The following is a 144179-nucleotide window of genomic DNA, read 5'->3' on the forward strand; positions in this document are numbered from 1 at the left end:
TGCCACAGGGTTCAATTCTCGGGCCGACTCTTTTCTCTGTATATATTAATGATGTTGCTCTTGCTGCGGGCGATTCCCTGATCCACCTCTACGCAGACGACACCATTCTGTATACTTCTGGCCTTCCTTGGACACTGTGCTATCTAACCTCCAAACGAGCTTCAATGCCATACAACACTCCTTCCGTGGCCTCCACCTGCTCTTAAACGCTAGTAAAACCAAATGTATGCTTTTCAACTGTTCGCTGCCTGCACCCGCACGCCCGACTAGCATCACCACCCTGGATGGTTCCAACCTAGCATATGTGGACATCTATAAGTACCTAGGTGTCTGGCTAGACTTTAAATTCTCCTTCCAGACTCATATCAAACATCTCCAATCTGAAATCAAATCTAGTCGGCTTTCTATTTCGCAACAAAGCCTCCTTCACTCTCGCCGCCAAACTTACCCTAGTAAAACTGACTATCCTACCGATCCTCAACTTCGACGATGTCATCTACAAAATAGCTTCCAATACTCTACTCAGCAAACTGGATGCAGTTTATCACAGTGCCATCCGTTTTGTTACTAAAGCACCTTATACCACCCACCACTGCGACCTGTATGCTCTAGTCGGCTGGCCCTCACTACATATTCGGCACCAGACCCACTGGCTCCAGGTCATCTACAAGTCCATGCTAGGTAAAGCTCCGCCTTATCTCAGTGCACTGGTCACGATGGCAACACCCATGCGCTCCAGCAGGTGTATCTCACTGATCATCCCTAAAGCCAACACCTCATTTCGCCGCCTTTCCTTTCAGTTCTCTGCTGCCTGTGACTGGAACGAATTGCAAAAATCGCTGAAGTTGGAGACTTTTATCTCCCTCACCAACTTTAAACATCTGCTATTAGAGCAGCTAACCGATCGCTGCAGCTGTACATAGTCCATCGGTAAATACAGTGCCTTGCGAAAGTATTCTGCCCCCTTGAACTTTGCGACCTTTTGCCACATTTCAGGCTTCAAACATAAAGATATAAAACTGTATTTTTTTGTGAAGAATCAACAACAAGTGGGACACAATCATGAAGTGGAACGACATTTATTGGATATTTCAAACTTTTTTAACAAATCAAAAACTGAAAAATTGGCCGTGCAAAATTATTCAGCCCCCTTAAGTTAATACTTTGTAGCGCCACCTTTTGCTGCGATTACCGCTGTAAGTCGCTTGGAGTATGTCTCTATCAGTTTTGCACATCGAGAGACTGACATTTTTTCCCATTCCTCCTTGCAAAACAGCTCGAGCTCAGTGAGGTTGGATGGAGAGCATTTGTGAACAGCAGTTTTCAGTTCTTTCCACAGATTCTCGATTGGATTCAGGTCTGGACTTTGACTTGGCCATTCTAACACCTGGATATGTTTATTTTTGAACCATTCCATTGTAGATGTTGCTTTATGTTTTGGATCATTGTCTTGTTGGAAGACAAATCTCCGTCCCAGTCTCAGGTCTTTTGCAGACTCCATCAGGTTTTCTTCCAGAATGGTCCTGTATTTGGCTCCATCCATCTTCCCATCAATTTTAACCATCTTCCCTGTCCCTGCTGAAGAAAAGCAGGCCCAAACCATGATGCTGCCACCACCATGTTTGACAGTGATGATGCTGTGTTCAAGGTGATGAGCTGTGTTGCTTTTACGCCAAACATAACGTCTTGCATTGTTGCCAAAAAGTTTCATCTGACCAGAGCACCTTCTTCCACATGTTTGGTGTGTCTCCCAGGTGGCTTGTGGCAAACTTTAAACAACACTTTTTATGGATATCTTTAAGAAATGGCTTTCTTCTTGCCACTCTTCCATAAAGGCCAGATTTGTGCAATATACGACTGATTGTTGTCCCATGGACAGAGTCTCCCACCTCAGCTGTAGATCTCTGCAGTTCATCCAGAGTGATCATGGGCCTCTTGGCTGCATCTCTGATCAGTCTTCTCCTTGTATGAGCTGAAAGTTTAGAGGGACGGCCAGGTCTTGGTAGATTTGCAGTGGTCTGATACTCCTTCCATTTCAATATTATCGCTTGCACAGTGCTCCTTGGGATGTTTAAAGCTTGGGAAATATTTTTGTATCCAAATCCGGCTTTAAACTTCTTCACAACAGTATCTCAGACCTGCTTGGTGTGTTCCTTGTTCTTCATGATGCTCTCTGCGCTTTTAACGGACCTCTGAGACTATCACAGTGCAGGTGCATTTATACGGAGACTTGATTACACACAGGTGGATTGTATTTATCATCATTAGTCATTTAGGTCATCATTGGATCATTCAGAGATCCTCACTGAACTTCTGGAGAGAGTTTGCTGCACTGAAAGTAAAAGGGCTGAATCATTTTGCACGCCCAATTTTTCAGTTTTTGATTTGTTAAAAAAGTTTGAAATATCCAATAAATGTCGTTCCACTTCATGATTGTGTCCCACTTCTTGTTGATTCTTCACAAAAAAATACAGTTTTATATCTTTATGTTTGAAGCCTGGAATGTGGCAAAAGGTCGCAAAGTTCAAGGGGGCCGAATACTTTCGCAAGGCACTGTAGCCCACCCAATATACCTACCTCATCCTCATACTGTTTTTATTTATTTACATTTCTGCTCTTTTGCACACCAGTATCTCTACCTTCACATGACCATCTGATCATTTATCACTCCAGTGTTAATCTGCAAAATTGTAATTAATCGCCTACCTCTTCATGCCTTTTGCACACAATGTATATAGACTATTTTTTTTATTTTTTTTTATTCTGTGTTATTGACTTGTTTATTGTTTACTCCATGTGTAACTCTGTTGTCTGTTCACACTGCTATGCTTTATCTTGGCCAGGTCGCAGTTGTAAATGAGAACTTGTTCTCAACTAGCCTACCTGTTTAAATAAAGGTGAAAAAAAGGCAGAATCTGAAATGGCAGCCTATTCCCTAAACCCCGAGTCAGTATTGGGGCGGCAGGGTAGCCTAGTGGTTAGAGTGTTGGGCTAGTAACCGAAAGGTTGCAAGTTCAAATCCCCAAGCTGACAAGGTACAAATCTGTCGTTCTGCCCCTGAACAGGCAGTTGACCCACTAGGCCGTTCCTAGGCCGTCATTGAAAATAAGAATTTGTTCTTAACTGACTTGCCTAGTTAAATAAAGGTAAAATAAATAAAAAATTCCCTTTGACCTCGCCCACAAATTGGGGAAAACAAACATTCTTTCCCATTGACCCCATTGTAAAAGAGCCAACTTCGGCGTAGATTTTTTGTTATACAGAAATAACAAGAAATGCTGAAAAGCTGCTGTGCTGGTCAATGTAACCAGGTAAGAAATCCCATGAGAAGAGCCCTGTGGTTTCAGGTTTTCGATGTAGAAGACTGGGAACTTGTGGGGATTCGGGGTCCGAGTAGGGAAAACATTTAATCACAGGTAAGACATTTGTTCAGTATAGTCTGTTTGTAACTCCACTCACTACTTGTAGCTTTATAGTCAGTTTGTTTGTGTTGTTGTTCTTGGCTAGCGTGGCAAACATTAGCGCCGTCACGAAATGGGGCATTAGGCAAGCCCTACAATATTACGTTTTTCTAAGGAGTGAGAACGCTTGGGAGCAGGCAGTGCTGAAAAGTCATCTTTAGACATGTATTTTTCTTAAATTTAGTTTTTTAATTGACTAAAACAAGCAGACAAAAAGAAAATTGCATCTGAAAAAGGTCAGTTTTTGCTGTTATCCAATTGGGTAACCACGGGTTGTTTTCCTCACAGGCGGGCTGGGCCGCAACGTTCTATTTAATACCGACTGGGACTATACAGTGTACTATTTTTGAACAGGGTTCACATAGGGAACTGGTCAAAAGTAATGCAGAGAATTTACAAACTTCAGAAGTCCTTTTAAACCTTAAATACAGTTTTACATTTCCTCAATTGCAGGAAAGTTATCTTGCAAAAGCGTGATCAATTTAAGATCCTACATCTGTATAAAGGGAATAGGGTGCAATTTCAGACACAACCAAAGGCTGCGTGCTTTTTATATTAGACATAGTTTTGATGGGCAAAGTGTCAGTTCAGCAACTCTGCATACTGGAGTTAGAGTCCAAGTCCAGACTCAGATATTGGCTGTAGCTTGGGTGTGGGGTATGGTCCAAGCCTACGTGGGTCTGGGTGTTTGGGGGACTAAGAGTCAGTAGCAGCAGGGCTATTGTTATGGCTACATTGTATCTGTGCATTGAACAGGAAAACACAGGACCCCAAAAAAATCATTCAAATGTAGGGATCATACAGGTTCCACATCTGGCTCCTCAGGCTTCCTCTAACACAAAGCCAAGCATATGAGACATAAGACCCGAATAAGGATGAAGGCAACTGGCTCAGGTTATCCATGAATCATATAGCCCAGGGATGGGCAACTTTAATGTGGTAGGGGTCACAAAAAATCTGAACGCATAATGAGGGGCAAATGTGAGCAAAACCTTTTAGCAGCCCCTCCTCCTGAGAGAACAGAGACATTTTTTTAAGTTTTAAAGTAAATTTTTGCACATTTTGACATGGGGCGTAGAGATAATTTTGTAGTTTTAAAGCAAGTTTGCTGCAATTCTACACATTTTGTCATAGGGTGGAGAGAATTTACAATTTTATAACTAATTTCATGCAATTCTACTCATTTTTTCAATGGGTCAGAGAGGACAATGTGCTGTTTTACAGCTAATTTCCAAACATTCTACACATTTTTCCATAGGATGGAGAGAAATGTTAGCTGTTTTTGATATGATATCTGAGTGAGACCGACTAACAAAATCAATGGGGGCCCCCCGCAGGGTAATTTAACCAAGATTAATACGTTTAGATAGCTGGTCGCTAGACTAATTTACCAATAAAAAAAAAATAGCTGACATGGGCTAATTGAGTAACTATCAATGACTGACAATAAGAGAAAAACTGGTGATGCACAACCAAATTTCTAAATTGCACCTTGTGTATTTGTCACGAATCTGTCACGCCCTGACCATAGTTTACTTTGTATTTTCTATGTTTTGATTGGTCAGGGTGTGATCTGAGTGGGCATTCTATGTTTCATGTCTTGTTTGTCTATTTCTATGTTCAGCCTGATATGGTTCTCAGTCAGAGGCAGGTGTTCATCATTGTCTCTGATTGGGAACCATATTTAGGTAGCCTGGGGTTCACTGTGTGTTTGTGGGTGATTGTTCCTGTCTATGTGTTTTCACCAGATAGGCTGTTTAGGTTTTCGTTACGTTTATTGTTTTTGTACTGATTCGTGTTTAACGTTTGTTCATTAAAACATGGATCGCAATCTACACGCTGCATTTTGGTCCGATCCTTGTTCTACCTCTTCATCAGAGGAGGAGATAGAAGAAAACCGTTACAGAATCACCCACCACCAACGGACCAAGCAGCGTGTCAACAGGCAGGAGCAGCGCGAGGAGACGCGCAATAAGGACTTCTGGACATGGGAGGAAATCCTCGACGGGAGAGGACCCTGGGCTAAACCAGGGGAGTGTAGCCGCCCAAAGGTGCAGCAGGAGAAGAAGCAGCAGGAGCAGCTGCAGTGGGAGAGGCTGCACCACCTGGAGAAATGGACATGGGAGGAAGAACTGGACGGTAAAGGACCCTGGGCTCAGCCTGGAGAATATCGCCGCCCCAAGGAGGAACTGGAGGCGGCGAAAGCTGAGAGGCGCAGATATGAGGAGGCAGCACGACGTAGCGGATGGAAGCCTGAGAGGCAGCCCCAAAAATTTCTTGGGGGGGGGCTAACAGGGAGTATGGCTACGCCAGGTAGGAGACCTGGGCAGACTCCCTGTGCTTACCGGGGGGCTAGAGAGACCGGACAGGCACCGTGTTATGCAGTGGTGCGCACGGTGTCTCCAGTGCGGGTGCATAGCCCGGTGCGGTATATTCCAGCTCCGTGTGTCTGCCGGGCTAGATTGAGCGTCGAGCCTAATGCCATGAAGCCGGCTCTACGCAGCTGGTCCCCAGTGCGTCTCCTTGGGCCGGTTTACATGGCACCAGCCTTGCGCTCGGTTTCTCCGGTTCGCCTGCATAGTCCAGTGCGGGCTATTCCACCTCGCCGCACTGGCAGGGCGACCGTGAGCATTCAACCAGGTAAGGTTGGGCAGGCTCGGTGCTCAAGAGCTCCAGTGCGCCTGCACGGTCCGGTTTTTCCAGTACCACCTCCACACCCCAGCCCTCCGGTAGCAGCTCCCCGCACCAGGCTTCCTGTGCGTGTCCTCGGCCCAGTACCACCAGTGCCAGCACCACGCATCAGGCCTACAGTGCGCCTCGCCTGTCCAGCGCTGTCGGAGCCCTCCTCCTCTCCAGCGTTGTCGGAGTCTCCCGCCTGTTTAGCGCTGTCGGAGCCCTCCTCCTCTCCAGCGTTGTCGGAGTCTCCCGCCTGTTCAGAACTGCCAGTTAGCATAGAGCTGCCAGTTAGCATAGAGCTGCCAGTTAGCATAGAGCTGCCAGTTAGCATAGAGCTGCCAGTTAGCATAGAGCTGCCAGTTAGCAAGGAGCTGCCAGTCTGCATAGAGCTGCCAGTCTGCATGGAGCTGCCAGTCTGCAAGGAGCCGCCAGAGCTGCCAGTCTGCAGGATGCCGCCAAAGCTGCCAGTCTGCAAGGAGCCGCCAGAGCTGCCAGTCTGCAAGGAGCCGCCAGAGCTGCCAGTTAGCATGGAGCAGCCAGGGCCGCCAGTCAGCATGGAGCAGCCAGGGCCGCCAGTCAGCATGGAGCAGCCAGGGCCGCCAGTCAGCATGGAGCAGCCAGGGCCGCCAGTCAGCATGGAGCAGTCAGTCAGCATGGAGCAGCCAGTCAGCATGGAGCAGCCAGAGCAGCCAGTCAGCATGGAGCAGCCAGAGCTGCCAGTCAGCATGGAGCAGCCAGTCAGCATGGAGCAGCCAGTCAGCATGGAGCAGCTAGAGCAGCCAGTCAGCATGGAGCAGCCAGAGCTGCCAGTCAGCATGGAGCAGCCAGTCAGCATGGAGCAGCCAGAGCTACCAGTCATCATGGAGCAGCCAGAGCAGTCTGCCAGCATGGAGCAGCCAGAGCTGTCAGTCAGCATGGAGCAGCCAGAGCAGCCAGTCTGTGTCGACCAGTCTCTTCCAGATCTGCCAGTCGTCCAGACTCTTCCAGATCTGCCAGTCGTCCAGACTCTTCCAGATCTGCCAGTCGACCAGACTCTTCCAGATCTGCCCGTCGTCCAGACTCTTCCAGATCTGCCCGTCGTCCAGACTCTTCCAGATCTGCCAGTCGTCCAGACTCTTCCAGATCTGCCAGTCGACCAGACTCTTCCAGATCTGCCAGTCGACCAGACTCTTCCAGATCTGCCAGTCGACCAGACTCTTCCAGATCTGCCAGTCGACCAGACTCTTCCAGATCTGCCAGTCGACCAGACTCTTCCAGATCTGCCAGTCGTCCAGACTCTCTCAGATCTGCCAGTCGTCCAGACTCTCTCAGATCTGCCAGTCGTCCAGATTCTCCCAGATCTGCCAGTCGTCCAGATTCTCCCAGATCTGCCAGTCGTCCAGATTCTCCCAGATCTGCCAGTCAGCCAGGATCTTCCGGATCCGCCAGTCAGCCAGGATCTTCCAGAACCGCCAGCCAGCCAGGATCTGCCGGATCTAACCACCTGCCTGAGCTTCTTCTCAGTGCTGAGCTTCTTCTCAGTGCTGAGCTTCCTCTCAGGGCTGAGCTACCCATCTGTCCCGAGTTACCTCTGTCCCGAGCTGTCCCTCTGTCCCATGTTATCATTGTGGTGGGTAACCTATTTAGGGACGTTTAGGAGGGGGATTAAAACTGTCATGGAGTGGGGTCCACGTCCAGCGCCAGAGCCGCCACCGCGGACAGATGCCCACCCAGACCCTCCCCTATAGGTTCAGGTTTTGCGGCCGGAGTCCGCACCTTGGGGGGGGGTACTGTCACGCCCTGACCATAGTTTACTTTGTATTTTCTATGTTTTGATTGGTCAGGGTGTGATCTGAGTGGGCATTCTATGTTTCATGTCTTGTTTGTCTATTTCTATGTTCAGCCTGATATGTTTCTCAGTCAGAGGCAGGTGTTCATCATTGTCTCTGATTGGGAACCATATTTAGGTAGCCTGGGGTTCACTGTGTGTTTGTGGGTGATTGTTCCTGTCTATGTGTTTTCACCAGATAGGCTGTTTAGGTTTTCGTTACGTTTATTGTTTTTGTACTGATTCGTGTTTAACGTTTGTTCATTAAAACATGGATCGCAATCTACACGCTGCATTTTGGTCCGATCCTTGTTCTACCTCTTCATCAGAGGAGGAGATAGAAGAAAACCGTTACAGAATCCCTCTGGAACTTTCATTACACACACCTGGCCCCTATTCCCAGTGATTAGTAATTGTATAAGTGTGTTCTTGGTTCACCATTGTCCTGTTGATTATTGTTACTATGTCCGTTGGTGCATGTGAGTACCTGTGCTGTGTGTTTTGGCTTTCGTGCCATTATGGATTGCGCAGATGATTACGGGTCTCGTCTCGTGTGTTAATCATTGTGCGAGTGTTATTTATTTGAGATACTCCTCGCTCTTTTGTTTGGGTTTCAGCCCTGTGTTTTTGTATAGTGTTTGTTTGGTCTCTGTGCCTTTATAGGGCACTCCGTAATTTGGGTACAATAAAAAACCCTACTATCCATTCCTGCGTCTGTCTCCCGAATCTCTTTATACCAACGTGACAGTATTCTACTATTCTAACTTGTAACAGTAAGTTGAGACCCTGAGTTTTTTTTGTTGTAGAAATTTCCCAGAGGGCCTTCAAAAGTTGCCAATTCCTGGTATAGCCTAACATATGAATTATTATGTTATGTTTGTTATCAAAACTGCCAAATTGTGATGAGGGATAATTTATATTAAAAGTTGCACTAGCCTACTTCTGCAAATGTAGATAAATACACTGGTTATGATGCAGTGTAAATGCCTGCAGAAAACCTCAATGGAAGTCCACTGAAAGCAAGTGAAATATATTCAGCTAGGTCTTCAATCTAATCCAGTCAGTCTCCCAAAGAAGACTTACTCAACAGTAATCATTTTAAATGTATGTTGAGGATGTAGGCTACTAACAATGTTTTGAAAATAAATCTGTAATATTTTTATTGAACAGTCCCTAAACTCCCATCCCTGGCTGTGAGATATTTGTTCACACAGTGACCGCAGTGCTGTGGGGTTATGGAATAACAAGGTGCTCCATGTATTAATGGAAGCTCGACCATGAATCTGTTTAGAATAATATCAGCCATTTCCCTCCGCCTCATTACTGTGTTTTTAAGCATGTGTTTGGTCGCCATGGACACCCCACTCTACAACATTCTCTCTCTCTCCTCCCCCCCACCCTCTCCTATTGAGATTCAGATCATGAACAGCACTTGCTGTTTTTAATTTTCATTTCATCATAAGCGCTTTTAGACTGTTGCCAGAGCTCATTTGCAGTTTTTCTGCGGACCTCTTCACTACTGCCTTCTGACAGGACAGATGCTGCAATTAATCAAGCCGGGCAGAGAAATGGGCAACGTTGCTCCACACAGAGATGAAGAGCCAATCACTACACACTACAGCATCAGCAGCCAGCCCTCAAAACCCAAATTACAAATGCCTTTTCAAACTAACTAATTGAATACAAAGCCACATTTTGAAAATTATATCAATCGGTGGTATAAAATATGCATGAGTTTTATTTCACAATTTTTTTCCAGGTCCAGATTTATTTCACAATTGGTTTATGATAAACGTCACTCCCCCCTACGTAGTCTAATGGCTTTTCTGCTCATTGTGGATATATGATAATTATTGTTTGCCAGTCTTCCCTCCCCCACTCATTCACCATGTTGATGTAAGCTCAGAGCCCCCTGATGATTGGGGCGGCAGGGTATCCTAGTGGTTAGAGCGTTGGACTAGTAACCGGAAGGTTGCAAGTTCAAATCCCTGAGCTGACAAGGTACAAATCTGTTCTTAAGGCATTCATTGTAAATAAGAATTTGTTCTTCACTGACTTGCCTAGTTAAATAAAAGCCTATAATTTTTTTAATTTGACCATCTTAGAAATTAAGTCGTTAAAATGTGGTGGTACAAAATGGTTAGTTCCTGGTGAAGAAAGAGTCAGAATCCAAAACATTTGTCAGTGAGAATGAGGACTGTTATTGAGACAAGCACCAGTTACATGCTGACTCTTTCCAGTCTGTTTGTTTGACACAGTTGGTACTCCATGTTGAAATCACAGAGAAACATATACAAACTATAATAATGGCAACAGGAGAAGTAGGTTTTATATCCCTGCATCGTTATTATTATTAAACGTCTTATTTACTCCATAATAATTAATTCTCTTGAAATAATTCTATACATAAATATTGTTTTTCTTTTCACATTTTTCAAAACCTAACAATAAGGAGACTTCATACAACATTTTGGCTAATATCATGGCTTATAGTATAATAGAGTATAATATCATGGCTAATTATACTATTATGGCTAATTATACTATTATGGCTAATAGTATAATAGATAGAATGTCTCTGGTTGTGTTTTCATTTAAACTCAAATGTTAAATTAAATGTCCTATTAAGAGCTCAAAAACAAGTAGAATATTCATACTAAAATGCATTTATTCTATGGACAGTTTTAAGAAAGCAGTTGGATTTTTATCTGTAAGCAAAATACAAACAAATTAATTGTTGCTATTATAACTCATAAAAAAGTATAAAAGAGCAGAAATGCACTACGTGATATAGTAATCATACAGATCATTTTACCAATGTTTTAATTACAGCCTCACATATTAAAACTTTACAACAGGTGATATGAAAAATGTACAACGCTTCTCTTTTCATCATGGATATATCACTTCATCTGGCAAGAAAATACCCTCATTGCCTTTTCAATTGGCTCTGACAGTGCAACAAAGTGTCTCTGCTACTTCTTCTTACTTTTGATGAGTTTTGTAGTATCAAGGAGTACGTAGTGTAAAAATACATCAATCAATCATGAAACCATCAACCTTGATCGTGGAATTTTTCATTTACCATAAAATATCCCCTTTATCACACCAAATAAAAACATAATTTAATTCTTAAACATCTGAGGTAAAAACAAATACATAAAAGGAGGATTTTTTGGAGTGCCAGTTTCACACACACTTTTTGAACAAATGGGTATTTTAGTGGAAAGAGGAGGTCCCCAACTCTACAAAACACTTACAGCAGGTTACATTTACAGTTTGATGACATAAATGATCTTATGGCAGTTTATGTCTCTGTCTGTCCATTCCTCCATTCTTCCATCCAGCAACCCCCACAATCCCCCATCCCAAAGACATTTTTCAGTTCCCTTTTTCCTTAAGATATTGTCTCTTGCCTTCATGCCATAGGATGAATGCACTCAGATATCACATTGGCCTGAAATGCGTGATGGTTTAATGGAGAGTTTCCTTTAGACAATTTGTTAAACAGTTACATCTGCAGGAATGTAGGGCAAGAGAAAAATGGGAAAAAGGTAGAAAGTCTCATAATATACTGGCCAGTGTGGAAACAAGTTTAATGTGTGGATTACTGGTCTCCAGGATGGTACCTGTAAGTCATTCAGTTCAGGCGTTCTTCTCTGGGAGAGGTTAGAGCTGCAAAACAAAATGCCTGTTGAAATCCATTCATTGTGTCCAGTAGTTGGGCTGAAATGACAACTTTGACCTCATAAATAAAGCTTTATCATTAAATAAAAACAGGGCATTCCTTCCCCTGTGTGAGTCAGGTACACCAGTCCTTTCACAAATGCGCCCAAAGTCAGTTTTGAATTGACAATTGAGCAGAGAAAGACAAACAAACAAACAATAAACAATCAATGGGCATTTGCCTACCGACTTATCCTCATAGCGCAGCCTATTTTATAGACAAAATCCAGCTAAGGTATCTGCCCCTTTACATGTCTACGTAGGTATTCATATCCGTCTATAACAATGGACAAGTTCTTTGTAAAACATTCTAATTCTTACACACTTCTTAAGTGCAACTTAGAAAAGCAACGTGGAAATTATGCTTTTATTTCTATTCCTCTTCTTTGAGATAAGATAGATATCTTCCATTCATTTGGCTCAGTAGATGGAGACCTGGGACAGAACCTGGGCGTGGGCCTGGATCTGGGATGGGTGTGGCTGCTGGGGGGCGGGTTGGGGACTGCCCATGGAGGCGGAGCCCCCCACAGATTGAGGTGTGCTGGGTGAGTGTTGTGGTGGGGAACACTGGGACTGGTGCTGTTGCTGCTGTTGTTGGAGATGCTGCTGCATCTGCTGCTGGTGGAGCTGCTGCATCTGCATCTGGTGGAGTTGCAGTTGCTGTTGCTGCATATCATGCCTCTGCTGCTGCTGCTGCTGCTGCTGCTGCTGCTGCTGCTGTTGTTGTTGTTGTTGTTGCTGCTGTTGTTGTTGTTGCTGCTGCTGTTGCTGTATGTTGTGTTGCTGTAGCTGCTGCTGGAGGTGGTGCTGGAAATGCTGATGCTGCATCTGCTGCTGGATCTGCTGGTGGTGCATCTGCTGCTGCTGCATCTGGTGGTGCTGCAGGTGTTGCTGCATCTGCTGCTGCTGTGTTTGCTGCTGCTGCAGCTGCTGCATGTGCCCCCCCACGCCACCCTGCATGGGCGGGCTCATCTGGGACACGGCCGTGGGCTGGGCCCCGGCCACCATGGCCCCTCCTCCACCACCTCCACCCATCTGGTTCAGCAGCTGGGATGGCACACCGTTGGTCATGTTCTGGTGCTGCACCGTCACCGAGGTCACGATCTGGTTGCCCCCCAGCCTCATCTGCAGCGGCTTGGGGGCGATGGCCCGTGGCATGCCGTTCTGGAGAGCCTGGGCCATGGAGGACATGGAGGACATGGACGGGTGCTGGGAGAGTGGGGAAGGCAGCATCAGACCTGGGGACAGGCTGGTGGAGGCCAGGGTCTGCTGGACTGAACGGATGGTCTGAGCCTCTGCTGATTCCTGGGCAGCCTGGAAGTGAAACAACAGCATGTTAGATACAGACTAGGAATGGACACTAGACTTACTCACGAAATAAATGTTTATTTCGACAATAGCCTGAGGTAACAACGTAAAGCTATAAATCCTCTTACTTTCTAAGATTGCAATCTTGAAAAGATTCAGGATCTGGATGCAGCTCGTGCAGGAATATTTGAATATCTAAGTTTACTACTTGTCACAATGAAATTCAAATCAAATCAATGTTTCTTTTGTCACATGCGCAGGATACTGCTGTTATAAACGGTACAGTGAAATGCAGCGCTCCTCAATAATGCAGTACAAATATCAATATCAATTATAATCAAGTCAAATCAAAAATATAACAAGTCAGAAATAAAAACTAGGGGTCTTAGGCTTCTTCCCAGCAGTTCACACTTCTGTTGGGTGAAAAGTGAAAGAAAGCAGTGTCTCACCTTTGAAACCAGGCTGGCGCGGTAGGCAGCGAGGGCTTTTAAATATTCCTTTTTAGCAGCCTCTGTTTTGCTTTTATAGCCCTGTTATGACAAGACGGACAGGTGTGAATGACAGGTGACAAACAAAGGATCACTCTGTAAAGAGATACAACATCTAGATGCAGGCATAGGAAGCACAATATAACTGACTAAACAGCCTTCTACTTTTGATGTCTATATTCATCGATTTATTTCTGTAGCTCTCCACATATTGATTGGGAAATGAGCGGGCAGGAGAAATTATACAATCTGACTTCATGCATCCCCTTAGAGCAATTACTGCTAATTACTGATCATCATGCATTTGCTTCTCAATCAGATATAAAAGTCAAGGGCCAGTATTCACAAAGCATCTCAGAGTAGAAGTGCTCATTCAGGATCTGGTAAGTCTCCCCTGTCCTGTTCATATATAATCGTATTCAGTATGATCTAAAAGGCTAAACTGATTCTATATCAACACTCCTAGTCTGAGATGCTAGGGCTGTGTTTACACAGGCATCCCAATTCAGATTAGTTTTTTATTCCACTAATTGGTCTTTTGATCAATCACAGATCTTTTCACGTCAGATCTTTTTCAGAGCTGAAGATCAGAATTGAGCCGAAAAAAAGATCAGAATTGGGCTGCCTGTGTAAACTCAGCCTTTGTGAATGCAGACCCAGTGGTGTAAATGTCATAGTGTAGGATTGCTCTGACAGATAATGATGGATTACCTGCTTCTGTTCCTCTCCCAATCCATCCCACATGGAGGCCACTATCTTGGAAACCTCTCCGAAGGTGGCGTTGGGGTTTTGACCCTTAATGGCGGCCTGTGTGTCTCTGAAGAACAGGGCGTAGGCTGAAACTGGCTTCTGGGGCTCATTGGGGTCCTTCTTCTTCTTCTTCTTGGGGGTCTTGGGCTTCTTCCCAGCATCTGGCGCTGGGCGCTTTTCTCCTGCCATTACCTGTTACAAGAAGAGTGATCTGGTTTAGACAGATGAATGTAATTCAATGGTGACTTGTGGTAGTGCCAGAGGAATGTGCATGTGACACTTTACTAACACAACCACCTTCAACAAATGCATATGAATATCAAGCAGTCACTGTGCTATTCAATCAGGTCTATTTCACACTAAAGTGAGCACAATCTTAGTGCAGCCTTCTTTAAAATGTTTTTATTTAAGGCCCTTTCATAGAGTTTTCCTCACTCACCCTATTGTCCTGGTCTTGGTCGTCCTCGTTGATAGAGCTGGAGGGTGAGGGCGTGGCCGACTTGCTGGCTGGTGGTGAGGGTGAAGTATGGGGGATTTTGGGTCCTGTCATGTTCAAGCCTAGCTGGGCACTGAGCTGGGACTGGTTGATGGTGGTCAGCTGGTTACGGGACATCATACCATGGGGGTTGTTCATGCTGATGATGGATCTCATGACCATGGCGGGGTTAGGGGGGTACTGGCGGAGGTGGCCCTGCATGTTCTGAATCAGAGGAGAAAGAGAGGGAAAAGTCAGTAAATATGACAGCATCTTGTAAGAGACTGTACTGTATCTGTAGCCTGGTCCCAGATATGTTTGTGCTATATAGCTATTTGTTTGGCATGACAACGAAATAGGAGTTGGCTATACAGCACAAACATATATTGGACCAGAGCATAACAGAACAAAAATCTGGTCATCACATTCTTCCAGACTGTCACATGGCCACAATGCATCACATAACATAACACATGGCCCTGGGTCTTTAACTTCTCCCATTATCAACTATGATGAATTATCTTGAAACCTGAGTAGCCAGTTTGATCTGCCATTAATAAATAGCTTCACAGCTCAATTGATACAGTTCACAACACTCTGTGGCACAGCTTTGACTGCTCAGACCCTGGTGTATAATGGACTGAGTTAGTACCCTTGAGATGGTTTGGCTACATAACCTCAAATGCCAGGACAAAAAAATAAAGATTGTGCAAGTCACGATTTGTATGCACAATGACTACCTCGAAAACATTTTGGATTTAATGCCCATACAACAAATAAAAATGTTATACATTTCTGTGAAATCTGACATTTTGAAAGTAATACATTTACCCTAGCTGGCAGATGGGGGCCCAAATGATACCTTCTCCATTATGTTTAAAGATGAAATGCTATCTGCTGGCAGGTTTCATAGATCATACTTTAACTGCCAAAGAGTGAAAATATATTTCTATATAATCAACTCTACAATTCAACTGTCTGAAGGGATACGATTGGCGTGTCATGGGCATTTTTCTTCCTCTTTATACAATGCTGAGTATATGATACCATCAATACCATCTTCATATTTTCTAATATATCTTCCAGATAAAACATTATGGTTTTCAAAATCTCTTTGTGTAAAGGGAGAGGTAGATGTTTGCATTGAGAATTCCACTGAGGATGGAATTACATGGCCTGTCATTCTCTCAGAGGGGAGAATGATCAGGGATGCAGCGGAGCTGACAGGGAATAGTGAAAAATAACCAAACACAACAAAAATGTGATTTGTTTGGGAGGTGTGTGTGTTTGTGTGGTGTGTGTGTGTGTGTGTGTTCGTGTTCGTGTGTTCTCCCTGAGTAACATCCATCTGGTATTCAGCAGCAGCACAAACTCCATCTCTCCCAACATCAACACATCATATACCCACACACCTTGCTTTATTGAGAGAACCTTACGAGCCCTGTCTTCAAAACAATATTCAAACACCTTCACAGAACAGAAACATATTGAATTTACAATCCATTTGTCTCCCATCTTTCTCATGTGCCATGTCTACTACCTCTCATAAATCAGTCTACAAGGCAGATATGTATTCAATATTAACATAGAAATACTCCACCAGAGATGGAATAGAATACCATTTAATGATGCAAACATGCCAACCACTCAATTCTCTCTTTGAATAAATAGTGAAATAAAACATGCCAACCATTCAATTCTCTCTTTGAATAAATAGTGAAATAAAACATGCCAACCATTCAATTCTCTCTTTGAATAAATAGTGAAATAAAACATGCCAACCATTCAATTCTCTCTTTGAATAAATAGTGAAATAAAACATGCCAACCATTCAATTCTCTCTTTGAATAAATAGTGAAATAAAACATGCCAACCATTCAATTCTCTCTTTGAATAAATAGTGAAATAAAACATGCCAACCATTCAATTCTCTCTTTGAATAAATAGTGAAATAAAACATGCCAACCACTCAATTCTCTCTTTGAATAAATAGTGAAATAAAACATGCCAACCATTCAATTCTCTCTTTGAATAAATAGTGAAATAAAACATGCCAACCATTCAATTCTCTCTTTGAATAAATAGTGAAATAAAACATGCCAACCATTCAATTCTCTCTTTGAATAAATAGTGAAATAAAACATGCCAACCATTCAATTCTCTCTTTGAATAAATAGTGAAATAAAACATGCCAACCATTCAATTCTCTCTTTGAATAAATAGTGAAATAAAACATGCCAACCATTCAATTCTCTCTTTGAATAAATAGTGAAATAAAACATGCCAACCATTCAATTCTCTCTTTGAATAAATAGTGAAATAAAACATGCCAACCATTCAATTCTCTCTTTGAATAAATAGTGAAATAAAACATGCCAACCATTCAATTCTCTCTTTGAATAAATAGTGAAATAAAACATGCCAACCATTCAATTCTCTCTTTGAATAAATGGTGAAATAAACTCGAGCAATGGGATAACAATGTAATGTTGATTTACATATCTTCAGTTTTCAAATGTTCCACTTGATGTGTAAGTCTCATTGTCACCTCCAGTAGTGAGCTACAGTAAGTTAGTGCTCTGAGTGACTCTCTGCTCATTGAGAGCATCACAGATGAAACACACTGAGCTCTTTAGCCATGACCATCTGTGTAACAACATTTAAACACAATATCACAATGATGCAATATCACTTAGAGCAATGACACATCATGCCATTTGTGTCAAATGTTGAGTTTTCTTCATAATAGCTATGGCCCTGCCCTATTCAAAGATCGTTTGCCTTTCAAAATGTATCTTGTGTTTGCTGGCTTTAGTGATAGCTGACCTTTTTGTAAATGGGTTTGTGGTGAAATAGCTTACACTAGTGTTACAATAATATCACCAAACCCAGATTGCTATACAGACTATAGTGGTATAATATTATAAACTTGACTGGTGGCTATAAATACATCTACGGCTCTTTTCTTCAGCTCACAACTACTTACCTAAAAGAGTGAGTGATTAATGTAATCTACAGTGCCTTGCGAAAGTATTCGGCCCCCTTGAACTTTGCGACCTTTTGCCACATTTCAGGCTTCAAACATAAAGATATAAAACTGTATTTTTTTGTGAAGAATCAACAACAAGTGGGACACAATCATGAAGTGGAACGACATTTATTGGATATCTCAAACTTTTTTAACAAATCAAAAACTGAAAAATTGGGCGTGCAAAATTATTCAGCCCCCTTAAGTTAATACTTTGTAGCGCCACCTTTTGCTGCGATTACAGCTGTAAGTCGCTTGGGGTATGTCTCTATCAGTTTTGCACATCGAGAGACTGAAATTTTTTCCCATTCCTCCTTGCAAAACAACTCGAGCTCAGTGAGGTTGGATGGAGAGCATTTGTGAACAGCAGTTTTCAGTTCTTTCCACAGATTCTCGATTGGATTCAGGTCTGGACTTTGCCTTGGCCATTCTAACACCTGGATATGTTTATATTTGAACCATTCCATTGTAGATTTTGCTTTATGTTTTGGATCATTGTCTTGTTGGAAGACAAATCTCTGTCCCAGTCTCAGGTCTTTTGCAGACTCCATCAGGTTTTCTTCCAGAATGGTCCTGTATTTGGCTCCATCCATCTTCCCATCAATTTTAACCATCTTCCCTGTCCCTGCTGAAGAAAAGCAAGCCCAAACCATGATGCTGCCACCACCATGTTTGACAGTGGGGATGGTGTGTTCAGCTGTGTTGCTTTTACGCCAAACATAACGTTTTGCATTGTTGCCAAAAAGTTAAATTTTGGTTTCATCTGACCAGAGCACCTTCTTCCACATGTTTGGTGTGTCTCCCAGGTGGCTTGTGGGAAACTTTAAACAACACTTTTTATGGATATCTTTAAGAAATGGCTTTCTTCTTGCCACTCTTCCAAAAAGGCCGGATTTGTGCAATATACGACTGAATGTTGTCCTATGGACAGAGTCTCCCACCTCAGCTGTAGATCTCTGCAGTTCATCCAGAGTGATCATGGACCTCTTGGCTGCATCTCTGATCAGTCTTCTCCTTGCATGAGCTGAAAGTTTAGAGGGACGGCCAGGTCTTGGTAGATTTGCAGTGGTCTGATACTCCTTCCATTTCAATATTATCGCTTGCACAGTGCTCCTTGGGATGTTTAAAGCTTGGGAAATCTTTTTGTGTCCAAATCCGGCTTTAAACTTCTTCACAACAGTATCTCGGACCTGCCTGGTGTGTTCCTTGTTCTTCATGATGCTCTCTGCGCTTTTAACGGACCTCTGAGACTATCACAGTGCAGGTGCATTTATACGGAGACTTGATTACACACAGGTGGATTGTATTTATCATCATTAGTCATTTAGGTCAACATTGGATCATTCAGAGATCCTCACTGAACTTCTGGAGAGAGTTTGCTGCACTGAAAGTAAAGGGGCTGAATAATTTTGCACGCCCAATTTTTAAGTTTTTGATTTGTTAAAAAAGTTTGAAATATCCAATAAATGTCGTTCCACTTCATGATTGTGTCCCACTTGTTGTTGATTCTTCACAAAAAAATACAGTTTTATATCTTTATGTTTGAAGCCTGAAATGTGGCAAAAGGTCGCAAAGTTCAAGGGGGCCGAATACTTTCGCAAGGCACTGTATATGAAAAATATATATATTTGCTATGCAACTACAATGTAAAAAAAAAGTAGCATGTATGTAAAATGTGTGTAACATATATGCTGTATGTAACAAAAAAGCTGTACAAACAAAGTTTGAAGAGGAGTGAGTGATTATAGAGTAGGCGAACATACCCTAGCTTAGGCCTAATCTTAACACATCTATGTTAACCATACTATCAAAACACCCCTGGATAATACTAGTCCCTGAGAAAGGGCTACAGTGGTTGTGAATGTAATGTGTGAATCTGCAACAAGTCTGTTAATTTATGTCCTTCTGTCCTCTCAGTTGCATTTTAATTAGAATATTGGATGCGTCCCAAATGGCACCCTATTCTTTATATAGTGCACTACTTTTAACCAGGGTCCATAGTGCACTATGTTGGGAATAGGGTGCCTTTGGGACGCAGATATTGTCTGCAGTCACAGCAGACATCTAAGAAGATAGCTTGATAGTCATCATAAATCTGTAAATAAGTCCTTATCTTGAATGCACAGTGGCCAGATGTGACAAATGGGGAAGCAGGTAGCCTAGTGGTTAGAGTGTTGGACCTGTAACCGAACGGTTGCTAGATCGAATCCCCGAGCTGACAAGGTAAAAATCTGTCATTCTGCCCCTGAACAAGGCAGTTAACCCACTGTTCCTAGGCTGTCATTGTAAATAAGAATGTGTTCTTAACTGACTTGCCTAACTAAATAAAGGTCAAATAAAAAAAAACATCCCTATCAGGCTCCATCCAGCTTGTGTGTTTGTATACATGTGTATCAAACACAAGTAAACCTAGAGTCTATGCAATCTACTCTCCAATCAATATGGCTTTGTGAAGGAAATCTTGAGATGGAGACTCTCAACATCTATGCCTTTTAAAAGTCCTCAAGCTCAAGGAGCCAGCAACTCATGTGTACCTGTCAAGCTGTCACAAGCATATTGGCTTGTTTGATAGAAGGTTGTTGGCTTTGACTACACATCCTATCCTCTCCTCTGCACCAAAGCATCCCAACAACTATGTATAAGATGCAATAAAAAACCCAACAATAGCCGAGACCCTTCCACAACACACTGGCTAATAAACACAGCAGCTGGACTGAAAATGCAACATTACTCATTCAGAAGTACCAGAGATAAAATCTCAATAGCAGTGATGTCAATGAAAAGAGCCTTGGGTCTGTTCTTGGAGATATTGGAATCAGAATCTGAGGAGGTGGGGAATTTAACAGGCTGAAAAGAATGTTAACAAGTTAAATTTCCATTCAATCATTGACAGAAGCTCTTGGAAATGTTCCATTGCAGAAGAGGGGTAAAATCATCTATATGGTAATTATAAGGATGAGTCCCCCAGTAACTTTCGCCAGCATGAAAGGTCAGTCCTATTAAAGATAGTTTATCAGTCCTCTGCACATAGTCCTTTACTGCATGTGCTTTTAAACGGGTCCATCTTATTTTCTTACTCCTCCCTTTTCGGCTCCCTGGCCGCAGAACCTTGGTGCTTAAGCCAAATGAGAAAAATGGAATTTAGAATGCTGGTAAAGGCTATAATAGCATGAAGATAAATTGTTTTTCGACTCCTCTCCCCCCTGTCTCTGGCTTTAACAAACCTCACAGTATACTGCTGTGCATATACACAGTCACAGTCCATCCACTGACTAACCCCTCTCCATCCAACCCCCCAGCCCAAAAACAAAATATTCCCTTCCACACTCCCATTTTAACTGACCTTGAAGGGCTACACATCCCCTTCCCCTTCTCCCGCTCCCCCATAAATGCCCTGCCCCAAAACTCTTCCTTCCCCCATTTCTCCCGGTGCACTGTGGGTATTTAAAACTTGTTCAACATGATATCATTTCATTTCAAGTGCTGGCTGCCTAAGAAAACTAAATTACAGAATCAATCATACAGAAGGTCAGGTTGAGACTTCATTACAAGTATTGCATGCCTGCATGAATATCTTTAATTTCTGACTGACCCAATATGTCACAACATCTGACTGGCTGAAAGTAAAAAGAGAAAAGAAACAGGACGAAGAAAACAATGACAAAAAAATCCACTCTCTGAAATGGATGTACAACTGATGTCAGTGCTACTCAGCTTGGAAGGAAGATAAGAGAGTGTAAAAAATACAACTGTTTCTGCAACACTGGTCATATTTTCCATTTTATTCAAGACAGTGGTTTGTGACGGGTCAGAATCTAGGGGATTAGATTCATAGACTATCTGTACACTATCAGGGTGTAATTAACGTATTGTACATACAGTCAGCTACAAATTGCATGGCATTACTGGGTGTTGGCTATAGAGAAAAACAACTGTCGATGAATGTACTAGTCTAGCTGGCTAAATGTTTGTGTGTACTAAGTCATTAGGGTGAACGTAGCGCAAATGATGCAGATTAGATTCCTACTGACTAGACTTGGCATATAGTCAGTATGTATTCATGTAAATACAATAAACATGCATCTTTGCATCAATTTTGGGCAACAAACTAAGAAAGATACATTTGACTCCATATTAATTTCTATTCAAACAAGATATTTGGGCTATTTCTAACCCAATTATGAAGATGTGACACGTAGAAGGGACCTTTTTATAGACCGACATATCCACCCATACATTCTTACAAGGGAGGAAACATGGGAAAAGTCTAACTCTGTGCAAGGATACTGTAGAGAAGACAGAGATATTTTCAGAAATAGCACCCAGAGGCCTGTGCAGTGCATCGTAGAGAGCGAAAGAGAGAGAGAGAGAGAGAGAGAAAAAGAAAGTGAGAATGAAGGGAGCTCTAAATAAATAGATACTGGCAGTTCCACCTCCAATAGTATTTGGAACTATTGACAGAGACCAAATCACAAATCAGGAGGACACATGCTGCGAGACACAAATGACAGTCAGAAGCTTGTTTGGAGAGCAGATTAAATAAATAATGACTTGCTTTCTGCCAGCCCACAGACATGTATTTCTCTTTGTAGAACCATAGCATATGTGGCCAATTTGCAAGACATACATGGAGCATTATAGGGGAAAGGAATTAGTGGAACACTTGGCAGAGCAACTACATGGAGGGGGGATTTGAAAATGGTACAGGTACATTGTACACCCATTGTTTTTTTTTTGTCATGGTGGTGTAGCGAGAGGCTATCACAGTTACGAATTACCCAATGCCACAGAGCTAAGAGAACAGAGAAAACTATTTGGGAAATATGAAAACTGTGACTGGTTGGGAAATGTACTTACTATGTTTTATTTGCATGGTTTATTTTATATGTCCTTGCAAACGTTTCAAATAAGAGATACACAACAGTGTAGTGTACACAATGTTGTCCCCCAATGTCATTCCACTGACAAAATGAACCTAAAATGTAATAACACTTTTATAAACACTATATAGTTCATTAAAAAAGTTACTTCCCGCAACCCTTTTCAAATCTCAAACCAAAGACAATGGCATAGATCAATGTAATTTCCCTGCATTGTCTCTGTGTTCAGGACTTTTGGGGATCAATCCCATATCCAGAACATAATGGAGTTCACGGTCGGTAAGCCTTTCTGCCTTTCTGTCTGTGGTACAATGTTTGCTGAGTGATAAAGGAGCAGAGCAGTGTGCAACAGTCTCCCAGTGACAATGCCACGAGGCAAAGGAGCAGAAACCGCACATTCTTTCCCTGTAGTTTTAATAGTCTCTTCTTACAATCAGAGACATGAGCCATGCAAATGGTGTTAAAGAGGAATAATGTTGGAGAATCAAATCTAATCCTCCACCAAGTCGTGAGAACAGTCAGGACTGTAATTGTGTCAAGGTTCCGTTTCTTCTCCAGATGTAAAAAAGCTTAACTGACCATGAAATGAAAATTCTTTAGGCAAAAGCCTTCCGGGGCTCGCTTATGCAGCACAGATATTTTAAAAGCTGCAATTATTTTACATGCCAGCAGCATGGAAGGGAGGAAAAAAGGCAATGAAATGTTATAGCGCCTGCCCATATCAGAATGTAAATACATATTCTGTAATATCATACACTGTATGTGATTCACCATATGTGTCTGGTTTAAAAGTGGGGGGTCTGAAATACATTTTTACATGGATAATATGGCTAAAACTATCATGATATTTTTGTTCAATGTAATGACTGTTTTGCAGTTCACCCCCCCAAAAACACAGCATCAATATCATCTTTCTGCATATAATGCTTTCTGCTTCCATATTTTCTTCCTATAATAATCCCATATTACTGTGATAGTGTCAGCGAGTGACATTTCCATGTTTCCTCCTCAATGCATTTCATCCTCAATGGCATTTAAGAAAGCTTTTTCTATCAAAATGTTTTAAATCTATAACATAGAACTCTATCAACATACAGAAAGTGATTACTGGGTTCCGGAACCATTCCACATTCTCTCATCCACGTCAATGGACAGGAAGGCTAAGCTGGAGATCCATTCATTGACTCCCTTTCTAAGTACTCACACCAAAAGGTTAATTCTAGTAGCATCGTGTTATTTAACCAAATACAAAACCTGGGATTCTGAACTCAAACAAAGCTCTGTCTGTCAGTTGACTGAGTGCATTCAGGCTCTGAACATAACAACATGTAGATAAAGGCATGGAAACACATCATGTGACAGTGGAAGGGACAGGACAGAACGGAATGATGCATCAGCATCTACAGAACAGGGTTTCTGGAACCAACATACATAATACTGTATACGGGGCCATGAAACCGTTGCACTTTTTGGGGACTCACTTTCATCACTCCCTGGAGGGGCAAAAATACATTGTGCCATCATGCCCATGATCCATTCATATATTTTCCTATTACAAAGAGGGTTATTTTTGTAGGCTTTGTTTTTCCTTTATAAACCCAAACAGAATTCAGTATTTACATACTGCGACCATTGTCTAGCTAGCATTGTGATACTATTCCATCCTCCAGCTTTATAAATGGGCCAGATGCTGTGCCAGATGCAGTAACAACTGGAGGTGTGCACTGAGTGCAGTGAAGGTTACTCTATGGCCTAATAAAGGGTAAGGGTATTCTCCAGGTACTCAGATCATACTGTAATGGTCACATGGGCTCTCCTGACCTTTTTTATTTATATGTTTATATGACAGCACCTTGACCCTGTACCCAAGTGTTGGTGCCTGGTACTATATTTTCTCTGTGCATGAACAAATATGTCAAATTGACGCCTTAAACCCACCCTAGCCCTATAATTATTGAAGAGGCGCATGTCCTAATAGCACGCTGTACTTGATGCCTATGCATGTGACCATAGTATCTATTAAATCCCTCTACCCTACGTGTTGGTCCAGTCTAGTACTCACCAATGGCAGGCCGTTGATGCTGGAGAGCCCCTCCTGGTCCATGAGGTTGCGTGAGATGGTGATGGAGGGCAGCTCCAGGCTCTGAGGGGGGAACTGGGGGGTGAAGGGTCCCCTGTGCTGGAGCGGGTGCCCCGGGAAGGGGGAGTCCACATCCGATAGGCCCAGGCCAGACTCTGTCTCTGGAGGAGGGGTGATGGGAGGGATCTCAAACTCCTCGTCTCCCAGGCTGGGGGTGTGGAATGTCTAGAGAACAGATAGGGAGAGGAAAGTACATGGTCATATCATTGGATTCATGTTTGCGAAATCAATACAGATCATGTGTACTGTAAAGGAAACTAGTAGTGAAAGTTGGCTGAGCGAGAAAAAGGAAGGAAAAGTACACTGTCACTTCAATGTATTCATTTATGATCAGTGTATGTGTACTGACGCTACAGGCCTAGATACTTTATAGTGACATTTAGCTAAAACTATCTGCAGATGTAGGATCTTCATTTTAGCCAGTTTGCTAAAGCAGGAAAATAATACTGCAGCAACAGGACATGTGAATTATTATGTGGATTATAATTAATGGAAAAAATAAACAAATATGCACATCCAATTCATCAGGTGCAGGCCAGAAGAACGTATCAAAGAAAGAATACATGTCCACAACTCTGGTATGAGCCCAATGATCATGTTACAAATGTAGGATCTTAATTTGATCACCCTGTTGCAGGAGAACTTTCCTGCAATGCAGGAAATGTTAAATGTGTAGTGTATTTGAGGTTTAAAAAGGATTCCGAAGTTTGTAATTTCCACTTTAAAATTTCAGAGTAGATTTTTCCTTATGAAAAATGTGTCAACCCCTACAAAAATGTCCATTAATTATAATCAAAGGAAAAAAGGAATATCCGCAACTCTGCTATGCTCCCATGGGGTTTCGATCTTCTTATCTCTCATACCTGCATGAAGCCTTCCTTTCAGGGATTTATTGTTTAAAGGAGGAGAAGTTCGGTGGAGTGGTACTAACACTTGTCTGTAACCATGCAGAGATGTAACATTTATTAAAACCCATTAAAGTCCACTCTGAGCAAAGTAAGGAGGAAAGAGGGAAAAAAAAGCAACTACAAAAAAGTGAAGAAATCATGAGAGAGGAGAGGATCCATGATAAAAGCCCCTTAATCTCAGGGATGGAAGATCTTGGGTCTGAAGTGCGGAGAAAATACACGTCACAGAAACATGGGTTTAAAGAAAATGTTCTGAGAAATATTACGCTTGGCCAGAAGGGTTTCTCATTGTTCCCCTTGGTTGAACCCTTAAATCTGCTCATCAAACAGTCTAATCCCTCTGCCTGCAGAATTCAAGCTTTTGGTCACACTTAATTAGCTTATTTGGATTCTTGGAGATGGTACCAACTGCTCTGTTCACCTACTGCTGGTCTTGTCTTCATTGGCACATTCCTTAAGCCACTCAGTAAAAGGCCAACGTATTCACATAGCGACCCACTATGACCACATCTGAGTTACATGCATATAGGACGCGCCACAATTGGATACAGCCACTACTAGCATGGCAGTCAAGATACTCTTTCCTCAATATCAAAGGTCTAAAGTCGAGTTGAAATAAGTATTTCTGTTAGCTTTAGGTCAGTGTGTTGATATCAGTGTTAATACACTTTTTTTTACCAGGACAAGCTTAGAGGGGAGGCAGAACAGAAGTCCATCAGCCTCTCTCTCTCTCTTTCGATCTCTCTCTTACAGGCAATGAAAAAACCTAAGGCAGTGGCAGCAGAGCGAATATGCCAGCTTAGTCCTTGATTAGAGAGTAGTAATGTTTCTGTTGCTTGCTTTGGCACACAGACACTTGAAACAAATTCATTGCCTACTCAGGGCAGCTGTCTTGACAAGCACTGATGAATTCCAGAGGCAGAGACAGCTAATAGAGTTGTATTTTCCTGTTCCCCTAGTTTCAGACCACTTTTAAACTTCCTGATGCTTGTTTCACAGCAGTTCCATCAGTCCTCCTTTCTGAAGGAGCCACTGCATGTTCATCACAGCTCTGGACTCTGGCTTAAGGCTTCCTCATGCTTCGGTTCGGAGGGCGCCTAGTAGGACTCAACTATGTGACCAAACTAGTGTGCTCGCATACCTTCGACCTTTGCTTGAAAAGACCTTCGCTTTAAAAATTTGAAAAAAATGCCAATAGTACTAGTTAGTCCATCTTGAGACGCCATAACCAGTATAGAATTACTCAAAATTAATCTCCTTTTTACGCTGCTGCTACTCTCTGTTTATCATATATGCATAGTCACTGTAACTATACACTCATGTACATACTACCTCAATTGGGCCGACCAACCACTGCTCCCGCACATTGGCTAACCGGGCTATCTGCATTGTGTCCCACTGACCACTCGCCAACCACTCGCTACTGCTACTATATTTTCATCATATATGCATAGTCACTTTAACCATATCTACGAGTACATACTACCTCAATCAGCCTGAATAACCGGTGTCTGTATGTATCCTCACTACTTTTATAGCCTCGCTACTGTATATAGCCTGTCTTTTTACTGTTGTTTTATTTCTTTACCTACCTATTGTTCACAATTAGCTAGAGCCTGTAAGTAAGCATTTCACTGTATTCGGCGCACGTGACAAATAAACTTTGATTTGATTTAAGATTCATCTAAGATAACAAAACAAAAAATCTGTCATTAATTTAGATGTTTTTGCCAAGGAGATCTTAGTCGCACAACTTTACACCAAACTAGAATGATTGGTTTAGTATTTCTAGTTTGGTTTAGTATTTCTCAAGTGAAAAGATTTGCATGAAAACGAGTCGTCTATCGTTGAATGACAACAAACACTTCATTGAACAATCCCTACTGTTGACCAATTACAGACAAAGGGGGATAGATTTGGCTTGCCTCAATAAAAAATAATGTGTGTATGAACAGCTGGAAAAAAACCTAGCCAAAGGACAAAACAAACAACATTTTCACAAAATGTCATCATAATATATGTATAAACTGTTTCAGTTGGGAAGCATGCGGACGGTTTTATACTGTCTTAGAAAAAAGGGTTCCAAAAGGGTTCTTTGGCTGTCCCCATAGGACAACCCTTTTTGGTTCCACATTGAACCCTTTTGGGTTCCTTGTAGAACCCTCTGTGGAAAAGGTCATACATAAACCCAAAAGGCTTTTACCTGGAACCAAAATGGGTTCTCCTATAGGGACAGGCAAAGAAATGTTTAAGGTTCTAGATACAGTTGAAGTCGGAAGTTTACATACACTTAGGTTGGAGTCATTAAAACTTGTTTTTCAACCACTCCCCAAATTTCTTGTTAACAAACTATAGTTTTGGTAAGTCGTTTAGGACATCTACTTTTTGCATGACACAAGTCATTTTTCCAACAATTGATTACAGACAGATTATTTCACTTATAATTCACTATATCACAATTCCAGTGGGTCAGAAGTTCACGTACACTAAATTGACTGTGCCTTTAAGCAGCTTGGAAAATTCAAGAAAGTGATGTCATGGCTTTAGAAGCTTCTGATAGGCTAATTGACATCACTTGAGTCAATTGGAGGTGTACCTGTGGATGTATTTCAAGGCCTACCTTCAAACTCAGTGCATCTTTGCTAGACATCATGGGAAAATCAAAAGAAATCAGGCAAGACCTCAGAAAAATAATTGTTGACCTCCACAAGTCTGGTTCATCCTTGGGAGCAATTTCCAAAAGCCTGAAGCTACCACGTTCATCTGTACAAACAATAGTATGCAAGTATAAACACCATGGGACAACGCAGCCATCATACTGTTCAGGAAGGAGACATCTCCTAGAGACGAATGTACTTTGGTGCGAAAAGTGCAAATCTATCCTAGAACAACAGCAAAGGACATTGTGTACAAAAGTATCTACATCCACAGTAAAACGAGTCCTATACTGACATAACCTGAAAGGCCGCTCAGCAAGGAAGAAGCCACTGCTCCAAAACCGCAATAAAAAAGCCAGACTGCGGCTTGCAACTGCACATGGGAACAAAGATCATACTTTTTTGGAGAAATGTCCTCTGGTCTGATGAAACAAAAATAGAACTGTTAGGCCATAATGACCATTGTTATATTTGGAGGAAAAAGGGGTAGGCTTGCAAGCTGAAGAACACCCTCCCAACCGTGAAGCACGGGGGTGGCAGCATCATGTTGGGGAGTTGCTTTGCTGCAGGAGGGACGGTGCACTTCACAAAATAAATGGCATCACGAGAAGGAGAATTATGTGGATATGTTGAAGTAACATCTCAAGACATCAGTCAGGAAGTTAAAGCTTGGTCGCAAATGGGTCTTCCAAATGGACAATGACACCAAGCATACTTCCAACGTTGTGGCAAAATGGCTTAAGGACAACAAAGTCAAGGTATTGGAGTGGCCATCACAAAGCCCTGACTTCCTAAAGAAAATGTGTGGGCAGAACTGCAAAAGCATGTGCGAGCAAGGAGGCCTACAAACCTGACTCAGTTACACCAGCTCTGTCAGGAGGAATGGGCCAAAATTCAACCAACTTATTGTGGGAAACGTGTGGAAGGCTACCCGAAACATTTGACCAAAGGCAAACAATTTAAAGGCAATGCTACCAAATACTAATTGAGTGTATGTAAACTTCTCACCCACTGGGAATGTAATGAAAGAAATAAAAGCTGAAATTAATCACTCTCTCTACTATTATTCTGACATTTTACATTCTTAAAATAAAGTGGTGATCCTAACTGACCTAAGGCAGGGAATTTTTACTAGGATTTAATGTCAGGAATTGTGGAAAAACTGAGATTAAATGTATTTGGCTAAGGTGTATGTAAACTTCCAACTTCAACTGTATATATTTTTTCTAAGAGTGTAGAGGAGAGCAGGATAAATTACAGAAAGGTTTTAACAACCATGTACTGTGCTCTACTCTACTACTGCCATATTATTTAATGTTAACGCCACCGAAAAAAGCACTGGAACTTTTTAAATGTTTTATTTAACTAGGCAAGTCAGGTAAGAAAAAAATATTATTTTCAATGATAATCCACTGTTCCTAGGCTAACTGCCTTGTTCAGGGGCAGAATGGCAGATTTTTACCTTGTCAGCTCAGGGATTTGATCTTGCAACCTTGCAACTGTTTGGTTACTCAGCCAATGCTCTAACCACTAGGGTACCTGCCGCCTAACATGTTTTGTCTCAGTGCCTAACAATGAAAACACAAAGTTTTTAAAATATAAATAGTGTGAAAAGGGAACTGTCATGACTCAATGGTGTAGAGCTACAGCCAGGGCCACATAGCAGTGATCAGGAGAGAACATCATCATCACAGGCTTCATTACCAATCTGAACCTGTCATTTAGAGAAGAATGATGTGCAGTAAAAAGGGCCTCTCTGTTTGTTTGGCTGGTTTCACAAGCCTCAGAAGGATACTTTAGGGGAGGAAAAAAGGACATTGCCATTACATTAATTTGTATTACTCTCTGACCTTTTCATATGGGTACAATTTGCCAAGATCTGTGTGGAAGAAGCTAAACCAGGACAGTGAACAGAGCTGGATAGGGATGTTGGACCGTAGGCTGATGCATTGTGGCCTGAATTATAGTGGCAAGCAGGATGATGTTTGAGACAGCCTTCCCTTAGACGATGATGAGCAAAGGTGAGCTCCATTTTTATAGTAAAACAGAGCAAATGTGACCGTGACCTTCAAGATAAACTGACCTGCCCTGGAGGGCAGGAATAGAGGAATGTTATTTTCCTAGTTTCTGATAAATAGTGTAATGAAGGGAAGGAGAGAGAGAGGAAGTGAGATCGCTATCAAAGACTATGGTTGTGTTCCTCATCTCCCATCCATAATGATAATCCAAATTAACATCTGCACGAGTTGGGAGCTGAAAATTGATACATGAAGTTAGCTAAGGCTCGCCTGAGGGAGTGTGTCAGCTGTCAGTGCAGGGCAGGCCTCTCTTCCTCAGGGGAGAGGTGCCAGACTAGGAGTGCTTGCCTGCCTGCCTGCCTGGCTGGATGGATGGCTGGTGGAGCCCAGAGAGTAACACACTGTTACAGCATTGCAGCATTACTGCCTGGTGTCACTTCACATAAAACCTGGCTAATTCTGCACCAGGAGCAGTTTAGAAGGGCTCTGATCTCAGATTAAGAGATGCACAATCCACTTCCTTCACATCAGCAGCCTGGTTATCCATTTCAATTGTTATGAAAGCTCAGCACAGCCAATTGCCAAGCAAACTAGATGCTAGCTTCATGTTTGTGTGTGTGTGTCCATGTCGGTCACTGTGTGTGTGTGTGTGTTGTGTGTTATGTGTGCCTGCATGTGTGACGGGTCGTTCCATGAGCAGGCGGAGGGTCCGATGGCATAGGGGGCAGAGCAGGGCTTGTAAGAGGGAGCTGAGGCCAGACCAGATCAATCCAGCATGTGTGGGCAGATGTATAGGGAATCTCCCAAGCAGCCACAGAGCCCCAGTGCTGTATGATATAGTGTGTTGTTAATACACAGGCAGCATTACGTGCATGGTGAAAAGGCCATTCGATTTATGACAAACACATTGGCTCACTGCTAAAGTGCGGACTATTGGAGCTAACAGGCAAGAATTATGGAAATGTTCAGGAAAAGCATGAGACGATTCATGGTTGAGTTTCAGATGCTAATGATCTGATGTGTTTCTGTGAACCATCGAGGACTCCAATCTATCTCATATTCCTTCTATCTAGAACATGTATGGTGTTCTCACTCCCAATATCGAAGACAGCAGCAAGAAAAAGCTTTTGAGGCAATATCTCCAGCCTTTCAATAAACTTCTGTAATCCAATTCACTGATGCAATAACCAAGACTTGTTAAAGGCAGAGCCATGCAATTACTGAATATAATAGGCCCCGGGATCAATAGAGCCAGGATTGAGACTCCAGTTTCCAATATCTAGCGAGGCAGCAGAGCATAAAGCTACTCAAATGATAACATCACGGTGGGCCCGCAATCAACATTTCAAATTTGTAACCATCTCAAATCCATTTCTACATAGATCATTACTCCTGTCTAATTTGATTGGAAGGGAGAAGTGATACCCACCGCTGAGTGGAATTGAATCCCGCTGTACAGTATCATACTCTCTAAGGAGAGCAGTCAAGCCTCCCTGTTAGGATGGGTGTTTTAACAGGAGCACACCAAGGTCATCTTATCTCATTCTGTAAGTGCAGAAGGTAATAACACACCAGCCTTCTACAGTAAATATCCAATGTTATTTTATCTGTTACATATGACGTTTTGGTTGATTTTGATACACCAGTCATCTACATATCCAATGTTATTGTATCTATTGGATAAGCATATTGGTTTATTTTGATACACTAGTTATCTAAGTATCTAATATTGTTTTATCTATTTGAATAAGCATGTTGGCTTATTTAAAGATGTTCTCTGAGTTTGAGTATACCAGTGAGTAATAAATAGCCTGTAGTGTTTGTGTAGAAATGAATCATAAACTAGTGTTCCGTATTATACAAGAGTTGCAAGAGAACTGGATGTTAGCTTTTTTTTTTACAATTACAGTTAGCCTCAATTGTCTATGCAGAATGCAGTTGTATATATTTAGCTGCTGTCAAAGTCACTCATTCATCATGGAGCCAGATCCATTTTGGCTGGTGCTGGTACAGCCTTCCCTTCCAGTGCACCCAGAGCCAAGGCCTGTCACATTAACTTGATTAATACAGCGTTACAGTAGAGAGAAATCTCATTTTAGTGTGAAATTACACAACTCAAAGTGGAAAGTCACTTAAATTTCTTCTCAGTTCAGGTTACAAGAAACAATACTTCACACACTCCAATCCTTTTTTCATTAGAAAAAATAAATAATCTGTGCTCTGCCTGTGGTTACACAATTTTTTTGTATCATTCTCTCTTTACATGCACATACACACACACACAAAAAGTGGGCTGAAGTACAATGCCATCTGTGCCGTAACACTGGAAACAGTTGTTCCTTTTGATAAAATGCAAATGAGCTGCTTGGCTATTCTATTAACTCTCCTGCCCTCGCCCTACCACCCGCCCACCAGCCCCCACCCAGCCAGTCCAGCCACACTGGGCTTTCACAGCTTGGGCTGAATGCTCTCTGAACAGCTTGTGATGGCGTGGCCTCGACTCGCCTCACCACAGAGGGCCTCAGCCATAGAAGTAGAGTTACTAGATTGGATTTTAAAAAATCCCCTTTGACCACGGCACATTGAGTTGCGTGAGGATGCCGGTTCTAGTAATTATATTTCTTTGGCCTCAGCAGCCCCTGGACATGGAGGATGGATGCACCTAGTTTGAGAAAATGTGTTGGCAAATGGAACATCTCTCTAAATGACTCTAAACTTCTTGATGCTACCCATCCCGTTAGCGGGATCATTTTCGTCAGCATATACATAGCACCACAGTCAAATAATATTACAAAAAAATATTCATATTCATGAAATCACAAGTGCAATATTGCAAAACACAGTTTAGCCTTTTGTTAATCCACCTGTCGTCTCAGATTTTGAAATGATGCTTTACAGCGAAAGCAATCCAAGCGTTTGTGTAAGTTTATCGATAGCATAACAAAACATTATGTACACTAAGCATTAAGTAGCTAGGTCACGAAAATCAGAAAATAAATCAAATTAATCGTTTACCTTTGATGATCTTCAGATGTTTTCACTGACGAGACTCCCAGTTACACAACAAATGTTCCTTTTGTTCCATAAAGACTATTTTTATACCCAAAATACCTCCATTTGTTTGTTGCGTTATGTTCAGAAATCCACAGGAAAGCGCAGTCACGACAACGCAGACGTATATTCCAAATAATATCCATAATGTCCACAGAAACATGTCAAACGTTTTTTATAATCAATCCTCAGGTTGTTTTTAAAATATATATTCGATAATATATCAAACGGGTGTGTAGGTTTTTCAATAATACCGGGAGAAACAATGGCCGCTTTACTCTGTAGCGCAAAACTCACTCTGAGAGCCCCCACCTATCCATTTACGCAATGTGATCTTTCACGTTAATTTTTCAAAACAAAAGCCTGAAACTATGTCTAAAGACTGTTGACACCTTAGGGAAGCCATAGAAAAAGGAATCTGGTTGATATCCCTTTAAATGTAGCATAGGCATGCATAGAAACAGAGAGGTTTCAAAATAAGAGGCACTTCCTGATTGGATTTTCCTCAGGTTTTTGCCTGCAATATCAGTTATGTTATGCTCACAGACAATATTTTTACAGTTTTGGAAACTTTAGTGTTTTCTATCATAATCTGACAATTATATGCATATTCTAGTTTCTGGAGCTGAGAAATAGGCAGTTTCAAATGGGTACGTTTTTTTGCCAAAAATGAAAATACTGCCCCCTACACGCAAAAGGTGAAGGCTTTGTAGTTGGGTCAGTCTGTGCAGTCCCTGCTGTACTGTAACTGCTTGACTGAGTAGCATCACCATTGAGGTATTGAGTTAAGTAACTATAGCTTTCTCAACCATGGAGAGAGATGTGATGTGTAACATTACAAAGGAATCTGTTTTGCTCTTCTCTATGGCAATACTGTGGTTGCTTGGTACATGGTTGAGAGAGCAGGCTAGATCAGTCTCTCTTTAGACAGCACCATGGTACACTAAACAGTATGAGATTGCCCTGTTTTGAACTACTGTGGATGGATGATGGGTATTTTTGGTGCACTTCTCCCTAATGACAGGGCAGGAGAGAGGGTGGAGGTCGACTACACTGGTATATTTAGCGCACGATTGAATCCTCAGTCACCAACGCTCAGAGGGACATGAAATGTGAGTTTGGCAGCTTAGCAGCAGTAGTCCCAAACCTACTCTATGTGTCCTTACCATAACATACACAGATCATTCAGACACTTCTAAAGTCATGCCACATGACATTCAAGGCATTGGAACTGCCAGGCAAGACAGAGAGTGGTTTTGTGAGTGATGGCACGTGTTTCTCCTCAGGCTCCTTGATCATGTCTTGGAACACGAGGGAAAACAGGTGATTACATCCCTAACTTTCTGACACCTCACCTTGACTCACCTAGAGACATCACAAGGCTTTCAGACGATATTGAACTTGACTAATCTTACTAATTATCTATGCAGGGTCTTGCTTCAGTAAGAAGCAATTTAACAGCAATATAACAAAGCCTTTTATTAATTTTACTAGGCAAGTCAGTTAAGAACAAATTCTTACTTTCAATGACAGCCTAGGAACAGTTCTGCCCCAGAATGACAGATTTGTACCATTGTCAGCTCGGGGATTTGAACTTGCAACCTTTCGGTTACTAGTCCAATGCTCTAGCCACTAGGCTACCCTGCAGCCCCAATACATTATTTAAAAATGAAGCAATTTAACAGCAATACAACAAAGCCTTACTCGATGTTAAAAACAATTGTAGCCTATAATTTGCTATAGCTTGTATGCCGGTACACTGTCTGAAAAAAATAGTAGTTATCTCTGACATCTTCATCTGATTCATTGACTTCCCTACATCTCCATTATTGGCCTTGACATGATCAGAACGTGGAGAAGGGATCCGAACGTGGAGAAGGGATCAGAACGTGGAGAAGGGATCAGAACGTGGAGAAGGGATCAGAACGTGGAGAAGGGATCAGAGTGTGGAGAAGGGATCAGAACGTGGAGAAGGGATCAGAAAGTGGAGAAGGGATCAGAATGTGGAGAAGAGATCAGAACTTGAATCTGAACGTGGAGAAGGGATCAGAACGTGGAGAAGGGATCAGAATGTGGAGAAGGGATCAGAATGTGGATCAGAACGTGGAGAAGGGATCAGAGCGTGGAGAAGGGATCAGAATGTGGAGAAGGGATAAGAATGTGGATCAGAACGTGGAGAAGAGATCAGAAAGTGGAGAAGGGATCAGAATGTGGAGAAGAGATCAGAACTTGAATCTGAACGTGGAGAAGGGATCAGAATGTGGAGAAGAGATCAGAACTTGAATCTGAACGTGGAGAAGGGATCAGAACGTGGATCAGAACGTGGAGAAGGGATCAGAATGTGGGGAAGGCATCAGAATGTGGAGAAGGCATCAGAATGTGGAGAAGGGATCAGAATGTGGAGAAGGGATCAGAATGTGGATCAGAACGTAGAGAAGAGATCAGAACGTGGAGAAGAGATAGTTGAGGAAAGTGGAGAAGGGATACTTACATCACCACCACCAGCGACATCTGCCATGTTCATGTAGTTGTTGTTGTTGGCAAACTGCAAGAGAAGAGAACAGATCATCATTATACCTCTGGCCTCGTACCAAGATTATGTCAAATCAGTGTCACAGAGATATTTCCTTTCACAGATCCATTCAATTAGTGCCACTTGCGTTTACATTTTTCACATTTACGTGTTGAGTTAAGTCCTAGTTGTTTCTGCTTGGGTGAGTAATTTCTGCCACATTGCTCTATTGTCACATAGTAGAAAGATGTCTTTCGAGAGGTTATAGCCAATTCACTGCAAGGTAATGAAAATCTGGGCCGGCTATTCATGCCTTATGGGATGGTAATTAAGCATGGGTTTGCATCACAAAGCAAAGTATCAAGATGTTCTGGCAGGTTATTAACTTCAAGTAACCCAAGGGAGGAGGATGCTGCCAAGGAACAAAAACAAGATGGTGGGAGAGTACCAATAGGACATGGAGCGGTTGTGGTTTTTTGGATTGGTGAAAGGCAAGCATGAATGGAGGGGATAAGTGTACCTAGATGAGCTATTATAAAATGTGTCCTTTAGTTTAGTTAAAAAATAGCAACAGCGCTGTGTTTTGCGTTCATGACGAGCCCCCTAAACCCACACACACAGCCCTCTTAGCAAAATGGCTGCCACTTCCTTTCTTCTGAGACACAAGCATGCTGACAGGTAGGAACAATGGGAGACAGAATGAAGAATTATGCACTAACAGCTGGGCCCTAGAGCACAATGCACCTCTCTGTGACCAAGACACAGCAACAGCACAAACCCCACAAACCCCAGCCTACACCGGGCAGGGAGGGAAGAGGGGAAGAGGTTTGTGTCTTCATGAGTCCTCCCTCTGTGAGACACTTTCTCCATTTGCACAAAGCACTGGAATAATCTAATTGTGTGTATTTATTTCAAAGTCATTCTAGTGAAACATTATGAATGTGGAACAACTCAAATATAGAGGGAGAGAAAAATGGTTTCTTATCTTTAGCGGAAGCCAAACGAAATAAATTAAGACCATCAGATGAGAAGTGCATTAATTTATTTTCCACTCCTTTGTTTTTTTCTCCCCTTGTTTTCTTGTGAGTGGTTAGTATGCGAATGTAATTACCAAAAGAACTGTGGCTAATCAACTGTGAATGGTATCCATTAATTAGCCTATGCCTTGGAGAGAGAGCGTGTAGAATCAGCAGCAATGTTAAGAGCGTAACGCACCAATGAGAAGGGAAGCCACAAGACCCACTAGCAGTTGGCAAAGCAGGTGGTTTGATACATTCAACACAACCCGTTTGAAGACCTCTTTACCTGGAGCTGTCCCTCTGAACTGTATCTGAGCTGAGCACTCAAACACACACACACACACTTCCGCCCTCTGTACTTTCAGACCTGACATGGCCCGGGTACATCGGGCATTCTGAGGAGCACACACACACACACACACACACACACACACACACGTCTGGCATTCTGAGCAGCACTCTGCTAGTAATTAACCTTAACGCAACCTGGGCTTATCTGTGAAGTGTTACACTGTCCCCTTCTTCTTTTAGATTACAAATTGAAGCCTCAGAGATATCGCTCTCTATTGAAACACAGGCAACATTGTGTTGATGTTGGGAGAGATAGGAGGGTTTTGTGCAGTGCTACCTCTTCCTAACCCCCTTGGTTTTTACTGGTGAGTGAAACGTTAGGGGGTAGACAAACAATAGCTCTGGAACCAAGAGAACTCTCTGAACATTCTGGAAAATGGAGAGGGAACATAAGAATCTAAGGAGGTGAATACATAATTTTGTTGTTATTGTGGGCTTTCTAATGGCAAGAACTGATGCGGAGGTAGGCTATGTCTTCACAGAGCATGCAGGTAGTGTGTTGGTTGTCAGTGTTTAGTTAATCATTAATGTCATCAACATCCAACCGTTTCCCAATGCAATTACTACCTGCAATATACAGATGTAGGACCTTAATATGATCATTCTTTTGTTGCTGAATATTTTTATGTGCCGCAGAAAATGCAGTTGGGCTTCGTGATCTACATAACTTCACTGAAAACCAGCACTAACACACGGTTATATTGACAGTATTCCACGTTTCATGTAGCTTCATTTTGACCAGCTAATAGCCTAACCACTGATCAAGCAACATTATGGACTAAACATGAAAATCCTGTTGCACAGGATTATTTTGCTGTGACAATACAGGTCACATTAAGATCCTATATCTGTAAACTACCGCCTCTGTGGTGTGTGCTCCCAACACATGGTGAATTTATACCTCAATAATACTGTATGTACATATCAGAGAACAAATCCATGTAAATTATTCCATTGGCTGCCTCTCCTTCCAGTTCTCTGCTGCCATCGACTGGAACGAACTACCAAAATCTCTGAAACTGGAAACACTTATCTCCCTCACTAGCTTTAAGCACCAGCTGTCAGAGTAGCTCACAGATGACTGTACCTGTACATAGCCCATCTATAATTTAGCCCAAACAACTACTTCTTCCCCTACTGTATTTATTTATTTTGCTCTTTTGCACCCCATGATTTCTACTTATACTTTGCACATTCTTCCACTGCAAATCTACCATTCCAGTGTTTTACTTGCTATATTGTATTTACTTCGGCACCATGGCCTTTTTTTGGCCTTTACCTCCCTTATCTCACCTCATTTGCTCACATCGTATATAGACTTATTTTTTCTACTGTGTTATGTTTGTTTTACTCCATGTAAAACAACTGCGTTGTTGTATGTGTCGAACTGCTTTGCTTTATCTTGGCCAGGTTGCAATTGTAAATGAGAACTTTTCTCAACTTGCCTACCCGGTTAACTAAAGGTGAAATAAATAAAAAATACAAACACCATGCTCTAAGGTGAGACAATAGGAAAAAAAACAACAACAATTGATGCTGGCCTGAGGTCCAGTAAATTAGCTTTAGAGAAAACACTGCAAAAAGGAAAGTATTGTGAAACTCTTTAGGAAGACTGCCCTGTTTCCATGAGGTGTGTTTTATTGTGCTTCCAGTTCCAGGGCCCAGTTCTCTCCTCTGAGAACTATACTGTGTCCCAAATGGCACCCTATGCCCTATGTAGTGCACTAATTTTGATCAAAACCCTATGGGCCCTGGTCAAGAGCAGTGCACTATAAAAGGAACAGGGTGCCATTTGGGACACATCCTAGTCTCTCATCAACACCATTGGAAATGGTCCCCAGCCTCCAGTATCAATCTTGACCATTAAGAGCTTTACCCTACCGTGGCAGTCGCTTGGCCACATCCTCAGTGGACAGCAAGTAGCAACACGATCGGATCTTGTTATTATTATATTGTTGCTCCCAATTAATCTTTGTGGAACGCCGGCGTTTAATGTTCATGTTTCACGGCCGGCCCTGAGTCAAATGCCAGATGAAATTAAGTGTGATTGGAAGGACTGTGCAGCTGACGGCAGAGCCTGCACTAAAATGGGTCAGAGCAGACAATGAGCGCTCTGTAATTAAAATGATGAGATGAGCAGGATGGATGAGCAAACTCTGCCTGCTACAGTCCTCGTTAGGACAAAACCAAACCACGCTATGTTACTCAGGAAGCTTTTTGGCAGCAGTGAAATCTGCGACTGGTTGAACTAAGGGGTATTATAACCCGAACATGACAGAGTAAATGTTACAGAAATGTTATCATGGAGTTTTCTTACAGGAACCAGAGAACTGGGGGTGAAAAATCTGTAGGAACATAAGAGCACAGCAGCAACAGGCCAGGCAAACCTGTTACTAAGCATTAGACAGCCCTCACATTCAAGCTCCAAGCTCAGCATGTTTGGAAAAACAAGTGATGTCTCTCTTTCCCTCTCCCAATCTCTCTCTATCTCATAAAGGCTCTATCTGGCAGAGGGGAACAAGCAGCAGTAGAGTAGAGTAGAGCTTTAAAATAGCCTTGGGATAGAAGGCTTTTATTAACAGAGTGGATCCATGGCCAAAGGAGCTCTGTGTAACACGAGCCTCGACGGTGCGAGACAGAAACGGCTAAATGACAGACCAAACACACTGACTGACCGGCCATCTACCTAGTGTTTTCACTCCCAGCCACTTCCTCTCTATCTGCACCAGCAGCAAATTTCTTTCTTCAATAAATGTTTCAGAGAACAGAGAATTAAAGAGCTTACATGATCCTGATCCTGCCGTGAAAAGGCTGTAAATGCTGTACTGTCTGGCAAAACACTCACAGAGAGAGACAGAAAAGCATTAAGCTTTCCTCACAGTGAATCAGACGAAGAGATTAGTTCATATTTCTCTCTGTGTTTTGAGAAGGGAAAGAATACCCAATATTTTTTCCATTGGCAGTCTTCTCTCACATTATAGTGCTATGATGAGCTTTGTGAGAGCTGGAAGAGGAGGAGGGGAGATGGTGGCTCTTTACATCTTCATTTGCTGAGATGCATTTGCTTTCTCCATGTACTGTAAATACCATAGTAATTCAACGGTTTGCTTTTATTTGGCAAGACTTTCCACCCAGTAACTTGTATTAGGATATTTTACTTCACATTTTCCTGTATGCATATATATTTACAAACTGACATTCTCCACAAGCAGGTACATTTGATAACCCTGGCAAAGCCATTGTATGACTGATACCAGTGTCATTTCAATATCTTCTAACCATAGTTCAAGAATATTTGTATGAACATATGTCATATTGGAAATAAGCTGTTGACAGCTATTATACCAAACACTATTATTTCAACCCCAGGGCAAACACAATATTACACCAGTATGACCCCATCTAACCCCCAGTATGAGGTAGGAACCAAATGGATCAAATCAGTAAACATGGGAAGGACAAGTTAGACCCACAATTATGCCTTGAGAGCCTCTGTTGGCCAACTGTCATATGATGATGCTCATAAATGTCAGCTTGGACTGTTGTGCTGGTTTGGTCACCATACAGTCCAGATTCACAAGAGCATGAACAGAGAGCAAAGTCATCGAAAACATAATTTTATAAGAATAAATCAAGTAACTGTTTCCGCTTAAGTCTTGGAGTGTAAAATTACATACTAAATTGAATACAAAGGGTCTACAATCTTCCCTCTTCATCTGCACTTTAGACTATTCAATTTCAAAGTTGACTCATGAATAAAGCTAAATTAAATTACCTCACAATAACTGATTGGCCATGTCACAAATATCCAGAGAAGAGAAAAAACAATGTCTACTCTATGATGGACGAGACACAGAATGAGCAGAAAATAGGCTACTTAGGTTACACAATACAATCCAAAGCCATCAGTATCAGTACCTGCTTGACAGCAGGTAAGCACCTTGACCGTGTTCCTCCTCCCTCCTCCTCACAGAAACACCAAAAACTAATTCAATCTAGAACAGACATTTGCCAGAAACATATCAGCTGCTGACAAGCAATTTTACAGTTCAACTATGAGCTCAGTAATCACAGCATAGCCTCTGTTCTCTGGGACATGATGCCTATGCTAATGTATTCTCCAGTCCAGTCATCTTTCTGTAAGAAGGATAAAACACCAGTCAACTTGCAACTACACTATGCCTCTAGTTCAGTCCAGAGTATAAACACAAGGACTTTGCTCTGTTTTTTTATTTTAATATTTCCATTAAGATGACAGCTCTGTAGCTTTGGCCCTTTCATTTAGCAGAAGGGAAGGAGACCAAGACTAGCAATACAAATGGAACACTTTCCCTTCTGCCCAACCTCCACCAGGCCAGTTGCAGCTTGGGTAAACACCAATCTCTGATTCCCTGGGTCCTCCTCACCAAATACATGCTCATTTACCACCCAATTCAGCATAAACAGTCTGCAGCTGGACCCTCCTGTGATTATAGGGGCTATTCACCCCCAGCATGCCCCCATACATGCAGTGCCAAGCTGACACATATAGATATATATATATATATTCCTCACTATGTGTTCTGCAGTCAATTTGTAAAGCGACTCTAGTGCACAGCGTGTCCACACAGTCAGCTCACAAGCTGTGTTCTGATCTGCAGGATGGATCGATCTGTAATTCAGTTTAAACCTAAAATCATTACTCCCACAGCACAGCACAGACTGTTCCCTCCCATCAGAACTAACTGACTGTTGGTCCAGGACTACACAAGAAGAAACATTAAAGTGAATATCCCTCTGTCTGTCTCCCATCTTTCCTTCTCTCTCTTATTCTCTCTACTAGAGGTTGACCGATTATGATTTTTCAACGGCGATACCGATGCTGATTATTGGAGGACCAAAAAAGGCAGATACCGTTTAATCGGACGTTTTTAAAAAATCTATTTGTAATAATGACAATTACAACAATACTGAATGAACACTTGTTTTAACTTAATATAATACATCAATAAAATCAATGTAGCCTCAAATAAATAATGAAACATGTTTAATTTGGTTTAAATAATGCAAAAACAAAGTTTTGGAGAAGAAAGTAAAAGTGCAATATGTGCCATGTAAGAAAGCTAACGTTTAAGTTCCTTGCTCAGAACATGAGAACATATGAAAGCTGGTGGTTCCTTTTAACATGAGTCTTCAATATTCCCATGTCAGAAGTTTTAGGTTGTAGTTATTATAGGAATTATAGGACTATTTCTCTCTATACCGTTTGTATTTCATTAACCTTTGACTATTGGGTGTTCTTATAGGCACTTTAGTATTGCTAGTGTAACAGTATAGCTTCCGCCCCTCTCCTCGCTCCTACCTGGGCTCGAACCAGGAACACAACGACAACAGCCACCCTCGAAGCAGCGTTACCCATCACTCCACAAAAGCCGCAGCCCTTGCAGAGCAAGGGGAACAACTACTCCAAGTCTCAGAGCGAGTGACGTTTGAAACGCTATTGGCGCGCACCCCGCTAACTAGCTAGCCATTTCACATCGGTTACACCAGCCTAATCTCGGGAGCTGATAGGCTTGAAGTTATAAACAGCTGCTGACAAACGCACAAAGGTGCTGTTTGAATGAATGCTTACGAGCCTGCTGGTGCCTACCATCGCTCAGTCAGACTGCTCTATCAAATCATACTTAGTTATAACATGATAACACACAGAAATACGAGCCTTAGGTCATTAATATGGTTGAATCTGGAAACTATCATCTCGAAAACAAGATGTTTATTGTGGCATCCATAAGTCTAAATATTCCTGTTACATTGTTACATTGCACAACCTTCAATGTTATGTCATATTTACGTAAAATTCTGGCAAATTAGGCGGCCCAAACTGTTGCATATACACTGACTCTGCGTGCAATGAACGCAAGAGAAGTGACACAATTTCACCTGGTTAATATTGCCTGCTAACCTAGATTTCTTTTAGCTAAATATGCAGGTTTAAAAATATATACTTCTGTGTATTGATTTTAAGAGAGGCATTGATGTTTATGGTTAGGTACACATTGGAGCAACAATACGCACTGCATCAATTATATCTAACGCAGGACACGCTAGATAAACTAGTAATATCATCAACCATTTGTAGTTAACTAGTGATTATGATTGATTGATTGATCGTTTTTAATAAGATAAGTATAATGCTAGCTAGCAACTTACCTTGGCTTACCGCATTCGCGTAACAGGCAGTCTCCTCGTGGAGTGCAATGAGAGGCAGGTGGTTAGAGCGTTGGACTAGTTAACTGTAAGTTTGCAAGATTGATTCCCCCGAGCTGACAAGGTAAAAATCTGTCGTTCTGCCCCTGAACGAGGCAGTTAACCCACCGTTCCTAGACCGTCATTGAAAATAAGAATGTGTTCTTAACTGACTTGCCTAGTTAAATAAAGATTAAATAAAGGTGTAAAAAAAATGTTTTGTCCAAATCGGTATCCAAAAATACAGATTTCCGGTTGCTATGAAAACTTGAAATCGGCCCTAATTAATCGGCCATTCTGATTCTACTCTCTATCTCTCTCTCTCTCTCTGTCCCTTACACTCTCTCTCTCTCTCCCGCTCTTTATCTCTCTCTCGCACTAGACTTGGGAGGTATCCAGATTTTCTTACCTTCATACCGACCATATGCCATCTCAGAATATTCAATAATACCAGCAGTGAACAAAATCCCACTGAGCATCTGTAATCCAAAGGTTAGAAATGCTAACAAGTACATGTAACATCCCATAGAGAATGCTAACTAAATGCTAACAAGCTTATTGTGAACATTTTATACAGTCTCTGACCTAAATTACTTACAGGACAGACATCCCAGCTCATAAAGTTATACAAAAAAATGCACAAATGCACGCACAAAACAAATAATAGACAACAAGGCTCCAGCAATAGATTCTCTGGTGTTACCAATCTTAGCTTGATTTTGGAATAAGCTAACCACTTAGCTAGATAGTTAACTAGCTACAAAATTAGCAAATCAAAAGCACAACTGCAGAGCAATTAGAACATTTTAGACAGCTAACTTAATAGTAATAAGATATCTTGCTGGCAAAGATTTAGTTGTGAATTCCATGCTGTAACTAGTTCACCTGGCGCATGCTGGACAACAATGAGTGACTCACAAGGCTTGTAAACAATCACCACGTGACTGGAAACTATAATGAAAAATATGTGACAGGTGAAATAAAGAATGGGATTTTCTTAATCTACGTATTGCACAAATTGACTGTAAATGTTTACTTAAAAAGTAGCTACAAACAGTAAAATGAATTAAAAAAACTTCAAATAACTAGTTTCAACGGTATTAACGGTATTGAAAAACGATTCCATGGCTATTTCCAAATACCCAGTTATATGGTACAGTATATACGGTATACCATTCAAGCCTATCTCTCACCCCTCACTAGATTAGAATGGAGCAGTAGAACGGTTCTGAGAGACAAAGGCTTGGTGTTATCAGAGGTCTGGATCTAACAGATGACAGTTTTATTCAGTTTGTGTCTGATTGTCTCTCTCTTTAACAGCCTGTCCACTCTCTTCTTCTCTGGCCCTGCATTGGTTGCATCCCAAATGGAACACTATTCCATAGGTCTTTGGTCAAAAGTAGTGCACTATTTAGGAAATAGGTTGCTATTTGGGACATGCCCATTGTGTGTCAGTCTGCCCTGTTTGCTTTAATAAATCTGACCTGATGGAATTGTTTAACCCCATGCTGGGAAATCAACATGGCTATAAAAGACCACCTGTTCACTGTTCACTTATACTCTACCAGTGTTTGAAGTCTTGCGTCACAAATATTACTCTATTACCTATATAGCAGTACTTTTGACCAGAGCCCTATGAGAGCCCTATGGGCCCTGGTCAAAATAGTGCACTATGTAGGGAATAGGGTCCCATTTGGGAAGCAGCCTCGGTGGAGTTGAGTGTATTAACAAAACAGAGTTTCAGGTCTCATGTGCAGGTCCCCTCAGAAAGATTTTGTGTAAGCTCACTTTAACTTATATGAAAGATACAGTCCCAAGGGTGCTCTCTCTGAAATGTGAGAGCACCTAATATAGATGTGTCTATTTGGGACGGGAGTTAAACCTAAGTAGAGCCTCCCAGGTACTATGTTACAGTACATGGCATAACTAAGAACATTACTGCTTTCTTGTTGCTGGCTTAAGAAACATGGGCTACACTTGGAAACAAGCTGAAGTGGTCAATTAAGAAAATAAAGGAAATGAGATTGAATGATTTTATAGTGTGCTTTGCTTTCAAGTTTCTTCTCTGGGCCAGCTTGTTTTGGTAGTGTTGAGAGACAGACTGTAAGTAAAAGTCTGAGGTTAGTGACGCAGACATCTTTTGTCATGTTCTCTGCAGAGCAAACATAACAAACACTGGGCCGAGGAGAGTTGTGCTTTGGTTCCGTTTGAAACATTTTTCTTGTTATTAATCCTGTGTCACATATTCACTGTTGTCCAAAAATGTTGCCTACAACTCAAACAATGCTTCATCTGTTTCAGGAATATGGAATATGTGGATAAATAGGCAGTATCAATCAACCACGTTCGGAATTATGATGACACAAAGCTACTTCCATTACAGTCAAAACAAATTCACAAAGTATGTCAGAAATTCACTGGATCTGTGATAGATGCACACCAAAGCCTCAACACTGTAGTCGATACTAGGACTGTTGTGGTGACCGCATTACCGCCTCACTGGCGGTCAGGCAGTCAAATTCCACGTGACCATTTAGTGATGGTAATTAGGCTTCTCCAAGTTCTGATGCTGCTGATGGTCATTAGTAGTCTACCAAACTTGCTAACTGCCTGGTACTCAGCACTTTATTGTCCCTCTAATCACTCTGACCAATGCAAATGTGTTCGAAAATCAAATCAAACACTTCATGAGAGCTAATTAGCTCGTTTTGCAACATTTCTATAGGCTCTGCAATTGCGTGAGAACATAGAGTGATGGCCTCTATTAAAAAGAGGAAGATCCCATCAGCTTTCTATAGGCTACGCCTACTATATTATTTTTCAACTCCTAATATTAAGTACATTGCTTATATTTACAGCAGGAGTATAGCCTACCTGGCTGGCATGGAAATAAACCACTGGAAAAGAGTTCTACATTTTTTTCCAGCTGCCCCTGTTTTTTATATCAAAACAAATTTCACACATATGTATTATTTAGTATATGTTGTCACGTGTGCTCACCTGTGTGTCGTCAGACTCACCTGGACTCCATCACTTCCCTGATTACCTTCCCTATATACAGTGCCTTGCGAAAGTATTCGGCCCCCTTGAACTTTGCGACCTTTTGCCACATTTCAGGCTTCAAACATAAAGATATAAAACTGTCTTTTTTTGTGAAGAATCAACAACAAGTGGGACACAATCATGAAGTGGGACGACATTTATTGGATATTTCAAACTTTTTTAACAAATCAAAAACTGAAAAATTGTGCGTGCAAAATTATTCAGCCCCTTTACTTTCAGTGCAGCAAACTCTCTCCAGAAGTTCAGTGAGGATCTCTGAATGATCCAATGTTGACCTAAATGACTAATGATGATAAATACAATCCACCTGTGTGTAATCAAGTCTCCGTATAAATGCACCTGCACTGTGATAGTCTCAGAGGTCTGTTAAAAGCGCAGAGAGCATCATGAAGAACAAGGAACACACCAGGCAGGTCCGAGATACTGTTGTGAAGAAGTTTAAAGCCGGATTTGGATACAAATAGATTTCCCAAGCTTTAAACATCCCATGGAGCACTGTGCAAGCGATAATATTGAAATGGAAGGAGTATTAGACCACTACAAATCTACCAAGACCTGGCCGTCCCTCTAAACTTTCAGCACATACAAGGAGAAGACTGATCAGAGATGTAGCCAAGAGGCCCATGATCACTCTGGATGAACTGCAGAGATCTACAGCTGAGGTGGGAGACTCTGTCCATAGGACAACAATCAGTCGTGTATTGCACAAATCTGGCCTTTATGGAAGAGTGGTAAGAAGAAAGCCATTTCTTAAAGATATCCATAAAAAGTGTCATTTAAAGTTTGCCACAAGCCACCTGGGAGACACACCAAACATGTGGAAGAAGGTGCTCTGGTCAGATGAAACCAAAATTGAACTTTTTGGCAACAATACAAAACGTTATGTTTGGCATAAAAGCAACACAGCTGAACACACCATCCCCACTGTCAAACATGGTGGTGGCAGCATCATGGTTTGGGCCTGCTTTTCTTCAGCAGGGACAGGGAAGATGGTTACAATTGATGGGGAGATGGATGGAGCCAAATACAGGACCATTCTGGAGGAAACCTGATGGAGTCTGCAAAAGACCTGAGACTGGGACGGAGATTTGTCTTCCAACAAGACAATGATCCAAAACATAAAGCAAAATCTACAATGGAATGGTTCAAAAATAAACATATCCAGGTGTTAGAATGGCCAAGTCAAAGTCCAGACCTGAATCCAATCGAGAATCTGTGGAAAGAACTGAAAACTGCTGTTCCCAAATGCTCTCCATCCAACCTCACTGAGCTCGAGCTGTTTTGCAAGGAGGAATGGGAAAAAATGTCAGTCTCTCGATGTGCAAAACTGATAGAGACATACCCCAAGCGACTTACAGCTGTAATCGCAGCAAAAGGTGGCGCTACAAAGTATTAACTTAAGGGGGCTAAATATTTTTGCACGCCCAATTTTTCAGTTTTTGATTTGTTAAAAAAGTTTGAAATATCCAATAAATGTCGTTCCACTTCATGATTGTGTCCCACTTGTTGTTGATTCTTCACAAAAAAATACAGTTTTATATCTTTATGTTTGAAGCCTGAAATGTGGCAAAAGGTCGCAAAGTTCAAGGGGGCCGAATACTTTCGCAAGGCACTGTATGTCACTCCCTTTGGTTCCTTCCCCAGGCGTCATTGTTTCTGTTTCTGTTTCATGTCTGTGTGCTGTTAGTGTTTCTTGTTTTGTATTATGTCGCGTTTATTTAATTAAAACACTCACTCCCTGAACTTGCTTTCCGACTCTCAGCGCACATCGTTACATATGTAAAGACAAGATTAAATCAAGAATTGTCTGATGGGTGACAATATTATCCTATCACATGTGAATGATATATTATCACTTGTGAATGATGCCCAGCATAAGAAACAATGGGTTTTTTTGAGACTCTTTCGAATCATAGTCGCACACCTTATGCAGCCTATCCCATAGGCCTATATGATTTAATAAGGTTTGTATCACACCTCATGCAGCCTATCCCATAGGCCTATATGATTTAATAAGGTTTGTATCACACCTCATGCAGCCTATCCCATAGGCCTATATGATTTAATAAGGTTTGTATCACACCTCATGCAGCCTATCCCATAGGCCTATATGATTTAATAAGGTTTGTATCACACCTCATGCAGCCTATCCCATAGGCCTATATGATTTAATAAGGTTTGTATCACACCTCATGCAGCCTATCCCATAGGCCTATATGATTTAATAAGGTTTGTATCACACCTCATGCAGCCTATCCCATAGGCCTATATGATTTAATAAGGTCTGTATCACAACTAAAGTGTCCAAATAACTTCTTAAAATTAAGCACATTATTATGCTTATTATTATTATTATGCATACATATGCAGCGCGTGAGTTTCAAGTTTGGGGAAGATCATTTTCACCATTAAAATGCACCTTTATAATAAAAGCATTACATGCATAATTGCATTTGCGGTCACTGTTGATAATGATGTTTTTCCACTAATGGAACATTCGTGCTTATAGTCTTGCTATAATGTGAAGAAATAGCCTAAAAGTTTATCAACTTTTTAAGCTATTGTAAATGTTCTGATCTGTTGTGTCAGCCACATTGTGTAAAAAAGTTTTTTTGGTGCTAGTGGTTGTATTCATTTGGGATCTATCGCAGCCCACAACTATCCAGGACTATGTTTGGAATATTTATTTATTGCACAGACTAGAGTAGGTCAACCTTTGTACTATGGGGGATAGTAGATTGACATAGGCTAGTGCTTTTTCTGTTTGTTAGGCCTACTCATCTTGTTGGCTGACAAAAAGTAAATGTGGACAGTTCTTCCAATATCTTCAATATGCAAGTTGCGTCCCCGATGTGTCTGTCTTTACTTGTAGCCTGTGAGAAAGACCCAATCAAGCGATGGAGCGTGCAGCACTCAGCGAGAAGGGCACAACAGCCACTGGCCGCAAAAGGCATGGATTTTTTTTAGGGTGCATTACGGCCACACAAAGTGGATGCCACCATGAAATTCTAGGCATTATCAAGTGCTTGTCAAATTGTGAATGAGAGACTGATGTAGTGTGTACAGCTTGCACAATAAAACAAAGCAGAAATCATGCCTTTCAAGCAACTTTTTCAAATTATCATTAAAGTCGCATCATGCAGCCTATCAATGTATTAAAAATCTAAACATATAGCCCAACATTGGTAGAACAACTAAAGTTATATTAATAACTCTAAATTAAGCATATAGGAATAACTATTTCTTTACTAACCGCTCAACACAGAATAGTCACGTGCGCACTCCCTCAAATCTTTTGGAGAATCCTTTCTATTTTATTCAGCTATGTTCAAATGTATTCTTCATACTATATAATAATGGCACAGAATTCTAAGCAAATCTTGTCTGCTAAATTAATTAGTGTAGCCTACTACAGCCAGATGACATAGCCAGATCAGGACCTAACATAAGGACAACTCAGAGTATGCTATTCTGTTCTTCTGAAATAGACTACATTTTCTTATCATGCTTCTTTAGACCTGTCTAAAATAAATAATAGATTTATTGTGAAGGTGTAGGCTATATTACATGGATTTATGAGGCTTTTTAAAGTGTATATGTTCCTAAGGTCAGCATCAGTGGCTTGTAGGCTCTGTGTGGAAGCCAGGAGATGCTAAATGTGTTTATGTTAATTAACGGTCAATTACCGTGAGACCGACAGTCTGTTGATTGACAATCACTGGCTGACAAACCTTTGTGACCGCCACATCCCTAGTTGATACCAATAATGACCAAAAGCATCTGTTTTAGCACTTTGCCTACATGGACTTGTGTCCTTAGCCTGGGTCCAATCCAGCTAGTCTACATATTATGTACATGAACCACCCTCCCCTCTTCTCCCGGGTCCACACTCCCGAGAGCAAATCCTAAAAGAAAGCAGTAGCTGAATGAGGGGTTTCATCTTTGATCTAGCGGGGTGCAATGCCATTGGCCCGCCGCCACAAAGAGGCTTAGGGCTGAGGAGAAGAGTATAAGGCCTCAGAAACATGGGGAAGCTTTCCCACAATGCCTGCTGTTAGCAGCACAGACACAGACACACAAGCCCAGTGCAGTGAAACATTTGATTTACCTGTGTTTTATATATATACAGTATTTCCACACTATGAGCTTGGAATAATACTGCAACATTGTGAAAATGATGACAATGCCCTTTTAGTGTAAGAGCTGTTTGAAAAGACCGCCTGAAATGTCAGCTTATTTTGTTGGATGGAGTTTTGGCCTGCCTAGTGACATCACCAGGATGTACATTACTTAATAGACCAATAAGAAAGAGAGTTCCAGTTGGGACAGCTTCGAAGTAACTCCAGCACCAAGATGTTATCATTTAAACCAGGCTTACTTTTACTGCACTCTTAGCTCTCTGGTCTATGGCTACTGTGGTTTTAGGTGTGTCATTATCTGAGATAATGCATTGTTTAATCGCCATACAGGAAAGATTTTCATCACAGTAGATGGGTTTGTTTCAGTGGTATTAGTGCTGATGGTGGTGTTGCTGTACTAGATATGACAGGTGGGTATGGGCTCAGTGACCTGGATCCATCCCTATAGAGAGCTGCGGAGAATGGAGTCCTCTCCTATTGCGCTGGCAGAACAGACACATTTCTCTATTCCCTGGACACTATTACTGGTTAAACACACTCATTAGAATGGTTTTGCCTCTGTACACACTGCAAAACGCAGGTACCAGTCACTGTTTCAGGGACTCACTGTAAGTTAATCCTCTAATTCTTTGAGAGTAATTGCATAAAAATGACATTTAACTCAGGAGGTTGAAACAACGTTTATAAACCAGGCTACTGTTATAATTTGACGCAGGCAGAAAAGCTTCCTGGATTAAAAGTGACAGTATGAAAGTTTTCTACCATGCAATGCTTATGTAAATAGATCTGATGTACCAACAAATTATTCCACCAGCAAATTCCTTGTGTATCATCAGTAGGATCTGTAGTATTACCTGTTAAGCTTTCATGCTTCTTCTCTTACTTGCAAAACAAAACTCTTTAGGCTAGTAATGGATTAGGTAAATACCTGTGTTTTTCTCCATGCATGTATTGTAAAGATACAGCTGTAAACTGGCGTGTGTGTACTGTATCTATCTACCCTGTGCTGTGATGTGCTGTGCAGCGCTGCGCTGCGCTTCGCTGCGATGCGCTTCGCTGTGCAGTGCAGTGCTGTGCTGTGCTGTGATGTGACGTGCTGTGCAGTGCAGTGCAGTGCAGTGCAGTGCAGTGCTGTGCTGTGCAGTGCAGTGCTGTGCTGTGCTGTGCTGTGCAGTGCAGTGCAGTGCTGTGCTGTGCTGTGATGTGCTGTGCAGTGCAGTGCAGTGCAGTGCAGTGCAGTGCAGTGCTGTGCTGTGCTGTGCTGTGCTGTGCTGTGCTGTGCTGTGCTGTGCTGTGCTGGCTGCATGCATCCTTCCTTTCCATGTATTTTTCTCGATAAGACTACAGTAAGTATAAACCGACCAGTTGTTCAATCTCTATAAATCTGAGAAACACAAACTGCTGAGCGGTGACTCATATATCAGTCTATTATACACTACAGGGCTGACTGTATTAAACAAATGGATCTGCCTGCAGCTGGAGGAGAGAGCCCGTATAGGGGAGCAAAGGTTATTGTCTAATTTCAATCTTGGCTGCCTTCCCAGAGCTTTACCACGTTCCAATTTGTGGCTGTGTTGCTTGGCACTACTGACAGAACAGAGAGAGGTCCTGCTGCAAATACTGTTTGTGTTCGGCTACAGAAATGTGTCTGGAAAACTGGCAATCAACAGGTCGGCACAGATTAACGCAATGACTGGAGCAAATTAGCTGAAATTATGGAAATGCTATGGATAAGGATGTTTTCCTTTGGGTTGTTGAGCGACATATACCTGCCATTTTTGCCAGTCGTTGTTAGTTGTTACAGTATCATTCTCCTACACAATCATTGGGGGATGGTGTGTAAGATCACATACACACCCATTATGGCACAAAAGTCTATGTTAGTGCACTGCCTAGCATGTTATGAATTGTTTTATTCCAAAGTGAAAGGACAGCTGCAAAGGACAACTGTGGACAAAAAACAGCTGTTTAGACCTGCATATTACAGACAATTAGCTATTTCAAGTATGTCTTTTCCAGCATACTGCCCTCCATTCAGCAATTTGACTGACAATTCGTGGCAACAGGGCCTCCGAAAATGAAATAAAAAAAACAAGCGTCTGTTGAGTTTCAGATATTATTTTCGTTATGTGACAGGAGCCATCAAGACTAAATGCTCTGTTCATGCTTTTCACTCTATTTACACCTGAAGTGCCATTTTAACATTTCACTTTTCAAAGGAAGTGTAAGATTATGATACCTACTGTTGAATAATTACAAAGACTTAATCTTCACTATTTATTTTACATCACAGCAGCCAGTGACATTTAGAGAGCTTACGAAGAAAGCCGCACTACAGATATGTTTAAACACAATGTAAAATGATTCCGTTCCTCAATGTTAGAAAGAACAACGAGATTAAAGTGAACCTGAAAATGACAGTCCACAGAGTTAATGTTTTAGAGGATTTCTCTTTTACAGGGAAGGAAAAAGAGAAGCTGAGCTTAGCTAGCAAAGCATTGAAAAAGGTGACGGAGAAAATATACCTCTGTCTGTCACTGTCTCTGTCTCTCTGTCTCTCCGTCTCTCTCAATTCAATTCAAAGGGCCTTTTTTTGGCATGGGAAACATACGTTTACATTGTCAAAGCAAGTGAAATAAACAATAAACAAAGGTGAGAAGACACAAAACATTAACAAAAAACTATTCGAATTTAACAGTAAATATTGCACTCAAAAAGGTTTCAAAAAGATAAATACTTTTCAAGTGTTTTATTATCAGCTATTTACAGTGTTTTAGTAATGTGCAAATAGTTGAAGTACGAATAGTACGGGAAGATAAATAAGCAGATAAATATTGGTGGTTTTTGGAATGTTGTTTGTGCTCCTCTGGTTTCCCTTTTCTCATGGCAACGGGCCACAAACCTTGCTGCCATGATTGCACAGATATGGGAGTTTATCAATGTTTTATTTGTTTTCAAATTCTTTGTTGGTCTGTGTGATTTTCTCTCTCTCAAAAATATCCTTGGTGAGGCTGACACGTAAAAAGCATGTGACCAATCATATACAGCAATGACACTTAGAAGTGTGGATTTCCCTCGGGATAATATGAGGCTAAGCGTTTGCCTTTACGACTAATGTATGAGCCAATGGTATAACTCATTTATTTATTTATTTTATTTTACCTTTATTTAACCAGGCAAGTCAGTTAAGAACAAATTCTTATTTTCAATGACGGCCTGGGAACAGTGGGTTAACTGCCTGTTCAGGGGCAGAACGACAGATTTGTACCTTGTCAGCTCGGGGGTTTGAACTCACAACCTTCCGGTTACTAGTCCAACGCTCTAACCACTAGGCTACCCTGCCACCCCCTCATAAAGTCAGTCATGTGCGCATACAGTACATTACAACCATAAACTAGCATCTGGGTCTGGAATGGAGAGTAGGGGAGTCATGGCAATGTCATTAGTCTATCCAACCCCTTTCAACTGAGTATACTAGATGAAGTGAAATACATTACATTAAGATCATGGTTCAATTAGATTGTTAGTGTGTTCTAGAACATGAGGATCTACTTATTGCAATGTAGATGTGCTTTAATGGACAGTTTAATGCAGTTTAATGTATCAATTAAGTTGACTTCAGAGATTAAGTAGTGTACAGTTTGTATTAAACAACTACAGGAAAAAGTATCTGTTTTTCCACGCTTAAAAATAACACTGCACATGTGATATTGTACACTACTCCACCTCTGAGGCAGGAAGGTCTGCTAAGTGTCTATAGCAAAATAAGCCATTGACTTCCTCCTTTGACCACAGCTCCCTCAGAGCAGTTTTATCCAATTTCTAACAGTCCAGGAAGATGATAAAGGGGTCAGACAGTGACATATGCTGTATTTGAGCCTTGACCTCTATGTTAGGGGTAAATGGGAACCACGCTGTGAGTTTCTGCACCAAAATAAACGAGACAGTTCAGCAAAGGCCGGGTTCCACCATACGTTCTACAAAGAACCCAAGCACTTTCCCCACTGTGTGTGTGTATGTGTGTACCAACATGCCTCTCCATTCGTCTTCATTAAGCTTGTGTTTGAACTGTTTCTCCACATCTCTGTAAGTATAGAGTCTACTGGGAGCAGCTGCAGCTCCTTCATACTGTAGCAGCCCACATCTCATCTACTCTACACTGTCCTTCTCACTATCCTTCACAGACGTCCTTCTTTAAAGACACAGAGAGTGAGAGGCTTTTAAACAGTTGTGCTGGACAGGTGGAGAGAAAACACCACTTTCTTTTGGAGAGAGAGAGAGAGTGACAGCCAATTTACCTGCAGAGAGGGGGGCAGATTCAATGGACACAGAGATAATTCATCTCTTCATTCATGTAAACTGAAGAGATCGACCAAATCAGCTCTCCAACAGTATTGACTGTTAGCTCCTTGTATTTCAAAGTTTTTATTAAATCGGGAGCATTACTGCTATCATGCTGTCCCCAAAATCCAAATAAAGGCCTGTATTGGAAAACGAGGCTACCATCACACTGGGAAGAAATAATAATCCCGATCTCTTTATTCAAATCTGCCATGTGTGAATATTCAGTGTGACTGAATAGCCATGGGAATGTTGCTCCAGCATATCTCTCCTGTCTGTCTGTAATTGAGCAGATTTATACTCTGGAAAAGGCTTTCTTATTATAACTCGGCTACACAAGGCTTTCTACGTAATGTATTACTCATTTGTAAAGGCCTCTCTAAACAGGCACATCGCAAATTGTGATATATTATAGTTCAGTGATTCTTTCTCACTAGCATCATCTGAATCCATATCCTTAATCCATATAATTTTTATATGATGATTTGTTACCCTCAGATTTGTTGTTGGCTCTCTCTCACCCACAGACCATCAGACATCAGTGCTGGTTACGCTGGTCAGTGTAGAGTTGTCAGATCCAGGAATTCAAAGATCAGGAACAACAATAGCCAGCGGCCTGCCTGACTGGGCTCTAAAAGCCTCTATGTCAGCACACAGTGGTTTGACAGCCTGTGTAACAAACTCTGGATGTATTTTATCTTACAAGCTTTACATAGAGTGCTGCATATTCTCTCAGTTATGTTAGTATCACTTTCTACAGAGAAACATCATGTTTGTATAATTAAAAGAGAAACATGATACTGATCATATATTATCATGAGTGTTTCCTCACAAGTACTGTATGTGGGGTGAGTTAAGTGAATAGAATTATGTGGTCAAATATGACGAGATGCAAAAAAGGACAACAATTTAAATTAGTAAAACATGTGAAGCCATCACACTGAAGCCTAATAAAGAGCATATATTAATTGTAATCCCATGTGGGTAATTATGAAAGGAATATGCTCAACCGCAATTTGGGAAACTCTGCCAGAATCAGCAATAGTAGCCATTACGTTAACTACTGTACTTATATGATATAGTGCTGTGAATATCCTTTCCCTCAAATAATATTTTATTCACTTTTAGGAAAAGGGATATGTTGCTTTTATGTTCCCTAAGCACCGAATGCTCTGATGCATGATTTGTCATTGTTATTCAGAACTCGCTCACCTCCACTTAAAACATGATCCTTCTGGAGTCTAATGAATCACCAAGGTAGGTCCCGGGGGGTTCCGCCTTGCCAGAGAAAACCTTTGATTTATGTACTACTTTGTTTTTCCTGCTTAAGGCTTGCCTGTTGTGTTGTGAGAGAGATGACCCTGCCTGGTGATGAATATGCAGATGGAGCATTTACTCGTATTTGTTAATTAGCTCATGTGAAAAATATATTCTCTCTGAAAATGTCAATACCCACAATACACTACAACAGCGAGTCTGAACGTAAGGCTCTCTCTTTCTGTCCTATCGTTTCCCAGTCTCCGCCTTCTCACAATTAAACCAAAAACAATCTGCCTGTATTTGCTATGACACTCCATTGCTGGATAAACTTTGATGCCCAGATTAAATAAAATGACACTTTTGGACGGCACTAAGCAGCCATCGTGCGGAACTGATTGGCTTTTAAAAACACCAATTAGTACTCAACCTTGTGGCTGTCCAACTGTAGCCTGCTAATGTGAGTGCACACACTTGTGATTTAGCCTCAATATCATGGCTCTATCAGGCCTCCGTTTAGCCTGGAGAGATATTAGCACAGCCCACTCTCATGTTGGAGTGTCACGGACCTCTTCATCTGTTTAGAGTAAACAAAATAAAACTGCAACCAGAAAGTATGAGGGCTTGTTTGTAGTTAGACATGCTGGAGGAAAACATAGAAAGGGAATTTGTGCTTTGATCCGCTAACGTGAACTGAAACCCCCTGCACATTAGGCTAGTTCATAAAATGAAAGAGATCCTGGAATTGAATAAACAGGCCTGGTATGTGGTGGACACTGGTGGAAAATGTGTTAATGTTATGAAAACATTACACATCCTGCATTTTTTGTTGTTTAACCTTTAGCTAGGCAATTCAGTTAAGAACAAAGTCTTATTTACAATGACAGCCTACTGAGGAACAGTGGATCAACTGCCTTGTTCAGGGGAAGAATGACAGACTTCAACCTTGTCAGTTTAAGGATTTGATCCAATAACCTTTCAGTTACTGGCCAAATGCTCTAACCACTAGGCTACCTGCAGCCCCTGGATGCTGTGTAAGTAATCATTAGTCCATATGCTGAATGTACTATCCTCAGGCAAAAAAATATATAAACTGGAAAGAAAAAATGTAAATATGCTTGAATTCTTTGAGCCTGTCCCATCTGTAAATAATTGGAAAAATGCTTTAATTCTTTGAGTGAGTCCACTAGGTTTGGGCGATATACTGTTTACACAATATACTGGGGTATTTTGAAATACAGTTGGTATTATTTAAAAAAAAAACTATTATTTGACACATCTTAGATTTCTTATAGTTATACTTTACAGCCCCCACGAGGCAGGGGTGCCCACAGCACAACCCCCCCCCCCCCCCCCCCCCCGCCCTTGACTTTTTCAACATTTTGTTACAGCCTTATTCTAAAATTGATTAAATTGATTTTTTTCCCTCATCAATCTACACACAATACCCCATAATGACAAAACAAAAACAGGTTTTTAGACATGTTTTAAATATCACATTTACATAAGTATTCTTGGGTATGACGCTACAAGCTTAGCACATCTGTATTTGGGGAGTTTCTCCCATTCTTCTCTGAAGATCCTCTCAAGCTCTGTCAGGTTGGATGGGGAGCGTTGCTGCACAGCTATTTTCAGGTCTCCAGAGATGTTTGATCGGGTTCAAGTCCGGGCTCTGGTTTTGCCACTCAAGCACATTCAGAGACTTGTCCCGAAGCCACTCTTGCATTGTCTTGGCTGTGTGCTTAGGGTTGTTGTCCTGTTGGAAAGTGAAACTTCGCCCAGTCTGAGGTCCTGAGCACTCTGGAGCAGGTCTTCATTAAGGTCCTCTCTGTACTTTGCTCCGTTCATCTTTGCCTCGATCCTGACTGGTAACCCAGTACCTTCTGCTGAAAAACAACCCCACAACATGATGCTTCCACCACCATGCTTCACCGTAGGGATGGTTCCAGGTTTCCTCCAGACCTGACGCTTTGCATTCAGGTCAAAGAGTTCAATCTTGGTTTCATCAGACCAGAACATTTTCTTTCTTATGGTCTGAGAGTCTTAGGTGCCTTTTGGCAAACTCCAAGCGGGCTGTCATGTGCCTTTTACTGAGGAGTGGCTTCCATCTGGCCATTCTACCATAAAGGCCTGATTGGTGGAGTGCTGCAGAGATGGTTTTCCTTCTGGAAGGTTCTCCCATCTCCACAGAGGAACTCTAGAGCTCTGTCAGAGTGACCATCAGGTTCTTGGTCAGCTCCCTGACCAATGCCCTTCTCTCCTGATTGCTCAGTTTGGCCAGGTGGTCAGCTCTAGAAGGAGTCTTAGTGGTTCCAAATTTCTCCCATTTACGAATAATGGAGGCCACTGTGTTCTTGGGGACCTTCAATGCTGCAGAAATGTTTTGGTACCCTTCCCCAGATCTGTGCCTCAATACAACAGATCTGTGTCTATGGACAAATCCTTCGACCTCATGACTTGGTTTTTGCTCTGACGTGCACTGTCAACTGTGGGACCTTATACAGACAGCTGTGTGACTTTCCAAATCATGTCCAATCAATTTCCCACAGGTGGACTCCAATCAAGTTGTAGAAACATCTCAAGGATGATCATTGGAAACAGGACCTGAGCTCAATTTCGAGTCTCATAGCAAAGGGTTTGAATACTTCTGTAAATAAGGTTTTTCTGTTTTATATATTTTATAAATCTGCATAAAAAAAAATGAACATCTTTTTTCCCTTTGTCATTATAGAGTATTGTGTGTAGATTGCTGAGGATTTTTTCAAATTTAATCAATTTTGGAATAAGGCTGTAACGTAACAAAATGTGGAAAACGTCTGAATACTTTCCTAAGGCACTGTATGTATACAGAAGTATGTGGACACCCCTTCAAATTAGTGGATTCGGCTATTTCAGCGACACCTGTTGCTGACAGGTGTATAAAATCGAGCACACATCCACGTAATCTCATTTGACAACCATTGGCCGTAGAATGGGATTACTGAAGAGCTCAGTGACTTTCAACGTGGCACTATCATAAGATGCCAACTTTCCAAAAAGTAATGTTGTCAGATTTCTGCCCTGCTAGAGCTTCCCCGGTCAACTGTAAGTGCTGTTATTGTGAAGTGGAAATGTGGGGGCACCCCTGCCTCGTGGTGGCTATAGGGGTGCATGCTACACCTCTGCTTACAACTATAATTCAGTATAACTATAAGAATTCTAAGATGTGTCAAATAAATTATATCCAGCTCAGGGCTCCAGCTATGCATTTGGTTAGTCACTAGATGTCAAGATCAAGCTTCTTGGTTACAGCAGAGACATTCAATTCCCCCTGGATGAAGATCCCTGTTGCCTAAATAGTTTTGTGTGTCAAAAAAAATTATTAATAGATGTTTTTGGAAGGTTACAGAAATGTTATGAAGGTATGAAAACCTGGATACTGCACAACCCTAGAGTCCATATTTGGTAACTAGCAAACTACCAGTCCAACAGAGAACAATATGAGTAATAACTTACAGTAATTGCAATAATAATGGCGAGCACAATTACACAGAGGAATGTGCTTCAAGTTTATGTCTGATAAGAGCCAAAGCAGCGGACAATCACTGAGGTAATTACAGAAAGATATGTAACTCACACTCCTCCGTATAACTTCAGCATATCGCCTCATTAACGACCATCTTAATTCCATTTTATCCACAGTTTATTACAATACTCACCACTCACAGATGGTGGTAAACATGAATGAAGCTTCGCTTGGAACATGCCTCAGTAAACAATGCTTTTTTTCTGGTATTTCACACATTTGGGCCGAGAAAATGTATTATCTTTTGAAGCAATAGTTAATCGCTATATAGGCTAAGTATTTCTTAAATATCTTATTAGCATCTGGAGGATAGTTTGTGGAGGAGAAGTAGGTGTAATCAATGATGTCAGCAACAGGCTAATGTTGTCATTAGCCAATAGGAACGAATGTCTTACCCTTACAGTCCAATCAAAATATGACATCACCTGACATCCTCAATGTTTTGTGGCAACAGGATCCCTAGATAGTAGAACGCTTTATTAGTCAGTGATCAAAGCTAATGGTGCTAGACCGCTAGCACCATGGCCTGTTGAGTAGCAAATGGTCTGGATAAAGCATTAGGAACATGATCCAAGCTACTATCCAAAGCATACAGATATGCTGCTGTTTCAACAACATCACAAGTTGAGACCTTTGTAACACCAGACAACTGCTTTCAACATACACAAAGGATCTGACATTGGACAGTGACCAATCTCTGGCTCTCTCCAGGAGAATCAATGGCACTCTAATAGACTTCACTGAAAACAAACCACGAAAACAAAGAAATACTTGATTATTTTAAATGACTGTTGTCATTCAAGCCAGCCACATCCATGTAAAAGGAAGTGTGGTGTATCAAGGGTAAACCCCTAAGTATTGGTGCACAGTGCCTTGCAAAAGTATTCATTCCCCTTGGCGATTTTCCAATTTTGTTGCAATACAACCTGTAATTTATTTTTTTTATTTGGATTTCATGTAATGGATATACACAAAATAGTCAAAATTGGTGAAGTGAAATTGTAAAAAATTATACAAAATGGAAAAGTGGTGGGTGCATATGTATTCACCCCCTTTGCTATGAAGCCCCTAAATAAGATCTGGTGCAACCAATTACCTTCAGAAGTCACAGAATTAGTTAAATAAAGTCCACCTGTGTGCAATCTAAGTGTGACATGATCGGTCACATGATCTCAGTATATATACACCTGTTCTGAAAGGCCCCAGAGTCTGCAACACCACTAAGCAAAGGGCACCACCAAGCAAGCGGCACCATGAAGACCAAGTAGCTCTCCAAACAGGTCAGGGACAAAGTTGTGGAGAAGTACAGATCAGAGCTGGGTTATACAAAAATATCAGAAACTTTGAACATTCCACGGAGCAACATTAAATCCATTATTCAAAAATGGAAAGAATGTGGCACCACAACAAACCTGCCAAGAGAGGGCTGCCCACCAAAACTCACAGACCAGGCAAGTAGGGCATTAATCAGAGAGGCAATAAAGAGACCAAAGATAACTCTGATGGAGCTGCAAAGCTTTTTGGCCATCAAGGAAAACGCTCAAACTCAACACCACTCATCACCTTGAGAACTCATTCCCCTCAGTGAACTACGGTGGTGGCAGCATCATGCTGTGGGGCTGTTTTTCATCGGCAGGGACTGGGAAACTGGTCAGAATTGAAAGAATGATGGGTGGCGCTAAATACAAGGAAAATCTTGAGGAAAACCTGTTTCAGTCTTCCAGAGATTTGAGACTGGGACGGAGGTTCACCTTCCAGCAGGACAATGACCCTAAGCATACTGCTAAAGCAACACTCGAGTGGTTTAAGGGGAAACATTTAAATGTCTTGGAATGGCCTAGTCAAAGCCCAGACCTCAATCCAATTGACAATCTGTGGTGTGACTTAAAGATTGCTGTACACCAGTGGAACCCATCCAACTTGAAGGAGCTGGAGCAGTTTTGCCTTGAAGAATGGGCAAAAATCCCGGTGGCTAGATGTGCCAAGATGATAGAGACAGTTATGCACGCTCCAGTTTTCTGTTTTTTTGTCTTATTTCTTATTTGTTTCACCATAAAAAAAATATTTTGAATGTTCAAAGTGGTAAGCATGTTGTGTAAATCAAATGAAACAACCCCCCCCCCCAAAAAAAAAAATATATTTTGATTCCAATTAGTAAGACAACAAAATAGGAAAAATGCCAAGGGGGGTGAATACTTTCGCAAGCCACTGTACATCAGACAAACAACTTATGATACTACCTAAAAGAGCTATCTTAGAATTACCAGTAATGTCACTAGAACAATCCCAATCCCAAAACCAAAACTCTGTAAGGTCTAGGCTGCTCTCCTAGAAGACGCATATTACAAGCTAATTGAGTCTGCTGGAAACTACAGGGGTGCAAAAGGTTCACCACGATTAGCTTGTGTAACTGCTGAAGGTCAACGCAGCTCTGCTGAGCAGCCACAAGCCTTCATAAAACCATGCAGCGTATCATTATTTTCACAGTGTTTCATTATGGATTGTTAACCTTGGCTAACTCCCCAACTAACGCTTTAATCAACTGCCTGTAATGTCTCTGATACAATGCTAGCATTCTGCTTCTACTTCTCATTTATCAGCGGGTAGGAAGGAAAAACGTACCTGTGTCTCCATTATAGAAAGAGAGAAAAAGAGTGAGAATAATAAGAGAGCAAGCTCCTTTTCCAGGATCTGCATGTGTCTGGAAAGACACATGTGAGTAACAGCTTCCGAAGAGGAGAGAGGAACGTTCAGGGTTATTGCCCATTGTCAGAGAAACTAGATCGTTTTCCTAGAAAGGAATGGAATATGAAAGACTTTTCAATAGCATGTAGTCTCAGAAGGAAACTAAAGGACTCCTCAATGCCGAGGCCTCTTTCTCCTTGGCCTGGTTCCTACCACTGGCATCCCACACCATAGCCACCTGTGAGGATGTGTACACTGGGTCCCACTGCAATGTTGAAGAGATGAGCTCAAACAAAAAGCCTAAAATATCAGCTCCTTTCCCAAATGAACTAGGGGAATCTTCATAAGACAAATTCATTGTGGAACCCTCTCATCAACTCATCAGTTTTGCAAACAATCAGAGGTTGCAACCAGCGACCTCTAAACCCCACAAGAATGATTGCCAAGAAACAAAAGAGAACTTAACCAACTACTGGATGACTTTTCAGCGTCTTCTCCCTCCACATCAATACTGCTTTCAGAGATCCAGATGGAGGCCAGCAGCAAAGTGTCCCCTTATTGGGCCTTTATTGGTGCATCCTAAATGCAACATTGAATTAAGGCAGGGGAAAGGGGAGGCACGCTTTTTGTTTAAGACAGTACGTCTGAGGCCAATAAAAATCAGCAATGAAGCAATCACTGTATAATTTTTGGAAACCATCTGAAAAGAGACCACTTTCCAGTTTTAATATGCGTATGAAAGCCAGAGCATGAGAGAAACCATATGTTTCTTGGTGGATAAAAAAATGTATTCATAGGCTAGTGCTTTCTACAAAACGCTACGTCTTTATCTTTTCTCCAATATATAAAAGTTAACTCATATAAATCTGCACTCCAACTAAATGGTGATTTACAGTAAATGTGTGGTACATTGAGAACAGATAGGGAAATGCTACTCGGGGGGAGTATGTTACTTATCAAAAGATGGGTTCAGAGCGGATATGTGAGAGGCATTTGTGTGGTTGCCAGACGTGTTATTTTATTGGGAGTAATGGTGCACCCCATAGGCTGATACAATCTGACAACAACTTAATGGTTATTGAATATGTTAGAGAGAGTTTGATGTTTTAGTAAAATATCTGTTTTTCTCTCTCACTTTTTCTCTTTCCCTGTTTTGATATTGGGGCTCACTCACCATGTGTCTTATTTCATATGTTGGCATAATGATGAATTGTTTTGGGTTGTACAATCAAGCACTTTTTTTCAGAAAAACATTCCAGGCATCACTGTGAACTGATTGCTTTGGAAAATTGTGTCCATGGAGCTATGTACTACAGGCAGGAGTAGTAACTAGAATTGTGTACTTGTACACAAATAAATAAATACTAAGTATCCATATATGAGATGAATGCTTTCTGACAGAGAGGATAAATGATCAATATATGAATAGGCACTACTATCCAGTTAAAGAACAATGGACACAATCAACTATTTAAACCCATAAATAAACAACAAGAAACTAGAGGTCGACCGATTAATCGGAATGGACGATTAATTAGGGCCGATTTCAAGTTTTCATAACAATCGGAAATCTGTATTTTTGGGCACCGATTTCCGATTAAAATTTTTTTTAAAAATCATTTTTTATAGCTTTTATTTATCTAGGCAAGTCAGTTAAGAACACATTCTTATTTTCAATGACTGCCAAGGAACTGTGGGTTAACTGCCTTGTTCAGGGGCAGAACGACAGATGTTCACCTTGTCAGCTCAGGGGTTCCAATCTTGCAACCGCACAGTTAGCTAGTCCAATGCTCTAACCATTGCCCTCCACGAGTAGCCTGCCTGTTACGCGAATGCAGTAGAAGCCAAGGTAAATTGCTAGCTAGCATTAAACTTATCTTATAAAAAACAATCAATCATAATCACTAGTTATAACTACTAATCCAGTTTAGCAGGCAATATTAACCAGGTGAAATTGTGTCATTTCTCTTGCGTTCATTGCACACAGAGTCAGGGTATATGCAACCGTTTGGGCTGCCTGGCTCATTGCAAACTATTTTGCCAGAATTTTACGTAATTATGACATACATTGAAGGTTGTGCAATGTAACAAGAATATTTAGACATAGAGATGCCACCCGTTAGATAAAATACCGAACGGTTCCGTATTTCACTGAAATAATAAACGTTTTGTTTTCAAAATTATAGTTTACGGATTCGATCATATTAATGACCAAAGGTTCGTATTTCTGTGTGTTATTATGTTATAATTAAGTCTGATTTGATAGAGCAGTCTGACTGAGCAGCAGCAGGCCCGTAATCATTCATTCAAACTGCACTTTCGTGCGTTTTGCCAGCAGCTCTTCGCAAGCACAGCGCTGTTTATGACTTCAAGCCTATCAGCCTAATGGCTGGTGTAACCGATGTGAAATGGCTAGCTAGTTAGCTGGGTGTGCTCTAATACTGTTTCAAACATCACTCGCTTTTAGATTTGGAGTAGTTATTCCCCTTGCGCTGCAAGGGCCGTGGCTTTTGTGGAGCGATGGGAAACGATGCTTCGAGTGTGGCTGTTGTCGATGTGTTCCTGGTTCGAGCCCAGGTAGGGGCGAGGAGGGGGACGGAAGCTATACTGTTACACTGGCAATACTATAGATCCTATAAGAACATCCAATAGTCAAAGGTGTATGAAATACAAATGGTATAGAGAGAAATAGTCCTATAAATACTATATTAACTACAACCTAAAACCTCTTACGTTGGAATATTGACGTCTCATGTTAAAAGGAACCACCAACTTTCATATGTTCTCATGTTCTGAGCAAGGAACTTAAACGTTAGCTTTTTTACACGGCACATTTTACATGGCACATATTACTTTCTTCTCCAACACTTTGATTTTTCATTATTTAAACCAAATTGAATATGTTTCATTATTTATTTGAGGCTAAATTGATTTTATTGATGTTTTATATTAAGTTAAAATAAATGTTAATTCAGTATTGTTGTTATTGTCATTATTATAAATAAAAAATACAAAATATCATCCGATTAATCGGTATCGGGTTTTTTGGTCCTCCAATAATCGGTATCAGTATCGGCATTGGAAAAATCATAATCGGTCGACCTCTACAAGAAACAGAAACATTCTCCCAAGAACAGCTCTTTCAAAACTCTCAGAGCTAGGCCTACACAGAGAAGAGAGACAGACAAGGACATGTCAGCACAGTGCCTATATACTGTAGATCTCTGCTACCATTTAATTCTAACATAAATTATGGCAAATTACATTTCCAGGAAAAACAAAAGACTTTCTGCAATAGAATATTCTTATCATTCTAATGCACGTCTATAAAAGATCCAATTAAAATCTGCCAGAGTGTGATGGCGCTTTTCCAATTTATATTAGCTTTTGAGGAGACTATTAAAGTTTATTTATTAGGTGAAGATGACTTTAAATACTACACTATTAACGCTGCAGTAAAATTGGATTAGCAGAGTGAGATTTTAACATTTACCCTGTTACCACATATATAACGTTGGGGGAGGGGCGATCTACGATCAATGACTATGACCTTCTGAGGCCAACATGGCTCCCCTATTTCCATAACACTGACTCCAGCTGTTGGTTTGGGGACCTCTGCACTGGCTGGGAAAATAAAATGTAAGAAAACAGTTTGGAAATGAAGATTAACATAGCCGTTAAAGTCAGTGTGTTCTAAACATGACACAGATGATTTGTTTACTACTGTATTACAGTAACCAAGGCATAGGTCCAAGTTACATTAAATCACCTATTGAAAAACAGTACGTTGTTACTGTGGTTCATTTCAGTCTCCCATTTAAACATTCAAATAGCTGTTGTATTACTCCATTTTCTGTGTGCTTTGTTCAGCAGGTTTAATGGATATTTGCCCACCTGCTGCCATTGTCTTCTCCCTAAAGGACGACCTGGTGGTGACACACACTGAGCATTATGGGAATGTTACATGGTCGTGGTGGCGCTATGGGCAGCTGAACAAAGGATAGCTGGACTAATCACCACAGTATGGCTGCGTCTGATACTGCACCCTATTCCCTATATAGTGCACATTGTTTACCAGGGCCCTGGTCAAAAGTAGTGCAAAGGGAATTAGGTGGCATTTTGGATGCACATAAATCTCCTTTGCCTTCTACGTAATATCTCTCTCTCAGTCCCTACAGCACATAGCTCACTAATGAGGTGACATTTCACAGTCACGACAACGCATTTCCCTGCAAATGAACGTCATAATAACAGTCAGCAATACCTTGATGAGAAGGAAAATACGTCCATTCTGAACAGTAAGGGATGGTCTGAAAAATAGCACAGGCAAAAATTCAAACAATTTAACTTTTAAGTCTCGTTTTCTTGACAGGACCTCCTATTCACATGTTGAGTGAAGGGGGTCATGCATATTTGATTGTGTAAAACATCACATTTCTAATCTATCTACTAATTCAATCTGTGTTGTATTAAAGGTTAAATCCAGGGGAGATCAGTTAAATGTTTTGATACAGTCCTCCGTCAGCCCATTACGAGGCATTAGAAATTAGTTATATGAAAAATATGATGGCTGTCTCACTGCAACAGTGCTTTAAAAATAAATGTAAGTGTCTTAACTACAATGCGAATAATTTATAGGACACAATTTATTGAATCACCCAGCCAGAACTGATTGACTGGTCCCACTGCTTAATTCACAGTAAAAGCCGTTTCTGTGGCACATAATCATTTATTCTCTCTCTTTAAAGATGGAATCCTTAATGGTGAAGCTGTCATGTACGTTTGGGATATTATAACACCACAGAAGTTACAGCAAACAACAAACACAGTTGTTTTGCCTCGAACATCACTGCACGCTTCGATAGAATAGCAGAATATGTACTGGACAGGAGTTTGGTGGTACCTTAATTGGGGAGGATGGGCTCGTGGTAATGGCTGGAGCGGAATCAGTGGAATGGTATCAAATACATCAAACACATAGTTTCCATGTGTTTGATGCCATTCCATTTTCTCGTTCCAGATATTATTATGAGCTGTCCTCCCCTTAGCAGCCTCCACTGATGTACTGAAATGTGTTGTACCACGCTGCTCATTTCCATTTGGATGCTGCTCACCTCCGTTTAGTCGACAAAACAAAAACAATAACAATGGCGCTCGGGTGAACAGATTCTATCTTTAATAAGTCAGTGAGGTTGATGCTGTCAGAGATGTAGCGAGACAAAGAGGATGAGACGGTTTATCGTGGTGGAAAAAGAAGATCTCATGGTGAGTTAGTAGACCCTGGTGTGATATAAAGAGACATGTTAGGCTTGCCTAACGACTCACCCTGAATTTAATTCTTCTGCTCTATCAATCGCTCCATACATTTAGTCTAAAACTGTAGTTTGTGTGACTTCAAAATGAGGGTAGTTGTACAGAACAAATTAATTAGCGATGGGATATTCTCTAACAAGTATAACCAATCAGAGTACCAAAGTTAATGATGTCATCATATAGGCCAGCTCTGGACCAATCCATCGGTTTCTGGGACCAATCAGAACAGACAGAATGTGTTCACATTCTCAAAATCGTTGGAGATAGAGGCAATTCCAGACTCAACGTGGAGAATAAACATCAGTTGGCCAGAGCGATGTGGATGAGTAGCCAGGCAAATGTTTGGCTATGGTTTTAAAGCCTAAAGAAAGTCCATCTAGGACCCTTAGGCAGAGGACGTGCTACAGCTCAAGTTTCCAGGGTACAGTACCTTTGTTAAATGATTCAGAACTTTGACAGTTTAAGCAATACTGGTTAAATGAGGCCTTTCTCTCTCATTCACTTACAGGTGTGTCATGATAAATGACCGTAACCCTACACCGAGCATGACACCTCAGCTCTGAGCTACTACCCGTCTATTATATCTGAGTGCTGTGGAGCTGTAACAGTGACACGGCTGTTGGATTGTCCAGAGAGAAAACAGAACCTTCTGAGACAGTCTCTCTGTTCCCATGTCCAAACTAGCATACTACTTAAAAGGAAGCAATGTATTGGGCATGTGTTCTACGTCGTAGGTTAGTGTTGACATTCCAAAATCAAATCATATTTTATTTGTCACATGCTTGGTAAACAACAAGTGAAATGCTTACTTATGGGCCCTTCTCAACAATGATAATAGAAAATTAGATACACAAGGTAATAACATGGCTATATACAGGAAGTACCAGTACTGAGTCATTGTGCAGGGGTACAAGGTAATTGAAGTAGATATGTACATATCGGTAGCTATAAAGTGACTAAGCAACAGGTTAGAAAATAAACAGTAGCAGCAGTGTACAGTATATGATGAGTCAGAAGAGTTGGTGCACGAATGGTCAATGCAAATAGTCTGGGTAGCTATTGGTTAACTATTTAACTAACTATTTAGCAGTCTTATGGCTTGGAGGTAGAAGCTGTTCAGGGTCCTTCTGGTTCCAGACTTGGTGCATCGGTACCGCTTTCCGTGCATGCCCATTACATCATTTCATTCTAAATAGTATGCTAGTGTGGATTTTCAAATGTAGCAATACTGTGTGAACTCTTATCTACATGCAGCCTGCTGGCTGATGATGGTGATGTGAGAAGAGGAGATGGAATGGATTCGTGAGCACTGGGTGGTGGTTGGATTAAAAATGGACACCGCAGAGACATACAAACACAAACAGGAGCACTCCCTGTGTGTGTGTGTGTGTGTGTGTGTGTGTGTGTGTGTGTGTGTGTGTGTGTGTGTGTGTGTGTGTGTGTGTGTGTGTGTGTGTGTACACATTGCAAGGAATGATGCGTGTAATAGCTTAGATCATCTACAGCGCAGCCATAGAAAGCAGAGAGTATGATCTACTAATGTTCCACCACAAGGCCACCTCTAATATACAGTATATGACTCACAGTCCGGACACAGCTTCCATAGCAACAACTATTAGTGTCTTCCATGCAGGAAGCTTTACTGAGCTGATAGAAGTTCAGAGCTAGGACAAAAACGTAAACACTACATAGTTAATCACATACACACATCAGTTTAAATAATGTAGATAGAAATTAGGGAAATTGTCTGAATCTGCAGAGTAACTCACTTTCGGACAGAGCATCCATTAGCTCAGGGGTTCCAAGTACTGTACTTCAAGTGAGCGAGCTAAAAATAAATTTCCCCATTCTCAAATGGAAAACTGGCTCTTTAATAAATCTGTTGAACTAGGCTTCTGACAAGCTGCAATTAAAATGCCCAGGAAACACATCAGCTTTTCACTTCCTAAACATTTAAACATTTAAACATATAACTTCGGTTACATCCATCAACTTTAGAAAACGGCAAAGTAAGCAGCTTCTCGGGGTACCAGCGATTTAGAGTCCTAGTAGTGTTTGGATATGTTTACAATGTGTGTGTGGTGAAATGGCACCAGCTGTGTACACTGACAAGATGCACACGGCCCACTGTGTGTTTGAAGAGCGTCTTAACCCCTTCACTACCACTCCACAGACGGGACAACAAAGACCACGGGAGGCTAGGCCAATCTGGCTGTAGGGGACAATGGGGAAATATTGCCCCAAGGGTTTTCTGGTGTGAAGGGACTGTAATGTAGCATCTCTGAGTCTATTTATGTCCTTTCTGCTTTGTTTCCTATACATATTCAAGGGACAATAGGATCCAACCCATACTCAATCAGGCTTTTGTTTCACCTACATGACTCATGTAAAGGCTCAGTAAAGTCCTAGAGTATGCCGACTGCAGCTGCAGCCTTCCAGCCTCATGTGTTATGCTGTGAATAACTTCCCATGTGTTGTTCTTACAGTGTATGTAGTCTATTACGTATGACAGACAAGTGGTTGATACAACTCAAAGTTGAAATATAATCCATTGATAAGCGTTTCCTTGGATAAGAGGAAACATATCCATTTGGTACAGTCACAGAGGCTATTTGTCATCAGAGCCAATCAGCTGTTACTATCAACCCTGCTCAGTGAAACACACTTCCTGTTTACAGCGGTTGTCATTGAAAGGATTATTGGAAGACAATCATTCACTCTTCCGCAATGACACCTTTTAAAACCAAAAGAAAAGTATGGCTACGGAAAAGCGGAAAAATTATATCAATCACAGTTAACACAATGTTAATGCATATTACATAAACTTTGGATCTGAACATAGCCATCCACAATTTATAATCACTTACTGGCAGTATTAGTAATAGTTTCACAAACTGAAACTCTGTAGTAGTGACAGTGCTGCAGGTGCAACACATTCCTCATTTACATCTGGTAACAACCAACTAATTACCTCTACCAGTGCAGCTAATGAAATGTATATTACATCTAAAACATTATTAAACTTCAGGGGAGTATAACACAGGACTATAAATGTGCCAGTAACAGGGGAGGGGGGGGGCACGCTCATGAACAAAGGCATTTCAGTCAATCAAACAGTCAAATCAAACCTGACTTTGAGACATGCTAAATGTAAACCAGTACAGTTGAGAAAATACCAAAAAAGCTCATAGCCTTTAGTAGTGTCCAATCTGAAGAGTTTGCCCAGTTATGTAGACCACAACTGTCCCACATTTAAACCAAGGGGGACATATAAAAGATTCAACTTTTGAGACAGAAAAGGAGAGACCCTGATGACCAGAAATAATCTAGGCGTGTATTCATAAGGTTTCACAAGTGAAGCCGGGCTTCTTGTAAATTTCACTGACTAAGACCACATGTGCTCAGTATAAACCAAAGAGCCAGTAAAAGCCAAGTCATTATCCCAGATAAATTGAATGTAATGTAAGACTGCACACAATTTCTGAAGTACCAACTACCAACCAATCAGTGGCTAAAAAGAGTCCCTGTGGGTATATACCCCTAAACATAGTTGCCTTGTGTCCCAGCTTAAATCAAAGCACTTTACCAAAGGCACCCTGCTGAGACTGCCCTGTCATACACCTGAACACAATCCACACCATTAAATATTAAAAAGGTATAGAATAATAGGTAGCATATATGAAGTGTGCTTTAAATCAGCTCTTAATGACATTTATCATCAAGGGTTCGAGGTTCAATTCTACTAGATTACTAGCAGCTCATGTTCCCTTGTAAAGTACATGATATTAACATATCCCCTTCATCTCATTGCCAAATCACGGCTGGATTCATTAGTCATGAATCATGATGACTGTAATACCTAATTAAGTTTGTGCCACTCATTTTGGATGTTTCTGTAGATTTAAAAGAATCTGTGATGTTTGAAAGTGATTAAAACGGAATTATTTCCTCAGACAATATTTTGAGAGGGTGTTACTGTTTATACATCACATTGAGTACCCATTGACATTGACCAAGGCACTGTTAAAGCTTCTTGGAGTGGGAACTTGACATGAAAGCTATAATAAATAACTCTGTTATCAACCCAATTTAATTTGAGTCTCTACAACTTGAAAACCTGACACATCGTCTGGATGACTAATGTTTCCTCTCAATGAGTTTGGTCGAATCAGTTTCGGGATGATGTGCCTTGCATTATGCAAACACATGCAAATCTCCCTTCCACTCAGCATGCAGAGGCTTCTGAATTGGCATGTGATGTGTGGTTTGTGATGTGACATGTTGCAGAGGGAGTGCTTCATTTCCTCTCCCTCTCAGACTACAATTGCATTTTGGCCTATTCCTGACAGAAATACTATTTCCTTTCTCAAACTTTGGCCCGGGGAGTTTTCAAGCAAACACAAAACCACACTTTATCTATTATAGGACAGTCAAACAAATGTGGTTGCACTTGGGCGCTTTAACAAGCCTGGGCTATTTGGCTAAGCAGACGCAAACACTGCTCTGGTCTCAGAATGTTCTCAGAACACGATTATAGTATGTTTTCTACTGGTTCTCAGAACAGTTTTAGAGGATGTTCTGGGAAAAAGTCTGGAAACTCATTTGATATGGACTGTCTCTCTCTTTTGGCAGCTTACCATGCTTCCACATCCTGAAGATGTTGTCAAATAGAGCCATTATCCTTTTCAAAACAAATACTCCTTTGTGCTTGTGATACAAAACCACCAAATATCTGCTGCTGATTGTGTACCAAACCACCTGTCAGTCTGGGACTGTTTGTGTAAGGATATCTCACATAGGATAACCCTACTAGGGACAGTATGACATTTTTTTTTTCAAAACATTGCAACACATCAGTAAAAAGATACATATTATCGGTGAGCAAAAGAAGGGATCACGATCTGAAACAACAGCAGTTGAATCAGACATCAGATATCAACATAAACAACCTGCTCACTTCAAGGATAATTAATACCTTTCACAATTCATGAATTGGCCTCAAATATGACCAGCTCTATAGGTAGTGACATCACTTTATCATGTGCCTTCAGGGAATCTAAAACACATGAACTGCATGTTGATTGATTGATGATGTAGACTAGAAGCTCCAGGTGGAATTATAAACACTGCCCATTAAATGATTCAATTATTATGGATCAAGACACTTTTTAAAGGCTCTGTCACACATGTAATCAAGTCGATCACTCATCGTAAAGTAGCAGTGTCACTGCCACCTGGCATGAATAGCTTACTCTGCAAGAGATAGGATACCAAAACTTCGTCCAACAGGGAGATAGATGTGCTATATGAGAAAGCATTTCAACGCGTAAACATTATGACATGCAGAACTCCAGCACCAAATGAAGATGGTAACTTGCCTAATTGATAAAAGTGTGTAATGCACTGGTAAAACGACCTCTTGTCTTATTGTGTTATTATGTCTATTTTATAAAAGCTTTGTAATGCCAATGCAGAATAGGATTAGATGATGAAGTAGCCTAATTAATTCTAAAAGAAAACATTCCCAATCGTGTACAACACCATTTGCCATTATATCAGACTGTCTGGACTCAGGAGGAATGGGGTTTGAATACAGTGTGCAGAAACAAGATAGAAGTACGCAAAACAATGTAGATCACAAATGCTCACCTTATTATAGTTGTAGTAGCCCAAACAGTGGGAAAAATCCAGGTTTGGTGGGTCTCCTGGAATAGGATTTCCTCCGGCAGTCGGATAAAACCGTACATCCATGATGTACCAGGCAACAGCGCAGCTGTACTGTGAACAGAGCTCAATTTGTTTCTACCTTTTTACAATCCACGCGCACAGAGTGAGAGAAAGGCGGCGAGGCGGGCAAGCTTTATCGGGACCGTAAATCAAATAAATGGAAAGCGGGATAAGAAGAGGTAAGGGATAAAATACGACGTTTTGTTATTCCTCTTCTACTTGTTGAAGAAGCTTTTCATAGTTTTGAAACCCAAATAACGGTTGAGCTATGTCCAAGCTCGTCCTCAAGGTTTATGATATCTGCGCCAAGCGGTGATGTTTGCCCATGCATTTAGAGGCAGCTGCTGTACACAAAGAAGCCACGCGACCGGCAGGGACAGACTGCACAATCGTCTTTCCCCTGTTCAGCTTGCGAAACAAAATGTAAAACAGAGCTAACGTTGTAATAGGTGTATAATAAGAAGTCCAGCTCGTTTTCTCCCCACCCTCTCGTTTCTTTCAGAAGTTGTTTTTCCTCAAGTTTGCACAGTAGTTGGCGAAGGTAGCACAAAGCAATGAGGATATTGTATTCCCTGGAATTCTGCTATAGTGTTCCATCAGTGGAGAGTGGGGTTTGGGACAAAATCTGATCAATTTGTGCGGTCAACCAATAATGTGGAATTGGTAGATTTTCTTTACAACACTAGATAGATGCTTGGTTCAGTCTTTGACTCTGTTGATGAACAATGTGTGAACAAATCGGGCTACTCCCCGAACACAGCACGCCACTCCCATTTAGCCAGCATTTGCCTCAATGAAAACACTAGATAGTTACATTTTACACTGCTTTCAGTCTCTGGGGATACTTTGATTGACAGATTTTATATCAAAATACTCAATCAGCAATATACACATGTTTTTACAGCAGTTGCTTGAATTGCGAATTGAGTGGGATACAAACAATTTGTTTATGTTTGTAATAAACTGGTAATAAGATGGTAATGAACCTTATTACTATAATTGTTTCTATGTGCTTTACTAAATCACAAATTTTTCCTAATGAAAATCTCTTCAAAACAAACAAACATGAGTTTTGAAAGCCAATCCAATCTTAGGAGTAGTTATAGCCTGAAGCAGCTTGTTGGTCCCCTCCCTAATATGACCACATGGGACACTAGAATGAATACAAACAGTCTATTTACAATAATCATCATGTCTCAGTGATGTGTGGCCCTACTTGTTTATTTTCTCCTCTGAAAAGATTGAACTAACAGTCAGTCTCCCATTACAGGGATTGGAGGAGATGTACTTTATGTGTGCTCGGCCTCTTATGTATATAATGATAACCTGATTTCTTGTCAGGCCGAGTCAAACATATACAGCCCCATGTAGAGACATGGCCTATTAGATACTTCAACCACCTGCCTGCACATCTTTCTCTTCAGGATAGTAGGCCTGCTGCATACCGACTGACCAGTGGAGAGATGAAAATGAGGGGCATCACTTATTAGCAACCACAAAGAGACCCCGTACAAAGGGCTTTCTATTACCTTTCTGTCCCTCACTCACTCACTCCCTCACTCACTCACTCACTCACTCACTCACTCACTCACTCACTCACTCACTCACTCACACACATAAACATCTATGGACAAAGTATTCTTCTTCTTGTATGTAAACACATATCTACACATATACCTAAAAATTGAGTGCTGTCAAACATGTTAGAGAAATGGAGAGCTTGCGTTACTGAACATCTCAGATCTAAGGTTCCTTTGTGGTCCCAAGTGGGTGAAGGTATGGTGTATGTTTTCATTGTATAAGATATTCTGAATGTGGGAGGTGTTTAGCATGTGTTATTGAATCAAATTATATCATTATATCATATCATTATATCAAGTATATCATTGTATGCCCATGCTAGAAGATAATCAATGTTTTGAGTGCTGTCCAACGATCCAACGCTTGCTTTGAAATGGTTAACAAAATGTAAAAAAAATCCATATACTTTGCATTTATGGATAAGTTGACCCAAGTTGGATGTTTTTATGTTATGTTTCTGGATAATTAAACTGCAAACGTGTAAAAAAAAAATGCATTATACATGTACACATACAGATACACCCACATATATACACTCAATCACATCTCTTTCACTATCACTCACTCACACACACACACACACACACACACGCACACAAATAAAAACCCACACAATCTCCCACATAATTTATCAGATAAGAGTGCCACCGCCCGCCCGCCACACTACATTTCTAATTCAATAGCTCATGGTTATTAGATATGTTTTGGTTTTGAATAAAGCACGGCTGTGCTCTGGCTCTGGCAGGTCTTTGGGTTGGTGTTGTTATTTATTTCTGTGTTTAATGTTGTTCGCCCATGCAGCTGCAGAGCTGAATTCATTTCCGTATTGTTGGTTGGGTGTCAGTGTCCCAGCCTGATGAATTATGCCTTGCTACCATGGATATGTCCCAAATGGCACCCTATTCCCTTTATAGTGCACTACTTTTGATCAGGGGTGGGAATAGTTTGCCAATTGGGATGCAACCATTTGTCATTTTCTCCCTCTCCAGCTCTCTCAGGCAACATTGGAACCATTTGGTAACCTGAAAACAAATTATCTTCCGCTAGCTCTCGTTCAAATTCAATTAAATCAGTGCTGAGTAATTATGTGGAGGTACAAAAGAGTAATAAATGCAAAATAATTAATTAACCTAATAATCTTTATTTATGATCCTCCTCATATTAAGTATGGGATTCCATTGTGCGGCAACCTGAACAAATAACTACTGTTGGATATTTGTAAATGAATTCTCGTGCTTGTTTTTCATCCTGTGTTACATTAGTGAAATCAAATGCTCATTATTTCCCATTTCTTTCCCATCTCATATTAAAAACAGCTCAGGTACATGTCATACCCAGATCTGTTCTGATTACCATCTCATTCACCCATTAAGCACATATTGTGCATGATGGATACAGCTGCATCAGCATACGTGTTAGAATGTCAATCTATTCGAGGAAAGTGGAGAATTTATGTGAATTACTGACATGTGTGGTGGATAAGATATGCAACCCTAACACCTGACCAAATGTGATGTGCAGAACATGTATTATCAAGCTACATTTGCTAAGAGGAGACTAGATGATTTTATCAAAACATATAACATAATACTGTACATGTACAGCAAAACAAAATGTAGCTTTCATCGCGGAAGCTTTTATCCTTACTGAAGGGCACCATGTACCCAAGGACAATGTACAAATGTATTATCTCCATACTATTCTACTAAATCCACAACCTACTGTAACACTATTTCTAAGGCTACAAACTCACCTTGACATGGGAAGCCTGGAAGCTTCCTGTGCTTTGTGGTTGTTCTGTCGGGCCATTGGTTAATTAAACCTCTATCTATCCAGCCAATGGTTGTTTTGTGCATGTGCACCATAGCATTCATCCATTTGATTTCTCTTTGTATACTGAACAAAAATATAAATGCACATGTAAAGTGTTAGTCCCATGTTTCCTGAGGTGAAATAAAAAATCCCAGAAATTTACCGTAAACACAAAAAGCTTATTTCTCTAAAATGTTGTGTACACATTTGTTTACATCCCTGTTAGTGATCATTTCTCATTTGCCAAGCTAATCCATCCACCTGACAATTGTGGCATATCAAGAAGCTGATTAAACAGCTTGATCATTACATAGGTGCCCCTTGTGCTGGGGACAACAAAGGCCACTCTAAAATGTGCAGGTTTGTCACACAAAATGCCACAGATGTCTCAAGTTTTGAGGGGCCGTGCAATTGGAATGCTGACTGCAGGAATGTCCACCAGAGCTATTTTCAGATAATTGAATGTTCATTTCTCTACCATAACGTCGTTATAGAGAATTTGGCAGTATTTCTACTGTAACTTCAGTAGTATCACAACTTGTTGTGTCTAGTAATACTGTAATTGTAATTAATGAATAGATGAATGAAATTCTTTGAGAGGAGATTTGTATTTCACAGTATTTTACTTTAATGATATGGGAATGGTGCAAGCAGGTTGGCTGCTAGGTAACGTGTTAACACATTACAGCATGTCAATGAATATTTGGTGTTTTATATTACTTTCACTTCTAGAGGCCTGAACAAAAGCTTCCACTTGGCAGCTACAACAGTGCAAAACAAACCAAGGACATGGCAAAATGCTCAACCATTAAAGGTTTAAGACTTGCTGCCACTCCAATCTGTCCCCTATACAATTTAAATTGATGGGGCACTGCTACTACATATCAGTTAAATTGGTACAGCACTCTCACTCATGGGTGCAACAAATATAGCCTAAAAATATGTTAAGGACCCAGAAACAACAATACCATGTACCCACTAGTGGTCAAAAGGTTTTTGCTGCTCTAATAATACAGTATGGTATTGTATTCTGTGGGATTGAATTACAGTACCATTTGAAAATTGCAATTCTTTACAGAATCCTGTAGTTAAACGTTTCACTGTATTTTACTGTTAATAATACACAAAATTAGCATATAAATGACAGTTTTCTATTACAGTGCACTGTTGGTGATCACTCAGTCAGTTCACACACACATATACACCTCCCTGACACACACTCCTAGGAGATAAATAGTGGCCTGCAGCTAGCCACTGAGGAGTGAACATGAAGTGGATAATGCAGACCCAAACCCCACAGAGAGAAAGAGACAGCCTCCTGAGCTGTGGACAGTCATTAACCATCTTTCTAGCTCATTTTGAATACCTCCACCACAGAAGAAGATACTGTACTGTGATTTACAGTCATTTGACCAATCAGATCATATCCTTTGCCTGTAATTGGGTGTTGTAAAGAAAACTACAGTGTTCTAAAAAAAGGAATGTGTGTTTTATTTAAATCAGATTGGTCGTGATGCAGTCTGACATGATCTCATTGCCTATCATATGGCTGGTATATTTCCAGTCCGACCTGAATGTCTCCTGAGCTGATTGTTTGTTTTTGGAGGACTTGGTTCTGACTGGTACACGACATCCCATATGGCACCTCATCCTCTATATAGTGCACTACTATAGTGCACGATATAGGGAATAGGGTGTCATTTAGTCTGAGTATATCTAGCAGCCAGCATCGTTCATCCTGCAGGAGATAGATTTAGATGTGCTGTGCTGTGTTTGCGTTTCATGCCATGCTCTTGGGGACCATTGCCTCTATTACACTACTCGGTTAATGATGAGACGATTAAAGATTAAAGCCAAACTGAACCATCCTCTTCCTCTAAGGTGATAGGCCTATGCGGTGATGTCACAGTCGCATGTTTGTGTAACATTTCTTTCAATGCTGAATCATATCCGCGGCACCTACATTTGCATTTGAACATTTGTAATACCATTAATGCCTCAAAGCACAGTTTCTAGGGAATATTTGTTACTGAAACAGTTATTTTCATTGACTGTTGTTTAAATGCTCAAACATGAACATGAAATGGGAGATAAATCTATCTCCAGAATGTGTAGCTTTTCAATGATGATGTCTACCAGAAACCTATTCAATTTTCATTGAATGATGTTCTATACTAAGGTACTGAAACTCCATTCCACTCAGCCCCACCCCATCCCAAAATACAGTGCATACTAGCACCCTAATTAATATGCATTACTTGAGTTCCCTCCTTAGTGGCCAGCATTGTATTTATATTCAGAGACAGTTTAATCATTCAAAGTAAGCCATCCCCTATTCGAGTAACACATACAGTACATTAAACAAAGACAAAAATATTGTTTATAAGTAACATGTTACACAGTAACCACTGTTGCTGTTAATACTATGTTATTATACAGTTATTGCTGTATACAGGACCTAAATAACACTAGCTAACCCTCTCATAACCCCCAAGTAGACCAATGAAAAGTAATCTAGAGAACTCTGACAAATCTACAGGATACTTCATTATATTATTCTCAATTAAAACCTGTCCTCAGCAGCATTAGTAATCTTAGTGCTCGTCATTTATACTAATTAGTAGAGCAGCCTCCAGTGTCTCATGCTGGAAGAGGATATTTCAATATCCCATTAAATGATGCAGAGATATGATGCTGATTGACATTCTGTAAAAAGTCGGGGAAGTAATTACATTATATGCTTCAGTGTTTTTATAATCATTTCATATTTCACAAGGCTTTCAGTGTGTAAAATATATAATATCATATAAGATCATATAATTGTGAGATCCCTCCACAAGGGCTTCATATTAATGTCAGCGTGATACTAAAGTTAAAGAATCTTATTATCTGACACTTTTACATGGTATTTCTTTGTATACAATCTGATCTACCCACAATATTGACAGATACATGAAACTTAAGATTGTCTTGAGGTAAAATAAGGAATAGCTATGTCCCGAAGAGCTTATTTTCCAAATGCTACAGCATAATGAGATTTCTACCCACATCCTCTTTTGATGGATAGTTTGGGGTTGCCATTTTGGTAAATTAAATAAATTATTCTGCCACAATTTGCTTTGTCACGTCTTTGTGTAGTCTGTTCCCCATCAGTGCTCTGAATGAGAATGTTTTCTCTTCATCTCATCGTTAACTAAGCAAATTAGCATGTTTACAGGCTTGCTGTCACCCTCCTGCATAAATACCCATCTACATTGATCCTATTGTTGTCTGAAATTCAAGTATGTCATGTCAATGCATTCTTTCTGCCATAATGGTAAGCAATGAATTCTGCCAGTGACTTTCATGGCAACATGTTCCTGTTCAGTTTGTACAAATCAAATCAAACATTATTTGTCACACGCGCCGAATACGTCAAGTGTAGACCTTCCCATGAAATGCTTACTTACAAGCTCTTAACCAACAGTGCAGTTCAAGTAGAGTTAAGAACATATTTACCAAATAAACTAAAGTAAAAATAATAAAAAGTAACACAATAACATAACAATAACGAGGCTATATACAGAGGGTACCAGTACTGAGTCAGTGTGCGGGGGTACAGGTTAGAGGTCATGTATACATGTCGGTAGGGGTGAAGTGACTATGCATAGATAATAAAGAGCGAGTAGCAACAGTGTACAAAACAAATGGGGGTCTGGTGGCCATTTGATTAACTGTTCAGCAGTCTTATGGCTTGGGGGTAGAAGCTTTTAAGAAGCCTTTTGGTCCTAGACTTGGAGCTCCGGTACAACTTGCCGTGCGATAGCAGAGAAAACAGTCTATGACTTAGGTGACTGGAGTCTCTGACAATTTCATGGGCTTTCCTCTAACACTGCATATTATATAGGTCCTGGATTGCAGGAAGCTTGGCCCCAGTGATGTACTGGGCCGTACGCACTACCCTGTGTAATGCCTTACGGTCAGAGGCTGAGCAGTTGCCATACCAGGCATTGATGCAACCGGTCAATGCTCTCGATGGTGCAGCTGTAGAACTTTTTGAGGAATCTGGGGACCCATTACAAATATTTTTAGTGGGGGGGGGGGGGGGGGGGGTTGTCATGCCCTCTTCATGACTGTCTTGGTGTGTTTGGAACATTATAGATTGTTGGTGATGTGGACACCAAGGAACTTGAAACTCTCGACCCGCTCCACTACAGCCCCGTTGATGTTAATAGGGCCTGTTCGGCCCGCCTTTTCCTTTAGTCCACAATCAGCTCCTTTGTCTTGCTCACATTGAGGGAGTGGTTGTTGTCCTGGCACCACACTGCCAGTTCTCTGACCTCCTCCCTAAAGGCTGTCTCATAATTATTGGTGATCAGGTCTACCACTGTTGTGTCGTCAGTAAACATAATGATAGTGTTGGAGTCGTGTTTGGCCACTCAGTCGTGTATGAACAGGGAGTACAGGAGAGGACTAAGTACACACCTCTGAGGGGCCCCAGTGTTGAGGATCAGCATGGCAGATGTGTTGTTGCCTACCCTTACCACCTGGGAGTGGCCCGTCAGGAAGTCCAGGATCCAGATGCAGAGGGAGGTGTTTAGTCCCAGGGTCCTTAGCTTAGTGATCAGCTTCGTGGGCACTATGGTGTTGAACGCTGAGCTGTAGTCAATGAACATCATTCTCACATAGGTGTTCCTTTTGTCCAGGTGAGAAAGGGCAGTGTGGAGTGTGTTTTGAGATTGCGTCATATGTGGATCTGTTGGGGCGGTATGCGAATTGGAGTGGATCAAGGGTATCCAGAAGGATGCTGTTGATGTGAGCCATGACCAGCCTTTCAAAGCACTTCATGGCTACCGACGTGAGTGCTACGGGGCGGTAATAATTTAGGCAGGTTACCTTCGCTTCCTTGGGCACAGGGACTATGGTGGTCTGCTTGAAACATGTAGGTATTACAACCTCAGAGAGGTTGAAAATGTCAGTGAAGACACTTGCCAGTTGGTCCGCACATGCTTCGAGTACACGTCCTGGTAAAGGTCTTTCTCACAACAGCTAACGAGAGCATTATCACACAGTCATCCAGAACAGAGCTAAAATAATGACAAGGCCCTATTAGGGCTGTTACGGTGACCGTATTACCGCCACACCGGTGGTCACGAGTCATGAAGGCAGTCAAATTCCACGTGACCGTTTAGTCGCAGTAACTAGGCTTCTCCAAGCTCTGATGATGCTGATGGCCATTAGTAGCCCACCAAACTTGCTAACTGCCTGGACTCAGCACTCTATTGTCCCTCTAATCCAGTGGTTCCCAACTTTTTATAGTGCTGTACCCCTTCAAACATTCAACCTCCAGCTGTGTACCGCCTCTAGCACCAGGGTCAGCGCACTCTCAAATGTTGTTTTTTGCCATCATTGTAAGCCTGCCACACACACACTATACGATACATTTATTAAACATAAAAATAAAGGTGAGTTTTTGTCACAACCCGGCTTGTGGGAAGTGACAAAGAGCTCTTATAGGACCAGGTGTCACGTTCGGCATAACGAGGAGACCGAGGTGTAGCATGATAAGAATACATTCTTCTTTAATGAAAGAGAAACACTGACCAGAGTATACAAAACAACAAAACGAACGTGACGTTATAAGACACGAGTTCTGACAGGCAACTACACATAGACAATAACCCACAAAACCAAAATGGAAATGGCAACTTAAATAGGATCCCCAATCATAGACAATGATAAACAGCCTATGGCGGATCCTCGCCATAGGCCCCGGGCTGGGGACCCTCGCTGCGTGGATCATTGCCGGATGTTCTGGACTGGGGACTGTCGCTGGAGACCCCGGGCTGGGGACCATCGCTGGAGACCCCGGGCTGGGGACCGCCGCTGGAGGCCCCGGAATGTGGCCCATCGTTGGAGGCTCCGGACTGTGGTCCGTCGTTGAAGCTCCGGACTGTGGCCCGTCGTAGGAGGTTCCGGACTGTGGCCCGTCGTAGGAGGTTCCGGACTGTGGCCCGTCGTTGGAGGTTCCGGTCTGTGAACTGTCGCCGGACGCTCTGGACTGGGTACTGTCGCCGGACGCTCTGGACTGCCGAGGTGCACTGTAGGTCTGGTGCGTGGTGCCGGCACTGGTGGTACCTGGCTGGTGACACGCACCTCAGGGCGAGTGCGGGGAGGAGGAACTGGGCGTACTGGGCTCTGGAGGCGCACAGGAAGCCTGGAGCGTGGTGCTGGCACTGGTGGTACCGGGCTGGAAACACGCACCTCAGGGCAAGTGCGGAGAGAAGGGACAGGGTGTACTGGACCCTGGAGGCACACTGGAGGAAGAGTGTGAGGAGTAGGAACAGAACACACTGGGTTGTGTAGGTACACTGAAGAATTGGTGTGTATAGCCGGCATCAATTGTTCCGGAACTTTAACACATGTTTCAGGATGAGTACGATAAACTGACACAGGTCCTCAGGTCCACGCTCCTCAAGGCGAATGCCGTGCATACTATGCCAAACCATCAGCTCTCTCTCTTCACTCTCCTCCAATTTCATCAACAACTCCTTGAATGTCTCATTATCTCCCCTCCGTTCACTCTCCACCAATCTGTCCAATAACTCCTCGACAATCTCAGACTCACCCCTCAACTTTGCCTACTGCTCCATGTGCTCCCCCCAAAACATTATTGGGGTTTCTGTGGCCTACCTCCCCGACGTCGTTGCTGTCCTCTCTTACTTCGCCGTTCCTCCTGCGCAGTTTCCACCTGCCTCCATGGTAGGCGATCCTCTCTTGCCAAAATCTTCTCCGACGTCCAGGATCCTTTACCGTCCAGTATTTCGTCCCAGGTCCATTTTTCCACAAAGCGCCGTTCCTCCCTTTCACTCTGCTTGGTCCTGGTTTGGTGGGTTATTCTGTGACATTCGTCATAACGAGGAGACCAAGGCGCAACGTGATAAGAATACATTCTTCTTTAATGAAAGAGAAACACTGACCAGAGTATACAAAACAACAAAACGAACGTGACGTTATAAGACACGAGTTCTGACAGGCAACTACACATAGACAATAACCCACAAAACCAAAATGGAAATGGCAACCTAAATAGGATCCCCAATCATAGACAATGATAAACAGCCTATGGCGGATCCTCGCCATAGGCCCCGGGCTGGGGACCCTCGCTGCGTGGATCATTGCCGGATGTTCTGGACTGGGGACTGTCGCTGGAGACCCCGGGCTGGGGACCATCGCTGGAGACCCCGGGCTGGGGACCGCCGCTGGAGGCCCCGGAATGTGGCCCATCGTTGGAGGCTCCGGACTGTGGTCCGTCGTTGAAGGCTCCGGACTGTGGCCCGTCGTAGGAGGTTCCGGACTGTGGCCCGTCGTAGGAGGTTCCGGACTGTGGCCCGTCGTTGGAGGTTCCGGTCTGTGAACTGTCGCCGGACGCTCTGGACTGGGTACTGTCGCCGGACGCTCTGGACTGCCGAGGTGCACTGTAGGTCTGGTGCGTGGTGCCGGCACTGGTGGTACCTGGCTGGTGACACGCACCTCAGGGCGAGTGCGGGGAGGAGGAACTGGGCGTACTGGGCTCTGGAGGCGCACAGGAAGCCTGGTGCGTGGTGCTGGCACTGGTGGTACCGGGCTGGAAACACGCACCTCAGGGCAAGTGCGGAGAGAAGGGACAGGGTGTACTGGACCCTGGAGGCACACTGGAGGAAGAGTGTGAGGAGTAGGAACAGAACACACTGGGTTGTGTAGGTACACTGAAGAATTGGTGTGTATAGCCGGCATCAATTGTTCCGGAACTTTAACACATGTTTCAGGATGAGTACGATAAACTGACACAGGTCCTCAGGTCCACGCTCCTCAAGGCGAATGCCGTGCATACTATGCCAAACCATCAGCTCTCTCTCTTCACTCTCCTCCAATTTCATCAACAACTCCTTGAATGTCTCATTATCTCCCCTCCGTTCACTCTCCACCAATCTGTCCAATAACTCCTCGACAATCTCAGACTCACCCCTCAACTTTGCCTACTGCTCCATGTGCTCCCCCCAAAACATTATTGGGGTTTCTGTGGCCTACCTCCCCGACGTCGTTGCTGTCCTCTCTTACTTCGCCGTTCCTCCTGCGCAGTTTCCACCTGCCTCCATGGTAGGCGATCCTCTCTTGCCAAAATCTTCTCCGACGTCCAGGATCCTTTACCGTCCAGTATTTCGTCCCAGGTCCATTTTTCCACAAAGCGCCGTTCCTCCCTTTCACTCTGCTTGGTCCTGGTTTGGTGGGTTATTCTGTGACATTCGTCATAACGAGGAGACCAAGGCGCAACGTGATAAGAATACATTCTTCTTTAATGAAAGAGAAACACTGACCAGAGTATACAAAACAACAAAACGAACGTGACGTTATAAGACACGAGTTCTGACAGGCAACTACACATAGACAATAACCCACAAAACCAAAATGGAAATGGCAACCTAAATAGGATCCCCAATCATAGACAATGATAAACAGCCTATGGCGGATCCTCGCCATAGGCCCCGGGCTGGGGACCCTCGCTGCGTGGATCATTGCCGGATGTTCTGGACTGGGGACTGTCGCTGGAGACCCCGGGCTGGGGACCATCGCTGGAGACCCCGGGCTGGGGACCGCCGCTGGAGGCCCCGGAATGTGGCCCATCGTTGGAGGCTCCGGACTGTGGTCCGTCGTTGAAGGCTCCGGACTGTGGCCCGTCGTAGGAGGTTCCGGACTGTGGCCCGTCGTAGGAGGTTCCGGACTGTGGCCCGTCGTTGGAGGTTCCGGTCTGTGAACTGTCGCCGGACGCTCTGGACTGGGTACTGTCGCCGGACGCTCTGGACTGCCGAGGTGCACTGTAGGTCTGGTGCGTGGTGCCGGCACTGGTGGTACCTGGCTGGTGACACGCACCTCAGGGCGAGTGCGGGGAGGAGGAACTGGGCGTACTGGGCTCTGGAGGCGCACAGGAAGCCTGGTGCGTGGTGCTGGCACTGGTGGTACCGGGCTGGAAACACGCACCTCAGGGCAAGTGCGGAGAGAAGGGACAGGGTGTACTGGACCCTGGAGGCACACTGGAGGAAGAGTGTGAGGAGTAGGAACAGAACACACTGGGTTGTGTAGGTACACTGAAGAATTGGTGTGTATAGCCGGCATCAATTGTTCCGGAACTTTAACACATGTTTCAGGATGAGTACGATAAACTGACACAGGTCCTCAGGTCCACGCTCCTCAAGGCGAATGCCGTGCATACTATGCCAAACCATCAGCTCTCTCTCTTCACTCTCCTCCAATTTCATCAACAACTCCTTGAATGTCTCATTATCTCCCCTCCGTTCACTCTCCACCAATCTGTCCAATAACTCCTCGACAATCTCAGACTCACCCCTCAACTTTGCCTACTGCTCCATGTGCTCCCCCCAAAACATTATTGGGGTTTCTGTGGCCTACCTCCCCGACGTCGTTGCTGTCCTCTCTTACTTCGCCGTTCCTCCTGCGCAGTTTCCACCTGCCTCCATGGTAGGCGATCCTCTCTTGCCAAAATCTTCTCCGACGTCCAGGATCCTTTACCGTCCAGTATTTCGTCCCAGGTCCATTTTTCCACAAAGCGCCGTTCCTCCCTTTCACTCTGCTTGGTCCTGGTTTGGTGGGTTATTCTGTGACATTCGTCATAACGAGGAGACCAAGGCGCAACGTGATAAGAATACATTCTTCTTTAATGAAAGAGAAACACTGACCAGAGTATACAAAACAACAAAACGAACGTGACGTTATAAGACACGAGTTCTGACAGGCAACTACACATAGACAATAACCCACAAAACCAAAATGGAAATGGCAACCTAAATAGGATCCCCAATCATAGACAATGATAAACAGCCTATGGCGGATCCTCGCCATAGGCCCCGGGCTGGGGACCCTCGCTGCGTGGATCATTGCCGGATGTTCTGGACTGGGGACTGTCGCTGGAGACCCCGGGCTGGGGACCATCGCTGGAGACCCCGGGCTGGGGACCGCCGCTGGAGGCCCCGGAATGTGGCCCATCGTTGGAGGCTCCGGACTGTGGTCCGTCGTTGAAGGCTCCGGACTGTGGCCCGTCGTAGGAGGTTCCGGACTGTGGCCCGTCGTAGGAGGTTCCGGACTGTGGCCCGTCGTTGGAGGTTCCGGTCTGTGAACTGTCGCCGGACGCTCTGGACTGGGTACTGTCGCCGGACGCTCTGGACTGCCGAGGTGCACTGTAGGTCTGGTGCGTGGTGCCGGCACTGGTGGTACCTGGCTGGTGACACGCACCTCAGGGCGAGTGCGGGGAGGAGGAACTGGGCGTACTGGGCTCTGGAGGCGCACAGGAAGCCTGGTGCGTGGTGCTGGCACTGGTGGTACCGGGCTGGAAACACGCACCTCAGGGCAAGTGCGGAGAGAAGGGACAGGGTGTACTGGACCCTGGAGGCACACTGGAGGAAGAGTGTGAGGAGTAGGAACAGAACACACTGGGTTGTGTAGGTACACTGAAGAATTGGTGTGTATAGCCGGCATCAATTGTTCCGGAACTTTAACACATGTTTCAGGATGAGTACGATAAACTGACACAGGTCCTCAGGTCCACGCTCCTCAAGGCGAATGCCGTGCATACTATGCCAAACCATCAGCTCTCTCTCTTCACTCTCCTCCAATTTCATCAACAACTCCTTGAATGTCTCATTATCTCCCCTCCGTTCACTCTCCACCAATCTGTCCAATAACTCCTCGACAATCTCAGACTCACCCCTCAACTTTGCCTACTGCTCCATGTGCTCCCCCCAAAACATTATTGGGGTTTCTGTGGCCTACCTCCCCGACGTCGTTGCTGTCCTCTCTTACTTCGCCGTTCCTCCTGCGCAGTTTCCACCTGCCTCCATGGTAGGCGATCCTCTCTTGCCAAAATCTTCTCCGACGTCCAGGATCCTTTACCGTCCAGTATTTCGTCCCAGGTCCATTTTTCCACAAAGCGCCGTTCCTCCCTTTCACTCTGCTTGGTCCTGGTTTGGTGGGTTATTCTGTGACATTCGTCATAACGAGGAGACCAAGGCGCAACGTGATAAGAATACATTCTTCTTTAATGAAAGAGAAACACTGACCAGAGTATACAAAACAACAAAACGAACGTGACGTTATAAGACACGAGTTCTGACAGGCAACTACACATAGACAATAACCCACAAAACCAAAATGGAAATGGCAACCTAAATAGGATCCCCAATCATAGACAATGATAAACAGCCTATGGCGGATCCTCGCCATAGGCCCCGGGCTGGGGACCCTCGCTGCGTGGATCATTGCCGGATGTTCTGGACTGGGGACTGTCGCTGGAGACCCCGGGCTGGGGACCATCGCTGGAGACCCCGGGCTGGGGACCGCCGCTGGAGGCCCCGGAATGTGGCCCATCGTTGGAGGCTCCGGACTGTGGTCCGTCGTTGAAGGCTCCGGACTGTGGCCCGTCGTAGGAGGTTCCGGACTGTGGCCCGTCGTAGGAGGTTCCGGACTGTGGCCCGTCGTTGGAGGTTCCGGTCTGTGAACTGTCGCCGGACGCTCTGGACTGGGTACTGTCGCCGGACGCTCTGGACTGCCGAGGTGCACTGTAGGTCTGGTGCGTGGTGCCGGCACTGGTGGTACCTGGCTGGTGACACGCACCTCAGGGCGAGTGCGGGGAGGAGGAACTGGGCGTACTGGGCTCTGGAGGCGCACAGGAAGCCTGGTGCGTGGTGCTGGCACTGGTGGTACCGGGCTGGAAACACGCACCTCAGGGCAAGTGCGGAGAGAAGGGACAGGGTGTACTGGACCCTGGAGGCACACTGGAGGAAGAGTGTGAGGAGTAGGAACAGAACACACTGGGTTGTGTAGGTACACTGAAGAATTGGTGTGTATAGCCGGCATCAATTGTTCCGGAACTTTAACACATGTTTCAGGATGAGTACGATAAACTGACACAGGTCCTCAGGTCCACGCTCCTCAAGGCGAATGCCGTGCATACTATGCCAAACCATCAGCTCTCTCTCTTCACTCTCCTCCAATTTCATCAACAACTCCTTGAATGTCTCATTATCTCCCCTCCGTTCACTCTCCACCAATCTGTCCAATAACTCCTCGACAATCTCAGACTCACCCCTCAACTTTGCCTACTGCTCCATGTGCTCCCCCCAAAACATTATTGGGGTTTCTGTGGCCTACCTCCCCGACGTCGTTGCTGTCCTCTCTTACTTCGCCGTTCCTCCTGCGCAGTTTCCACCTGCCTCCATGGTAGGCGATCCTCTCTTGCCAAAATCTTCTCCGACGTCCAGGATCCTTTACCGTCCAGTATTTCGTCCCAGGTCCATTTTTCCACAAAGCGCCGTTCCTCCCTTTCACTCTGCTTGGTCCTGGTTTGGTGGGTTATTCTGTGACATTCGTCATAACGAGGAGACCAAGGCGCAACGTGATAAGAATACATTCTTCTTTAATGAAAGAGAAACACTGACCAGAGTATACAAAACAACAAAACGAACGTGACGTTATAAGACACGAGTTCTGACAGGCAACTACACATAGACAATAACCCACAAAACCAAAATGGAAATGGCAACCTAAATAGGATCCCCAATCATAGACAATGATAAACAGCCTATGGCGGATCCTCGCCATAGGCCCCGGGCTGGGGACCCTCGCTGCGTGGATCATTGCCGGATGTTCTGGACTGGGGACTGTCGCTGGAGACCCCGGGCTGGGGACCATCGCTGGAGACCCCGGGCTGGGGACCGCCGCTGGAGGCCCCGGAATGTGGCCCATCGTTGGAGGCTCCGGACTGTGGTCCGTCGTTGAAGGCTCCGGACTGTGGCCCGTCGTAGGAGGTTCCGGACTGTGGCCCGTCGTAGGAGGTTCCGGACTGTGGCCCGTCGTTGGAGGTTCCGGTCTGTGAACTGTCGCCGGACGCTCTGGACTGGGTACTGTCGCCGGACGCTCTGGACTGCCGAGGTGCACTGTAGGTCTGGTGCGTGGTGCCGGCACTGGTGGTACCTGGCTGGTGACACGCACCTCAGGGCGAGTGCGGGGAGGAGGAACTGGGCGTACTGGGCTCTGGAGGCGCACAGGAAGCCTGGTGCGTGGTGCTGGCACTGGTGGTACCGGGCTGGAAACACGCACCTCAGGGCAAGTGCGGAGAGAAGGGACAGGGTGTACTGGACCCTGGAGGCACACTGGAGGAAGAGTGTGAGGAGTAGGAACAGAACACACTGGGTTGTGTAGGTACACTGAAGAATTGGTGTGTATAGCCGGCATCAATTGTTCCGGAACTTTAACACATGTTTCAGGATGAGTACGATAAACTGACACAGGTCCTCAGGTCCACGCTCCTCAAGGCGAATGCCGTGCATACTATGCCAAACCATCAGCTCTCTCTCTTCACTCTCCTCCAATTTCATCAACAACTCCTTGAATGTCTCATTATCTCCCCTCCGTTCACTCTCCACCAATCTGTCCAATAACTCCTCGACAATCTCAGACTCACCCCTCAACTTTGCCTACTGCTCCATGTGCTCCCCCCAAAACATTATTGGGGTTTCTGTGGCCTACCTCCCCGACGTCGTTGCTGTCCTCTCTTACTTCGCCGTTCCTCCTGCGCAGTTTCCACCTGCCTCCATGGTAGGCGATCCTCTCTTGCCAAAATCTTCTCCGACGTCCAGGATCCTTTACCGTCCAGTATTTCGTCCCAGGTCCATTTTTCCACAAAGCGCCGTTCCTCCCTTTCACTCTGCTTGGTCCTGGTTTGGTGGGTTATTCTGTGACATTCGTCATAACGAGGAGACCAAGGCGCAACGTGATAAGAATACATTCTTCTTTAATGAAAGAGAAACACTGACCAGAGTATACAAAACAACAAAACGAACGTGACGTTATAAGACACGAGTTCTGACAGGCAACTACACATAGACAATAACCCACAAAACCAAAATGGAAATGGCAACCTAAATAGGATCCCCAATCAGAGACAACGATAAACAGCTGAACCAATTCAGGCCACCATACACCTACATTTACCTAGACATACCAAAACCCTAGACAAGACAAAAACACACTTACCACCCTCGTCAAACCCTGACATAACCAAAATAATAAAGAAAACAAAGATTACTAAGGTCAGGGCGTGACACCAGGGCACAAATAATAATAAAATAATAATATATAATTTTAGCTCTTTATTTAGCCATCTTACATATAAAACCTTTTTTGTTTATCAGAAATTGTGAATAACTCACCAAAGGTTAATGAGAAGGTTGTGCTTGAAAGGATGCACATAACTCTGAAATGTTGGGTTGTATTGGAGAGAGTCTCAGTCTTAAATCATTTTCCACACACAGTCTGTGCCTGTGTTTAGTTTTCATGCTAGTGAGGGCCGAGAATACACTCACATAGGTACGTGGTTGCAAAGGGAATCAGTGTCTTAACAGTGCGATTTGCCAAGGCAAGAAACTCTGAGCGCAGCCCTATCCAGAAATCTGACAGTGGCTTCTGATTAAATTCAATTTTCACAGAACCGCTTGTTGCAATTTTGATGAGGCTCTCTTGTTCAGATATCTGTAAGTGAACTGGAGGCAGGGCATGAAAGGGATAACGAATCCAGTTGTTTGTGTACCTGCGTAATTGCTCACAAAGGTGCTTCGCTTTATCACATTTGACATTGTCCATAAGCTTGAGTTCATTTGCACACAAAAAATCATACAATGATGGAAAGACCTGTGTGTTGTCCTTGTTAATGGATAGGAAAGAGCTCCAACTTCTTAATCATAGCCTCACTTTTGTCCTGCATATTGAATATAGTTGCGGAGAGTCCCTGTAATCCTAGATTCAGATCATTCAGGCGAGAAAAAACATCACCTAGATAGGCCAGTCGTGTGAGAAACTCGTCATCATGCAAACGGTCAGACAAGTGAAAAAAAAACGTGTCAATACTTTGCCCCTTGATAACCAGTGCACTTCTGTATGTTGTAAAAGCGTTACGCAGTCGCTGCCCATATCATTGCATAATGCAGAAAATACACGAGAGTTCAGGGACCTTGGTTTAACAAAGTTAACCATTTTCATTATAGTGTCCAAAATGTCTGTCAAGCTGTCAGGCATTCCCTTGGCAGCAAGTGCCTCTCGTGGATGCTGCAGTGTACCCAAGTGGTGTTGGGAGCAAGTGCTTGCACGCACGTTACCATTCCACTATGTCTCCCTGTCATGGATTTCGCGCCATCAGTACAGATGCCAACACAACTTGTTCACCAAAGTCCATTTGATGTCACAAAGCTGTCCAGTACTTTAAAAATATCCTCTCACATTGTTCTGGTTTCCAGTGGTTTGCAGAAGAGGATGTCTTCCTTAATTGACCCCCCATAAACGTAACAGACATGCCTATACCAGGACCTGTGCCAGGCCCGCCATGTCTGTTGACTCATCCAGCTGTAATGCATATAATTCACTGGCTTGTATGCAAAGCAGTAATTGTTTCAAAACAACTCCTGCCATGTCACTGATGTGTCATATAACAGTGTTGTTTGAAGAAGTCATTGTCAGTATATATTTATTTGGCCTTTTCTCCCAGCATTGTCCCAGCCATATCCGCGGCAGCAGGAATAATTAAGTCCTCCACAATTGTATGGAGCCTGCCTGTCCTAGCCACTCGGTAGCTCACCATATAAGACGATTCTAGCCCTTTGTTATTAATGGTATCTGTTGCTTTTATACAGGTCTTACTACTCGAAGGTCATCTTTATTCTCACTCAAAATACTCCCGTAGCTTATTTTTTAAATTGTCATGTTTCGTTTCTAAATGTCTGCGCAAGAGTGAAGGTTTCCCGTGAGAGAGTAACGGTTAATGTGATTGGATGTTAATTATTAATGAATTAATTGATGTTATTTCGCTGAACACTATATGGTTTAATTGTATTTTTGGCAGTGAAACGAGGCTACTCATGTATAGTCCAAAATGTATAGCCCTAGTTGGAAAATATAAATGTACTGTTTGAAAATGTGAAGAAATAAAAATGTTAAAACCTGTTATGGCAAGGCGATCCCCGAGGGGAACGACACCCCCCCATTCAGCTGAAAAGGTGGAGCAGGGAATTCCAAAATATTCTTTAGAAATATTTAGCTTTCACACATTAACAAGTCCAATACAGCAAATGAAAGATAAACATCTTGTTCATCTACCCATCATGTCCGATTTTTTAAATGTTTTACAGCGAAAACACAACATATATTTATGTTAGACCACCACCAAATCAAAGGAAAAACACAGCCATTTTTTCCAGCCAAAGATAGAGTCACAAAAGCAGGATTAGAGATAAAATGAATCACTAACCTTTTGAAAATCTTCATCAGATGACACACGACATGTTACATAATACATTTATGTTTTGTTCGATAATATGCATATTTATATCCACAAATCTCGGTTTACATTGACGCCATGTTCAGAAATGCCTCCAAAATATCCAGAGGAATTATAGAAAGCTACACCAGATAACAGAAATACTCATCATAAACTTTGACTAAAGATACATGTTCTACATATAATTAAAGCTACACGGGTTCTTAATGCAACCGCTGTGTCAGATTTTTCTTAAACGTTACGAAAAAAGCCTACCATTCAATAATCTGAGACAGCGCTCAGACGTAAAAGTATTTCTCCGCCATGTTGGAGTCAACAGAAATACGAAATTACATCATAAATATTCCCTTACCTTTGATGATCTTTAATCAGAATGCAGTGCAAGGAGTCCTAGTTCCACAATAAATTGTTGTTTTGTTCCATAATGTCCAATACTAGTGTCCAATTAGCTGCATTTGCTAGCACTTTCAGCTCACGTGCCCAAAAGCTGACGCTAGTCCAGGACAACTCGCACGAAAACTTTAAAAATATATATTCCAGGTCGAATAATCTGGTCAAAGTAAGTAGAGAATCAATCTTCAGGATGTTATTTTCATATATATCCAATAACGTTTCAACCGGATCATACGTTTTCATCTGCAGCCAAATGGAACGACGGTGGCACCCACAGAGAAATGCGCCACAGGGAAATTGCATTCTCCCAAGACCGTGACTATTTCTCCTCCCATTTGGTCAAAGTTCACACCAAAAGCTCCATTCCACGTTCTACTGAATGAGGACATCTAGTGGAAGGCGTAGGAAGTGCTACCAGATCCATATCTTGTTTGGAAAGGAAGGGGCGATGACGTCAAATTTGACCCACATTCAGAATTTCACTTCTTGTTTGGAATATTGCCTGCTCTATGAGTTCTGTTATACTCACAGACATAATTAAAACAGTTTTAGAAACTCCAGAGTGTTTTCTATCCAATAGTAATAATAATATGCATATATTAGCAATCTAGGACAGAGTAGGATGCAGTTCACTATGGGCACACAATTCATCCAAAGTGAAAATACTGCCCGCTATCCTCAACAAGTTCAAATACATTTTAAAACTTCTTTATTTGGCGTACCCCCGAAGGCATGGCGCGTATCCCTAAGGGTATAGGCTATGCAATTGCGTGAGATAGCATCTATTAAAAAGAGGCTTTAGGCCATCAGCTTTATTTAGGTTAGGCCTACTATATTTATTTCTCAACTTTTCTAATATTAAGCACGTTTCTTCTCTTTACAGCAGTAGTATGGCCTCCCTGGCTGGCTTGAAAATGAAACACGGGAAAACCGTCCTCCATTCGCTATTTAAGTGCATAGATTATATGTATTTTTCCCCCTGCCAGTTTCGAGACAGGTGCATGATAATGGTCCATTCTAAATCAAAACAAATTTCACACATATATTATTTAGTATACGTGAAGACAAGATTAAATCAAGAATAGTCTGATGGGTGATATAATCCTATCATTTGTAAATGATGCCCAGCTTGTGTGCAATCAGCGCATGCCCTTTTCCCCTGAATTGTTCAAATCATAGTCGCACATCTCATGTAGCCTAGCCCATAAGCCTATTTGATAAGGTTTGTATCGCAACACAAGTGGCCAAATAATTCACTTTACAACTGGTTTAAAGCCTAACTGGCATACTTTGGCAGTGTGTGAGTTTCAAGTTTGACGAAAATAATAACCAATAGAATAGGTCAACTTTTTTACCATAGGGTAGTAGATTGACATAGGCTAGTGCTTTTGCTGTTCATTAGGCCTACTCATCTTGTTGGCTGGCAAAAAGTAAATGTGGACAGTTTGTCCAACATCTTCAATATACGCCTCGGAATTCAATAAGGACGCACGCAGTTTCGTCCCTGATGTGTCTGTCTTCACTTGTAGACTGTGAGAAGGACCCGATCACGTGACGGGCATTGGCTAATAAGAATTTAGATATCTGAGAGAGCCATGTGAGTGGGAGGTGCTTCGAAGCACGCAGCCAGGAGAAGGGAATTTGAATAATTATTACATTCAGCCCAAGGGCAAAATGGCCACTGGCCACAAAAGGCATGGATTTTTTTAGGGGGCATTACTGCCACACAATGTGGATGCCACTGTGAAATTCGAGGCATTATCAAGTGCTTGTCAAATTATGAATGAGGGACTGATGAAGTGTGTGCGGCATGTGCAAAAAAACAAGCAGAGCTCATGTCTTTCACACAACTTTTTTCGAATCATCATTAGAGCCGCATCATGCAGCCTTAGAATCTATTAAAAATCGAAACATGTAGCCAAACGTTTGTATCAAAACTAAAGTTGCATAAATAACTCTAAATTAAGCATATACAGTAGGAGGACCAGTTTCTTTGTGTGCACTCCCTCAAATTGTTTGGAGAAAATCAACTTTATTTTTTATTATTCAATTATATTCTTCATACTGTAAAAAATATAAAATAATTCCACGGAATTCTAAGCAAATCTTGTCTGCTAAATGAACTAGTGAAGCCGACAGCCACATGGCATAGCCAGATCACGGCCTAACATAAGGACAAGCCAAAGTATTCTATTCTGTTCTTCTGAAATAGACTACATTTTCTTCATATCATGTTTCTTTAGACCTTTCTAAAATAAATAATGGATTTATTGTGATGGTGTAGACTATATTAAATTGATTTATTAGACTTTTTTGAATGTATATATTCCTAAGGTCTGTATCAGTGGCTTGTAGGCTATGCGTTAAATGCCAAAGATGTTATATCTGTTTATGTTAAATATGGTAAATTACGGTGAGACCGGCAGTTATTTGCTTGACAATCACCGACTCATGACCACCACAGCCCTAGGCCCTACTTCATAAATTTCCATCTTATATAACTTTCCTGTTGAAGTATAGTCACCTGAGTTGCCTAACCCGTTCACAGGATTGCTTAACTCTTGAGGTTCTTAGGGTTTCCACCGAGCTAGGTAAATCTGCTTTTAGTTTTAATGCACCGTATTGCTGGAACAAAATTCAAAAATACATTTATTCTTAATGTTCTGGCGCAGTTCGGCTGTTTAGAGTATTGATTGGGGACTTATTTGTGGAGGAAAACTGATTTTCTCTGTGATTTGTGACGTTTTACTTCCCATTACTGTGTTTTTGCATTTTAATGTGTACATATCTTTATACAGTGGGGCAAAAAAGTATTTAGTCAGCCACCAATTGTGCAAGTTCTCCCTGTGACACCTGTGACTGTTTGAGGTTGTGGACAGGTGTCTTTTATACTGATAACAAGTTCAAACGGGTGCCATTAATACAGGTAACAAGTGGAGGACAGGGAGCCTCTTAAAGAAGAAGTTACAGGTCTGTGAGAGCCAGAAATCTTGCTTGTTTGTAGATGACCAAATACTTATTTTCCACCATAATTTGCAAATAAATTAATTAAAAATCCTACAATGTGATTTTCTGGATTTTTTTTCTCATTTTGTCTGTCATCGTTGAAGTGTACCTATGATGAAAATTACAGGCCTCTCTCATCTTTTTAAGTGGGAGAACTTGCACAATTGGTGGCTGACTAAATACTTTTTTGCCCCACTGTATATACAGTACCAGTCAACCGTTTGGACACAGCTACTCATTCAAGAGTTTTTCTTTATTTTTACTATTTTCTAATAGTGAAGACATCAAAACTATGAATTAACACAAATGGAATCAAATCAAATCTATTTATATTGCCCTTCGTACATCAGCTGATATCTCAAAGTGCTGTACAGAAACCCAGCCTAAAACCCCAAATACCTTGCAATGCAGGTGTAGAAGCACGGTGGCTAGGAAAAACTCCCTAGAAAGGCCAAAAGCTAGGAAGAAACCTAGAGAGGAACCAGGTTATGTGGGGTCCTCTTCTGGCTGTGCCGGGTGGAGATTTTAACATACTATGGCCAAGATGTTAAAATGTTCATAAATGACCAGCATGGTCAAATAATAATATTCACAGGCAGACCAGTTGAAACTGGAGCAGCAGCACGGCCAGGTGGACTGGGGACAGCAAGGAGTCATCATGTCAGGTAGTCCTGAGGCATGGTCCTAGGGCTCAGGTCCTCTGAGAGAGAGAAAGAAAGAGAGAAAGAGAGAATTAGAGTATACTTAAAATCACACAGGACACCGAATAGGACAGGAGAAGTACTCCAGATATATCAAACTGACCCTAGCCCCCTGACACATAAACTACTGCAGCATAAATACTGGAGGCTGAGACAGGAGGGGTCAGGAGACACTGTGGCCCCATCTGATGACACCCCCGGAAAGGGCCAAACAGGAAGGATATAACCCCACCCACTTTGCCAAAGCACAGCCCCCACACCACTAGAGGGATATCTTCAACCACCAAATTACCATCCTGAGACAAGGCCGATTATAGCCCACAAAGATCTCCGCCACGGCACAACCCAAGAGGGGGCGCCAACCCAGACAGGAAGATCACATCAGTGACTCAACCCACTCAAGTATGAAAGAGCCCTAGTAAGCCAGTGACTCAGAGAGGCAGAGAATAGAGGCAGAGAATCCCAGTGGAAAGAGGGGAACCGGCCAGGCAGAGACAGCAAGGGCGGTTCGTTGCTCCAGAATCATGTAGTAATCATGTAGTAACCAAAAAAGTGTTAAACAAATCAAAATATATTTTAGATTCTTAAAAGTAGCCGCCCTTTGCCTTGATGACAGCTTTGCACATTATTGGCAATCTCTCAACCAGTTTCACCTGGAATGCTTTTCCAACAGTTTTGAAGGAGTTCCCACATATGCTGAGCACTTGTTGGTTGCTTTTCCTTCACTCTGCTGTCCAACTCATCCCAAACCATCTCAATTGGGTTGAGGTCAGGTGATTGTGGAGTCCAGGTCATCTGATGCAGCACTCCATCACGCTCCTTCTTGGTCAAATAGCCCTTACACAGCCTGGAGGTGTGTTGGGGCATTGACCTATTGAAAAACAAATGATAGTCCCACTAAATGCAAACCAGATGGGATGGCGTATTGCTACAGAATGCTGTGGTAGCCATGATTGTTAAGTGTGTCTTGAATTCTAAATAAATCACTGACAGTGTCACCAGCAAAGCACCATCACACCTCCTCCTCCATGCTTCATAGGGGGAACCACACATGCAGAGATCATCCATTCACCTACTCGGCAGTTGGAACCAAAAATCTAAAATTTTGACTCATTTAGACTCATCAGACCAAAGGACAGTTTTCCACCCGTCTAATGTCCATTGCTTGTGTTTCTTGGCCCAAGCAAGTCTCTTCTTCGTATTGGTGTCCTTAAGTAGTGGTTTCTTTGCAGCAATCGCACTTGACATTTTCCTTATTGACTGACCTTCATGTCTTTCAGTAAGGATGGACTGTCGTTTCTCTTTCCTTATTTGAGCTGTTCTTGCCATAATATGGACTTGGTCTTTTCCCAAATAGGGATATCTTCTGTATACCACCCCTACCTTGTCACAACACAACTCAAGCTCAAGCACATTTTTAAGAAGAAAATAAATTCCACAAATACATTTTTAACAAGGCACACCTGTTAATTGAAATGCATTCCAGGTGACTAACTCATGAAGCTGGTTGAGAGAATTTCAATAATCTCAAATATAAAATATATTTTGTTATGTTTAACACTTTTTTGGTTACTACATGATTCCATGTGTGTTATTTCATAATGTTGATATCTTCACTATCATTCTACAATGTAGAAAATAGTTAAAATGAAGAAAACCCCTTGTATGAGTTTGATCGGTACTGTATATGTATATTTGGTGTGTAATGTGTATATTTGTGTTGTATTGTGCAGGGCACATGTAACCCAAAAGTTCTACCTTGAATCAAAAAGGGTTACCCTATGGGGACAGCCTAATAACCCTTTTTTTCTAAGAGTGTACTTTCCAGGGTCACAGGCTGCTAAACCCTCTCATCTCCATAGCACACATGAAAGGTGCTGCAAAATAATGAATCTAAGGACAGAGTTCCAGAGTCCGAGTCTATTTAGAAAATCATTTTCTGCTCTTATGTGTCCACTAATGGCAGTGATAATGCTGACAACTGGCATCAAAGACAAGTTATTCTGTTTGATTCAGTGTGACCACTCTCTAATGGCTGTCACTGGTCTTATTCTGATGTTTATATCATAGGTTTGTAGCTATGAATCTCATCAATATTTATGCAACACTGCAGTTAAGCACTGCTCACTCCTCACTATTGCACAGCTTGAGGGCTGTTTGCCGTTAGCTGTTCTGCCTTGAGCGTTGAATATTACATATAGCCCGTTGGATAGAAAAGCTCACAGGAGTCTAGCGGCTGTAGGCTGGCTTAATCTGAAGCTCATTTAAAACAAGACATGAAGACGTTATCTTACCCATAGGTGTCCAGTAGAGATAGCTGTTGAATGGTGTATTTATTTTGTGCTTCTACCGTGGCCTTGACTATTAAGGTAGTGTTGGTCCCTAAGCATTGATGAAATACAATCTGATCACATGGAAATTATATGTGATATGGTATGGACACTGGTCTTGGAAAGGGACCCTTACATTTAGCTGTTTCAATAGATAGAAGAGCAATAGAATAGCATTTCCTACTTGGTTGTATCTTGATTTATTTTCCTATTGGTTTTGAACTACATTTTTACAACATAATACATTAAACTACAAACACATTCTGGATTCACTTTTCTGGCCTTTATCTCAATGATATCATGGCTTGTCTTTACGACAGACATTCAAACACATTAAACAGTAGCCTGAGAATGGAGTTGGCCTCTTGGCCCATAGTCTTTCGAATTAAATGTCAACAAGAGTGTAAAACTGAATGTGACTTCATATTCCGTTGAATATAACTGTGTCATTTGCTGATATTGAGTCTGCCAGAGAAGTAAGCCTCATCTCTATGGTCATAAATTAGTCCAGATTTGTCCCTGTTTGAGTGACACGCATTTGATTTGTAGCAAGGAGTTAATTTCAATCCTAATCGGGTATGCTATCATTTAACTCAACTTCCTGTCATTCCTACTGATGGAAAGGAATCCTGTCCTCTGGACTCATGTCATTCAATTTGACTAATGTCATTCTATTTGACTCATGTCATTCTATTTGACTAATGTCATTCTATTCAAATTATGTACAGATGTAGGATCCTAATTCGAGCCAGTTTGCTACAGCAGCAAAATAATCCTGGAGCAACAGGAAATGTTATTTATTATTTGGATTATAATTAATGGACATTTTTGTAGGGGTTGATACATTCTTCGTAAGGGATCAAGTTTGAAATGGCAGGAAAGTTGTTCTGCAACAGGGTGATCAAATTAAGATCCTACATTTGTAAACACAAGCAACCTGCTGAGGTAAATAGTAGTTACACTGTTGATGGCACAAACATATTAGGTTGTAACTTGTATGGTAATATAACTAACAAGTCAGAACAAATTGGTATTGTTTTTCTATGACAACCAATCTAATCTGATTCCCAATACAGATATTTGATTTAGCATTAGGGTTGCCATGACACCAGAGGAGTGTCATATTAAGCTCTGTGAGAACTGGCTCAGTCAGAAGAGAGGGAGGACAGCCATGTTTAGACAGTGGAGAAACAGAGGTAGTAGATGGATCTGGATCTTAGCCAGGATCCTACTGCTACTGTCTCTGTCTCTCTCAACTGTCATTTACATTAGCACAGAGAGATCAGAGGCTCAGTCAGATACATTCAGAGTCACCCCTCCCATTGTGTGTTAGTGTGTTATTTGGACAAGTACAGGATTTGATGTTTAGGGTTTATTATATTTTCAATAATCAGCTATAGGCTTCTGACTAGTCATTTGAATAGTGTCCATATCATGGAGATCTATGTCATGTGACCTTTGTTATTCTAATGATGACTAACAGAGATGAGAGCATATTCAGACTACAACTTGGACACTATCCAAAATGTGCTCTTAAGTGATGAAATGAGGGTTTTGGAATAATAATAGCTTTTAGATCATTCTCTGTTTAGAACATAATGTATGATAAATCCCCCTACAGTATGCTGTCAGCTACCCACAGATAAAGGGCTTGTACTTATCCAGAACTAACAACTTCTCTTGTTTGTCTTAGTTTATGTATTGGCTTATTGTAGATAAAGACGACCATTCAAGTATTTTGTGGTCAGGTTTAAGCATGCATGTTTGTTTACTGTATATAAACCCAATTCTTGTACAACTATGTATTGCGTGTGTGTCAATAGTATTCAAACTCGTGTCCAACAACTATGATTTTTAAAAATCTGTCATTAAATTTCTTGTAGAGAGAAACACTCCATGTTACCCAAAGCAACAGAAAGAAAGATTCATTCTAGAATAGAGGTGGAATACATAGACGATAGAGGGATAGATGTCTGCAGACAGTCAATTTACTCCCAAACACTGTTTGGGTTATTGAGAATGATAACAATGTAGTGAGGAGGCCTTTGTATCATCACACACAGACATGTGTTTCTCTGAGGCAGACATAATTGGCATTCTTTCCTTCCCGGTTCTATCTGGGCAACATCAATCTGTATTGCAGGGCTGTCAGAACTGTCTGAGTCACAGAATAAAGCCTGGCTCCTAAAAGAAAGATGCTGTGAAGTGGTGGAGCTAACAGCTAACCACAAGATGTTGCTGAGGATGAGAGGATATGATACCGCTGGTCGACAGATAGAAGAGACTCAAGCCTACTCTTTACTCCATGTGTCATGGGGCAGGTTCAGTGAAAAACAGACTTTAGCACTAAAGCCCCATACATGGTGACAGTTACAGATGGATTCTATTTTTGATATCCAATACCACATCAATAACAGAGAAAATGGACAGGTGTGTGATGTACAACACCAGAAACCATGTCATAAAATGACAGTACACAGACTGGCTTAGCTGTCAATGGATTTGTATTGCTTATTTCTTTTAAAATGTGAACAAATGTAAGGCTTACAATTTATAATTTTGGATGGTATACATGGTATAAGGATACATGTATTTCATAAGGATGACATGATAACATATTTATCCATCTAATAAAATAATGTGAGACTTTTTCAAATAATCAGTCTACATTATGAACATTATGAATGTTCTGAATTCTCTCATAACTAGGATAAAAAAGATTGTTTGAGGGAGAGGCAATATTTTACTGGGTGAAACAGGAGCAGGCAATCTGCCTTTAGAGTAGAGAAGGCAGCAGTGTTTTATAATGGAAGAAATTCAATGTGACATGTCGAGAATGAATTGCTCAGTCAACCAGAAATATCCCTTGTTCTAATGGCTTGGGACATTCAATGGTGTATTCCCTCCCCTTCCCTCCCCTTCCCCCATCTCTCTCTCTCTCTCTCTCATCTCTCTCTCACTCTCTCTCTCTCCCCTTCCCCATCTCTCTCTCACTCTCTCCTCTTCCCCCATCTCTCTCTCTCTCTCTCTCTCTCTCTCTCTCTCTCTCTCTCTCTCTACCTCTCTCTACCTCTCTCTACCTCTCTCTCAGTCTACCTCTCTCTCTCTCTCTTTCTCTCTGTTTGTGAGTCTATATGTGTAAACCCAACACGTTATAAATTATCTATGACCACTGATATTGATATTACTCTGAGAGTGGCAGCCAGGTTTCCAGTAAAGAAGCTACATTTGTACAACAAGAACCAAAGGACCTAATTGACCTATGAAAATTGAATTTGCTCGGATTTCATCGCCACGCATTGTAACGATCCATTGATTCATTTTTCAAACAGAGCTGGCCTGTCTCTAAGGTTAATTAGCCAATAAAGTAAAGGGAAAACTCTGGACCTACTGTATCTAAAATTGTATTACAATGTACAATTTGAAAATACACAGTAGCATATAAAGCTCCACTGATGGTTATTGTGCTGGTCATGTGTACAGTGAGCTATGTGTATACAGTATCTTATATCTGTCATCATACTGGTGGAGATTTTTTGCTTCTCTGGTTTAATTTACATGTAGCTCTTCGGTCAGTGAAATAAAATATTCCCAGGGCATTCCCCTCACTGGAGAGATATGGAATATATTGTCATGTATCCTTTACCAGTATCGCAAAATATATTTAGAAATCCATGTTATTCAATTATTGCACCCACACTGCTCGTGCGTGCCAACGAGCATCTGCGATGCCAAGGGCTAAAATAGAACTCCTTTCTATTTCTGATGCAGATCGGGCTGAAAGTCCTGCCTCTCCCATCTCCTCATTGGTTTATAGAAGCAGGTACCCACGTGCCATCTCCTCATTGGTTATACCCACGTGGGTGATTGAAAGACAAACTGTTTTGCCTGTAGTCGTGGTAATACTATGAAAGTTTAGATGCCAATCACCATATAAGTTCAAAGATGAAAAAGCTGGAAGGAGGAGAGATGACTAGAAACAATTCGGTTGGATGTTTTATGTGTGGATTAATTGGCGGAGTAGAGGAGCTTGTGCATTTCAGGTAAAATAACAACTCAATGTTTATATACCAGGACAAATTAGCTAGCAACAGCAAGCTAGCTAAATAGGACAAATTAACTAGCAAGTGCACGCTAACTAGCTAAATTGCCATACATGTTTAATGCTTTTCGACCTGTCCCCAAATTAATGTGATTGGTTCAGAGTTTGTTTTTCTATTTTAGCCTGCGTGTCGTGATCGCTTTTGGTGTAGGGGGACAAAATTAATGTATGCACGATAGCGCACAATGGGGCACGTGCGCAACTGGTTTGGGTTCCGTGTAAGGGTGTGCTCTCCACAAGATTGACATTTCATTTATCAGTCCTGTCCACACACACGATGTCTCTATACCTTACATGACATAATGATCTTCTGGGTGGTTTAATCATGGGTTGTAAGATCCCATTCTATTATCAAAGACTGATAAATGATGATAAATGTCTCAGATGTCACCATCACATCCATTACAGGGGTATTTTGCCACACACTCACACACAATTTCATTATGTATCAGTGAGTGTGACAGTGGTATTGTGGTTAATAGTGCTGATTCTCCCGTCTCATCAGCAGGGTTTGGTGGAGGACGACCCAGCATCTAATCTGCCCATAGGACGGGTTAACAGTAACACACACTCACAGTCAGCGTAGCCTACCACTGCCTCTCTGAATACTAAATAACTATATTAATACATTCAAAATGGTGTGAAGATCAGCTCTCAATGTGGTAACTATACTGTATGTACTGTACTTTCAACCAGAAACAAGAACTTATCAGGATTCAAAGGCTAAAAAGACATACTACATCTGGGAGTTATCCTACCTCTCTATCCTATATATCCCTATCTATCCTCTGATACCAGGTTATACTGGAGCTTATCATGATTACAGCTTAACCAGGGGTGAAAGTAGATTACATTTCTTACCGGTAAGGGACACCTAAGTACATGCACACACTTTTTTTTAAAATAGGCCTACTACAAAAATTACAGGGTAGCCGACTCTGCTGACACTGACAAATAGACCAATACAAACTATTTTGTCTGATCCACATAATCTGCCTACAAAAAGGGGAGACACAAATACAATATGACGTCCATCTAACCTGGAGGAGGAAATTATTGTCTGAAAACAAACAAAAGTGGCACTGACCCAATGATAAAGACACTGAATAGAGGTAGATGTATATCAAGCTATACTCAAAGCTCCAATGTTAGCTTGTTTTAACTACTCCTATAGAAATGGTAGTCTGTAAGGTACTCAGTAGGATGGTCTGATTTCACTATTATTAAAACAAACCCAGATGGCAAATATAAATATCCAGTCTATATCCAATCTAAAAAACTGGAGGCCCTTTACATTTCAATGTTGTAATGCAAAAATACTAGCGAAATGCATTGCACTCAGAATTAAAAAGCTTTTACCAGATATTGTTCATCCTGATTTGACAGGTTTTTTACATGGAAGATACATTGGAGATAATGTACGACAACTACTAGAAATAATATAACAACATGAAACATCTAAGAAGCCATGCTTGGTATTTCTAGTGGATTTTTTCCATTTTGGTGATTCTCTTATAAAATAGGTAAAAGTAATGTATAGCAACCCCAGGTGTAAAATAGTAAATAGCGGCTACTTCTCAGAGAGTTTTGAATTGTCAAGAGGAGTTAAACAAGGGTGTCCGCTGTCACCATATATATTCGTTTTTGCCATCGAAATGCTAGCTATTAAAATCAGAATCCGGCCATCATTGTAAATAAGAATTTAACTGATCATCAAAAAGAAAGGAGGACCAAGGCACTCTTCATATAATAGATTAAAATGCCTTTATTAGTATGGCATGTTCAATAGAAACAAAGTTTTTTTTTAAACCGACGCATTTCGGCTGCATGGCCTTCGTCAGGGAGTACAAAAAAAAGAGGAATACAAGGTCCTCTTTTAAACAGCTTATCAATTAGCCCTAATTGGAAGAGGGAGTGGTTACACAATTTATTGGACACACCTAGTGAGCAATACTATACACATTAAAATACTGTAGCTATGTTATCATAAAAATACAACTCCAAACTAGAAGTATGAGAACACTAAAAGGTAGTTCTAACCTTAAATATGACTGAGAGAAGCGTCAAGAATAAAAAAGCTAAATATACCATAGTACACTAGAACAAAGCAAAACATGAACAACAACAGTGTAACCATAGCTGAGGGCAATAGAGCAAAATGTCCACTAGATGACAGCAAATGGACCCATCACAACCCTACAGGAAGGGTGAGAAATCCATATCTTCATTTAAACCAGGGTATTTAGTGGCCTGTAGTTTGTAAATACAAACACTTTCCCTTTGGTTTAACTGTTTAAGACGGTCCCCTTTTCTAATAGAGGCCGGAATATGATCAATACCCATAGCTTGTAGGGAGCATTGGTTGCCATGGTGTAGGGACTTGTAGAGCCTTGCCATGGGGTAGTCTTCATTACCTACCTGTATGGCGTACTTGTGTTCCATATGGCGTACTTGTCCATAACTGAACAGATTGTGGTTAAAAAAAGCAGACAAAGGTGGTGCTACAGTAGTGTGGAGTAAAGACAAATATGTAACAGAAGCCTACCGTCAATTAGACAATGATGAATTCTACCAATCTCTTACCTTCAACCCCAGTGGTAATGAAAGTCTGCCAGAACCTATCTCTAAGTACATTGATTACTTTATTAAGCCTTTTCTGACGTCACTCCCAGCCCATCTTCAAGATACTACAGATGTGTTGAACAAAATTAAGGAATTGAACAATATAGGTACAGCTTCTTTTTTAGTCACCATGGATGTGGAGTCTCTATACACCACGATTGAGCATGAACAAGGTTTGGCAGCTATACACCATTTCTTGAGTACCCGACCTGAAACTGAGATGCCTCCTACAGAATTCATTGTCTCACTGACTGAACGGACTCTTAATCATAACATCTTTATCTTTCAGGACCGTATTTAACAGGTCAAAGGTTGTGCCATGGGAGTACAGCCCTTCCTACGCTGGTTTGTACTTAGGTAAATGGGAAAATGACTTTATTTTGGATCCTTCTAATAACCATTTCTTTGACCAGATTATATGATGGGGACGCTATATTGATGATGTTTGCCTGTTTTGGTCCGGTTCAGAAGATTAACTTATTTCCTTCCACCAATACCTTAACAACATTAACCTTAACATCAAACTAACTATGGAGTACAGCAAGGATAACATTCATCTTTTGGACCTCGACATTAGTAAAAATGACAAAGGTTGTTTGCACACATCAATCTTTAGGAAGCCTACAGATGGGAATACCATTCTGAGGGCAGACAGCTTTCACCTCAAAAGGCTAAAAGAAAACATTCCAAATGGCCAATTCCAAAGAGTCAGCAGAATTTGCGATCAGGAAACAGACTACATTGTCAAATCTGTTGAATTGGAGAATCGCTTCTTGAATCGGGGCTACAGCGTTCAGGTCCTGAAAGATGCCGCTATAAGGGCTGGATAACTTGACAGAGAGAACTTGTTGCGAAGGGGAGAGCCTTGTGATACATCGGAGAGGGTGTATTTTGTTACAAGATACAGCAATGAAGCAAAGATCATTAAAATAATCATTATAAACAATTGGGGAATCATCCAAAGTGATACGCTACTACGCCAAGTCTTTCCTGAGCCACCAATCATAAGCTTTAAGAGATGTCCTACCCTAAATGACAAATTAGCCCACAGTTATCTTCTGGGTGACTCTCAAAAAACTTGGTTTGACCACAAACCCAAGGGCTCTTTTAAATGTAACCATTGCAACCATTGCAGTAATATTGCACAGAAGAAGTATTTTGTTGACCCAGCTTCCAAAATGGAGTATTACGTCAAGCATTTCATTAACTGCAAAACCACTCATGTCATCTATAGATTGGAATGTCCACAGTGCAAGGTGTTCTACATTGGACGGACAAAGAGACGCCTTCAAGACCGCTTAGCGGAACACAAGTACGCCATACGGGTAGGTAATGAAGACTACCCCATGGCAAGGCACTACAAGTCCCTACACCATGGCAACCCTGACTCCCTACAAGCTATGGGTATTGATCATGTTCCGGCCTCTATTAGAAAAGGGGACTGCTTAAACAGTTAAACCAAAGGGAACGTTTTGGGATTTACAAACTACAGGCCACTAAATAGCCTGGTTTAAATTAAGATATGGATTTCTCACCCTTCCTGTAGGGTTGTGATGGGTCCATAACATAGCTACAGTATTTTAATGTGTACAGTATTGCTTACTAGGTGTGTCCAATCAATTGTGTAACCACTCCCTCTTCCAATTAGGGCTAATTGATAAGCTGTTTAAAAGAGGACCTTGTATTCCTTTTTTTTAATACTCCCTGACGAAGGCCATGCCGCCGAAACACATCGGTTTAAAAAAAACTTTGTTTCTATTGAACATGCCATACTAATAAAGGCATTTTAATCAATTATATGAAGAGTGCCTTGGTCCTCCTTTCTATTTGATGACCAATTTACCCCTTTTACCAAAGAGCACCTTCTATCTACCAAAATGTACTATTGTGTACCTTAGTAGCGCTTCCCTTCCTCCTCTTTCTGCTAAGAATTTAACTGACTTGCCTAGTTAAATAAAGGTTAAATAAAAAAAATAAAAAGGTTGGGAACCACTGGTATACGCTATGCTACACTCATACACAGTAATGCTTGTGAATGCAAACAAAACACACATATTTGCCTGTTTCCTCAGTGGTGGCTGAACACTTAATACCAGTATGTGGTGGTCTATGGGGGTATGAGGCCTGACAAAGTAGTGGACTAGACTGTGTCATTGAATCATTAGCAGTGGAAGGCCCCCTCCTGCAGAACCTAATGCACTGTTTCTCTGTTCACATGCTCTGCATTTAATCTATGGACCATGGCGCTGACTGACTGTGCTCTAATACTCTCTGACGCATTAGCATTAAGCTGGGGCTATAATATAATGTCTAGTAGATCTAGTAGAGAGAAAGAAGAGCCTCCCTGCTATGCAGCTCTCTGTTCAGGGACAATGCTTAGAATCACCACATTATTAGTCAATTCTCCCCAGCCATAAAGAACGAAAAAAAATGTGAGAAAAAATTCACCACAGAATATTAATGCATAAATCCAAACACATTTGTTCCCATGGCAACCATTCAGCATGTCATTCACATGTCAAACTGCATCAGCGTGCGATGGGCTCCATTGTCCGAGGGCCTGCTGCTGCCTTGACGAGTCCCCCTCTGTTGCAGCACGGTTTGGACTGAGACACATTCAGACATCCCTTCAATCCCCCCCCACACCCCTCTGACCGACATCCAGGTCATTCACCACAGTGTTATTTCTCTCTTTAATTCACGTTTGGCTAGTTTTTCTTTACCGATAATCACACAACAAATAACCACCATGGAAAAAGAGAAGTAGAGAGTTAGAGAGAGAGAGAGAGAGAGCGCAGAGGCAGGGCTATTTTGCTTCTTTTTAAATAGAAAGCAAGGATTAGATTAAATTCAGGGGGCCTGCTCGTTCAGATCAACACCTCAAATAGTTCTGCTTTATTTGATAGTTTTAGTGGGCGGTACGGTGAATGCAGAGCTCACGACTGGCTGTCTAGATCAGTTCGGCAATCACAATGGACGAGAAGGCCATTTGATTTCTGTAATGTCTGTTAACATGGTCGAGTGTTACCGCTGGATGACTGGCAATGCTCCAGTATTTCCTCCATGCATTGATGTCAATATTGTAATGTTAAAGAACTCATAGTTAAGCTTGTGCAGAAATGATTGTACTGCTATTGTAGCATGGTCAACTGATTGACGTTTACAGTGTTTTTGTTCAAGGTAGTTGATAGCTATGATAGTGAGGGACAATGCTCAAAAAACTCATATACAGCATACAGGGTATAGGTCTGATAACATTTCAGTGCTATGCAAAAAACAACATTATTCATTAGAAACTGTCTGAAAAAACGAATTCTCCCTGTGCCTGTGAAGTACAGATTGTTCTCCTGAGTAAAGCTGAAGCTGAAGACGACCGAGGATCATACTCAAACAGCAATCTCTCAATGTCTGTGCGTGAGTGTGCACGTGCGTGTGCATGTGCATGTGTGGAATTGAAGCTGATGACAACAGAGGATCATACTCAAACAACAATCCCTCAGACCAGACCTTCACTGAGGAGCACAGCCATACTACCCCCACCCAATCATCTGACAACAACCAGATCAATAGACATCAGTGTGCATAATATATGATATCGAACAGTGTTGAAATCTGTGTTTTTGTATTTCCATTTGATCAACCCTCCAGCAGCTCTTAATTAAATGAGCATGCACATCCAACAATACACTGATTATCTACTATACTGAGTCTAAAATAAACGACTGTAGGATAGAACAGTGATTTGTAATCGTGCATATACTACACTAATACCACTCCATGCTTTTATAAGATTCCTGTTTGTTATTGTTACACAATCTAATCTACAAATCGTTATAATGCTTGCTGTTATTCCCATGTTGTCCTTCCCTTCCTGATACAAAAACCCATCGCAAATCTATTACAGCTCATCCAGAATGTTCCCAAGTCCAGATGTCAGTACAGTCTATTTCAGCAGATACAGGAACAACTTTCATGCAGTCTGTCTAACATTGCAGAGAATTGCACTGTAGTAACGTATAATGTCTTCCAAATAAGAATTCTGATGGATCAAATGGAAGGAGTGAGAGAAAGAGAGAGTGTGAGAGAGAGGGAAAGTGGCGTGCGAGAGAGAGAGAGAGAAACTGGGAGAGAGAAAGAGAAAGGGAGAGAAGGGGAGAGAGAAAGAGAATTAGAAAGAGAGAGAGAGCAATAGAAATAGAGAGAGTAGTATTTTACTCTCCTCCACTGTGGCTCACCCTTAGAGTTATTCAAACAACAACAGTGAAATGATGAACTCAGCACAGGAGCTGTAGAGCTGAATGAATGAGAACTTTATTTTGAGTATATTAAAAATTAAACAGAGCGGCACAGTAGTTGTATAATAATATACCAAAGGCACGTAGCCATGGAAATGGAAGGTCATTGAAGTGCCTGCTGCATTTCCACTGTTCTCTTTTTTTATTTCCATCTCAGCTGAATGCCTGGGGGAGAGAAACTATCAAAAATGCTCTTTTATATTCAACATCTGTTATACAACATGTAGTAATTAATACCGTGCATACTATTGTTGTTTAACGAGCACAGTGAATGATGTTCTTCTCTCTATACAGTAGCTGCATAGGAACATCTACCAGTATTCACTATCACCTCTCAAAATGCAGTAGCCTTGAAGTACATTCAGTGAATATAGATACAATATAAAATACAACGCAGTTTCACACCCCCAAAAGGTTTCTATAGTCTTCCTATAGTAAGTTATGTATTCTGCAATGGCCTGAATCATATTGCTGTTTCACCACCCAAAGCTATCTTAAACAACAACAGAAACAATCGTAATCTTGATAGTCAGCAGCTTATTTTACTTAGCGTTATTTTGGTAAATATAGTTAAAAGACGTAAAGAGTAAGTCAGATTATCACACAGTATATAAAGCTAGAGGGATAATGTCTAAACAAACTCCTGAAGCTGCCCTCTGACCTGATATGAAGTGTGAGAGTGTGAGAAACGAGGGGTTAAACAGTGCCCAGGTTTAGGCTGCTTAACAATGTCTCAATGGTTAAAGTGTGGCGTGGGAGTGAAGGCTAAAGAGACATACGACAGCCTCCCCGCCCACCCCTGCACCTCCCCTGCTCACAGCTAGTATCAGACCTAATGAGCCAGTAATCGGAGGTGTGGGATGTTTTTCTTTAGAGAAGCCTGGGGTCAGCAACACACAATGAAGACAACAACAAAGACTCTGTGGCGTAAATGACCGTTTTCTCTGAACTGCACCGTCAGCGCGACCTTCAAAAGCACGCTGACAGAATATTCACCAAAATTCTATGGAAAACATATGAAAGGGCTTTGTTTGTAGATTTTCTTTTTTTTTTTATTATTGTAATGCGCCCGTCACGTGAAACCTCTGTGAGTTCTGGAACCAGTTTTGTGAGCATGCTCACTAGAGACAAGCTAATTTTTTTAGTGGTTGGTCATCACACGTACTCAGTATGATCCATCCAGATGCTCCTGTAACAGGCAGTAATGTATTGTTTCTACTGTAGTTTCAAAGACTTCTTGGTATTTGTTCCACAAAACATTGTATTTAATGGCTCTGCTCCAAACTAAGTCCAGTTTCAATCAGTTAAGCAATGTTTTCTGTCATCAATCCCCACATTCAATAGTGATGAGGATGACACCTGGATGTCTGTAGCTACTTTTCCCTGTCCATGTGACTGTTCAAAAATCAACCATTTGGCCAGCCTCTCCATCCAAATGTTTTTCAGGTGTCCAAGTCTACCCCACAATCACAGAGCCCTCTGTGAAAGGCTGATTGGCTTTTTGTTAGTTTTGTATTCAAACTGAAAACGCTTTTGATATTTCTGCAATTATATCAGTGTTTGGCTGACCTCTTGAGCTACACACAGCTATCAAAACCCATCAATTTGTCTCTATTGTCTGCATGCTGCAGGGTGAAATGAAAGAATATGAAAGCGCATAACAATGCAAACTGACTACAATGCGAGTTTACCGAGTACAAAACCACCTGAGTGTTTAGACGGAACATTAAGAGCCTTGATAAAACAAGTTTTTTTTTATTGAGAAGAGTAGTGACAGATGTTTTCATATTTTCCATTTTACTGACTATAAACACAGAGGAAAGTTGTTGCTGTAATTGAAGTAGATAAGGTAAGGTGAATCAAGTAAGGTGTGCATTTTATTCAACAACGTTGTTTTTCAGAACATGTTAGCTAACTTCACTGGCTACTTGTAGTGTGACATGTCCGATGACGGACACAGGTGTGCTGCATAGGTTGCCCACCTCACCCTGTGCTATGATGTTATTCATCCCACATCGATAAGACCACAGATGGCCCCTAGACCTAGCCATCTGAGTGTTCAATGTTCAGAGGTGTGTCCAACCTCTCCTCAGATTTAGGTTTTTCTTTTCCCAGGCCCTACTTAGGCATATTTATGGTGACAACACTCTCAAACTCCCCTCCTCACCCGCTGTCCAGACCTGGGTTCAAATACTATTTAAATTAATTTCAAATACTTTAGCTGTGCTTGATTGAGTTTGCCTGTTGCAATGGAGGCACAAAAAAGTCCCAAAAGCATAAACCCCACCCACCTAGCACTACAGGCAGGAAAGAGCAAAGGCTTACAATATTTGAAATATTTCAAATAGTGTTTGAACCCAGATCTTCTCCTGTCCTTTCCTGGCCCAGCCATGTAGTCTCATAACCCAGTAGCCCAGCGCTGGAGGCTATGACACACAGCTCCACACTAATACGACCTTGGGGATATTAATATTATTTCCTAGATGGAAAATTGCCTGTCACTTCATCATAGTTTCCTAGCTAACTCTGCACGGGAGTTGTGTCCACTGAATACAAATGGGGGAACAAGAACAAGTGTGAGCTAATGAGATTTAATTTGTATAGGATGACATTGAAACAACACATTTGTTTATATAAAACTAATTTGATGGCGATGGCGTCATCATCCCCTCTCCATGCTCTGTGATAGGTCAACTAGTAATGAAGAGAAGACTTTTGGGCTAATTAGAACTGTAGCTGTCAGTGGAATTGGCAGGTCTGGAGCAGAGCAGAGCATGGCTGAGTCACAAATGGCACCATATTCCCTATATAGTGCACCGGTCCCATAAGACTCTGGTCAAAGGTAGTACACTATGTAGAGAATAGGGTGACATTTAGGACTCACACGTGGTTCTATAACCACACAGATGGGATTCATTGGTTGAGAGAATCTAAATCACTCTCAACCAATTGTTGATGTGAAAGTATGGTGTAAATTAGAAACATAAGGACACTCACAGAATCAAGCTGCGTTCAGCATTGTACGCTTGTTAGTTTGTGTGTGTGTGCATGCATGAGTGTGTCTGTGTGTCTGGGGGATGGTTAACTCACTGACACATCATACTGGGGTTAGATCTGGTTGTGCCGTATTGATCTAGACTGCCTCTCAGACATTGTCTCATCAAGCCACCGAATGGCATTAGCCTGTGATTGAAAATTCCTTTAAAGTTAACTGCTGGAAAGGTGATTGATTGGGCAGCCAGTTAATTGAATTCTCCTCTAATGCACATTCATAAAACAGATGATTCATAAAACAAATGATTTCACTGATGATATGATATGTAATAAAATATGGGTTCTAGGATGAAATGCCTGTAGTCATCATAGGGATATGTTTAGATGTTCTTCATGTGACAAAGTATACATTGGAAGATCCACTGTGGCTCTGCATCAAGGATATTGGACACACAGGTTTTAGCTGTTTAGACTTGATCTCTTGTTAAATGCAAATGAGCACAGTTAAAAGCATCTCCAGCAAGCTCATTATCAGAGATCTAATGAAGACCTAACACAAGGGAAAGAGGTGGAGGAAGAGGAAAGAGTAGCTACAACCTCTGGTCAGACACTTGTTTATGGCCATAAATTTGTCTGAGATTTTTATAGTCTCAACATTGTCTCTTGTTCTCATTTGAACATCTATTGACCTTGTGTTGCATTGATCAAAGCTTGAGACTCTTCAACAGAGAGGTATTGAACACTTGTTTGACAAGGTTCTGTCAAACGGTGTTGTCATGGCGACGAGCGGCAGCTAAACAAGGCAGTGCTGATGCTTTTGTGCGGTGCAGAAAGACAGTAAATTGCAAAATCTTTATGATATTTGTCCATTAAGAGAGCTGCAGCTGTGTTTGTAATGATTACTAATGTCATTAATTGCGCTCAGCTTTAGCTCATAGAGGCTTATAATGATAGCAGCATACACAGCTACTGTATAATGCTCATGGTGCGTTTGGGTTTTCTGATCTGTTCTGAGTGCGTCCAGCAGAGGACAGCCAGACATTGATCCTCCTATCCACTTTAATAATCCCTTTACGACTCACTTCCACTTTCATGAATAACACAGTAATTGAGATGTATCCATTTACATCAGTTGGGTCTCAGTGTTTTTTCTCCTTCCACCATCTTCCTCCAATCTTACACAATAGAAGCACTTGAGGCAAACTCAATTTGGCAAATACATTAAGGCCTGTGTCTGTCTAATCACCAGGTGTTTGGGGCGCCTGGTAATTCCACTTCCCATGGTGGATTGTGCACAAGCATCTTGACAAAGGCAAAGGTGAAGGGGTGACAAGAACTCTGTAGCTCCCAGGCACAAAATAGCAGTGGTTAGATCATCACTGGACTTAACTGAATACGGAAAACATGGGTCAGAAAATGAAGGGTGATTCACTCTGACCAGTCCACTGACCAATATATAAACCAACCAACCAACCAACCAACCAACCAACCAACCAACCAACCAACCAACTGTAGCTAGTCGATATCTTATCCCTTTATCGTTACATTCTGAATCATTAGATTCCTGCTCTGCCTTTCTTTCCTAAACTGTAAGGTAGAAGCATGGCCAGAAGCGTTTCTTGGTTTTTAAAATTTGGGGCTTGGTGGAAGTTAACAATTAACCTGATGGTAAGGGACATGTTTTCTCTGTAGAAGGCAGCAGGGATTGTGCAAGCATTTTTTTTCACCTTTATTTAACCAGGTAGGCAAGTTGAGAACAAGTTCTCATTTACAATTGCGACCTGGCATTGTGGTGCTATGAATATTTGAGAGCACAAAAGAGCAATGGACTGATGCAGCATAGGCGTTCTACCATCTGTTCAGACAACTCAACAGAGAGGGAACTCTATCTTCAGAGATGTTCATATTCAGAACACGCATAACAGACTCTATCTTTTGAGATATTCATATTCACGAGATGAGATCATAAGCAATTACAAGAGCTACTGCCATGACCTTTGACTCTCAACAGGGGGAAATATCCCTGAAGGACCAAACACATTTCACCCATTGGTTGTTTTCATACAATTATTTTTCTCTTACATCATATCTTCAAATGATAGTTTTGTAACCACAGTAGTTAAAGAAGACAAAATTGTTGATATCTTCTCATTTTTTATTCAAATTCATAATTTGTTTCCAAAGTTTAATCAGGACCAAAATATCTTTATTTTCCAGCTACTACAGTAACCTAACCAACCTTCAGATCTGTCAGATCTGTGTAGGAAAGACCTTATCCATGTCTTCTTCCTTTAACTCTCACTCTGATGGAGAGAAGCTGTCCTTCCCCATCCCCGTCCAGGCATCACTGTTGCCATGCTTATTACATTCTGTCAAACCCTGCTCCCTCCTAAAGCTAGTTAGAACTGCCGTTATGGTATAATACTCTCTGTTCTTCTCCACAATGTCCTCCTTCTACATTATCTCTCTGTCAACCTTTACTGGAGAAAATACTTATTTTACATGGCCTTGATAATGAACAATATATGCTATCCTCTGTTCTAAATTTGTCATGCTTTTTAGAATGCGTTCATTGGCAGAGAGAGCATCTACTTCATTAGCTTTGAAGTTCAGAGCTGGTTATTGAAATCCATTAGGAGGATGTAAAATGGATCTGATTGTGAATATAAGTGAATTTCATGGAAGCAGGGGAAGGTTCTTCAACCACATGTACATTTGTCCCTGACAGACAAACAATGGTGTGCGTGCATGAATATCTCTCTGTGTGTTCACCAGAGTACCGAGTGTGTGTTTGTGTGCACGTCCACACACTCATGCGCTCATGTTTTTGTAGCATATGTAACACACACACACACACACACACACACACACACACACACACACACACACACACACACACACACACACACACACACACACACACACACACACACACACACACACACACACACACACACACACACACACACACACACAGAGGGCTGGCTGAGTGCAGTAATATCCATTCAATTTCTTGTGCTGCAATTCCCAGTCCCTCCAGTTTCGCCTGAGGTGGACTATATTACATTTCATCACAGTTTCATTTTCTCCTGCAGATGAGAAATGGGGGTGCTGTTGCAGTAATGTAGCATGTATGTGTTAAATCAAATCTCTAATCAAATCAAACACACACAACTCATGGCGTTTGTGCTGTGGGGGCCTGGTGAAATGAAACACCATCTGTTATCACATCAAGACTGCCTTATTAGAACATAAAATCCAACAGACACTGTGATGACAACAAGGATAATGAATACGAGAGGTAATGGAATGTGATCAGAGGATAGACTTGAACAGTGTGAGACCATGGCTCCTTCCCAGTTCAGACATAATTTCGCACACCACCTTTCCACTGTGCACTGCAATGTTCACTGTCATGCTGTCACTGTCAGCGATACCGTTTGGAAATGTATATTGATCCAGTTTATTTGGCTATTGATGGATTTTATGGAAGGGATTTTATTTGAGGAGATTGAGTGGTGAAAGTGTAGAATCTCAAATAAAACTCTAATATCATTCATGACACATCATCACAAGAAATGTGGTATTCTCACACAATATACTGACTTTAATACCAAAATGAGGTTTTGTTCTTAGTGTTTTCTTGGCCCTAGCCCATAGTGAGTTGTTTTCATCCAGACCCACCTCAGGCCATGATGGTGATACAGCCATTCTCAGCTAACTGTGATGGAGACGTGTTTATTTATTTACAATAAATCCCTGTCTGGCGTCTGAGACTGATGCTCTAGCCTGAAGGGAATGGTCCAACAGATCCCACCTCCTGCTTATAGACTACTGTACCAGAGTGTACTTTATATACTCTAACTGTATATCATAGGACTCATTCTAAATACCCAACAACAGGTGGCTAGATTACCAACATGGCTCTGCAGCTAATAATACCAAGGACTCAATGTATCGTTTTCCTCATGGACATTGGCCAAACATTGCTAAGGGGGACATAGTGGACATAGTGGGCATAGTACTCGTGTTGATAGGAAGACTAGTGACTGAAGAAGCTAAATGAATCGCTGTCTTTGCAAACGATGCAGCGTTTGTACATACTGTTATTCATTTAGATTATTCAGTCACTAGTCTTCCTATCAACACTGAAGTACTGTGTCCATCAGTCTTGGCTTCCTTTGTTTTTGATTGGAGGAGGATCGCTTGATCTTCAAGAGGAAGCAATGGAAATCAGGAACAAGAAAACCGGGTAGAAAGAAGAGAGAGAATAGCGAGAACAAGAAAAAACATGAGAGAGAAATGGAGAATATATAAAGAGAAAACATATTCTGTTTCTTACTTTGTCAATTTGAGAGTGCCATCTCCAGACAGTCATTAAGTAAGTTCTGTTGTGGTTTTCATTATCAACAGTAAAGCAATCTGTTAATAATTACAAACATTTGCTTGTAGCAATTACAAACAGTGGCTGGTAGCAGTTTAATGTGCCTGCTCTGCTCTAATCTCGACTGTAATTAGAGCACACACAGGCAGAGCTCTGGAAGAGTTGCTGCTCAGCTCCCAGACAAACAAGACACGACTGAAATTCCCATTTTATCAAACTGCCTGACGCCTCAGGCACACAAAAGAAATAAACATAAATTAACAGTAAACATTACACTAGCAGATTTTCCAAAATAATAAAGACATTTCAAATGTCATATTATGTCTATACACAGTGTTGTAATTATGTGCAAATAGTTAAAGTACAAAAGGGAAAAAGATTAACATGGGTTGTATTTACAATGGTGGTTTTTCTTCACTGGTTGCCCTTTTCTTTTTCTTTTTTTGATTTAACCTTTTTTTAAAGTCAGTTTAATTGAACCTTTTTTTAAGTCAGTTTAATTTAACCTTTTTTTAAAGTCAGTTTAATTTAACCTTTTTTTAAGTCAGTTTAATTTAACCTTTTTTTAAAGTCAGTTAAGAACAAATTGTTATTTACAATGACGGCCTACTGGGGAACAGTTGGTTAACTGCCTTGTTCAGGGGCGGAAGGACAGATTTTTACCTTGTCGGCTCAGAGATTCAAACTTGCATCCTTTCGGTTACTGGACCAAAACTCCAATCACTAGGCTACCTGCCACCCTTGAGCCACAGGTCACAAATCTTGCTGCTGTGATGGCACACTGTGGTATTTCACCCAGTAGATATGGGAGTTGATCAAAATTGGATTTTTTTTCAAATTCTTTGTGGATCTGTGTAATCTGAGGGAAATATGTGTCTCTAATAGGTTCATACATTGGGCAGAACGTTAGGAAGTGCAGCTCAGGTTCCACCTCATTTTGTGGGCAGTGTGCACATAGCCTGTCTTCTCTTGAGAGCCAGGTCTGCCTACGGCTTCCTTTCTCAATAGCAAGGCTATGCGCACTGAGTCTGTACATAGTCAAAGCTTTCCTTAAGTTTTGGTCAGTCACAGTGATCAGGCATTCTGCCACTGTTCTCTCTCTCTCTCTTTCTCTTTCTTTCTGTCTCTCTTTTTCTCTCTCTTTCTCTCTCTCTAACCGCCTGAGATGTTGGGAACACTTCTCACATTCTAATCCTTTTGTTTAGGTTTTCTTAGCAACGCAATTGCAGACTACGGCAGCTTTTCCTTTTCACACCCTTGTAAATGGACCATTCTCCCAAGCCTATAAGGAAAATGGGAAAATATTTCAAAACGCTAATGTAAGGTACATGTTGTGTTTATCGGAAATGGGAAATAGCTTGCAATACACATAATGTTTATGTCAATCTGATGCAAATAAACATCAAGGGACATGGGCTATCATGATCATGCTATCATTACTATAATAAACCAACTTGCTTTTGGGAGTCTGTGTATTGGTTGGACTCCCTGAGTTGGTCATTGTTCTGGTGGTTAGCGACAGAAAATAACCATACCACAATGTAGCCTCCTTCACCGCGAAACATGATTTGTGTCAACAAAAGCATACAGTTGAAGTCGGAAGTTTACATACACTTCGGTTGGAGTCATTAAAACTTGTTTTTCAACCACTCCACAAATTTTTTGTTAACAAACTATAGTTTTGGCAAGAAGGTTAGGACATCTACTTTGCGCAAGTCTGGTTCATCCTTGGGAGCAATTTCCAAACGCCTTAAGGTACCACATTCATCGGTACAAACAGTAGTACGCAAGTATAAACACCATGGGACCACGCAGCCGTCATAACGCTCAGGAAGGAGACGCATTCTGTCTCCTAGAGAGGAACGTACTTTGGTGCAAAAAAGTGCAAATCAATCCCAGAACAACAGCAAAGGACCTTGTGAAGATGCTGGAGGCAACAGGTACAAAAGTATCTATATCCATAGTAAAACAAGTCCTATATCAACATAACCTGAAAGGCCACTCAGCAAGGAAGAAGCCACTGCTCCAAAACCACCATAAAAAAAAAATGATTTTTTTTGCAACTGCACATGGGGACAAAGATTGTACTTTTTGGAGATATGTCCTCTGGTCTGATGAAACAAAAATAGAACTGTTTGGTCATAATGACCATCGTTATGTTTGGAAGAAAAAGGGGGAGGCTTGCAAGCCGAAGAACACCCTCCCAACCGTGAAGTACGGGGGTGTCAGCATCATGTTGTGGGGGTGCTTTTCTGCAGGAGGGACTGGTGCACTTCACAAAATAGATGGCATCATGAGGTAGGAAATTGTTGGATATATTGAAGCAACATCTCAAGACATCAGTCAGGAAGTTATAGCTTGGTCGCAAATGGGTCTTCCAAATGGACAATGACCCCAAGCACACTTCCAAAGTTGTGGCAAAATAGCTTAAGAACAATATAGTCAAAGTATTGGAGTGGCCATCACAAGTCCTAACCTCAATCCTATAGAAAATTTGTGGTCAGAACTGAAAAAGCGTAGGCCTCCCGGGTGGCGCTGTACTGTAGCGCCAGCTGTGCCATTAGAGTCCCTGGGTTCGAAGCCCAGGCTCTGTCGTAACCAGCCGCGACCGGGAGGTCCGTGGGGCGACGCACAATTGGCCTAGTGTCGTCCGGTTTAGGGAGGGCTTGGTCGATAGGGATGTCCTTGTCTCATCGCGCACCAGCGACTCCTGTGGCGGGCCGGGCACAGTGCGCGCTAGCCAAGGTTGCCAGGTGCACGGTGTATCCTCCGACACATTGGTGCGGCTGGCTTCCGGGTTGGATGCGCGCTGTGTTAAGAAGCAGTGCGGCTGGTTGGGTTGTGTATCGGAGGACGCATGACTTTCAACCTTCGTCTCTCCCGAGCCCGTACGGGAGTTGTAGCGATGAGACAAGATAGTAGCTACTACAACAATTGGATACCACGAAATTGGGGAGAAAAAGGGGTAAAATTCAAAACAAAAAAAAAGAACTGAAAAAGCGTGTACAAGCAAGGAGGCCAACAAACCTGAATCAGTTACACCAGCGCTGTCAGGAGGAATGGGCCAAAATTCACCCAACTTATTGTGGGAAGCTGGTGGAAGGCTACCCGAAACGTTTGTCCCAAGTTAAACAATTTGAAGGCAATGCTACCAAATTCTAATTGAGTGTATGTACACTTCTGACCCACTGGGAATGTGATGAAAGAAATAAAAGCTGAAATAAATCATCTCTCTACTATTATCCTGACATTTCACATTCTGAAAATGAAGTGGTGATCCTAACTGACCTAAGACAGGAATTTTTTAATAGGATTAAATGTCAGGAATTGTGAAAAACTGAGTTTAAATGTATTTGGCTAAGGTGTATGTAAACTTCAACTGTATCTCTAGGAACTTTACTTACCAGACATAAAGTGAAATGTGTCCCTCGCTATCAAATAAACATCTGAATCCAACTTTTGTTCAAACCGCACCATATTCCTGCTGTGTGGGAAGTCTCGTGTGAAGTGTGTGGTCTAACGACAGTCCGCTGTCTAACTTGGTAGGAACTATACATATGCTTGGTTGACAGGAACATTTTTTGGGGGTGAAGCCGGCTATATTGTGGGATGGTTATTTTCCGTCGCCAACCACCAGAAAAATGACCAACTCAGGGAGTCCAACTCAGGGTCTTCCGATGTTGTGTCACAAAGTTATAGACCAACCATAACCTAGAGTGTATCCATCTTCCCTCTGTAATCACTGAATCAGTTTAGCAGTAGCAGCAGAAGATCTGTAGAGCAGAGAGGGGAACATTGACAGTTCTGTTTTAATCAGATGGTCTTATGTCAGGATCAGATGTGTGACAGAGTCAGGTCCTCTCTTCTGCTCTCCTCCACTGCAACCACAACAGCCATTTCAGCATCACAGAGAGAGGGGGTTGGGGGGAGCAAACAACTTGACAAGCCTGGATCTGTGTCTGTCATTCATGTATCTGCAATGCATCCCCCCTACATCCCAAGTACACGTCTAGCTATGGCTCTCCAAAGTCAGCTCTGGGATGTTGTGTCAAGCTGCATTGTCAAGCTGAATTTGAGAAGATGTTGTGGTGTGGAAAAAAGAAAAACAAGAAATAGAAGATATCCTAGGTTGTGTACTGAGCTGAGCTGAGCTTGCTGAGCATTCATGTGTCCCTGTTTGTGTGTTTCTGATTGGGGTTTATTACTGTTCAAGGAGTAGATTTCATTATTTTGTGTGCAAATACATGTACTTACAAACAAGCATACATACAGACAGACAGACACACACACACACACACACACACACACACACACACAGTAATAATAATAGCTCAGAGGGGTACATCTTTCACTGTCACTAAAAGCCCATTCTGGTCTGTCTCAGGGCTCTTTTCCTCTCAGATGATAGCTATTAATTCCCGTCAGACCCTGCTTGATGGAAGGCTAACATTTTATATTGTTGATACACTTCCGACTCAAGCTGCATGCTCTCAATTACAGATGATAGATAGCTGGTAACCTGGTTACAAATGGGCTTGGCTGTTTAGATGATGACAACCACCTTTATCAGACTGGCCAGGCTGGAAATAGGCCTGGAGTCCTCTCTCTCTTCAGGCACTGATGTGATTTGTTCCTTTATATCAGGGAAGAGAAGAGATGGTTAACTGCAGCTACATTCACTGGTTCATGACACCACAATCAGCTGGAAGGAGTATTAGGCTTGTCTGTTTCTGCTGTTTCTGCTGAATCTAACAGCAGCTCCCATATGGAAAAATCATATATTGGAATATATTTAAATAAAATGATTATGAGCCGTTCTCCCCTCAGCAGCCTCCACTAATGTAAATAGATTGGGTAAATGTATTTATCACATACATAAATGCTAAATATTTACAGATAAGCTACCGTTCAAAAGTTTGGGGTCACTTAGAAATGTCCTTGTTTTTGAAAGAAAAGCTAATTTTTTGTCCATTTAAATAACATCAAATTGATCAGAAATAGAGTGTAGACATTGTTAATGTTGTATATTACTATTGTAGCTGGATTTTTTATGGAATATCTACATAGGCGTACAGAGGCCCATTATCAGCAACCATCACTCCTGTTTTCACAGCTGAAAACTGTTGTCCTAATTAAATAAAACTGGCCTTCTTTAGACTAGTTGAGTATCTGGTGCATCAGCATTCGTGGGTTCGATTAATGGCTCAAAATGGCTCAAAATGGCTCAAAATGGCCAGAAACAAAGAATTTTCTTCTGAAACTCGTCAGTCTATTCTTGTTCTGAGAAATTAAAACTTTTCCATGTGAGAAATTTCCAAGAAACTGAAGATCTCGTACAACACAGTGTACTACTCCATTCACAGAACAGCACAAAGTGTCTCTAACCAGAATAGAAAGATGAATGTGAGGCCCCGGTGCACAAATGAGCAAGAGGACAAGTACATTAGAGTGTCTAGTTTGAGAAACAGACACCTCACAAGTCATCAACTGGCAGCTTCATTAAATAGTACCCGCAAAACACCAGTCTCAACCTCAACAGTGAAGAGGCGACTCCGGGATGCTGGCCTTCTAGGCAGAGTTGGTAAGAAAAATCCAGTCTCAGACTGGCCAATAAAAATAAAAGATTAAGATGGGCAAAAGAACATAGACACTGGACAGAGGAACTCTGCCAAGAAGGCCAGCATCCCGGAGACGCCTCTTCACTGTTGACGTTGAGTCTGGTGTTTTGCGGGTACTATTTAATGAAGCTGCCAGTTGAGGACTTGTGAGGTGTGTTGTTTTACAGGGTCAGCCAAACAGTGTAACCACTACATGAACAACCATGCCCATGGACAGAAAATGCATGCAACAGCATAGGCTACTAAACGTGTGATTCTAAAATTACTAGGCTAAGATTAAGATTAATATAATTAATACAAGTATTTGAAAGTAATATAGCTCAAATTGATAGTTAAATACAGTTCCATACCAGCTACATTTTTACTACATTTTTTGCACTGGTCAGAAAAGAAGAACATCAAAAAAGCTGCAGCAATTTTTTTAGGTTGGTATCCTATACCAAAGGACTGGAAAAGCACTTTAAAAGAAAGCGAAAGTATTTTAAGGGCCTTCATTCCCCGACTATTACACCCCAGATTGGACTTCAAAATGAAATTCCTTTCAACATTAAAGTAGGGCCTCCACACTGCACCACGTAAAGGATCACATTCATTATCAAAACAAATATGGGATTTCATTTAAATTTAATACATTTTTGATGATCATTTTTATTTCCATATTTATTTGTAAAGGGACACGCAATAACAAATGATTGTCTCTGGGTTTTCCATTACAATCTTTCCATTAGGTTTAGAGAGAGAGAGAGCGAGAGAGAGAGCGAGAGAGAGAGCGAGAGAGCGAGAGAGAGAGTGAGAGAGAAAGAGAGAGAGTGATAGAAAGAGAGAGTGAGGAAGAATGAGTGAGTGTGAGAGAGTGCAAGAAAGAGAGAGAGAGCAAGTGAGAGAGAGAAAGAGAGGTCATGATCAGATGAGCTCATTTTTCAGCATGTTCTTAAAAAAAAGATAGATTTAGAGTTAGATAAACTTGCATTTTTTTGGTCAGGAACATATACAGGATGCTACCCTGTACAACATAACCTTCACTCCAAATCAAAGGACGGAATTACAGAATCAACCATGAAAGCTTAAGACTACGAAAAATTATTATTCCAACGCTATACAGCAAATGCTCTGGACAACAACAGAAACCTGAAAACACCATCCAACCTGGAACTGAGTGATTCATTTTAAGTCTGAAGCTATATTTTATTTCCAAAAGCCAAGAAGAATTACATTACATTACATTATTTTATTAGGACTGAATGCTAAATTAAGACTGCCAAGCTTGATACAACTTCAATTAGCACTGATGTGTCAAGTGAGAGGTGTCGAAGCCCTTTAGCCCAACAATGGCAGGAGAGTCGCACAGTCTACTCCAACCAAATGGAGAGACCTTAGAAACTGCCTCCCGCTGTTCAGAGGTAATTAAAATACAGTACCCTGTGTATGTAAAGAATGATAAGGCAAGAAAAGATCACAAAATGAAGCTCCTTATGGAAAATCAAGAGATACTTTTTGAAGACTATTATTAAAAAAATAGGAACATCAGCAACCTCATCTTCCACACAAACCATCCCCTGGCATGGCACAGTGCTATATTAGCACACTACCCCTCTGTTAAGAGAGGGGGTGTTAACAAGGGGTGGAAACTCAGGATACTAGACAACGAGGCCTCTGAGTCAGCTAATATAAATCTCTACAAGTCTGGAACAGTATTGATACAGGACAACCCCAAACAGTTTCAGCTGGACTTTCACCTAATCAAAGAATTAGCCCAGCAGGAGAAGCTCTCCCTTGAGAAAGATACCCTCACCCTGAGTGGGTCAGACCTGACCTCTTCATTATATAACCCCACAGACAATCAACCCCAAGTGGAAAGTCAACCTCCCAGAACAGAGTACTACCCCCTCATAGAAATGAAGAAACAATTTACCCAACTGGAGGTACGGCTGGTGGAGCTGGAACAGCAGGTGATTACACTCCAGTCAGCACAGACCCAGACAACAGTCCAGCACAACAACACCCCCTTAACCAGACCCAGAGAGCTGCAGGTGGAGAGAGACATATCTGCACTCTGGACTGTGGTGAGACAACTTTAACAATATAAAAAGCAAGAGCAGGAGAAGAACAGAGCACTAGAAGAGAGGATCAGACTGCTGGAGGAGAGGGTGAGGGGGGTGGCGTGTGCCAGAAAACAACACACTAGAGAGGTGGCCACCTCCGCAGAGAAGCCAGCAGAACAGCCCACCTCAGCCCCTGACAAAAGTCTCAACATCACAGCAGAAGAGTCCACACCAGACCCTGACCATAGCATCGACATCACAGCAGAACAGACAAATGAAGAACCCCAAGCCCAAGGGATCTCATCCCCTCTGAGCACCCCCCCTGTCAGCCACCCTGATAGCCCTCCTGACCCCCCCCCCCCCCTACACATACACCCACTGAGGACATACACAAGACACAGATTGTACTCCTTATGGACTCAAATTGGAAATATAAACAAGAAGAAAAAAAATCCAAAACACAGTGCGTCTACACCCTGGTGTCCAAACACCCAGCACGCCCTAGACCTTTTGTCTGAGGACCAACTAGGTTCACCTAGACACATAATAATACACACAGGCACAAACGACCCAAGAACACAGCAGGAAAGGGTGGCCACAGCACTGAAGGGAGTGATTGAAAAAGCGTCTTCTACTTTCCCCAATGCACAAGTGATTGTCTCCATCCTGCTACCACGAAAAACTTCCACCCTGCTACCATACAGTGGGTAAACACAAGTATTTCCTGTGACTGTTCCACAAAACCAAATGTTTTCCTGGCCCACCACTCCACCCTGGACTTGAACAGCCTTTATGACCAGGTCCACCTTTATAAGGCAGTAGTGCCCACCTTTGCCCGGACTCTAAAGACATCGCTCTCAAACACAGCACCAACACTTCACACAGGAGCAACAGATCAATAGACACCCCGCCCAGACCAGCGAGACACTCTCCCAGACCTGTGGGAGCCCCCCCTTGGACCTACACATAGAGGACCCACGCCGAGAGGACCTACATCCAGACCACAACACCACCAGCCACAAACACACACCCACCCCAACCAATCAACATCCCCCCCAAGTCAACCATGCCCACGCCCCATTTAGGCCCCCTTAGATCAGACCTATACCCCTCCTGCCCACGCCATGCACCCCACCCTTAGGGTCTCAACATGGAAGTCACACGTACGCCCAGGCCGTGAGCGGACAAACAGGGCCAACCCCCACTCTTAAACTAGCCTAAGCCAATGGCATGTACCAGATACTCAGAAGGCTCTGCTCACACTTACTGGCCTGAGGCCAAACCACATGACCAACAACATTGGACACTTTATGGAACACAAAGCCTTCACTATCTCATCCTGGAATATCCAAGGCCTGAGGTCATCTGCCTTTGGCCTAAAGAGCAGGAACCTGGACTTCATCAAATAAATCAGAAATACAGACATTGTCATCCTACAAGAAAGCTGGTATAGAGGAGACGGACCCACTGGTTGTCCTCTAGGTTGCAGAGAGCTGGTTGTCCCATCCACCAAACTACCAGGTGTGAAACAGGAAAGAGACTCAGGGGGTATGCTAATTTGGAATAGAGCAGACCTAACTAAATTAATCAAAACAGGAACATTTTACATTTGGCTAGAAATTAAAAAGGAAATGACCTTAACAGAGAAAAAATTCCTCCTGTGTGCTACCTATGTCCCCCCACTAGAATCTCCATACTTTAAGGAAGACATCTTCTCCATCCTGGAGGACATGTTCTAGTCTGTGGCAACCTTAATGCCAGTACCGGACAAGAACCTGACACCTTCAGCACACAGGGGGACAAACACCTGCCTGAAGGTGAAAGCATTCCCTCCCCCATATGCCCCCTTAGGCACAACTATGACAACATAACCAACAAAAACGGGTCACAACTCCTACAGCTCTGTCGCACGCTGGGTATGGACATAGTCAGTGGGGGGCTTCAAGGGGACTCCTATGGTAGGTACACCTATAGCTCATCTCTTGGAACCAATATACACAGGCAGTTAGGAAAGCTAAGGCTAACTTTTTCAAAAAAAAATGTGCATCCTGTAGCACCAACTCAAAAAAGTTCTGGGACACTGTAAAGTCCATGGAGAATAAGAGCACCTCCTCCCTGCTGCCCACTGCACTGAGGCTAGGAAACACTGTCACTACTGATAAATCCACTATAATTGAGAATTTCAATAAACATTTTTCTACGGCTGGCCACGCTTTCCACCTGGCTACCCCTACCCAGGTCAACTGCCCTGCACCCCTTACAGCAACTCGCCCAAGCCTCCCCCAATTCTCCTTCACCCAAATCCAGATAGATGATGTTCTGAAAGAGCTGCAAAATCTGGACCCCTACAAATCATCCGGGCTAGACAATCTGGACACTCTCTTTCTAAAATTATCTGCCGAAATTGTTGCAACCCCTATTACTAGCCTGTTCAACCTCTCTTTCGTATCGTCTGAGATTCCCAAAGATTGGAAAGCTGCCACAATCATCCCCTTCTTCAAAGGGAGAGACACTCTAGACCCAAACTGCTACAGACCTACGTATATCTATCCTACCCTGCCTTTCTAAGGTCTTCGAAAGCCAAGTTAACAAACAGATTACCGACCATTTAGAATCCCATATAGACTTCTCCGCTATGCAATCTGGTTTCAGAGCTGGTCATGGGTGCACCTCAGCCACGCTCAAGGTCCTAAACTATTTCACAACCGCTAAGAGACATTACTGTGCAGCTGTATTCATTGACCTGGACAAGGCTTTCGACTCTGTCAATCACCACATTCTTATCGGCAGACTCAACAGCCTTGGTTTCTCAAATGACTGCCTCGCCTGGATCACCAACTACTTCTCTGATAGAGTTCTTTGTGTCAAATCGGAGGGCCTGTTGTCCGGACCTCTGGCAGTCTGTATGGTGTGCCAAAGGGTTCAATTCTCGGACCGACTCTCTTCTCTGTATACATCAATGATGTTGCTCTTGCTGCTGGTGATTCTCTGATCCACCTCTACGCAGATGACACCATTCTGTATACCTCTAGCCCTTCTTTGGACACTGTGTTAACTAACCTCCAGATGAGCTTCAATGCCATACAACTCTCCTTCCGTGGCCTCCAACTGCTCTTAAATGCAAGTAGAACTAAATGCATGCTCTTCAACCGATCACTGCCCGCATCTGCCCGCCCGTCCAGCATCACTACTCTGGATGGTTCTGATCTCACTGGACACCCCCAAAGCCAATTCTTACTTTGTCTGCCTTTCCTTCCAGTTCTCTGCTGCCATTGACTGGAACAAACTACAAAAATCACTGAAGCTGGAGACTCTTATCTCCCTCACTAGCTTTAAGCACCAGCTGTCAGAGCAGCTCACAGATCACTGCACCTGTTCATAGCCCATCTGTAAATAGCCCATCCAACTACCTCATCCCCATACTGTATTTATTTATTTATCTTGCTCCTTTGCACCCCAGTATCTCTACTTGCACATTTACCTTCTGCACATCAATCACACCATAATTTGCAAATAAATTCATTAAAAATCATACAATGTGATTTTCTGGATTTTTTTTCTCATTTTGTCTGTCATAGTTGAAGTGTACCTACAATGAAAATTACAGGCCTCGCTCATATTTTTAAGTGGGAGACCTTGCACAATTGGTGGCTGACTAAATACTTTTTTGCCCCACTGTAACTTCAACAAATCTGTGAACGATCTGAGAGACAAGGCAAGAAGGGCATCAAAACGAACATAAAATTCGACATACGAATTAGGATCTGGCTAAAAATGCTTGAATCAGTTATAGAACCCATTGCCCTTTATGGTTGTGAGGTCTGGGGTCCGCTCACCAACCAAGAATTCACAAAATGGGACAAACACCAAATTGAGACTCTGCATGCAGAATTTTGCAAAAATATCCTCCATGTACAACGTAGAACACAGAATAATGCATGCAGAGCAGAATTAGGCCAATACCTGCTAATTATCAAAATCCAGAAAAGAGCCTTTAAACTCTACAGCCACCTAAAAGGAAGCGGTTCCCAAACCTTCCATAACAAAGCCATCACCTATAAAGAGATTAACCTGGAGAAGAGTCCCCTTAGCAAGCTGGTCCTAGGGCTCTGTTCACAAACACAAACACACCCCACAGAGCCTCAGGACAGCAACACAATTAGACCCAACCAAATCATGAGAAAACAAAAAGATAATTACTTGACACATTGGAAAGAATTAACAAAAAAACTGAGCAAACTAGAATGCTATTTGGCCCTAAACAGAGAGTGCACAGTGGCAGAATACCTAACCACTGTGACTGACCCAAACTTAAGGAAAACTTTGACTATGTACAGACTCAGTGAGCATAGCTTGCTATTGAGAAAGCCCGCCTTAGCCTGTCTTCTCTTGAGAGCCAGGTCTGCCTATGTGCACACTGCCCACAAAGTGAGTTGGAACCTCCTGCCCAATGTATGAACATATTAGAGACACATATTTCCCTCAGATTACACAGATCCACAATGAATTTGATCACAATCCCGATTTTGATCAACTCCCATATCTACTGGGTGAAATGAGAGAGAGAGAGAGAGAGAGAGAGAGAGAGAGAGAGAGAGAGAGAACTAGCTGTAGAAATAAAAATAAATTGATGTATTTATAAGTGGATCTCTGGCTGTTTCTGCACCCTGGCAGAGTCTGTGGCCTGAATACAAATGCAATCTGTTACATAATGAATGAAGGCTTTACTTAGGGAATAAAGATTAGCAGCTGGCCTTTCACATCATCATCTTATTTCAGCAACACACACCTCTTGGGCATAGCCATTTTTCTGCAGCAAAAATGTTCCAGGGTTTTTTAAGTAATCTTTCCGGAGTAGCAGAGTTGGAGTAGAGGAGGAGGATAATATGATTTGCATAGTACAGTGCCTTGCGAAATTATTCGGCCCCCTTGAACTTTGCGACCTTTTGCCACATTTCAGGCTTCAAGCATAAAGATATAAAACTGTATTTTTTTGTGAAGAATCAACAACAAGTGGGACACAATCATGAAGTAGAACAACATTTATTGGATATTTCAAACTTTATTAACAAATCAAAAACTGAAAAATTGGGCGTGCAAAATTATTCAGCCCCTTTACTTTCAGTGCAGCAAACTCTCTCCAGAAGTTCAGTGAGGATCTCTGAATGATCCAATGTTGACCTAAATGACTAATGATGATAAATACAATCCACCTGTGTGTAATCAAGTCTCCGTATAAATTCACCTGCACTGTGATAGTCTCAGAGGTCCGTTAAAAGCGCAGAGAGCATCATGAAGAACAAGGAACACACCAGGCAGGTCCGAGATACTGTTGTGAAGAAGTTTAAAGCCGGATTTGGATACCAAAAGATTTCCCAAGCTTTAAACATTCCAAGGAGCACTGTGCAAGCGATAATATTGAAATGGAAGGAGTATCAGACCACTACAAATCTACCAAGACCTGGCCGTCCCTCTAAACGTTCAGTTCATACAAGGAGAAGACTGATCAAAGATGCAGCCAAGAGGCCCATGATCACTCTGGATGAACTGCAGAGATCTACAGCTGAGGTGGGAGACTCTGTCCATAGGACAACAATCAGTCGTATATTGCACAAATCTGGCCTTTATGGAAGAGTGGCAAGAAGAAAGCCATTTCTTAAAGATATCCATAAAAAAGTGTTGTTTAAAGTTTGCCACAAGCCACCTGGGAGACACACCAAACATGTGGAAGAAGGTGCTCTGGTCAGATGAAACCAAAATTGAACTTTTTGGCAACAATGCAAAAGTTATGTTTGGCGTAAAAGCAACACAGCTCATCACTCTGAACACACCATCCCCACTGTCAAACATGGTGGTGGCAGCATCATGGTTTGGGCCTGCTTTTCTTCAGCAGGGACAGGGAAGATGGTTAAAATTGATGGGAAGATGGATGGAGCCAAATACAGGACCATTCTGGAAGAAAACCTGATGGAGTCTGCAAAAGACCTGAGACTGGGACGGAGATTTGTCTTCCAACAAGACAATGATCCAAAACATAAAGCAAAATCTACAATGGAATGGTTCAAAAATAAACATATCCAGGTGTTAGAATGGCCAAGTCAAAGTCCAGACCTGAATCCAATCGAGAATCTGTGGAAAGAACTGAAAACTGCTGTTCACAAATGCTCTCCATCCAACCTCACTGAGCTCGAGCTGTTTTGCAAGGAGGAATGGGAAAAAATGTCAGTCTCTCGATGTGCAAAACTGATAGAGACATACCCCAAGTGACTTACAGCTGTAATCACAGCAAAAGGTGGCGCTACAAAGTATTAACTTAAGGGGGCTGAATAATTTTGCACGCCCAATTTTTCAGTTTTTGATTTGTTAAAAAAGTTTGAAATATCCAATAAATGTCGTTCCACTTCATGATTGTGTCCCACTTGTTGTTGATTCTTCACAAAAAAATACAGTTTTATATCTTTATGTTTGAAGCCTGAAATGTAGCAAAAGGTCGCAAATTTCAAGGGGGCCGAATACTTTCGCAAGGCACTGTAGCTCATCAGATGAAATATCTTGTCTTCTTGTTGTTGAAACTAATTTAAATCAATCTGGCTCGACCCAAAGCAATCTCAGTGAAAGAAAATGGAAGAAGGACATTTATCGATTGATCAGAGGAGATGGGCGGCAGGTAGCCTAGCAGTTAAGAGCAATGGGCCAGTAACCAAAAGCTTGCTGGTTTGAACCTCTGAGCCTACTAGGTGAAGAATCTGTGTCAGGCACTTAATTACTCCTGTAAGTTGCTCTGGATAAGAGTGTCTGTTAAATGACTCAAATGTAAAATGAGATATACATGTCTCACACACTTACCACTAAGGGTCAACCAACAAACAAGAGCTCTGCTGCTGGTTAGTGATCTTAATGAATAAATCACTGAGCATGTATCTCAACTCCCCTGACACACACATTCCTCCATCCCCCCACTTCAACAGTCTGATCCTAAACCACTCAGCCACCCACCACTCCCCATGGCCTAAGACACACACACACACACTATCCCCCATAATGCATTGTGTCACAGTGTGTGCTCTAGGTCCCAGCAGAAATTAAACTCTTCAGAAAAGATAAACCTCATATTACTACATTTCCCTTTTAAAACACGTAAATGAAAACCCTTATCCTCTCTCTCTCTCTCTGTACCAGGATGCTCTCAATGTTGCAGGTGTAGAACCTTTTGAGGATCTCAGGACCCATGCCAAATCTTTTTAGTTTCCTGAGGGGGAATAGGCTTTGTCGTGCCCTCTTCATGAATGTCTTGGTGTGTTTGGACCATTCTAGTTTGTTGTTGATGTGGACACCAAGGAATTTGAAGATCTCAGCCTGCTCCACTACAGCCCTGTCGATGAGAATGTGGGCGTGCTCGGTGCTCCTTTTCCTGTAGTCCACATCTCCTTAGTCTTGGTTACATTGAGGGATAGGTTGTTATTCTGGCACCACCCGGCCAGGTCTCTGACCTCCTCCCTATAGGCTGTCTCGTCGTTGTCGGTGATCAGGCCTACCACTGTTGTGTCGTCTGCAAACTTAATGATGGTGTTGGAGTCGTGCCTGGCCATGCAGTCGGGGGTGAACAGGGAGTACAGGAGGGGACTGAGCACGCACCCCTTGGGAGCTCCAGTGTTGAGGATCAGCGTGGCAGATGTTTTCCTACCAACCCTCACCACCTGGGGGCGGCCCGTCAGGAAGTCCAGTATCCAGTTGCAGTGGGAGGTGTTTAGTCCCAGGTTTCTTAGCTTAGTGATGAGCTTTGAGGGTACTATGGTGTTGAACGCTGAGCTGTAGTCAATGAACATCATTCTCACATAGGTGTTCCTTTTGTCCAGGTGGGAAAGGGCAGTGTGGAGTGCAGTAGAGATTGCATCATCTGTGGATCTGTTTGGGCGGTATGCAAAATGCAGAAATGGGATTAGCCTAATTGTAGGCCTATCCCATATTTATTAAATATGTTGAATAAGAGAATAACATTGACATATAGGATGACTGAGTTCATCAGGAAGTGTAAAGGAGATGTTGTTCCCACTGTGACTATTAAAACCTGCCCAAACCAAAAACTGTGGTTAGATGGCAGCATTCGCTCAAAACTGAAAGTGTGAACGATCACATTTAACTATGGCAAGGTGAATGGGAATATGGTTGAATAGAAACAGTCCAGTTATGCTCTCCGTAAGGCAATCAAACAGGCAAAACATCAGCACAGAGACAAAGTGGACTCGCAATTCAACTGCTCAGACACGAGACGTATGTGGCAGGGACTCCAGACAATCACGGATTACAACGGGAAAACCAGCCACGTCGCAGACACTGACGTCTTATCTCCCGGACAAGATAACCACCTTCTTCACCTGATTTGAGGGTAACACAGTGCCACCGACACGGCCCGCTCCCATGGACTGTGGGCTCTCGTTTTGCGTGGCCAACGTGAGTAAGACATTTAAGCGTGCTAACCCTTGCAAGGCTGCCGGCCCAGACAGCATCCCTCACCGTGTCCTCAGAGCATGCGCAGAGCTGGCTGAAGTGCTTATGGACATATTCAAACTCTCCCTATCCCAGTCTGCTGTCCCCACATGCTTCAAGAGGTAACTAAACTAAATGACTAATGCCTGTAGCACTCACTTCTGCTATCATGAAGTGCTTTGAAAGGCTAGTTAAGCATCATGTCACCTTCACCTTACATCACACCCTTGACCCACTTCAAATGGCATATCGCCCCAATAGATCCACAGATGATGCAATCGCCATCGCACTGCACACAGCCCTATCCCATCTGGACAAAAGGAATATCAATGTAAGAAAGATGTTTATTGACTACAGTTCAGCCTTCAAGACCATAGTATCCTCAAAGCTCATCATTAAGCTTGAGGCCCTGGGTCTGAACCACGCCCTGTGCAACTGGGTCCTGGACTTCCTGACGGGCCACCCCCAGGTGGTAAGGGTAGGTAACAACACAACCGCCACGCTGATCCACAACACGGGGGCCCCTCGGGGGTGCGTGCTCATCCCCTCCTGTACTCCCTGTTCACCCATGACTGAGTGGCCAAGCACGCCTCCAACTCAATCATCAAGTTTGCAGACGACACAACAGTAGTAGGCTTGATTACCAACAATGACGAGACAGCCTACAGGGAGGAGGTGAGGGACCTAGCAGAGTAGTACCAAGAAAATAACCTCTCTCTCAACGTCAACAAAATGAAGGATCTGATCTTTGACTTCAGGAGACAGCAGAGGGTGCACACCCTCATCCTGTTCACCCACGACTGCGTGGCCACGCACGCCTCCAACTCAATCATCAAGTTTGCGGACGACACAACAGTGGTAGGCTTGATTACCAACAACGACGAGACGGCCTACAGGGAGGAGGTGAGGGCCCTCGGAGTGTGGTGTCAGGGAAATAACCTCACACTCAACGTCAACAAAACTAAGGAGATGATTGTGGACTTCAGGAAACAGCAGAGGGAACACCCCCCTATCCACATCGATGGAACAGTAGTGGAGAAGGTAGAAAGTTCCTTGGCATACATATCACTGACAAATTGAAATGGTTCACCGACACAGACAGTGTGGTGAAGGCGCAACAGAGCCTCTTCAACCTCAGGAGGCTGAAAAAAATGTGGCTAGGCACCTAAGACCCTCACAAACTTTAACAGATGCATAAATGAGAGCATCCTGTCGGGCTGTATCACCGACTGGTACGGCAATTGCCCCCCCAACCGCAGGGCTCTCCAGAGGGTGTTGCGGTCTGCCCAACACATCATCGGGGGCAAACTACCTGCCCTCCAGGACACTTACAGCACCCGATGTCACAGGAAGGCCAAAAAGATCCTCAAGGACAACAACCACACAACAACCACACACCATTGCCTGTTCATGCCACTATCATCCAGAAGGTAAGGTAAATACAGGTGCATCAAAGCTGGGACAGAGAGACTGAAAATCAGATTCTTTCTTAAGGCCATCAGACTGCTAAATAGCCATCACTAGCACATTAGAAGCTGCTGCCTAAATACATAGACATGAAATCACTGGCCACTTTAATCAATGGAACACTACTGTCACGCCCTGACCTTAGTATTCTTTGTTTTCTTTATTATTTTGGTTAGGTCAGGGTGTGACATGGGTGATGTATGTGTTTTTGTACTGTCTAGGGGTTTTGTATGTTTATGTGGTTGTTTACCATCTAGGTGTTTATGTATGCCTATGGTTACCTAGATTGGTTCTCAATTAGAGGCAGCTGTTTATCGTTGTCTCTGAATGGGACCCATATATAGGCAGCCATCTTCTTTGGGTATTTCATGGGTTATTGTCTATGTGTTAGTTGCCTGTGTTGACACTTATTATATATAGCTTCACGTTCGTTTTTTTATTTTGTAAGTTTGTTTAAGTGTTCTTCGTCTTATTAAAGAAGATGTATTCATCTCACGCTGTGCCTTGGTCTCCTCCATACAACGAACATGACAGAATAACCCACCATAAAAGGACCAAGCAGCGTGATAAGGAGGAACAGCGCTTTGGGGAAGAATGGACCCGGGAGAAGGTTGAGTGGGTAACAACCTGGGAGGAGATAGAGAGGTGGTGGATCGATCCAGAGAGAGTACCAGTGCCCGCCTGGGATTCGATGGAACAGTGCGAGGAGGGATACAGGAGAATGGAGGAACGGCGATGATATAAGGGTACACGGCAAGCACGGAAGCCGAGAGGCAGCCCCAAGAAAAACAGTTTGGGGGGCACACAAGGAGATTGGCTAAGTCAGGTAGGAGACTTGAGCCAACTCCTCGTGTAACTGGTCAGGCACAGTGTTATGCAAAGATGCACAAGGTGTCTCCAGTGCGCATTTCTAGCCCGGTGCACTATATTCCAGCTCCTCGCATTGGCCGGGCTAGAATGAGCATCCAGCCAGGAAGTAGGGTGCCGGCAAAGCACTCCTGGTCCCCAGTATACCTCCATGGAACAGGATATCCTGCGCCGGCTCTGCGTACTGTGAGTCTGCACAGCCCTGTGCGTCCTGTGCCAGCGCCCTGCATTTGCAGAGCAAGTATAACCATCCAGCCAGGAAGGGTTGTGTCAGCTCTACACTCCAGACCTCCAGTATGCCTCCACAGCCCAATATGTCCTGTGCCTGCACCCCGCACTTGCCCTGAGGTTCATGTCCCCAGCCCAATACCACCAGTGCCAACACCACACACCAGGCTTCCTGTGCGACTCCAGAGCCCTGTACGCCCTGTTCCTCCTCCCCGCACGTGCCCTGAGGTGCGTGTCTCCAGCCCGGTACCACCAGTGCCGGCACCACACACCAGGCCACCAGTGCGCCTCCAGGGTCCAGTACTCCCTGTTCCTGCTCCTCGCACTCACCCTGAGGTGTGTGTCTCCAGCCCGGTACCACCAGTGCCGGCACCACGCACCAGGCCTATAGTGCACCTCGGCAGTCCAGTACGCCCTGTTCCTCCTCCCCGCACTCACCATGAGGTGTGTGTCCCCAGCCAGGTACCACCTGTGCCGGCACCACGCACCAGGCCTACAGTGCACCTCGCCAGTCCAGAGCGGCCGGCGACAGTATTCAGTTCAGAGCGTCCGGTGACAGTATCCAATCCAGAGCGTCCGGCGATAGTCTACAGACCGGAACCTCCTACGACGGGACGCAGACTGGAACCTCCTATGACGGGCCGCAGACTGGAACCTCCTACGACGGGCCGCAGACCGGAACATCCTACGACGGGCCGCAGACCAGACCCTCCTACGACAGGTCAAAGTCCGGAACCTACCACGACGGGTCGCAGTCCGGAACCTACCACGACGGGTCGCAGTCCGGAACCTAACACGACGGGTTCCAGTCCGGATCCGCCAGAGTCTCCCTCCAGTCCGGATCTGCCAGAATCTCCCTCCAATCCAGAGGCGCCACTCACTCCAGACTCGACCATCAGTGGCGTCCTCTAGTCCATGGTTGGCGGTGAGGGTTCCCGCTCCAGAGACATCAAATAAGTGTGAAGTAAAGGGCCTCCCGGGTGGCGCAGTGGTTAAGGGCGCTGTATTGCAGCGCCAGCTGTGCCATCAGAGACTCTGGGTTCCCGCCCAGGCTCTGTCGTAACCGGCCGCGACCGGGAGGTCCGTGGGGCGACGCACAATTGGCCTAGCGTCGTTAGGGAGGGCTTGGCCGGTATGGATGTCCTTGTCTCATCGCGCACCAGCGACTCCTGTGGCGTGCCAGGCACAATGCGCGCTAACCAAGGTTGACAGGTGCACGGTGTTTCCTCCGACACAACAGTCTCAGGTGGCACCCGGGAGGCCTCTCGATCATTCTTAAATGGAATAAGTTTGGAACAACCAAGACTCTGCTAGTGCTGGCCGCCTGGCCAAACTGAGCAATCGGGGGAGAAGGGTCTTGGTCAGGGAGATGACCAAGAACCCAATGACAGAGCTCTAGAGTTCCTCTGTGGAGATAAGACAACCTTCTAGAAGAACAACCATCTCTGCAGCGCTCCAGCAATCAGGCCTTTATGGTATAGTGACCAGACGGAAGCCACTCCTCAGTAAAAGGCACAGGACAGCCCGCTTGGAGTTTGTCAAAAGGCACCTAAAGACACTCAGACCATGACAAACAAGATTCTCTGGTTTAATGAAATCAAGATTGATCTCTTTGGCCTAAATGCCAAGCGTCACATCTGGAGGAAACCTGGAACCATCCCTACGGTGAAGCATGGTGGTGGCAGCATCATGGTGTGGGGATGTTTTTCAGCGGCAGGGACTGGGAGGCTAGTCAGGATCTAGGCAAAGAGGAACGGAGGAAAGTACAGAGAGATCCTCAATGAAAACCTTCTCCAGAGCGCTCAGGACCTCAGACTGGGGCAAAGGTTCACATTCTAACAGGACAACGACCCTAAGCACACAGCGAAGACAACACAGGATAGGCATAGGGGACAAGTCTGTGAATGTTCTTGAGTGGCCCAGCCAGAGCCCAGACTTGAACATGATCGAACATCTCTGGAGAGACCTGAAAATAGCTGTGCAGCAACGCTCCCCATCCAACCTGACAGAGCTTGAGAGTATCTGCAGAGAAGAATGGGAGAAAACTGGTGTGTGCCAAGCTTGTAACGTCATACCCAAGAAGACTCAAGGCTGTAATCGCTGCCATAGGTGCTTCAACAAAGTACTGAAATCATATGTAAATGACATATTTAAGGTTTCTATTTTTAATAAACTAGCAAAAATGTCTAAAAACCTGTTTTTGCTTTGTCATTATGGACTATTCTGTGTAGATTGAGGGAAAAAACTATGTAATCCATTTTAGAATAAGGCTGTAACCTAACAAATTGTGGAATAAGTCAAGGGGTCTGAATACTTTCCGAAGGCACTATATGTCTAATTTTCAATGCATTTTTAAACATTTCTAAAAACATGTTTCCACGTGGTCATTATTGGGTATTGTGAGTAGATGGCAAAAATGTCAAACTTAATTCCACTTTTACATTATCGGGTATTGAGTGTAGGCCAGTGACAAAACAGCTAAATTTGATCCATTTTAAATTTAGTTGATAAGACAATAAAATGTGAAATAAGTCAAGGGGTATTTGTGAGGCAGATGGCGCTGGAGGAGATGGCTGCCGTTTAATGGACTCCAAACCAACCGTGCTATTTTTTTTATTGTTTTGCATTGTTTGTAACTTATTTTGTTCATAATGTTGCTGCTACTGTCTCTTATGACCGAAAAGAGCTTCTGGACATCAAAACAGTGAATAATCACCTTGAACTGGACAAATAATTTTTCTTTAATGAGTCGGATGAGAGGGATTTACTCCAGACACCTGACAAGGCCCTCATCCCCATCATTCGCAGGAGACAGAGACAGAGATATCGTGGAAGGATGTTGGGGTGCCATGTAAGGATCCGGCGACGACTGGCTAATCTGCCTTTACCATCGGTACTATTGGCCAACGTACACTCATTGGGTAATAAAGTGGACGAACTACAAGCACGTACAGTGGGGAGAACAAATATTTGATACACTGCCGATTTTGCAGGTTTTCCTACTTACAAAGCATGTAGAGGTCTGTAATTTTTATCATATGTACACTTCAACTGTGAGAGATGGAATCTAAAACAAACATCCAGAAAATCACATTGTATGATTTTTAAGTAATTAATTTGCATTTTATTGCATGACATAAGTATTTGATACATCAGAAAAGCAGAACTTAATATTTGGTACAGAAACCTTTGTTTGCAATTACAGAGATCATACATTTCCTGTAGCTCTTGACCAGGTTTGCACACACTGCAGCAGGGATTTTGGCACACTCCTCCATACAGGCATTCTCCAGATCCTTCAGGTTTCGGTGCTGTCGCTGGGCAATACGGACTTTCTGCTCCCTCCAAAGATTTTCTATTGGGTTCAGGTCTAGATACTGGCTAGGCCACTCCAGGACATTCAGATGCTTCTTATTGACCCCCTCCTTAGTTGCCCTGGCTGTGTGTTTCAGGTCATTGTCATGCTGGAAGACCCAGCCACAACCCATCTTCAATGCTCTTACTGAGGGAAGGAGGTTGTTGGCCAAGATCTCGCGATTCACATGGCCCCATCCATCCTCCCCTCAATACGGTGCAGTCGTCCTGTCCCCTTTGCAGAAAAGCATCCCCAAAGAATGATGTTTCCACCTCCATGCTTTACGGTTGGGATGGTGTTCTTGGGGTTGTACTCATCCTTCTTCTTCCTCCAAACACGGCGAGTGGAGTTTAGACCAAAAAGCTAGATTTTTGTCTCATCAGACCACATGACTTTCTCCCATTCCTCCTCTGGATCATCCAGATGGTCATTGGCAAACTTCAGATGGGCCTGGACATGCGCTGGCTTGAGCAGGGGGACCTTGTGTGCGCTGCAGGATTTTAATCCATGACGGCGTAGTGTGTTACTAATAGTTTTCTTTGAGACTGTGGTCCCAGCTCTCTTCAAGTCATTGACCAGGTCCTGCCGTGTATTTCTGGGCTGATCCCTCACCTTCCTCATGATCATTGATGCCCCACGAGGTGAGATCTTGCATGGCGCCCCAGACCGAGGTGATTGACCGTCATCTTGAACTTCTTCCATTTTCTAACAATTGCGCCAGTTGTTGCCTTCTCACCAAGCTGCTTGCCTATTGTCCTGTAGCCCATCCCAGCCACTGTGCAGGTCTACAATTTATCCCTGATGTCCTTACACAGCCCTCTAGTCTTGGCCATTGTGGAGAGGTTGGAGTCTGTTTGATTGAGTGTGTGGACAGGTGTCTTTTATACAGGTAACAAGTTCAAACAGGTACAGTTAATACAGGTAATGAGTGGAGAACAGGCGGGCTTCTTAAAGAAAAACTAACAGGTCTGTGAGAGCCGGAATTCTTACTGGTTGGTAGGTGATCAAATACTTATGTCATGCAATACAATGCAAATTAATTGCTTAAAAATCATACAATGTGATTTTCTAGATTTTTGTTTTAGATTCCGTCTCTCACAGTTGAAGTGTACCTATGATCAAAATTACAGACCTCTACATGCTTTGTAAGTAGAAAAAGCTGCAAAATCGGCAGTGTATGAAATACTTGTTCTCCCCACTGTATATCCATCCAAGGACATTAAAAACTTTAATATTTTATGTTTCACCGAATCATGGCTGAATGACGACATGAATAATGGTGAGTTATACACTGTATCAGCAGGATAGAACAGCAGACTCCGGTAAGACAAGTGGTGGCAGTCTAGCAGATGCTAAACTACATGACTGTTTTGCTATCACAGACTGGAATATGTTCCGGTATTCTTCCGATAGCATTGCCACTGTGTCACATCAATAAGTGCATCGATGACGTCTTCCCCACAGTGACTGTACGTACATACCCCAACCGGAATCCATGGATTACAGGCAACATCCACACTGAGCTAAAGGGTAGAGCTGCCGCTTTCAGGGAGCGGGAAATATAAGAAAGAAATCCTGCTATGCCCTCTGACAAACCATCAAACAAAGCGTCAATACAGGACTAAGATCGAATCATACTACACCTTCTCCAAAACTCGTCGGATGTGGCAGGGCTTGCAAATTATTACAGACTACAAAGGGAAGCACAGCCACAAGCTGCCCAGTGAAACGAGCCTACCATACGAGCTAAATTACTTCTATGCTCGCTTTAAAGCAACTAACACCGAAACATGCATGAGAACATCAGCTGTTCTGGACCTTTAAACAGGCCAATATTCACAAGTCTGCAGGGCCAGACGAATTACCAGGACGTGTAGTCCGAGCATGCACTGACAAGTGTCTTCACTGACATTTTCAACCTCTCCTTGTCTGAGTCTGTAATACCGACATGTTTCAAGCAGACCACCATAGTCCCTGTGCCCAAGAACACTAAGGTAATCTGCCTAAATGACTACCGACCCGTAGCACTCACGTCTGTAGCCATGAAATGCTTTGAAAGGCTGGTCATGGCTTAACACAATTATCCCAGAAACCATAGACCCACTCCAATTTGCATACCGCCCCTAACAGATCCACAGATGATGCAATCTCTATTGCACTCCACAATGCCCTTTCCCACCTGGAAAAAAAGCAACACCTATGTGAGAATGCTATTCATTGACTACAGCTCAGCATTCAACACCATATTGCCCTCAAAGCTCATCACTAAGCGAAGGACCCTGGGACTAAACACCTCCCTCTGCAATGGATCCTGAACTTCCTGACAGGCCACCAGGGTAGGTAACAACACATCCGCCATGCTGATCCACAACACGGGGGCCCCTCAGAGGTGCATGCTCAGTCCACTCCTGTATTCCCTGTTCACTCATGACTGCATGGCCAGGCACGACTCCAACACCATCATTAAGTTTGCTAATGACACAACAGTGGTAGGCCAGATCAACAACAATGATGAGACAACCTGTAGGGAGGAGGTCAGAGACCTGGCCGTGTGGTACCAGGACCACCACCTCTCCCTCAATGTGACCAAGACAAAGGAGATGATTGTGGACTACAGGAAAAGGAGGACCGATCACACCCCCATTCTCATCGACGGGGCTGTAGTAGAGCAGGTTGAGAGCTTCAATTTCCTTGGTGTCCACATCACCAACAAACTAACATGGTCTAAGCACACCAAGACAGTCATGAAGAGGGCACGACAAAACCTATTCCCACTCTCGTGGCTGAATCAGAATTAGTTAGGTAACATTCATAAATAAGATGTTTTATTTATGTAATAATGCTTATGTGAGATATTTGTCAATTGGATGTCTTCTTTTGGATGATACTGTTGGCAGTTTGCAGTTAGCCCTTCTCTGCTAGGGCTTAGTCACTAGGGGCCCAGAGAGGGGAGAGGTCAGGCTGTCTTCTTATGGAAATATGTCTGTAACTATTCTATGGCCCCTCTGAGGTTGCCCTTATCTTGATTTAGTATATGACCTAAGAGGCTCACTGTCTTTTCTGATCTTGTCCAGGAGGGGGTGTATTTGAGATGGGAGTATCTAGATTTGCCAATTGATATATGCCATTGGATGAGGTAATGTTTTGGTCCTAAGTGGTACCAATAACGAGATTAGAACCTTGTCTAAGAGAGCAAACTGAACGCTAATTTATAGCTAATGCTGTCTGGCTATGGGATACTCCTCTCTCAAGTAAAGTCTTCCTTTGTAATGTTCCTAAGATCTGTTATTTGTCATGTGAGTTGAGATGGGTGTGTCTTGGCTATGAATGATACTAAGAACTGTTTTGTAAGCACTCTCAGATAATTAATTTATAGACACTGAATTGATCTGAGAGTCACAGGGCTATGGTGAATCTCATATAATTAAATATGGACTTTATAATATACTCTGACTTGTGTCTGGTTTGCTCTCTCAATGTTTAGTAATACAGGAAATTACCACGACACCCCTCAGGAGACTGAAAAGATTTGGCATGGGTCCTCAAAAAGTTTTATAGCTGCACCACTGCCTGCATCACTGCCTGCATCACTGCCTGGTATGGAAACTGGTCGGCCTCCGACCGCAACGCACTACAGAGGGTAGTGCGTACTGCCCAGTACATCACTGGGGCCAAGCTTCCTGCCTTCCAGGACCTTTATACCAGCCGGTGTCAGAGAGAGGCTCTAAAAAATGGTCAAATACTCCAGCTACCCTAATCATAGACTTGCCGTGCAGTATCTGAGAGAACAATGGTACCGGAGTGCCATGTCTAGATCCAAGAAGCTTCTAAACAGATTCTACTCCCAAGCATTAAGACTCCTGAAAAGCAAATGAAATGGCTACCTAGACTATTTGCGTTTGTATTTGTATTTATTATGGATCCCCATTAGCTGCTGCCAACACCTCTCACAAAAACAAGTAATAAGG

General features: G+C 42.5%; 1 protein-coding gene across 1 annotated transcript; it reads right to left on the minus strand.

Moving 5' to 3' along the window:
- Positions 1 to 10594: 10594 nt before the first annotated feature.
- Positions 10595 to 74328, minus strand: LOC110506738 (TOX high mobility group box family member 3). The gene is made up of 7 exons (XM_021586571.3): positions 73493 to 74328; positions 35865 to 35918; positions 24662 to 24904; positions 14656 to 14916; positions 14178 to 14408; positions 13428 to 13508; positions 10595 to 12984 (listed from the first exon to the last, which is right to left on the minus strand). Exons 1-7 carry the CDS (start codon positions 73592 to 73594, stop codon positions 12091 to 12093), a joined length of 1866 nt encoding a protein of 621 aa, XP_021442246.3. The 5' UTR covers positions 73595 to 74328; the 3' UTR covers positions 10595 to 12090.
- Positions 74329 to 144179: the final 69851 nt, after the last annotated feature.

This window comes from Oncorhynchus mykiss, chromosome 26, assembly GCF_057628025.1.
Source record: "Oncorhynchus mykiss isolate SJ-2025 chromosome 26, ASM5762802v1, whole genome shotgun sequence".
NCBI classification, from domain to species: domain Eukaryota; kingdom Metazoa; phylum Chordata; class Actinopteri; order Salmoniformes; family Salmonidae; genus Oncorhynchus; species Oncorhynchus mykiss.

Coding starts and splice junctions, on each gene's coding strand:
- LOC110506738 (XM_021586571.3), bottom strand. CDS start 73,594: ATGGATGTACGGTTTTATCCGACTGCCGGAGGAAATCCTATTCCAGGA. Junction 35,919..73,492: donor GCTACTACAACTATAATAAG/GTGAGCATTTGT, acceptor CTTCTCTTGCAG/TTTGCCAACAACAACAACTA. Junction 14,409..14,655: donor ACCAAGACCAGGACAATAGG/GTGAGTGAGGAA, acceptor TTCTTGTAACAG/GTAATGGCAGGAGAAAAGCG.